This window comes from Sciurus carolinensis, chromosome 16, assembly GCF_902686445.1.
Source record: "Sciurus carolinensis chromosome 16, mSciCar1.2, whole genome shotgun sequence".
NCBI classification, from domain to species: Eukaryota; Metazoa; Chordata; class Mammalia; order Rodentia; family Sciuridae; genus Sciurus; species Sciurus carolinensis.
This window is the reverse complement of record NC_062228.1, coordinates 65,494,270-65,631,910: the sequence shown is the minus strand read 5'-3', so window position 1 is coordinate 65,631,910 and position 137,641 is coordinate 65,494,270. Positions and strand designations below refer to the sequence as shown.

Genomic DNA, 137,641 nt, shown 5'->3' with positions numbered 1-137,641 from the left:
TGCAGAAAATCCTCTCGGAGCTTTGTTTTCCTCTTGCAGAGAATCGTGGGCATCTGGGGAAAATTAGCTAGGTGAAGACATAAGACGGGTACTGTGTGTGGCACACGATCCACGTGGCTCCTGGAGAACAATGATTGTGTTAAAATGATTGTTAGTCTAAGGCGGTACGATCATCTCAAGGCTCTTATGGAATCTATGCTTCCTTGAAAAGGTGGCTTTATCAGCTCCTGGCCTTTGTTGAAGCAGAGTGCTGTCTGGCCTCCCTTCAGGTAGAAGTACAGTCCCCGGATTCCAAACCAGACACAAGTTTTAAAGTTCGTGCCACTCTGAGCACCGGAGGAGCTCCGTCCTCCCGGGAGGTGGGCTGGCCCTCTGTCCCACATGTCCACGCTGTATACCTGCCCGCTGAACGTCACTTAGCAGCCGTGTCCACGATCTGACTGACTGTCAAGATATCTGCCTTACAGCCCCAAGTGCGAGCGTGGTCGGCTGGCGAGGGTCACAGCATCCTGCTAACTGCTGTTCTGCCAGTGGCCGATCCCCGCTGGGCCGAGCTCACTCCTGAGGCTGCCTCGTAGGAATGCCCGCGTAGGGAAGAGCAGAGTGCATGCAGGCGCTGGTGCTGGGGTAAGGAGGGACCCCATGGAGAGTGGAGTGGGCGTCCCTCAGAGGGAAGTGGACTCTGGGGTAGGGTTCTGGGGTAGGCACCTGAGGAACTTTGGGGACATGTCTAAGAAATGAAGCAACTTGGGGCTGGGGATCTAGCAGCCTGGGTGTGGGCTTCCTTCTCTGGATGCTCTTCAGAGCCTTGTCCTTGTGTTCCTGTGAGCCTCTCTGGCCTGGATATCAGGAGGATGGACAAGATAACTCTCATCTGATGGGGAGTCCAGAGCTCTGGCCAGCTGGTCAGGAATTGGGGTAGCCTCTGTCCAGGGGCACTGAGCGTGTTCGCAGTCCACTGAGGGGCTGCTCCTGACAAGCCGAAGCTCAGAGCTCACCCTCATGACTCACTTCTCTCAGCATGTCACCTCTGGAAGTCAAGGTGGGAGGAACATTAGGAGTTACCACATCCTGGGGCCGTGTGCAGATCGTTGAGCACGTGGACATTTTTCTGGGAAGAAGAGTTGAAGCTGTTATGAAATTGCGTGTGCCCAGCCCTAAGGAGGGGCAAGGACGACCGCTTAGTCCCAAAGGCACCATTCAGGGTCCCTGAGGGAGGAGGCTCTACCAGATTCCTCCAAGCTCCAAGCTCCAAGCTCCATGCAAGAAAAATTGTAGCATAATAAGGCACAAGAGATGCACACTGGAGACACTCGAATGCCCGTCGACAGGGTGGAAAAACAAGCCAGTCTGTATAGGAACGCGGCATTGCAGGAGAAAGCAGGAACACAGAGCCTCACGCCATTTGTAAGAGACTCTGGAACAGGTAAAAATTAACCCACGACAACAGGAGCAGGAAGGGGCGGCAGGGGGACTCTGGACTGCAGGGAATGCTCCACACCCTCATCTGGTCACAGGTGTGTCTGTCCAAAGGTAAGAATTTGTTGAACTGTAATTTAAGAATTGCGTGTTTCAGGCTAGGGTCGTAGCTCAGGGGCACAGCACTTGCCTAGCATGTGTGAGGCACTGGGTTCGATTCTCAGCACTGCATGTAAATAAATAAATAATAAAGGTCCATTGACAACTGAAAAAAGAAGAATTGTGGGTTTCACCATATGTAAGTTATGCCTCAATAAACCAACAAACTTAACATACAGGGGACTCTCCAGGCTGTAAGACTCTGGAGGGGCTCTCATGGGGCACTAGAGCTGCACCCTCAGGGGCTGAAGCACTGGGCAGCCCTCCCTCCTCGGGGTCCCTGGGGGCCTCTCCCTGGGGAGCTGGTGGTTGAGCTTCCTCACAATATGGTGGCCTCCAGGCAGGGGCAGCCGAGGGCAGCTGGGCCCACAGTGCAGTCAGGAGAGGTCGTTCGTCTTTCCTACTTGCTCGAAGCCATGCAGCGTTCCTTCTGCCACCTTCTGTTGGATGCAGGAGAGTCCCACCCTGCCATAGGCACGGGAAAGGGAACTGGCCCTCCGGTGCGGCAGTGGCACGTTGGGTGCGGATGGGTGGGAGGCAGGCTGCGTGTGAGCCTGTGCCCACCCCCGGGCTGAGACCCAGGCTGAGAGACTGTCAAGGGCAAGGACTTTTCCTCTGTGTCCTGATGCCCACAGGAGCGCTGCCCAGTGGGGTGCCCAGTGCGCACTGACGGCCTGTCGGTGACCCCAGGGAGGCTGACAGGAAGGGGAGGCTCGGCGACCACCCTGACGTTCAGCTCCACTGCTCCTGCAGCTCCAGGGGCAGGAGAGGGGAAGGCCTGGAAACGGGCCAGCACTCCCAGGGCCTCCGGGCCTGTGTCTGAGTTCAGGCGGGGACCGGTGTGGGGCCAGTCCCCCAGCCAGGTGGCAGCGTGGGTGTCCTCTCCGCGTCAGCGATCAGTGTCCTGGGACCTGTGGTCCATGTCCTCCCGACGCCTCCTGAGAACAAACCCGTCAGCCTCTGCGTCTTCCCCGGCCTCCTGAGTCCTCCTCCAGGCTGGTCGGGCACCAGCCTCCAGGGGTTCCAGTGTCTGGTGCACCCCAGTCCCCCTCGTCTCTGCTCATGCTGACCTGCCAAGTTCAGGACCCATCCTCCCCAGTGCCTGGCCTGCGTGCAGCTCTGCAGTCCTCCCAGGAGTCCATCCCAGGCCCGAGACACAGGCCTGCCTCGGACGTGTCCCCAGACACCCACAGACACACACTCAGCTTCCCCTCTCCTGCTCTCCATCCCGCCGCCCCGGGGAGGGCACGGCCCTGCTTCCTTCCTTCACCAGGGTCTGCGAGAGGCAGACCCACACACTCTTCCTCCAGCTGTGTCCATGCAGCCCAGGCTTTTCCTCTGCCCACGCCCCACCTGAACCTCGGGCGGCAGCATCAAGAGCCCAGGTCTGGAAGGTGTCCCGATGTCCCCCGGCTGGTTCTGCCTCCAGGGACTCCCACAGTGGTCCCCATGCTGAGTTTTTTTTTTTTTAAATTATTCTTTTAAACATTTTTTATTTTTACAGACACATTTTGATTCATTGTACACAAATGGGGTGCAACTTTTCATTTCTACGGTTGTACACGATGTATATTCCATTCACACCATTCATGTAATCATACATAGACATAGGGTAATACTGTTTCATTCTACTGTTTTTCCATTCCCACCCCCTCCCACCCCCTTTTTCTCTACACCCTCCAAATTTCCTTCATTCTTCTCTTCTCCCTGCTACCCCCCTTGTTATATATTGTCATGCACTTAATCAGAGAAAACATTCGGCCTTTGGTTTTTTGGGCTTGGCCTATTTTACTTAGCATGATATTTTCCAACTTCATCTATTTACCAGCAAATGCCATAATTTTATTGTTCTTTATGGCTGAGTAATATTCCATTATGTATATATACCACAGTTTCTTTATGCATTCATCAATTGAAGGGCATCTAGGTTGGTTCCACAATCTAACAATTGTGAATTGAGCAGCTATGAATGTTGATGTGGCTGCATCACTGTAGTATGCTGATTTTAAGTCCTTTGGGTAGAAAGCAAGGAGTGGGATAGCTGGGTCAAATGGTAGGTCCATTCCAAGCTTTCTGAGGAATCTCCATACTGCTTTCCAGAGTAGCTGTACCAATTTGCAACTCCACCAGCAATGTATGAGTGTGCCTTTTCCCCCACATCCACACCAACACTTATTATTGCTTGTGTTCTTGATAATCGCCATTCTAATTGGAGTTAGATGAAACCTTAGGGTGGTTTTAATCTGCATTCACACTGAGTTTTAAGATGTGTGTTTGACATAATCATTGAGCATGTTTATGGGTTATACAGTGAGAGTGTACATGGTGTGTGATCAAATCAGTGTGTTTAATATGGCTGTCCCCTCAAACATCTATCTTCACACTGATTTTTAAAGAAAATCTGAATCATGTCAGTCTTGTGTATAAACCTCTTCAGTTGTTCTGCATTTTAATGTGCACATCTAGTGTGTGTGATGTGTGCATATGCATACAGATAATGTTATATACATGCACGTATGTATGCAGATACAACTACCTGCACACTTATATCATGTATGACAGCCTTTATCTCCACAGACCCACGTCCTCCGATTCAGCCCATCCCTGGTGGAACTACCCTGTACCGAGCAAGCACAGACCTCCTGGACCTTGTTCCTAAGCAGTAGGGTGTGACGGCCGTCTGCGCTGCATTTCCATTGCACTAGGCACTGTATGTGATCTAGAGAGGGTTTGAAGGATGTGGTGGAATGTGCGTGGGGCGTGTGGGAGTAGGGCATCTTCGTGTAAGGGACTCAAGCCCCTGGTGGGGTTCACAGGGTGGGTGCTAGAACAAGTCCCCTGTGGGTACCGGGGACAACCATGCACACGTAGGCACACACAGGTGTGCACGCGAAGTATCAGGACACAGATCTCACGTCTCCAGACGCGGGACTGGAGCCATCTGTGGAGTCTCCATCACCCTTCTTCTGAGTTTTCCAAGTTATCTGATGCACGTGTGCGTTACCTTTAGGATCAGAGCAGGCAGCAGGCCCTGCGTCTTCATGCACTGGTGAAGCAGGCCACCCTAGGGGCTAGCGGGTGTCAGAGGTTTCCAGATCCTCAGAGTTAACTTTCTGACTGGAGTGAACTTTCAGCTGGTGAAACAGCCCAGGCTCCAGTGCCCTCCCTCAGGGGCTCATTAAAATGTTGCTGAGGGCCCCACAGGGCCCTGAACGGCACTCCGGCTCACTCTGCCTGCAGGCTGATTATGATGATTTTCTCTGCCTGATGACAGAGGAAAACAGTCTCTGTAGGGAAAGAAAGCCCCAAAGTGAAGGGCTTGGGACTAAACCCCTGGAGCCCTGGAGAACTGAACTTCTGAAGCCCGGGGAGAGTTCCCTGGGCTGTGGTGAGGCCTCCTGCCACCCCCGCCCCGCCGTTCTGCCTTTGGGGCTTTCTTTGCCTAAACAGGAACTGCTGTGGAGTGGAGATGGGCAAATCCCCAGAGTGGAGCAGGGCCGCACCTGGTCCAGGGGTTGGTGCCCCGGCCCAGCCTCCACAGGGATTGAGATACAAAGTTGATCTCAGCTGGAACGGCAGATGCGGCTCCGGCTCCGGCTCCGTTTGTCTCTTCTCTATCCCAACGTGCATCGACTGCTCCAATCAGATCCAGAGGGCACACAGGTGCTCCTGTGCACCCTCTCCCCGGCCTCCCCGGAAAAGCCCAGCGGGTGAGATCTTGCAGCTGCCTTGCTGATGGCCCCGCTGCTGTGCTGCCCCTGGGTGAGGGAACCTGTGCTCCCACGAGCTATAGAGCAAAGGCTGGCATGTTCTGCCATCAGGAATGACTGATGCTCCGGGAGGTGGATGTGTTCACCTCGGTGTGAGCATTCCCCAGTGTAAACGCGTATTGAAACCTCACCTGCTCCGCCATTGATGTGTATGCTTTTTGTTTTTAGGTATCAGTTGAAATAAATTGATTTTTTGTACTTGTAAAATAAATTTTTAAAAATTTTTTTAATTGGGGAATTGAACTCATGGATGCTCTACACAGGGCTACGCCCCCAATCCTTTTTATTTTTTTTTCTGAGGTGGGTGATTAAACCTGGGATGATTGACCACTGAGCCACATCCCCGGCCCTATTTATTTATTTATTTATTTTGAGACAGAGTCTTGCTAGGTTGTTTAAGGTCAGCTAAGTTGCTGAGGCTGGCCTTCAACTTGTGATCCCCAGCCTCCTGAGTCTAAGAATCACAGTCATGTGCCAGCATGCCCCGCTAGAAAAATAATATTTTTAAGAAGTTGCAGTTTTTTGCCAGGCGCGGTGACGCACGCCTGTAATCCCAGCGGCTCGGGAGGCTGAGGCAGGAGGATCGCGAGTTCAAAGTCAGCCTCAGCAACTTAGCAAGAACCTGTCTCTAAATAAAAATATTAAAAAAAAAAAAAAAAAAAAAAAAAAAAAAAAAAAAAAGAAGTTGCAGTTTTTGCCTTGAAGGACACAAAACCAACAGAGTGGAAAGGGGTCCCATGGAAGGGAGAACCTCTCTGTAAAAGATGCATCTGAGGCAGGTTAATATCCCAGTCCACAAAGAATTCCTAAAACCCAACAACCAAATGCCAACCTGCTGAATCAGGCAGAGGACTTCTATAGACATGGGGGGATGGTCCACAGCACTGGGTGATTGCTCGTCACCAGCCAGCGGGAGGGGGAAGCACCGCGGGTGGGACACCGCCTGGCCCCTCGCTGCAGACACCCATGGCAGCAAGCGCGGTTGGATGGTGTGGGGGCGAGCAGGACCCCGTGCAGCGGCGTGCACAGAACAGACCCCGTGAGGCAGACCCTCACGAAACCCAGCAGTCCCTCTTGTGGGCACCAGGGGGGAAGGCAGGGAGCTTGCACGGGGCAGCGTTGCTCAGAGCCCAGAGCTGGAGGCCACCATCCTCGGTGGCAGATGGAGGGCCAAGGTGCTCTGCACACGTGGGGACAGTGTGCATGCAGCCAGCAGGGAAGAGACCCACCGCCTGCCACCGGGGCAGGGCAGAGCAGGACAGCTGTGCAGCGGGACCAGCGGGCAGCCAGGGCACATGTGCCGCATGACCCACTGACCAGGCCCCCAGGCTGGAGTCGGTGTGAAGTGGGACAGGGCCTCGGTTTCGCCCCAGGTCCGCTGCACAGGGCGACTAGGGACAAGGGCGACTAGGGACAAGCGCTCCTGCACTGTGCGCAGACAGAGTGGTCAGGCCCGCACACGGTCTCAGGGTTTATCCCAGCTGAAAGTCCAAAGAAAGCTGGAGCCCCACCTGGGTGACAGGGAGAGCACCTCATCTGGGGCCGGGTGACAGGGAGTTTCAGGATCTGGTCTGTGAAAAGGGTCACCAGCGGCTCCCCCTTCAGGGCCACTTGGTTCCTCTTTCGCACATTGTCTCAGGGCTGCTGCTCTCCTGAAGATAACAGGGAGCTCGCTGAGGAGAGCACTGTAGCCTGTCCACTTCAGCCGGCAGGGTTGCAGTGATTTGCTTCTTGGGAAATGAAGCATGTGGGGGTCTGCACTGAGGCCCGGTTTAAAGGACTGTTCCCTGGACCACATGCTCCCACCACTCACACCTGTCTGCCAGGAGGGGATGCGTGGCTGGCCTTCTGCAGCTCTGGGTGTCCAGGAGGCCCAGCTTACTCTGATTTGGGTCTGAGACCACCGGTTACCCTGACAAGTCCTGCTTCCTCAGGAGTTGAGGTATAATGCCAGAGAAGCCGGCAAGGCAAGTGTAGAGTAGAAAGTAAGACCTTTATTAAAGAAAAGTAAAAGCAGACTTCTCTCGGGTGGGAGAAGGGTGGGAGAAGGGCACTCAAAGGCGGAATCCATGGGAGGAGTAAATCTTGTCCTTTTTAGAGGTTTTGTTCTCCTGTTCCTTCCCCCTTATCTCTTTCCTTCCCGCCTACGTGACTAGGCCCACCCAGTTTTGCAGATGAGATTCAAAGGTGAGAAGCAGCTGGGCAGGGGGAGGGCCAAAGTGATCCAGGCGGGTAAAGGCCCAGGGGCATTGATTAGCAACTCTGCCTGCAGTCCTGATAAGGATGGAAATCCGTAATCGGTGGGCTCTGGCGGTCTTTGACTTCCCATTCTCCCAGGGGCAGTCTCCAACTTCCACACGCACATGCTTTCATGGCCTCCATTTCCTGGGTTTGCCCCCATTCCCTATTTCTACACTGACTGCCTGTCCCCAGTTCTGGCTTCATGTCCAGGGTCAGCCTTGGCTTACACTTAGGATCAGCAACGACACTTTTTGTTCTTGACTGCTGGTCTGCTGAGAACACCACTAGGTCCTCTTGGGTCCGGGATGGTCAGGAGGGACTGGGACGAGGGGCAGCATGCAACTGACCACCCTGGGAAGTCAAGGGGGCTCAGTGTGAACTGGGCGGCTCAGGGAGGGCAGGCGGGGAGGCAGAGCAAGTGAAGGGGTGCGCCCACCACCTGTGCGTCGTGGGGAGGCTCCGGTCAGACGGGGTGATGAGGGAGCCCGTCTCCTCTTGGATGAGTAAGTGTACCAGACCAGCGAGGAGGGCTTCCAGCTGGAGGTCACCTCGCTCAACAAAACCACTGGCCCTCGTCCAGCTGCTTCTGGAGTCCAACAGCCAACAAGTGCAGGTTCAGCCAGATGCAGAAGAGTCCCCTGGTCAAGTCCCTGGCGTTGGTCGGGTTAATTTTCACACTGTGAAACCAGACTTCAAGAGTCAGAAATGTCTGAGACGAGAGCAGTGTGCCTATCCTACAACAGCACCCAAAGAACCCCCACTTTTATCATTCTGAGCGCCCAGTTTTTTTCTTCCAAGGTAGCTGTTTTGTGTGACATATGATAAATATTTGAATATTTAACACTGATGGCCGTTTGCAATACAGACAGAATAGGGAATCCTTTGAGGGAAAACGAATTATCTAAGAGTCAGAATCTTTTGACATTGACAGTATGTGGCTAATAAACCTCTCAAAATGCCCAACTCCTGCTGTGTTAAAACTGAACTGAGCATTTAGTTTCAACAAGAGGATCCTGTTTAACACAAGGCCACACTCCTAACTTGATTTAAGAGTGCATCCCCATGAATCCTTGTGTCTGTCCGTGCAGGGGTTCTTGACTGGTGGGCAGTCACCAAGGCATGTAGGAAATGCTCGGAGTCCAACCCTGTTCCCCTGGGCTGTGCTCAGCTTCAACTAGAAGCTCACTCTTCCTCTTTGGTCTTCCACCTACTTTCCCAGACAATTCACTTCAAAGATAATTTTTTTTCCCATTCTTACCTTTATTGGTCTTTCTATGTGAGCCTTAAAAAATTGACTTTGGGAGAGGTAATAAAAATGATGTAACAGTTTATTCTAGAATTTGTTACCATAAAAAATGTGCAAAATTATGACAATTTTATTCCCATAAAATTAGACAAGAAGTACAAATAAACTACAATATAATTGGCAGATAATTAGTAGTAATCAGAAATTTGTCTCTATGTAATACTTTGGAGTTAATGATAGCAAGGTTATTTCAGGAGGCAAATATATCATTCAAAGTCAAGGATAAAAGCAGATGGTGTAGACTACATCAAGTTAGCCTCCCCATGCCAGGGGAACGTTTGTCTTTTTATGGATGCTCACCCACCAGCATAACAGGAAAACATTTCCTATTTTGAAGCATCCAGGATTTTAAGGTAGAAACGCCAGCCGCAGGCGCTGGAGTAGGCCTTTGCTGCCATCTGCTGGAAGTCTGTCCTAATGACTCCAGGGATGGCGTAGTGGCACAAAAAAGCCGGTAACCACAGAGACTCTGGAGGCTGAGGCAGGAGGATCGCCTCAGGCTAGCCTCAGCAATTTTGCAAGACCCTGTAGCAAAATAAAACACTTAAAAGGGCTGGGCTGGGGGTGTGGCTCAGTGGTTACTTACCCCTGGTTCAATTCCTGGTAACAAACAAACAAAAAAATCCAGTTAGCGTTCAAAGATTTCAAAATAGCAAGGTCTTCTGGTAGCATGGGCCTTGACACAGTCGCATGCCACCACGCAGAACCTGGCCCTGAGGAGAGCCGCACGCCGGACTCTTCCTCTCGCAGTGGTCTCTAACATCTCCAGCGCAGTCATTTCCCACCAGGTGACCGCAGGCTGGCGACCTCATTTACAACACTGGCGCAGTCCTGGGAACCGTAGCGATCTTCACCCGGCCGCGAGCCGCCTGCGCCTTGCTAATGCATCCACCACAGCGACTCCCTAAATCTCATCAGCGTCCCTACTCCGTCTTCAGCAGAAACACCGCTGTTATGCAAATACTGGGGCGGATGGTTCGTCCCCTGTGGAGACAGGGCCTAAACCTGGCTGTGGGACCGCGCGTGCATTTTCCTGTGGCGCTTGGAGGTCCCAAGCTGGCGGAAGGCGCGACCGCACACGTCGCATGTGTAGGGCTTGACCTGGTTGTGGATGCGCCGGTGCACGTTCAGGTTGCCCTTGTGGCTGAAGCACTTCTTGCAATCTGCACACTGGAAGGGCTTCTCCTGGGTGTGGACCCTCCGGTGGCCCTGCAGGGTGGACTCGTGCGTGAACTGCTTGTGGCAGACCCCGCACTCGAAGGGCCTCTCGCCAGTGTGGATGCGCTGGTGCACGCGGAGGTCTGAGGCCTGCATGAACCCCTTCCTGCAGTCCCCGCACTTGAAGGGCCTCTCTCCCGTGTGGGTCCGCTGGTGGATGACCAGCTGAGACCTGTAGCAGAAGCTCTTCTTGCACACGCTGCATTCCTGCCGGGCCCTACGGACGGTTTCTTCGACAGCAGGAGGACCTGCAGGTGGCCCAGAGCTCGGAGGAACAACTGAATTTAACTCAACTTGTCCTGAGAATTGTCTGCTGTCAGAATCCGGGTGGGTCCCTGGGGAAGCTTCCTGGGAAGCGGGGGCCTGGTCTCTTCTCCTCCTTTTGGAATGTCTCAGCGTGGGAGGATCTTCCGGGTCCTCAACCAACCCTTCTCCCGGCCCATTGCGGGAGGAACGTGCGCCCGCCGGCACATTTTTAGTAGAAACTTCTTGGGGCTTTTTCCCGGAATCTGCTGGAAGAAGGAATACACAGAGCACTTCCTCAGGAGCCTTCTCAAGGCTGCCCAAGTCCTGGGGACTGAGTGCTGGCGGTGTGGAAAGGCTAGCCTGCCATGGCTGCTGACCCCAGCTCCCCCAGGTGGCAGGTGGGCAGGAGGGCCTGGGGTCCCAGCTCCTACTCACCAGGACCCCGTAGAAGTGCAGGCTCTGGAGACCCCTGGGGAGGGGCCACTTCTCCATTTTCCGTCAGATTCTCCCCCAGCTTCTGCTGGCCTCTCCGCCCCTCCAGGTCTCCTTCCTCAGGAATGGGCTCTGGCAGGACTTCTTCACCCTGTAGAGTGGCAAACAGAATTGTAAGCAGGTCAAATCGGATGGAGCAGGGAAATCTCTCTCTTCCTGATCTGGTCCACCCACTTTTCCAAATTTGGTGGAGCTGTCTGGACCACTCCAGGGCCCGAATAAGCATCCTCAGCTACTTTCCAGGTCCACCACTGATCTGTGGCCACCACCCTCCCTCAAGGCCCACTCCAGGGTGGTCTTCTCCTCTACCTGTCAGGGCACTTCTCCCTGCCGAGCCCCTCCCGGCCCCCACTGTGCTCCTGACCCCGACTGGGGTACTACTGCTGGGTGATTCCTGATGCTGGGTGATTCCCACTGCTGGGTGATTCCCGCTGCTGGGTGATTCTCACTGCTGGGTGATTCTTTCAGGTGGGGGGCCTCGCTGTACCATGTGAGCCTCCCTGACCTCTGCCAACAGGACACCACCAACAACAGTCTTGCCATGTCCACAGAGAAGGACAAACCAGGACATTGCCAGATATCTTGAGGGAGGCAAAGCCACTCCAACTGAGAACCACGCCTTCAATTAAGGAATTAACAAGTTTCAGAAACTTGGTCCTTGTGGCCAGTTGTTCCCTAAACGTGTCTGTGGAGATTGGATCCAGCTCTTCCACTGTGGCAAGCAGACCCAGTCCTGCTTCACTGGGGACCAGTCTCCCCACATCCTTACTCTCGGAGCTTTGAGGGGGAGAGGGACGGGAGCTGCTGCGTTTTCCTGTTCCCATCAGCCGTGGCCAACGGTCCAGTCCCACCCCGCATCTCTCAGTACACCAGTGTCCTCTGGCACCTTTTCCTGCCTCCCCCAGAGACAGACCCATGCTCACCTGGCCCTCTGGTGGGCTCTGAAGCTGCGGGTCAGCCTGGCTGCTCCGGGGAGGCACCTCTCTAGCAGAGGAGGGGCACTTGATGGACAAGTCCATCACGACGTCTGACTCACCAGCTGCAGCTTCAGCAGTCTGAGCATCTGGATTCCGAACAAGGAATTTCTCTCCTTCTATGATGACTACAGACTGTGGGGGGGACAGGACCAGACACCCCGTGAGAACCCAGGGGCTCCGACTCCAGTCCCAGCCCTGAGAACACTCAGGTCCTGCTCTAGTGCTTTGCCTGGTCCCTCTCCTGACACAAAATCCTCTCCGCCGTGCCATCCCATCTGATCAGCCATCCTGTTTCCAGCACCTGCCTCATGGCTGGAACGCTTCAGGAGCTACAGAACAGGGTTCTCCAGAAGGGAGGACCCCCGACCCGGGGCTTGGCAATCCCAGCACTCTCCGTACTGTGGACCAGGGATTCTTTGTTGTGGTCTGCGGGTCCTCCCCAGCACTGTGGGTGTTTGCTGCAGGTTTCTGCCCACTAGAAGCCAACAGCATCATAACAATGCATCTCCAGATGGGACAGATTCCCTTGGGGAGAAGTCCTCACCCTGCCACTGGGCAGGATTGCTTAGATTACAATCGGGCTGTCTTACCTGCTTTCTGTCTCAATGTCTTAAAAAGTAAAACAAAATGCTAATTTAAAAATTCAAAGGTTAGGCTTGCCCAGCTTTGCTGAATAACCCCACCTGACTTGCTCTGTCTGGACCTGGCCCCGTCCCCAGGTGCCTGTCCTGCAGTGGCTGGCCGGGGAAGCCCCTGTAACCCGGGCTGACATCCTGCAGCTCCCTGGGGCAATTTCTGCAGTTTTATCAAAGCTTATTGTTCCCATTGTTGAGTCACCCTTAGAATTTCCCACCAACCACACCACACACAGGGGAAGCACCAGAGTTGTCAAGCAGACTCTGCAGGAGGCCTAACTCCCTCGGATGCTTTCTGAGAAAGGCTGAAATGTGTTACGGTGAACACCTAAAGGACGGCCTTGCCCCCATGTGGTCACAGACCAGTGCTCTCTACCTGGAGCAGGTCATGTTTGGGGCTGGGCCACTCTGCTCTGGGGACGGTCCCCTGCCTCACAGGGGGGTTAGCAGCATCTCTCACCTCCACCCACCAGGTGCAGGTAGTTCCTCCTCCTGCCCCAGGCCTTGCTAAGTGTCCCTCATGGGGCACCCTCTCCTCCGGGTGAGAGTCGGCCTGATGCCCATCCCCGTGGGCTGTGCCCACAGCCCAGGGTCTGCTGTCCTCCCCATACCCCGTGGAGGCCACACTCACCCACTTCTTGGGCCTCCTGTGGCTCCTGAGCATCTCCTCTAGCTCCTGGCACCTCTGCACACCACTCTCCCTGACCAGGACCTGGAGGTCCTCGGGCATGGAGATCATAAATTGCTCCAGGACGAGCTGGTCCAGGATCTCCTCCTTGGTGTGCAGCTCGGGCCTCAGCCACAGGCGGCACAGCTCGGAGAGCCTCCGCAGGTCCTGAATGGGGTCCGAGCCCCGGGCCGCACTGAACGTTCTGAAGCTCACGTGCCAGGTCTCAGGGCTGCAGTGCGGCCCTCCCACTCGGTGTTCTTGGGACGGTGAGGACAGGGGCTGCTCCAGCCCAGGGCCGTCCTGTGGCTTTTCTTGAGCCAGTGAAAATGGCGGTTCTGCCGCCGTCTGTGGCGGGCTCTCCATCGGTCTCTGATGCGCTTGTCTACAAGCCAGGAAGCGGCGCTGCTGAACGGCTCTCTTCTCAGTGAGGACTGCCGGCAGTTCAGAAGTCTGGGGGAAGAGTGAGCTGCTCCGTCCAACTGCACTCCACTCACCCCACTCCGGAATCCCACCCCAGACCCCCCGGGCAGTGTGGTCAGTGGGGAGTCGACCCACTCCATTATTCTTCCAACACCCACACGCCATGGCCTGCTTTGGCTTTAGGGCATGAATGACCCTGGACTGATCTCTGTAGGTCCAAAGGTGGGATCAATTTTCCCATCTGAAAATAGGGGCTTTATTGTCATGCACACCGCTGCTCCTGGGCCATACTCTTCAACCTCAACTAGACAGAATAGTTGTATGAAGCTCCGAGAATCTATTGCATCAGCAACATCAGTTCTTAAATCACCCCATCAAGACAAGGTGCAGAGCGAAAATTGCGTTTAGTCAGAATTATGGAGATGGAGAAAGACAAAAGTATTTACGCCCTGAGAATCCTGTGTGATGTAGCAATTTTGGAAATTGGGGCCCCAACTTGACCCCCATCACATTTCCTTGCTGATCTCAGAATATTTATTTGTTCCAGGAAAAGGAGGGTATAAAAGGATCCTCAAGCCAGGTTCGGTGATTCACACCTGTAATCCCAGCGGCTCAGGAGGCTGAGGCAGGAGGATAGCAAGTTCAAAACCTGCCTCAGCCTCTTATTGAGGTCCTACACAAGTCAGCAAGACCCTGTCTCTAAATAGAATACAAAAATGGGCTGGGGATGTGGCTCAGTGGCTGAACAACCCTGGGTTCGATCCCTGGTACCATTAAAAAAAAAAAAAAAAAATGATCCTCAGAGAACTAGGCTCCTATCCTATATAAGTATTTTTGTCATTGTAGTAAAACATTAAAAATAAAATTTACCATTCTAATCCAACTAAAGTGCATAACTTCCTGGCATTAAGAACATGCACACATTGTACAACTATAGCCACTAATTCCAGAATCTTCTTGTCATTCCAAAAGGAAACCCCATTAAGCAGTCCCTCTCTGCACCACAACCCCAACAACCTAATCCACTTCCTGTCTCTGCAGATTTACCTGCTCATCCCAGAAAATGGGTTAAACACTGAATGCTCTGAAATTTTCAGGAAGCAGGATCTTAAGAGAAAGGTCACCAACTCTGACTCACTCCTTACACCACAGAGACTTGCATTGGTTATCACACTGTAGCCTCACACACTTGCACAATTAGAATTAAAATAAATGAAGCCAGGCACTGCAGCACATGCCTGTGGTCCCAACTACTCTGGAGGCTGAGGCAGGAGGATCGAGAGTTCAAAGCCACCCTCAGCAACTTAGTGAGGCCTTAAGTAACTCAGCAAGACCCTGTCTCAAAATTGAAAATAAAAAGGGTTGGGGATGTGGCTCAGTGGTTAAGTGCCCCTGGGTTCAGTCCCTGGTACCAATAAATAAATAGATAAATAGGTAGATAAAATAAGGAGGCCTAGGGTGGTGACTCAGTGGTAGAGCACTTGCTTAGTATGCACACAGCCCTGGGTTCAGTCCCAAGCACTTTTTTTTTTTTTTTTTTTTTTTTTTTGCGCGGTGCTGGGGATAGAACTCAGGGACTTGTGTTTGCAACCCAAGCACTCCACCGACTGAGCTATCTCCCCAACCCCCAGTACTTCAAAAAAAGATTAAAATAAGGGGTCTGGGGAGATAGCTCAGTCAGTAGAGTGCTTGCCTTGATAGGGCCCTGGGTTCAAATCTCCAACACCGCCCAAAAAAAAAAAAAAAAAAGATTAAAATAAAATGAAAGAAGGCTGGGGTTGTGGCTCAGTGGTGGCACGCTTGCCTAGCACGAGTGAGGCACTGGGTTCGATTCTCAGCATTGAATAAAAATAAATAAGTAAAATAAAGTTTTAAAAAAAAAACTTAAAAAACTAAAAAAACTAAATCTACAGCCGCCCTGGATCACCAGTCCCACGCTGGGTGTGCATCCAAAGGAAAATCAGCCAGCAAACTCAGAAGCAAAGCGGACTAGGGTGCCCGGCGGGGCGGGGCGGGGAGAGGTCAAGAGCGCCTCTTCAGTTAGACAAGAGGAAGAAGAGCCAAAGGACTGGCCCACGCACGACGCCGCAGGTGCAGCGGGGAGCTGTGTGCTAGGTGCCGCCATCTGGGGTGCACACGTCAAAGCTTCACACACAGCACAGACATGGAATTCTTATTTACCTGTTAAGAATGAATTCTGGGGCCTGGGTGTGGCTCAGTGGTATAGCACTTGCCTAGCATGTGCAAGGTCCTGGGGTCAATTCCCAGCACCCGGTGGAGAAAAAATTAACTCTAGAAAGAGAAAAGTCAGGCTGGAATTCTGAGTCACAGGAATTTCATGCTACTGGGAATCACTTCTTAACTGCTCAGTAGTCATTTAGAGTTCCTTTCCATAATAAAGCAAGCCCCAGGACCCCAGGGGAAGCACAAAATGGGGTACGTAAGCCCTGGGACCTGGGAGTGGCCTGGCAGAGGAGCAGGCTGCCTCGTTGGTGACCGGTAGTCCACGCTGGACATGTGGCCAGGGGTAAGCAAGTCACACTACTGCTGGACCCGCAGCTCCCGACCCGCTCTGCTATCCAGCACACGGGAGCCAGGGGTGCCTCCAAACATGCAGGGGACAGCTCCTCAGAACAACAGAAAAGACCTGGCCCAGGACCACCCCAGACGCACCCCGGAACACAACACAGCCCCCTCGGGCTCCCATCTCACAGTCACAAAGCCAGCAGTGCCCATCAGGACAGGACTTCCACGGGGGCTCAGAGCTAAGCAGGCGAACACAGGCCAGGCCTTCTGCAGCCAACCTCCGTCCACCCAGACCACTCACCTGCCTCCTCTCTCCTGACCTCCTCTCCTGGCCTTCAGTCTCTGGCATCTGGGCTCCACTCTTGGAAGCGTCTCTATTTATAGCAGGCCTCACTTCCTGTTACCTGACCCCACCCAAGGTTGGTGGATCAAACTCCCGAGTTGATGGGATAAACTAACCAGGGTAAACCCATCAGGAGGAAACGGATTTATTAAACACACCTACTTTGAGTACATTTCTCTGGGCTGCAGAAGTGTCACACGCTTCACAAGTTTTAAAGGGGCACAGTTTTAGCCAGTTTGGGTCCATCTTTATATATATATGATTTCATTTAAAATACACTGACAGGGCTGGGTGACTCAGTGGCAGAGTGCCTGCCTAGCATGCATGAGGTACTGGGTTTGATCCTCAGCGCTGCAAAATAAATAAACGAATAGATAGATAAACTGGAAGGGAAAGGACTGGAACAGATTTCCAGGAATGCCTTTAGAACCCAGAGGCTGGAGGGTCCTGGTAGCTGGACAGCCAGGTGGGGGCGCAGGGTGTGGAGTCTCTGCACAGCCACACCCTGTCCTATGCATCTCTTCCTAGAATGTCCCTCACAATAAACCAGCCAGCGTGCACATGGGTTTCCCTGAGTTCTGTGGCCCACTCCAGCGGATTAGCCAAGCCCAGGGACCCCAGCTGGGAGCTGGCTGGTGGGACGTTCAGAGGCCTGGGTTCTGACCCTACCTCCAGGGAGCTGGTGTAGGGACTGAGCTGGACGAGGATGCCCAGGGTGTCCCTGCAGGACTGCTTGGTGAGAGAAGTCCCCCACGATTTGGTGACCTGGGATTGCAGAAGTACGCTTTGTCCAACTGAGTGCATGATCATGGAAAGTCTGGGTTGGGTTTCGTCTTTGCCCTTCGATACCAAAAATCACTGAACTGTGCACTACCAAAGTGGAGATTTCACAGTGTGTTCTTTACATCTCGATAAAACTGTGATTCTTTTTTTTCAAAAAGGCAGCAAAGGAGAAAGGAAAGGAGAGAGAGGTGGCGATTGTGTCACTGAATCCCCCAAAGTGCGGAAGACAGCAGTGTCTTAAAGAGAGCAGTTCACAGGAGGCTGATGAGTAGCAAGCTGGCGGTTGGATCTGACCTGTGCACGGCTTTGACAGTACTAAGTCCCAGATCACGGAAAAATGAAAGGTAGATACTCAATAACAATATTGATGATAGTGTAACTTGTTCTCAACAGCTTGGAATTAATATGTTAAAACTTTTGCTCAAACTCGATTCAATCACGGACTCAACATCCGTCAACGTACCCTTTTATAGAATCAGTGGAAACCAGAGAAAAACAGGACCACTCTGTTCCACTCCGGGCGCCGGGGGTAGTTTCTGGGTGCACTCAGGCCCCCACACAGAACCTGAGCTCTCGACTCCCGACTCCCGGCTGTGCCTGACAAGTTCAGAAAAGACTTCGTGTGGGATCTGAACTGTGTGCATTGCAGAGTCCACACTGACTTAATTAAGGGTCGGGCATAATTAGGGTACAATTTTGGAAGCGCCCAATGTCCGTAGGATGACAGACAAAATTCATTCAAAGAACAAAAAAACAAAACCGGGATTGCTTTTTCCTTTTGACACCAGAGGTGCTGATAAGAAGTCAGTGGAGGGCGGACCTAGCCAGTGCGTCTGTCATCCCAGCTGCTCAGGAGACTGAGGCAGAGAATTCCAAGTTCAAGGCCAGACTGACAATTTGGCGAGATCCTGTCTTTGAAATGAAAGGCAAGGAAACGCCGAGGTGCGGCTTGGTGGTAGAGCATTTGCCTTGTATTCCCGAGGTCCGGGTTTCAATCCTCAGCACCACAAAAATATCTTACAAATTAAAAAAAAAAAAAAAAATAAGAGTGGACTCATATCTGGAGTCCACTATCTACCTACCCAGAGGGCAAAAATCCTCCACTCTGGAAACCGGCCCTCTGGGGCTTTGTATCTGCTGAGTTCTGATGGAGAGGAACCTGTCTGAGCGAGGTGAGGGGCACACCCCACCTCGTGGGGCCTCAACTCCACAGAAGCCCACCGGGGCTCGGTGGGTAGACTTGGAGCCTGAGTCTGGATTTTCTCTCTCTCCCTCTCTCCCTTTTCTCTCTCTCTCTTTAATGATTTCTTCTTTTAGTTGTTGATGGACCCTTTATTTTATTTATTTTATGTGGTGCTGAGGATTGAACCCAGTGCCTCAGGCATGCTAGGCAAGAATCCAGCCCAGCCCTGGATTCTCTTGATTACATCACCAGATCCCTTTCCAAACAAAAGGCTTTCATTCAAAGCTTAATTGCAAGTCTATTTGCTTTCCACCTTTAATGGGATATAATTAATTGACCAAACTCTTACATAAAGGGTACACAGCTTGATTTTTAAAATCAATTCTTTATTTTAGTTGACAAATAGTAATTGTTCACACTCACGGGATAGAGTGTTAGGCTTCAATGTGTGTGTATGCTGTGGCGTGATTAAATCAAGCCGATCAGCCTACTCAGTGCCTCTTCTATTTTTTGTGTGGTGAGAACATCTAGAATCTACTTCAGGGGCTTTGAGCGCCTCTCGCAGCCTACTCTGCTGTACCTATCGGAGAGCTACCTTCACCTTCAAAAACTCTGTTTTAAAAAATCGACTTTAGCAATTTCAAAACCTGCAATACATTATTAACTGTGGTTACCATGCTGATGCTTTGATAATATGTGAACATTGTTGAACGCTCACCTCGGTGGGGCAATTAACAGCCATCAACAAACACGGCTACCCTTTTTTTTTTTTTTTTTGGTGCGGGGTTTGAACCCAGGAGCACTTAACCATTGAGCCCCAGCCCCAGCCCTTTTATATTTTTCATATGGGGTCTCACTAAGTCGCTTAGGCCCTGGCTGAAGTTGGCTTTGAAGTTGTGATCCTCCTGCCTCAGCCTCCTGAGCCGCTGGGATTGCAGGTGTGTGTCCCTGAGCCCCGCCCGTTTCCTTTTCTTGTGTGTATGGTAAGATACTTAAGATCTTAAGTAATTTTTTTTTCTTTTTTGGTACTAGGGATTGAGCCCCAGGGTGCTTCACCACTGAGCCACATCCCCAGCCCTTTGTACTTTTTATTTTGAGACAGACTAAGTTGCTGAAGCCAGCCTTGAACTTGCAATCCTCCTGCCTCAGCCTCCCCCATCACTGGGATCACAGTTGTGGGCACTGAGCCCAGCTCTCTTTGCAGATTCGGAGTGCAGTGGCCCCTGTCCTTGGGAGACACCTCCAAGAGCCCCAAGATGCCGGGAACCTCGGGAGGTCGCCCACTCTGGACACAGCGCTGTGCTGGCTGTGGAGTTGCTCCAAGGCAGGTCTGTGTCTGCTGGTGGGGCAGAGGGGTGACTGCTTCCTGGAGTCTGGGGCTCGGTGGGGGGAGGTGGTAAACGTTCTGTAACCAGGCCGCCGGCGATGGTGTTACCAAGACGCAGATGCCTGGACCCAGAGTCATAGAAACGCACCCTGGACCCAGGAGGAGCCCGGAGGGAGCAGCACACAGAGACGGGAGCCCCAGGTTGACCCCAGCAGAGCCAAAGGCATCCACGGAGGCAGGACTCTGCCTCTGGGGTCCTCAGCACTGAGTGCCTCGGTCCTACCTGCTCCTCCTCTCCTGGCCTCCTCGAGAGTAGCAGGCCTCCCCCCCACATCCTGGCTGCTCAGGGGTGCATTCTGCCCTGCTCACGAGGTCCAGGCAGTTGGTGGCCTGGGCGGCTGCTCTGTGGTGCACGGCCCTTATCTCTGGAAAGCCTCATCGTTCTCAGCAGGCCAGACCCTGCCCTGGCTGTGGCTGGCATTTCTGCTGACCACGGTCTCAGGAGGCTGAGCTGACGGCCAGCTCCCGGCCTATCCTCCCACCCCCAAAGCCTTGAAGACGAGCTGACCGTCTTTCTAGTGTGGTGCTGACCCCCAAGGCTGGGAGCCACCCGGATGTCCTGGCCCAGAGACGGAGACGTGGGCCTCCCTTGGTCCCAGGGCCCTAGGGTCCTAGTGTTCGCGGCCCTGACTGTGGCTGCCTGTGTTACACTAGGAACCTGTCACCAAGTCCAGGTCTGGAGGTTCATCCCACAGGAAAACCAGCGTCTGAGAGACAGAAGGGAAGGCTTTGTTCTGTGGTCACAGAAAGAGCAGGAGCCAAGTGCGGCGCACCCCAGCCAGCAGGGCAGGCCTGCCGGGAGAGGGCGGCCAGCCCAGGGGAGGCAGTGGAGCCTTTCCAGGAACACATGAGGTCTCCGGGAGCTCGGCGCCTCGCTCTTCACTGCCGGGGTTACAGTCACCGCAGCCGGCAGGAGCCTCTGGTCCTGAGGTGGGGAGACAGACGGGCAAGTCCAGGAGACAAGCTGTGTCACCATCCTGGATCAAACGTCTCCAGTGATCAGCGTGCCTCCTGGCAGGCCTGCACAGTCTGACTGAGGACGAGGCAGCAAACGGGACAGGGGTGAGGTGGAGGCGAGAGGCCCAGCCTTTCCATCCCCTCCGGGCTGCCCGAGCCCACCCGCACCCCAAGCGGGGAGTCAGCATCTCCAGTGTCATGGGGCGCAACTGAAGAGCAGACCGATCACCACTGAGAAGCCCAAATGTGAGAGTCTATTAAGCCAGCCGCTGACTGTCTCACACAATGCCCCAAAAAAGGCTATTGGGAGAACAGCCCCGACCACAGGGTTGTAGGGGTTCTTATACCAAAAATCACATCAATCATAAGTGTCTGTTGCTATGATTTGAAATTACAAACTAACATGAGATCATCAACAGAGGGGGAAGTGGGTCAGAATGACCCTTACCTAGGTACAAACTAAAGAATGGTTGCTAACATCCACACATCACTGTTCACATGGTACATTGTTTAGGAGCAATAGGAATCAAAAGAGAGCAATTCTTCACTACATAGGAGTTGCCATTTTATATTATTAAACATGTCACACCAAGTAACTGATGATAGGGACAGAGGCGGGGTGTTCCCATGGGAGAAGCTTATTTCCTACATAACATGGAGTCTCAGAGCAAAATGGAGTCTGTTTAGTCATTTCCCTTAGAGTCTGGCCTAGAACATTCTCATGGAGTCAGATCTGTCAGCCCATCACATCCAGCAAATGTGACTTTCAGGTCCCTGAGCAAAGCCAGCAGGGACGGATAGTGTGACCTCCGAGGTCAGCTAAGCCAGTGGTTGTGCTAGGTCTTCCTGGGTGACGACCACATGAGACGTCCCAAAGAGAGTCTGGGAAACACCGTGTGGTTCAGGGTTTCCACAGATGAGAGCTCAGGAAGCCCAGTTGAATCCAAACGTCACGGGTGAGTTTTCAGTGTCTTCCCTGAGATATCTGGGGCACACGGTTGCATTTGAATTTGATATGAACAATGATCTTTAAAGCATAAGCATACCCCGTGCAATATTCTGGACAAACAAGTGCATTTGGATTCAGGACAAACATGAATTTTTTTAGTGTAAGTGCACTGCATGCAGCTGGGGGCCCATGCTGGCCACCTGGGACACCCCTGCAGGGGCTGCGAGCTTTCAGCACAGGCCTGGTTACAACCCCCCACCCCATGCTGGCTGCCCCAACCCCCTGCAGGGCTGTGAATTCTGCCCCCAGCAGTCACAGCCTCCCTGCTCAGGACCACCACCACCTGATCCATTACTTTCCAAGGGAAGCCTGCCATCCCCAGCCATCCCAACCTGCATATCAGGTGTCTTCCAGCCCAGCATGCATGAGGGAAAGGGTTTCCAACGGAGGGATGAGCCGGCTGTAGATCAACCACTGAGAAACCCATTTAATAGAATAGCCACAGGAGACAATGACCTTTTTTAAACCAAAGGGGGCGTGACTGACTGAGCCATGACAGATCTGGCTCTACCCAAGATGGGGAGCCCACCTTCCCTGTTTATAGTCCTGCAGGTGAAGGGGCCCAGGAGGAGCTGCTTCTGTGAGGACAGCATGGGTGGAGTTAGGGGAGCCACTTGCTCCAGGTCATCCTGGCAGGACCAGCACAATCCCAGTGGTGAGCCACTGCCCGGAGGCCACATGCCTCAGGCGATCTGGAACAATCTCTCCATGATCCCCAGTTCCTGGGAGCCAGATTTCCATGTCTGACAGCTCACCTGGTTTTAATTGCTGGTCATAGATGGATGCCCACACCTCCTCCCTTTTTCTCTTTAATGTAAATGATGGGCAGCTACTTCGAGGTCCCGATCTTGGTTCTGAACTTATGGCAACTTATATGATGATACAAAAAAGATTAGTAGCAAACATATCGTTCCAATAATATATCACATAGAGTGTTTCAACTTATTTCTAGGATTAAAGCCATTCAAATTATGAAGTATTTAATCAGCTAGAGATGCAGGGACCATGAGATCAGTTTGCTTTTTCGAATAACCTGGATATGATGATGTAACTTCATAAGTCCAGGCTATTATTATTGCTATGTCAAGTGTCCATTAGATGATTCTTAATTATCTCCTAGTCCTATTAGGAAGTACCATATTTGGTTGTAGTAACACAGACATGCTTGCAATCATCATGGAATTTAAGCCTTTGTTTAAATTGGAGAGCAGAAAGCTTATTACTGAAACTTGTAATGGTAACTGTTAAAGCATTTAATTTGATCTCAATCATGTTAGCAATACTTAACTTTCAGGGGCCATAGCACCTTGACAGATATCCCCAGATATAGTAAATGTAGGAACAGATAGAAACCTGAAAGAACACATTAAAATATATAGGACCCAAATTATTATCAAATAAGAAATAACCATTAGAGTGCAAATGTGAATTACTCATCTTTCTAGTGTAACATCAGTCAGTTTGCTGGGCTCTAATTTGGTCTTTATTACATTGTTACCAGTAGTGCAAAGTAATTCCCAAACAATAGGGAATAGTCTAAATTACATGGAATTTCAAAAAATCAGAACACTTGTGAATCTAATCTGATTTTATATTCTGAAAAAGTTTTAAGTAACTCAACTATTTGCCTAGTTTCTTAGATTCCTCGCTGTATTAAAAATTCAGATTAAACATGGTTGCATGTAGGTTCTTTTTAAGAAGTAAATGCAAAACACATTTAGTGGCAATGTTGCCACGTCAACCTTCCTGGCTTTGAATCTTCTAGAGGAAGACATTTTGCTATAACTGTCTTCTATCAATTTTAACCACCACTTTTAGAGATTTTATGTTGTATTGGCCTGACATTTGTACATTTCATCCATTTAGGAAAGGTGCCAAATTCTATTGCAGAACAATTAAGGCATAAGATATTGGTGGATATTTCATAGAAATGACTGGCTTTTTATGAGAAAGTCCTATTTTAATACTGCTTGAACATATACTCTTAATTTCCAAGGGTCAGTGATTGACTGGCCTAGGTGTTCCTTATGCTGCCTTTTCCTCAAAGGTCACCTTTAGAGAGCCAGAGAGCCTCTCATGGAACCAGCATATAGGTAAGTCTCCACTTGGGCCAGTACAGGTAAACCCAGTCACGTGGATGGGTGTAATGTGATATCTGTAAACCTTTCATCCTATGAACATCATCAGTAAATACTGGGATGGATTCTCCAGTCCACATTGCTGGGTGCGTTAAAGGTGGACCTGGGAAATGGGCCCGGTAAATTTCCCCAGGGACTCCACTTACCTGAGAGCTCAACAGAGCAGCACACAAACATTGTGGTTGGAGACTTACCATCTCCTTGTTGTTGAACCACCCCCAGCCCGAAGGGTCAGGTCCCTCAGTTGTCTCCATGGTGACAGGTTGGGGTTTTTGGAAAGACACAAATACAGCTTCTACCCTACAGTATTATAAAATCCGCTGCATTCTACTGCTCCACTCAGCAGCGGTGAGACTCCTAATATAATTTTTAGAAAACTTTTAAAAATTAAGTGGGTTTACATAGGGTTTTGCTTCCCCCTTTTTTATTTCTTAAAATTATAGAAAAAAAAAGTTAATATAAACTGGGACATTATTAGCCTTAAATTTTAGAAAATGGCCTAGCTTTGTACAAATATTTAAACTATAAGAAGTGACTAAATAGATATTTCTATTTGACCAAGAAAATTAATAAAAGTTTGCTATTGTTAAAGTCAATGTTGTTGAGTTGAAGAGGGCATTGCAGTAAAAGAAAAAAAGGCCTAGTTTTTACCAAATGTGTGATTTGCTTTTGTCCCTAGTAGTGGGATGAGTGACAAGAATATAAAATGGAATCAGTATAGATATTGAAAATCAGTTTTATGACCTGTTTGTCTTATAGGTAAGGGTCTTATTATTTTAAATTAATATAAGTTGTTATATTAGAATTAGTAGTATCTTTCAGGATAGCAATCCAATAAAATATTTAAAAGTTTTAGAATTTCATGTCATTTATCTAGCAATCATATTTTAAGGGATTTATGCAAAAATAATTTTATGCATAAAGATATAGCTGTATGAATATTTGTAATAATCTTGTTTTCAAAGTAGCAAAAATAATTTAAATGTCCAACATAGGATTTTGGATAAATGAGCTATATGATAAAAAAATTCGGCATTAAAAATAATATTGCAAAAGAATACTAATTATGTGTAATTTAAAATGATTTTACAAGTTTTAAAATTAAAAATATGATTTTACATGTATAAAATATGTATATTTTTAAGCTTATGTATGGAAAAGAGTTTAGAAGATTATTTATTAAATGTTAATAGTTATTTATGGATGATAGAACTTTAAAAGATTCCTATGTGTACTTAATTTTTCTTAAGTGGGTCTCCTGATAAAATTTAGGTAAGGTGCTTTAATTTTGAAACCATCTTTAGTTTCTTATTTGAATATTATTTCATAAGATTTTCATATATAATTTTTTGGATTAAGACAAATTAAATAGCATAATTTAATATTATATCCAAAACATGAAACAGATAGGTCAAGAAAGCTTTTATCCCTCTTGGGGGAAGGTGTCAAAATATTTCTATATCCCATTATTGCTAACCTTTAATAAGCTAGTGTCTCTTGAATGTCCCTTAGAAATGTAGTTTACTTCTCAGTGTAGAGAGTAACATAAAAATTGTATGACTTGTATTTGTTTAATTTTAAAATATTAGATGACATAATTAATTTTTAATTAATTTCTTATTAAGTTTGTAAGAGATCATTATTGTAAAAAGCTTTAGTTTGGAGAGCATCAGCTTAGTAAAATGTCCCTTCAAATCTTATACTTTAAAGAATTCTTTATGTGGGAAACAAGGATACAATTAACAACAAGTTAGTAATAATCACCATAGTTAATTAAAATATAGTCATTGATGATCTTATATTTACCAAATTTAGCTTTTAAAGAGAGATTTGAAATCTGGCACAGTTTTTTTTTTTTTTTTTTTTTTTTTTTTTTGGGTGCTGGGGATTGAACCCAGGGCCTTGGTGCTTGCAAGGTAGGCACTCTACCAACTGAGCTATCTCCCCAGCCCCTGAAATCTGGAATGTAAGGTGGTATTTTAAAATAAGTTATCATTTAACCAAATTGTATAAATCATTTTTTAAATTTAACTTTTCTAAATAATAAAACTGAACAGGCATAAGAAATTATTTTATTGGAATGATAATGTTTTAATTAAACAGGATTAATGTTTTAATTATTTTCCCTTTTTTGGGGCTTATTCTTAGAAATTTTAGATCTTCTTTATATCAACCAAATTACAAACACATCTAATGCTTAAATATATTTTAGTTAAGAGTATTTGATATTTTTATATTTAGTGGATGATTTTTTAGTATCCAATCGATGATCTTCTAGCATTTCATCCTTGTAAATCAACAAGTATCTCCTGTAATAGACTTAGTTAATCCCATTTACTTTAAATTCGACTTATTCATTTTTAAATTTTTTTTAGTTGTCAGTGGATTTTTTAAAAATTTTATTTATTTATTTATTTACATGTGGTGCTGAGGATGGAAACATGGGCCTCACACATGTCAGGCAAGTGCTCTACCACTGAGCCACAATGCCAGTCCTGACTTATTCATTTTTAATTGTAAAGGTTAAGACTTCAAACAAATGTAAATATTACTATTAATTATCTCTTTCCTGTTGAAGAAAACTATCAGAAGCAAATAGACATAGATCCCAAATAATATAGGAATTAGCAATTCTATTAATTATTTGACCAGCTGGAAAAACGTGAATTAATAATTATAAAGAAGATTTTATTTTTATTTGTTACCCAATATAAATGAAACCTTATTAAGTCACGTAAATCAAGGTTATTTGGACCCATTTTTATTTTAACTTTAAGTTGTGAGCATGCCCATTGAACTGTGTAAGTGAATTTTTGTATCATGTAAATATAATCATTGTGTGCACACATTTACAGATCAGTCAGACAAACAAAAGTACATTTTATGACTTTTTGTAAGTGGAGCGCCACAGTAATGAACAAATACTTATCAAAGCTTTGATTTAACTTGTCTAGGAATTTGATACAAAAAACTTAAAAATATTTCAGAGTTGCCGGCGTTTGTCCTGATGATTGTTATTCACCCTTAAAACCATCCCTAAAAAACAAAACAACAACAACAGAAACAAACAAGAGAATCAATGCATTAGAAAGCACAATTAGAACATCGTTTATTAACTTCAGAATTCTTCTCGTTTAGCTTTGGTTATACATAGAGTCTATCTGAGAGAATCAAAGAGCCTGGCGGGAACAGTGACCTGCAGCCTGTCAGCAGGAGGCCCTGGCACAAGGGAGAGCCAGGTCAACCTGGGAAAGAATCCGTTATTATCTATCATCTCTCTATCTATCATCTATCATCTGTCTATCATCTATCATCTACCTGTCATCTAATCTATCATCAATTAACCTATCTAATCATTTATCTAATCTATTTGTCTAATCTATTATCTATCATCTACCATCTATCTATCCATCCATCTATCATCTACCTATCATCTATCATCTAATATATCTTATCTATCCATCTATCTAATCTATCATCTATCATCTATCTAATCTATCTAATCTATCATCTATCTAGTCTAGCTATCTAATCTATTTAATCTATCTAACTAATCTATCTAATCTATCATGTATCTGTGTATCTTATCTATCTAATCTATCTAATCTATCTAATCTATCTAATCTATCTAATCTATCTAATCTATCATCTATCTAATCTATCTAATCTATCTAATCTATCTAATCTATCTAATCTATCTAATCTATCTAATCTATCTATCATCTAATATATCATCTATCTACCTATCTTCTATCTATCATCTATCTACCTAATCTATCTATTCATCTATCATCTATCATCTACCTATCTATCCATCTATCATCTATCACCTATCTAATCTATCTTATCTATCATCTATCATCTATCTAATCTATCTATCTATCTACCCATTCATCTACCACCTATCATCTATCTATGTGCCCATCCATCTATCACCTATCATCTATCTCTCTACCCATCCATCTATCATCTATCTGCCCATCCATCACCTGTCATCTATCTATCTGCCCATCCATCACCTGTCATCTATCTATCTACCCATCCATCACCTATCATCTATCTATCTGCCCATCCATCTATCTACCTATCTTCTATCTATCCATCTATCAATCATCTATCTACCCGTCAATCCATCACCTGTCATCCACTCACCTCCAGCCAGCGGCTACTCAGGGAGGTGGAAGACTGTGGTCACGGTCTCCTTTTCCTTTTCTCCTCTGCAGGACAATCCAGACTCAGCCTCCCAGGGCCGCGGGACCGCAGAGGCCAGAAACCAGCCGGGGACGCGGCTCCGCCTGATGCCGAACCCCGCAGCCGCGCTGTGGCCTCTCCTTCTCCCTTCGTCCCGGTGGCCTGGCCCCACGGGCTCGCCTGGCAGGAACCAGCCCCGCTCAGGAGCCGCGGCGGCCTGAGCTTCCCAGGGCTGGCGGAGCGTCCCTTCCGCTGCCTCCCGTCCTCCCACCCGGGGCAGAGACCACGCCGCCTCTGCAGCCGCACAGTCGCGGCTGGATGTCCCCCTCGGAGAGTGCAGCTGGGGTCCCCTCCCCAGTTAGAGACCTCGCCCAGGTTCCCGCCTGGGCGTTTCCGCCCAGGGCGCTAGACTTGCGCACCTGTCCCGCCGAGTGCGGCTTCAGTCCCGGCGAGTCGCGGTCAGGGGGCAGCGCTGCGGATGAGACCAGGCGGACCAGGCAGCGGACACGCCTGGTCTCAGATTCAGAGCCACCGGGTTCCACCGCCTGCAAGGCCGCAGGAGCTGCGTCTTCCCGCTGCATTTCCGCCTGACTGCCTTGCTGAGCACAGCTGGACAAGCTTTTCTTTTTAACTCTGTGGACAGCGAACGCCCCAGGCTTAAGGCCACACTTAAAATTCCCTTCTCTTCCTCCTCATGAGCTTCACACGCGGGCTTCACAGGAGAAGGGGCCGCACTCCGCAGATTTCCTCCTTCTGCAGCCTCTCAGCAGTTCCCTTCAGGCGCCAAATATGGGGTGTCTTCCAGCCCAGCGGGGTGAGGGAAAGGGTTTCCGTGGGAGGGATGAGCCGGCTGTAGATCAACCACTGAGAAATCCATTTAATAGAATAGCCACAGGAGACAATGACCTTTTTTAAATCAAAGGGGGCGTGACGGACTGAGCCATGACAGATCTGGCTCTACCCAAGATGGGGAGCCCACCTTCCCTGTTTACAGTCCTGCAGGTGAAGGGGCCCAGGAGGAGCTGCTTCTGTGAGGACAGCATGGGTGGAGTTAGGGGAGCCACTTGCTCCAGGTCATCCCGGCAGGACGAGCACATTCCCAGTGGTGAGCCACTGCCCGGAGGCCACATGCCTCAGGCGATCTGGAACAATCTCTCCATGATCCCCAGTTCCTGGGAGCCAGATTTCCGCTGTCTGACAGCTCACCTGGTTTTAATTGCTGGTCATAGATGGCTGCCCACACCTGGGGATAATAATACCATTGCCTTCAAACTCCAGGAGCTCCTCCCTCAAGTCCCTCCCAAGGCACTGTCCACCAGCAGGGACGTCCCCTCAGCATAGCTCCCGCCTGCTGCTGTCTCTGTGGTGTCATTCCTGGGTCCTTCCGTCTCTGAGTGACTGTGCTCTCCCCGGCCTCCCGTGACCTGTAGGCTGAAGCCTGAGGCGCTAACCACCACCCCTTCCTGCTTCTGTCTCACCGGTGATGCTGCTGAGACCTGGCTGTTGAGTATGCGCTCTCACGGGTGCTCTCCCGCCCACCTCCAGGCCCTGCTGATGCAGGCTGCTGTCCATCCCGCCCCTCCTCTCCAGCTCATCGGCTCCCTCTCCACCTCCACCCACAGCCAGCAAGGATGTCCCAAGTGACCATGTCCAAAAGCAAGCCGTTCCTGTCCCCAACCACTCCTGGGTTCCCTCTACCCTTCAGTGGAGGTGCCAGCCTCCCTCCTCGAGGACCAGGGAGCAGGAGCTCATCCTGGTTCTGCCTGGGCGCCATGGCCAGTCCGCTGGGAGCTCCACCAGCTCCAGCTCCGAGGACAGACCCGAGTGCATCGTCCCCTCCACAGTTCCTTTGGCCAGGGGACGTCCTGGCCAAGCCTGCCACACCATGACCCTGTGGCTCTGCCCTGGGCTGCTGTCAGAACGGGAGCCAGGTCAGTCCCAGGTCTCTGCGGTCCTGGAGGGCTCCAGTGGCTCCCACTTCTCTTAGGCAAAACCCCGGTCCTCACCATGGACGCCCACACCCCTCCCGTGTCCCCAGCTCCCGCCCCCCGTCCAGCCCTCCAGCCTGCCCTTGGCCAGGTTCAGCTCCAGGCTGGGCAGCTGATGCCTGCCCTCAGTCCGGTGCCCCCCGTCCCTCTGAGGGTGCCCTCCTCTCCCGCATCCCCCAGCCTCCTTCATCTCCTTCCAGCTTCGGCCACCATCGCGCCCAAAACTCAGCAGCTCGGCGTGGCCTCCACTCCTGTCCTCTCCAGAACACACAGCCTGTCACCGTCTTGCACATGAGGTTTCTTGATAGACAGTCCCACCTGATCCCCAGCCGCCACAACACGCAGGGGTCCTTCCACTCCACTGTGTGGTCTCTTGTAACCTGCAGCCCTGACCAGTCCAGGCGCACAGTAGAGGGGACGCCAAGAGACACAGCTGAGAGACGCAGACTCGGCTTCTCCCCTGCTCTCCACATGGCCAACATGGGACCAGCCACCAGCAGAGGGAGGGCCCAACAGGGGACCCAGCCACCAGCAGAGTGAGGGCCCAACAGGGGACCCAGCCACCACCTGAGTGAGGGTCCAACGGGGGACCCAGCCACCACCTGAGTGAGGGTCCAAGGGGGGACCCAGCCACCGCCTGAGTGAGGGTCCAAGGGGGGACCCAGCCACCAGCTGTTGCGTCCCCGCCATGGGAGCAGGCAGTTCTCCGAGGCTCTACCTGGAGGAAGGTCCGGCTCCACAGCTGGGGCCTCCGTCCTCCCGGCTCCTGCAGGGCCCCCGCAGGCCCTGGTGTCTCATGTGGCTGACCACAGGCGGCCAGCAGCATTCCCACAGCCCTTCGCAGGTCCACTCACTGGACTGACACAGCACTCAGGCCCTGAGGGAGGACAGAGGAGACACCAGCGGCAGAAAGGCCTGGTGCGGGGCCACCGCCCTGGCTGTCCTCTGCGGGGCCCTCCAGGTCTGGTCCTGCTCCTCTCTTGGGTCAGGAGCACTGCCTGCGAGGCGGGCAGGTCCTCCCCACGCCCTTCATCCTGCAGCCCAGGCCGAGCTCGGTGCAGGCCCGGGGTCAGGGCCAGGCCGGCCTGCAGGAGCGCCTGGGCCCACCTCGGGCCGCCGTCCAGGGGAGAAACAGCTTTGGAGTGCAGCCGTCTGTTCTGAGGGCGCGATGGCCAGCACTCGGGCTGGCGTGCCTACTCGCTTGTTGATTTCTGGGCCTGGGGCTGAGCCCGGCAGCTCTGCCGCGGAGCCTCTCCCCAGCCCTTCTTGGTGTTGTTTTGAGATGAGCTTCTCTAAGTGGACTCGAACCTGCCATCCTCTTGCCCCAGCCTGCCGAGCTTCTTTGCTTGTTTTTAAACGGACGCTTAATGCTCGTTGGTGTTGGGGGCACAGTGTGACAGTCCCACCCGGCGGGCAGGGTGACGGCTGGTTAGTGGTGGCACTTCCGCCTCCTGGGCACTGACGCCGCCGTGCTGGGAGCACTTGGGTCCCCTCCCGTCCAGGAGGCGCAGAGGGCTGTCCTGGCCACTCTGCTGAGGCCTTCTCCTCCCCAAGGCTCCCCCTGGGTCTCTGGGTCTTAGACTCTGGACACCCAGCGACCCCTGACTTCCCGTCCACTTAGCTAGGCCTGGACGCCCCTCCTGGGCTGTAGAGAACGCTTCCCTTCTTCCTGCAGGCCGGAGCTCGCGTCCCAGCCCTCCTGGGGACCAGGACCTCAGCCCAACCCCAGACTTGGGTGGAAGGCCCTCGTCTTGTGCCCTCAGCTGCGTCTCTCGGAGTCCTGGCTGTCCACGTGCACCTGTGTAACTTGGGTCTGGTTTCTGCCCCGTGACACCCTGGGGACAGGGGGTGACACCCTGGGGACAGGGGCCCTGTGCGTTGTTCCCTGGGCAGGTGGTGCCTTCGTCCTCTCCCACTGCTGAGGCCCCGGGAGGGCTGAGCTGTCCCCTTGCTGGGGCCAGAGCTCAGGGGGTCAGAGCCCCGCCATGGAAGTCCTGCCACGTGATGTGCTGAGAGCGATTCCAAGGGGCAGAGGAGAGTCGGAGCGCGCCTGCGCCCGCCTTGCGGAATCGGTCATTCTGTCTCACTGGGCACACACCCCGCTGAGGTCAGTGCTTCCCGCCTCTCTGGTGCCAGGGATGCCTGCACGCGGAGCCCCCCTGCGCGTGGAGCCCCCGGACGACTCTCTCCAAAGGGCCCATGGCCTTGTGGCCCCTCCTGAGCCGGTCGCGAAGCTGCCCGTGGAGAGGGACACTCTCCCCACCGCCCAGCGCGGGGCCTCTTTCTGGGGTCACCTGAGGGTGGGATGAGCTTGCTCTGCTGGCAGTGGGTGGAGCCAGGACCTCGGGCAGGCCAAGTGCTCTGCCTCCGAGGGGCACCCCAGCCCCTGGGTGGGTTTCCTCTTGGGTACGCCGCGTATCAGTGTATTGCTGTATCCGTGTAGCCTGGAGGGATGAGCCCAGGCCCGAGGAGCGGACCCTGCCCTTCTGTAGGACGTCACCTCCCTGTGCCATCATGTGGGGAGACCTCCTGTGCGTGGTCAGCAGTGGGACCCAGCTGGTGCCACCAGCACACCAGCCATGAGAGCAAAGCCACCCTGGACTCTGTGAATCAGTCACCCTGCTGAACACCAGGGCCAGGGCCTCTGTCCAAGCCAGGCGGGGTGTGGGGACCGCTGGCAGAGCCCTGCCCAACTCCTGACCGGCACAGCCGCCATGAGTGAAAGGAGATTTTGCTTCGGCCATTGTGTCTGGGGGGCAGTGTGTTGTGCAGCAATAGATGCCTGGAGTCATCAAGTCAGGCAGAAGAGAAGGGAGGCGGGAGGCCTCACAGAGGGTGAAGTGACACAGCCCCAGGGCTTCCAGGCAGAAGGGATTAGCGGGAGCCACCAGCCCTGCAGCAGGGAGGCTGCAGAAACCCGAAAGGAGGACCCTCCCAGCGGCCACCCTGTCCCGGACCCTCTCCTGCCCTCCCCGCCCTTGACTGGGCTGCTCCCCGGATCCCGCACAGGTGAGGGAAGCAAGACCTGGCTGCTGGACAGTGTGCTGCCCTCCCTCTGTCATGGTCTGAATGTGAGGCTCCGGGTGAGGCAGTGCGGAAGGTTCAGAGGGGAAACGACTGGGTTGTGGAGTCTTAACCCAGCCCGTGACTTGATCCCCATGGGATAACTGAAGAGGTGGGTGTGGCTGGGAGGCGGGAATGGGGCGTGGCTCTGGGAATGGGGCGTGGCTCTGGGAATGGGGCGTGGCTCTGGGATTGGGGCGTGGCTCTGGGGTAGACACTTTGTGATGCGAGCGGCTTCCCTCTGCCACGCTCTCCTGCCGTGATGCTCAGCCTCACCTCGAGCCCCGAGGAATGGAGCCGGCGTCCTGGGGACTAAGACCTCGGAAACCGTGCAGATAAACCTTTCCTCCTCTGTAGCTGTTCTGACGGGTCCTTTTCGTCCTCAGCGGCTTGAGAGCTGACTACAACGCTCTGCTGCAGGTGACCTCCCCTGCTGTGTCCAAGGTCGGGGAAGGGCGCTGCCGCCTGGGGAACCCCAGGTCCAGCCGTCACAGAGTTCAGACCCTTCTTGCCGTTTCTTGTGCTCCAGGGCTGATCCAGGCCGGGATGACAGAGGGTTCCAGAGGAATACGGCTACTGGGTGGGCTGAGGCTGAGGCGGAGGTCTGCCTCACATTCACAAAGCCCTGGCTCCACCCCAGTTCCAAGAAAAAGAATACAGGTACTTCAAACGAACTGCAGGAATCCCCCGGCTTCCCCAGACTCTCCCTAACAGTTTCCAAACCACTCTTGGGTCCTTTAATGACATTGTATACTTATTCCAAGAATAAACCAATAAAACCTGAGACACTCCAAGGATATTGCATTTATTTCTTATTTATTTAATGCTCAGGATTGAACCCAGGGGTGTTTTACCACTGAGTTACATCCCCAGCCTTTTTTAAAATTTTATTTTGAGGCAGGATCCACTAATTTGCTGAGGTTGGCCTTGAACTTGTGATCCTCCTGCCTCAGCCTCTGCAGTCACTAGGATTATAGGTCTGAGAGATGTTTTTAGAATGATTCTTCAGATGCTCCAATGTTTATCCGCAAGATTTGGGACTTAGTTTCAGGGTTTTGATCTCAGCAAGGGGGTCTAGATAGAGGGCTTCCGGGGGAGCAGAGGGGTTGGAGAAGGACGAGGAGCCGGAGTGTGGGGACCCCAGGACATCTGCCCAAAGCTGTGGGAGAGGAAGGGTGGGCTTGGGATGGGAGCGGCTGGCTCTCAGGGAGCAGGAGGCGAGCCTCTGGGTCCTCTCTGCCTGTGGCTTCTCCCGCCTCCCTGTTTAATGTCCTCCACCCGCCTACCCTCGCTTCCCACTCCCTCTTAAGATGGACGTGGTGGTGATGTTTTCAGGGACAGTCGGGCATGGAGCCGGGCATGGAGGGTGCCGGGACCCAGCACGGCCCAGTGCACACTCCTCAAGGGACCGCGTGCAGCGGGAGCCAGGCATGTGGCGAGGCGCCCAGGGACGTCAGCGCCAAGGAGCGGCTCAGGGGGCTGGGCTGGGGCTCAGGGGCAGAGCGCTTGCCTAGCATGTGAGGCACGGGCTCTATTCTTGGCACCACATATAAATAAAAAAAGGCTCATCAATAACTGATAAAAATATTTTTTTAAAAAAACAAGCAGCTTAGGCCGAGGCTGAAGAATGGGAGGGAACTGGGTAAGTCCAGCCCAAGGAGGGCAGGCAGGGCCTAGCGCTGGCTGAGACCAGGGCCAGGCAGGAAGACAGCCTGCGAGCAGCCACTCACACACCACGCTGGGCATGCCCTGCAGAGACCCGGCCCGGCTAACAAGCACCTAGGAAGGGCCTGCTGGGCACCCGCCCTCCTGCACCGCAGTGGGCAGCGGGCGTCCCGGCTCACGTGGCGCAGGAACCGAGAGCGGAGGAGCAGCACCTGAGCAGGGCCTCCATCGGGTGAACCTGGAGAGCAAGCGGGTCTAGAGACCCACCAGGAGGCAGCCTCCAGCCAGGTCCCGGAAAGGGCTGGCTCGTGGGGGTCTTGGGACTGGCTGGGAAACTGGAGCTGTCCATGAGGCAGAATCTGAGGTCCGGGCCAGAATGGGAATGCCGAGGAGGCCGCAGGGCAGGGTCCTGGTGGGACTCTGGGTGCCCGCAGTCTCCCCGCCTCACCCCGAGCTCCGCCCACCACCCCGCTTTCTCCTGGCCTTTGACGGCTCTCTTCTGCCTCCCCATCTGTGCTTCCAACCTTGGGTTTGGTGCAAGGCCCCACCAGATGCCCCGTGGAGGCCAGCGCAGGGGGCAGGGAGCCCCAGGAGAAGGTGCAGCCTGGGTGGAGGTCCCGGCCTGGCGCCGCTCATCCGGCCTCAAGCCTGCAGCGTGGTTTTGCTGCCTTCGTCCCTGGAGCCTCATGGCACTCAGTGGTCCTCAAAGGGTATGTGGTGCTGCCCCGTGGGACGCTTGGCCCTGTCCGGAGGCGGTTCTGATGGTCACAGGTGGGCAGAGGGCGTGCTACATCCCTGCCAAACGTCCCCCAAGGCCCAGCGCCGTCCCCTGCAGCCAGGAAGCACCCAGCAGTGCCTGCGGAGCCAGGCTGAGACCTACGCCTGAACTGGACTTCGCGCCCCGTGGGGCAGGGGACCACTCGAGGGGCTCAGCTCGAGTCACACCGCGCTCAGTGTGCACTGCAGTGTCCAGGCCCGCGTGTCCCCGTGACTCCGGGGACTCTGGGAGAGACGCCTGGGTCAGCAAGAAGATGGAACAGTACCAGGGACGGGCAGAGACGGCGGGGCTGGGGTCTCTCAGGGAGGCTGGGTGAACAGTGACCCCCGGCCCGCGTGCTCCCACTGCGCGCTGGGCGGCCGCTCTGCGGACTACCGCAGGCCTTGTCCTGAGCCGGGCAGGACGTGCCAATCCAGGTGGGCACTTTACGTCACGCCAGGCCCCCAGCTGGCAGGTGGGGAGTGGCAGGCCTCCCTCCCACTCACCCACGGCCTCCACGGCCAGCAGCTCCAGGGAGACGCCCTCTTCCTGCCCTGTCAGCCAGGAGGGTCGGGTGGGGTGGAGGACAGGAGGGGAGGACAGCGAGGGTCTGAGGGTGCCGTGGGCAGCATCAGGGCGTGTCCCCAGGCTGAGGGAGGAAAGGCGGCCTGCAGCCCGGCCCCGCTCTCAGCCACAGTGCTCCGCGACAGGACTGGTGGCAGCCCCCTCGCCGGGCTCGGCCTCGCTGCCGCTGCAGCCTGGGTTTTCCTGAGCAAGCCCTGCCGGAACCTGCCTCAGCATCACGGGGACTTCAGAGGTCCCAGGCTTGGGGACAGCAGTGGGCATGTGGCCCTGTGGCAGGTGCCCAGGAAGCTGCACGCAGGGCAACCGGGAGGGAGGGAGGAAAGAAAAAAGAAGGAAGAGTACCCGCCAGCCAATGGCATGTGGCACCCGGCGCTGCCAGCCAGCACCTCCAGTCCTCGCTCCCACATGGCAGCACTGTCACCCCACTGTCTCATGGGGAAACTGAGGCACGGAGGCTGCAGGTTGCAAGACGAGAAGCAACAGAGCTCACCGTGGCCCTGAGCCTGGTTCTGAGCCCATCCCTGGCTTGGATGAGCCCCGAGGCGGATCTGATCGATCTCGGGCTCCCTGGACGTGGCTCGGGGTCTTTGCACGTGCTGGGGCTGGTGCGAGGAAAGCAAGCTCACTTGCCAGGACCCAGAAGGTAGCCAGCACTGTTGAGGGTCCAGTCACCTTGTCCCTGCAGAGACTGAGAAGTCAGGATTCAGACATTCAGAGAGGGACCCAGCCCGACGGGCCCAGGGTGACACAGGGGCCAGGCCACTGGCCCCACGTCAGCTGTGACCCCTGGGACACAGCAAGTCAGCATGGACAGACAGCGTCAAAGGCTGCTGCGGGACAGGAGGGGCTGCCGCTGGGGAGGGCAGCGGACACTCTCCACCTGCACCAAGTGCTGGCCAGGCAGGACGAGGAGACCTGCTCTCCCACACAGTGCCTGTGGTTAGCAACCCCATAGGTGTGTCTGAAGTACGTGGAGAGTCAGTGTGGAGAGTCACCTGTGATCCCAGGTACCAGGGAGGCTCAGGCAGGCTCGAGTTCAAGGCCAGCCTTCCAACTTAGCGAGGCCTGTCTCAAAATGAAAAGGGAGGGGAGACGGAAGAGAGCCCCTGGGTTCCACCCCGGAACTGGAAAGGAAACACTGGAGGACAGAGCTCCTGTTAGGACTTCTTACACAGACCAAGGCGGAGCACCACACAGGAGAGCACAGGACAGGCGCGGAGGTGGTGGGGGCTCGGCCGGCCAGGCGTCGGTGTGGGTGTGCACACGTGCTGCTCACCCAGGTGCACACCAGGTGTTCACTGACGCACGTTAATGCTATGGCTTGTGTTCGCCATGCCGCAAAACAGCTTTAAAAATGCAATACTCTCTTTTTTATTTTCTGGTACTGGAGATTGAATCTCAGAGCCACATCCCCAGCCCTTTTTTCACTTTTTCTTTTGAGGCAGGGCCTCCCTAGGTTGGTGAGGTTGGCCTTGAGCTTGTGATCCTCCTGCCTCGGTCTCCGGAGCTGCTGGGGTTACAGGCACACCCACGGCGCCCGCCAACTCCTCACCTGGCAGGCAGAAGGCAGGCTCCGGGAAATGGCCATCTCACCGAGGACTCAGCTGCATGCAGAGCGCGGAGTTCCAGACTCAGGTGGCTGAATCGTTCTGCTTTTTAGTGTGCTCTAAGTTGACAGCTAGAACCCACAGATGGTGAGGGCGAGCAGATGTTGAAATACAGCATCCCGGAATGGCTGCCAGGCTGCAGGCAGGCCTCGCCTCCCGGGCCCACCTCTGGGGAGAGAACTCAGCCTGCTCTGCTTGCCTCCCAGCCTTGGGCCTCTGGAGTGCCTCCTGCCACTGCTGGCTCTGGAATGAACTCCGCCATCCCTCGGGGTGCGGTGACCCCCCAGAGAACTCAGAGGGATGGAGGGTCCGAGAGGTCAAGGTCAGCCACTGCCCCAGGCTATGCCTCCTGGAAAGTGAGACTCAGCCGCTCAGACGGCTCCACTGGCGGGTCTCAGTGTGGTTCCCAGAAGCCGCCGTCTTGGGAACGTCCTGGTTAGGCGAGCTCTCCAGCCCACACCCCACACTCAGAAACCCTCTCCAGGGGCTGGTCAGGGTGTCTTCTCTGTGGTCTGCTTGGGGCAGGGCCTGAGGAGGGCCACCTACTGACCGCCTCTCCCTGTCCTCTCCCGGCCTCCTCCGTAGCTCTGGACCTGTGCTGCTCTCTCCATCTCTCCCTTCTCCCTCTCTGTCTCCATCCCTCCCTTCTCCCTCTCTGTCTCCATCTCTCCCTTCTCCCTCTCTGTCTCCATCTCTCCCTTCTCCCTCTCTCTCCATCTCTCCCTTCTCCCTCTCTCTCCATCTCTCCCTTCTCCTTCTCTCTCCATCTCTCCCTTCTCCCTCTCTCTCCATCTCTCCCTTCTCCCTGTCTCCATCCCTCCCTTCTCCCTCTCTCTCCATCTCTCCCTTCTCCCTGTCTCCATCCCTCCCTTCTCCCTCTCTCCATCTCTCCCTTCTCCCTGTCTCCATCCCTCCCTTCTCCCTCTCTCTCCATCTCTCCCTTCTCCCTCTGTCTCCATCTCTCCCTTCTTCATCTCTCTCCATCTCTCCCTTCTCCCTCTGTCTCCATCCCTCCCTTCTCCCTCTCTCTCCATCTCTCCCTTCTCCCTCTCTCTCCATCTCTCCCTTCTCCCTCTCTCTCCATCTCTCCCTTCTCCCTCTCTCTCCATTCCTCCCTTCTCCCTCTGTCTCCATTCCTCCCTTCTCCCTCTCTCTCCATCCCTCCCTTCTCCCTCTGTCTCCATCTCTCCCTTCTCCCTCTGTCTCCACCTCTCCCTTCTCCCTCTGTCTCCATCTCTCCCTTCTCCCTCTCTCTCCATCTCTCCCTTCTCCCTCTCTCTCCATCTCTCCCTTCTCCCTCTCTCTCCATCCCTCCCTTCTCCCTCTGTCTCCATCTCCCCCTTCTCCCTCTGTCTCCATCTCTCCCTTCTCCCTCTCTCTCCATCCCTCCCTTCTCCCTCTGTCTCCATCTCTCCCTTCTCCCTCTCTCTCCATCTCTCCCTTCTCCCTCTCTCTCCATCTCTCCCTTCTCCCTCTCTCTCCATCCCTCCCTTCTCCCTCTGTCTCCATCTCCCCCTTCTCCCTCTGTCTCCATCTCTCCCTTCTCCCTCTGTCTCCATTCCTCCCTTCTCCCTCTGTCTCCATCTCTCCCTTCTCCCTCTCTCTCCATCTCTCCCTTCTCCCTGTCTCTATCCCTCCCTTCTCCCTCTGTCTCCATCTCTCCCTTCTCCCTCTGTCTCCATCTCTCCCTTCTCCCTCTGTCTCCATCTCTCCCTTCTCCCTCTGTCTCCATCTCTCCCTTCTCCCTCTGTCTCCATCTCTCCCTTCTCCCTCTGTCTCCATCTGTCCCTTCTCTCTGAGGCTCTGCCCGTCTCTGAGAAGCCCACAGCGCCCGGCGTTGTCGTGCCGCCCTGTCACCACGAGGGGGAGCCAAGCGCAGGTGGAGCTGCGAGCGACCTCTGGAGGGGCCATCGGTGCTCCTCCAGTCACCGCCCTGGGAGCTCTCGGTAAAGCCCGAGTGAGCTCAAGGCGACCCCTAGCCCGGCCGCCCTTCTCCAGTCTCCCGCGCTCCCCGCGCTGGGTCCCCGGGTCTGGGCGCGCTGGCGGTCCCCGCACTGCGCTGCTGGGCTCTCTCCTCCACCGCACCTTCGCAGTACCCGCTCCAGTGCTTCCGACCTGACCGTCTCCCCAGGGTGCGCGGCGCAGTGAGAGCTGCAAGTTCGGGGGGCGCGGCGCTCTTGGTCTTGTCAACACCGCCCCTTCAGTGCTTAGCATTCCAAGTAACCTGGCGCGTGGCATGTGCTCTCAGCTTGGGAATCCGTCCTCAGCTGTCCGTCACCGAGGTGAAGACCGCAAAATCCAGGACGTGAAGCCACAGGGGCCATTCTAGTTAACCGGCACGGAGGCTGTGCCGGTAGCTCTCAGCTGGACTGTGGGGAGTCCAAGGGGCAAGGTGAAGCCTGTGTGCACCCTCCAGTTGTGGGGTGAAATTACGATGTCAATTCAAAGAAGGGAAAGGAGATCCAAGGCAGGAGGAACTAGGTTTTCCATCTGCTCTCTTCCTCTTCAGAATTCTGAGAATTTGGAAGAGGAGGTGGATAGCCATAAAAGTAGATGATTAGCAGATGGATAAATGATTGAAAGGTGATTTATATGGAGATGTTAGATGGATGGTAGGCAGATCGATGGTAGGCAGACGGATGGCTAGATGATTGATAGGTAATGTTAGATGGAGAGATGATAAAGGTAGAGGTTAAATAGATGAATGATGGATGGATGATTGGAAACCACACACCTAAATGCTCATACATGGCCTAATCATTTCTGCCTTTGTTTTGTGAAGATTGAGTTAATTCACTCATTGTGTTTAGAATAATACCTGCTACTTAGGAAGTGTTCAAACATGGGAGAAAAGGCCAGGGAGCTATATTCCTACATGGACAATCAGAGAGAAAAAATACAGATGGTTAGAGAGAGTATTTGCATCTTAGACAGATTCGTGCTGCTCCTCTGAGTTCGGGGATAAACATTTCCAGAGCAGTGCTAAGTGGATGATGAAACTGTGGCTCTACAGAGGGCCTTTCCTATATACCAGGCACTGTGCAAGTAGCTTTATATGATTTATCTCGTTTAATCTCAAAGTAGCCCTACTATGACCTGCATTTCAGAGGGGAAACTTGGGTCTGGGGTCCAGAAACTGCCCAAGATGGCAGGGCTTGAAAGGGACAGGGTGAGGTTCCACCACAGATGAGCTGAAGTGTCCGTGGCATCCCAGCTCCTGCTTCTGTGGCACCCTCAGGTTCCACCCACAACCACACAGAGTGAGCAAGAACTTCTCGGTACGAAACACCCCACCAAACTGAGGAACTCTTCAGGCTTGAGTCCCAGGAGGAAACGACTCAGTAAAAGTTTTAAACTTCTGAGATTCTTAATGTGTTTTCAAATTTCCGTCCAGCAATAGCGCACCAGTTTCCACTAGCATGGCAGAAGGAGTCCCATTTCATTTCGGAAAGTCACTGTTTGGGGGACTGTTGGTGAGAAAGTTCTGTCAACATGGGAGAAAGCCCTGATGGGATGTATGAACCAGCGGGACCAGATCCTTGGATTTTCCAAGGGGAATGTGCTGATGAAGTTGAAAATGATGGTTTCAGAAAGAGTAAGATGTTTAAGAGGGCCAGGTGTGATGGGCACACCTGTAACCCCAGCAACTCCGGAGGCTGAAGCAGGAGGAGGGCAAGTTCAAGGCCAACCTGGGCAACTTAGTGAGGCCCTGTCTCAAGATAACAAATAAAAAGGGTTGGGGGGCAGCTCGGTGGTAGAGCACCTCGGGGTCCAATCCCCAGTACAAAAAGCTGAGGGGAGGGAGAAGTTGAAGAGGTGAAGGATAGGGGTCTGAAGCCAGGGAGAGAATTCAGAGCTGACTCTCCTGATAACCTGTCAGTGGGAAGTCAAGGTGAGTCAGAACGGAGTGGCCTCCAAGAGGGCCCTGCTGGGGGCCAGCCAGACGTCACTGCGAAGCTGCCACCACAGGCCAGTTGGCGGAGACAGCAGCGGGGCAGTAGTGACTGTCTTTGTGCACCAGGGGCGAGTGGGTGCCAAGTAACAGGAAGGAAAGAGACGGGCGTCACCACTGCCACTGCAGCCGCTGTCCCCAGACTCCCAGTCAGAAGCAGCACAGGAAGCTGTGACTGCAGAGCCGGCCCTGCCTGAGGTCAGAGGGCCACGCAAAGACTCGGTGCAGAACAGGTCAGTCGAGGACCCTGCCTCAGGGGTGCCATGAGCTCTGATGGCAGGGCTGCTTCCGGACCCCCGCCTGGGCTCAGCTCTAAACTGCTCCTCCGGCAGCAGGAGGGGACAGATGGACTGGGCTAAGAACCAAAGGGCAAAGGTACTCTTGCTCAGAAGGGCCTAACCAAGACCTGAACAAGCCACAACAACCAGACTGTGGCCACCAGAAAGCACAACTGTCACAGACCCCCAGTCCCTGGGGAAGCAGGATGATTAAGACCTGCACCCAGCAGTTCCGGTCAGCACCCGCGGGTGGGCCAGGAGGCGGGAGCCCCGGGGTTGTCAGCACAGCGCTGTGATGTCAGTCATTTGCAGCTCTTCTTCCCCTGGGCGGTTGTGCTTAGATACCTGTTGACAAAACCATGTGCAAATCTGACACACTGTCCATCCAGAGCTGGAAGGTCTTTGCTGTACTTTTACTACGTCTGCTTGAAACTGTCTCTTGTGAAGACGCTAGCTGGGAACACATCATCAGTCTCAGGCAATGACCGGAAGTCAGTCCAGTGATCCAAGGAGAGAGGGGAAGTTGCTTGGTCCATGGGGGTGATGAAGATGGAGAGAGGGGCTGGTTGGGGATTATTTCAGAAGAGGAATCAGAGTGGATTCAGGACGAGTTAGCAACCTCCTCTGAGAGTCTGGACTACGACATGGGTGTCCATGGACTCAGAGTACAGGTGGGTTTGGATTTGGTTTGTGACTCCACCGTCCAGGTTACATCTTCCAAGTCCCAGACCTTCAAGCAGGACAACTTTTAAAACACCCCTGGGTGGTTTCATAGGTTGCACAGTGGACAAGTTTTCTGACCTCCCTAACTGATGTGCACGCCCCTCCTCCTGCTTCCATCCTCTGCCATCCCAAGCAGCCTTGGACAAACAGCTCTCTACAAGTCTGTTCCGATGTGTGTGAGGTCTTTCTGGTTGTGGGGGGGTGGGCTCATTAGGTTCCTATATTCCAGATTTTTCTGTCTGCTTCAGTCTATGCCCCATCTGTAGTGCACCCTAAAGCCCATGTGGAAATTGTTTTAGGCTTCTTGTATCTTCATGTTTGGGGGCCACCCCAGTGAGTCTTGGAGGAAGGTACAGTCCATCACCAGGCAGTGGTCTGATGCTGCCCCTGGCATGGAGTGAGTGGGTGCCTGAGAACGAGGGCAAGTCCTTCTCCAGCCGTCAGGTCTCATCTTGGTCGTCTCTGCAGTGTCCTGCCGTGACTGATGCTCAGCAGGGACTTTGCTTTTAAATGGCTGACACAAAGGTAGAACCAGGAGCAGGACAGCTTGGCCAGCAGTCCCCAGACTAGATCTAATGTGCACTGAGGATGCCCAAAGGGAGACGGACTGGGGGCAGGTACCAGAAGAGAAGGGATGAGGCCTGAGCAGCCAAAGACGGCCCCCGAGCTGGAGCAGGAGCAGGAGCAGGAGCAGGAGCAGACCCTGGGCTCAGACCGGAACACAGCCTGTCCCTTCTCTCCTGGTGCCTGTTCCTGACTTGTATAATGGGGTCACAGCACTGTCTCCCTGGATGGTTGAGATGCAGACACAAGTGGACGGATTTCAGCACTCAAGAGGTCTGCCTGGGTACTTCCCACGTTTGCTGCTACTATCTGTGAGCCCCCACTCTCTCACACTCCTCCTAGCCCCTCTCAAGCCCCGCAGCAGATGACATGGCTTCTCTAGCCTGTTCCCTCCTGCACAGCAGGCACAGTGAGCTGCCCCCAGTGTCAGGCAAGCCGTCCTCCCATGCCCTGGGCCTGCAGCCTTCTGCACTGCCGAGGGCCTGCATTGAATTCGTTTGCAGAGATGGACCCTGCCAGCAGAAGCTAGGTGGTTGTCCAAGGTGCCTGTGGGTCACCTGTCCTCCCTTGGGACTGCCTGGCACCACGGCCTCTCCTGCCCTGCGTCTTCTGGGCCAAGTGGCTATAAACACCCGACAGTACAGTTGGACACTCTCCCAGCCCTGCACTTGACTCTTGAACCAGGAGCTGACCAAGTGCAGCACGAACTGTCATCACTGAGGCACCAAGGATGACACACCCTATCGCACGCTGGCTTGGTGTGTCACTTTAAGCTAGGACACTGGAGGAACTGTCCTTTCCTATGTGCAGCAAGTCAAGAAACCACCTCTGAGGAGGAAGCCTCCTCCCCACCCCTGCCCAGGGCAGGAAGCAGCCCTCACCAGAGACCTCACCGCAAAGGACCTGGCGAGCTTGCTGACTGCCCCAGCCTCCCCAGCTTTAACCCATGGGCCGCAGATGGCCTCCCTAGCACCCTGCTCCAGCCCCAGCCCCTTTGTCCTGCCATTTCTCCACAAAGTTTTCATTTAAAAAAGTAGTCAAGTATCTAGTTCTGACCACTTGGGTCTACACTCTCATGAAGTCGCCACACACATGTGAAAATAAGTAACTGTGTATGCTTTCCTCCTCCCATCTGCCTGTGGGGGTCCCCTCCAGGAACCAAGATGGGTGAGGGCTTTCAGCCTCCCGGCACCTTGCAGCAGAGCCCAGGATTGCACTGTGGGGCCAGGGCCTCCCTGGAGCCAGGCAGGTCCCTCTACTGCTTCCTCCCTAGAGGGAAGGACTGAACTGCAGGACAGTCCAGCCCTGAGCCCTGGGAGTACCAGGCCAGCAGGAGGCTGACCAGGCCCCACCTTCCTAGAGCCAGGCTGCAGGCTCTTGGCAAAATGTGCCATATAAAACACCAGCTTACGGGCTGGGGATATAGCTCAGTTGGTAGAGTGCTTGCCTTGCATGCACAAGGCCCTGGGTTCCCCAGCACCACACACAAAAAAAGAAAACAAAACACCAACTAACACCGATACCTGGGGCTCCTGAGTGTCACAGCACGGCATGGCTAACGTAGCCTCAGCAAGGGCACCACTGTGGATAACATCACAGAGGCAGAAACTGCTGCTCAAAGGGGCGTGTCCCGCCTGACTGCACAGCCAGGAACTGTGGGGTCCAGATCCGAGCTGGAGGTGGGCAGGGCCCTTCTCCGAATCTCCTGTCTGTGTAGGAGGAACATGGGATCAGCGCCACCCCTGCGCACTGGGAGCTGAGCCCAGGAGGGTCTGAGGTGGGCCCCAGGAGCACCCCCAGAGCACAGTCCTGGAGGGCTGCAGGCGTAGTGAGAGCCTGGGACAGCAGGCCACACGCTGAGTCACGACTTTATTACTCTCGGATGCTGGGGAACTGTGGTCCCTGACAAGCCTCCCAGGAGCAGGCATCTGTTCACCTGGGTCCCTGGGTCACAGAAACACCAGACCACGATGCCCCAGCCTGGCCGCTGGGTCTAGCTGGCCAGAAACTTCGCCCCCTTCCTCCCCTGCCTCTATCTGTCCTGGGGGACAAGACCCAATCCTTTCCTCGGGGTCTCCCTCACCCCAGGAACTCTGCCACTACTTGCCCGGGCTTCTCTCTAGCAAATGGAGTCCTGACTCTGCAACCCGTAGGGAAAGGCTGGCGGGGAGGGAGGAGAGGGGGTGGAGAAAGGCTACGGGACAGGAAGCCAGGCGCCTTTACAAGGGGGAGGCTGAGGACTCGGCAAGGGAGGAAAGGGGGCAACTGTGAGGCTCAACTGGAAAGTGGCATCTGGAGAGAGGGTGGGAAGGGATGGGCGGGCTGGGGGAAGGCGAAGGGATGCCGCGGTTAGCGCCAGGTGGTGAGCTACCCGAGGGGCCAGGGTGGGAATGCGCCGCCGCCGCCCTCAGCGCCTGGCGCAGCAGACCCCTGAGCGCCCGCTGCGGCGCGGCCGTGAATACGCTGGTGGCGCAGTACGTGCTCCCGGCGCCCGAAGCCCTTGCCGCACTCCCAGCAGGCGAAGGGCCGCGCGCCCGAGTGCGTCTTGCGGTGGCGCACGAGGTGCTCGCGCCAGTAGAAGGTCTTGCCGCACTCGCAGCATGCGTGTGGCTTCTCGCGCGCGGGCAGCGGACGCAGGGCTGGGCCCGGGCTTCCGGGGTGCGTGCCGCGATGCCGCCGCAGGTGCTCCTTGCGCCTGAAGGCCTTGCCGCACTCCGGACAGGCGTGCGGCTTCTCGCTGGAGTGGCTCTGCCGGTGGCGCTGCAGGTGGGCCGGCTTCAGGGGCGTCTTGCCACACTCGGGGCAGGAGGCGGCACCCGGGGCTGCCAAGAAGGTGTGTAGGCCCGGCGCTGGTGGGGCTGGCGGTGGGCTGCCCGGCTCCTGCTTGTAGGGGCGCACGGCCCGGGTGTCCCCCGTCGCCGCCGCCGGCACCTCATTGCCAGGCGCCGCCCCATCTCCTGCTGGAAAGGCGCAGGGTCAGAGGCAGCTCCAGGCCTAGCGGGTGGGTCGCGATTGGGCGGGGCAGGAGGTCTGGGGTGCCTAGACCGAGGATGGCGCGTAGCCAGGGCTGGGGAAATACCTGGTGGACGAATAGACGGGTGGGGGACACGGATACGTGCGCGGGGAAGGGGTAACCAGATGAATACCGGTGGAATGGTAGGTGGGGGAGCGAGGGGCACGCGTACAGAGGGACAGGCTAGTGCAGATGCCGTGCGGCCGAGGGAAAGATGGCAGGGGCAGGAAGGTACACCAGTGGCGATCTGGCTGCAATGGAGGTAGGGTGGGTGGTGTTGGGGCAGGGCCCGGGCGGACAGGAATGGATTACTGGGAAAGAGAAGCTAGACATCAGAGGAGCCCCTGCGCCTTTTTCCAGGTTTCCCATCTGCTTTGGTTTTCGTCAGTCTTACACTGTGAGCTCAGCTTGACCCCCTGCATGAAAGACTGCCTGGTCTCCAGCACTGGCGCCGCCCAGGGCATCTGTCTGCCTCAGGTGGACGTCTGGGCGTCAGTCCCTTCTCGGAAGGGCTGCCCAGTGGTGATCGCTGGCACCCTAGAGACTCCACCCCCAGCGCCAAGGCAGCAGGTACAGAGCACCTGACACCATGACTTCAGGAAAGGTGGGGGTTCCCTGGAGCCGCCCTGAACTGCAGGAGACCCTGGCTCCGGGGTGGGCTGCCAGTCTCCTGGCTTGCAGCCCTCTCTCCAGACAGCCCTTTCCAGCAGCCTCAAAGCACAGGTAGCAAGGCCGCTTCTCCAGGGGCTGCAGAGGGCTTTGGAAGCAGCACAGCAGGCGCTCCTTGCAGCCTGCGCTCATCACCCAGTGCTCAAGGTCCTGTTGCTGCCCTGCCCTCCTAAGTCTGACCCCAACTGCTGCCAGCTCCCCAGCGACAGGGACATGACAGTAATTTCTGGTTCTGGTGCCAGGGTCCTTCACTGAACAAGTGGATGACAGCAGGGACCCAAGGGAGACCCCAGGTGCTGGGGACCAGAACGTGGGTGAGGGGCCAGCTGCTCACCTAAAGGCACCATCCCACTATCCTCCTTTCCGACACTGACCCCGGAGCCTTCTGTCGTGTCCCGAGATACCCTCATTGCTGATGAACGATCTGGGGAGGTGGCTGGTCCCTGAAACGAGAGATACCACATTCCAAATTGAGAAACCAGAGTCGCAGCCTCCACCTCCCTTTCCCTCAGTCCCTTCAACCAGGCATGGGACTGGTGTGCTCTGGGCAAACCCACAGCTGTGCTGGAGCAGCTCCCCTGGGTCTCTGGAACCAGTGCCAGGGAGCTGTCTCTGGGAGGCGTGTCTGCCGCCCTGCCAACCCCAAGCCAGGCCACCTATCCAAGCCACGCCCACACTGACGACCCACGAGGCGGAGCTTCAGTGCTTGTTTTAAGCCGCTAAACTTGGGGTGACTTTTTCCCACAGTAACAGATAACTAGCTCATACACCTGTTGTAAATCTCACTGTAGCTCCCTGCTGTCCTTTGGGTAAGCTGCAGAATATGTAAGCTACTTTTAACTCAGAAGAAAATGAAGTGAGTTCAGAACCAGAGCTTCTGCCAGCACAAATGGCAGACAGCTGCTGAGTTGACGGTACCATTTAGAAGACCAAAGGTTAAAGAATAAGCTTTGGATTGGCTGTTTTTAGTTTCTTTACATCATTGTTGACATTCCTCAAACCGATACCCCAGATGATCACAGTTCTTCGGTTGGGTGCAGTTGGTCCAGGAATCCTACACACCACACCCCTTTATTTGAATTCTGCTTGGTAGCCAGACCACCTGAGTCATGAGTCACTAAGCCGCCAGCCATGCCTATGGTCCCACTGCTGGTGGACTCCAGGGTGTCTGGTGTTGGTAGATGGTGAACTGAGTCCTCACCACTCAAGCGGCTCCAGAGGTCGTGGTCTGTCCCTTTGAGATGCCACACCCTCCAGCTCCACCCTGGTCAGGCCCATCCTTGAACCCTAGGTTCAGACCACAAAATCTGCATTTTAAGGTTTCCTCATGATGAACGCCTGGCAGGTCTGGTTAAACCTGGCCTGGTTTCAGTGTGACGGTTCCAGCTGCTGGTGAACATTCTATTCAGGATTCTCAGCTCCCTTGAGCTGGGCCACAGCTTGCTTTCCTTGGGCTGTCTTTGTATGGCTAGACTGGCTGGGGTGGAGGGGTTGGCAGCTTTGCAAACTGAGCTGGGTGCTGTCCCACCTTCTGTGTCTCCAATGGCTTATAAAAGATGCGCCATTCTGTGGGGCTTTTTTTTTTTTTTGGTACTGGGGGTTAAACCCGAGCCACAATCCCAGCACTTTTCACTTTTTGAGAGAGGGTCTCACTAAGCTCTCAAGGTTGGCCTTGAACTTGGGATCCTCCTGCCTTAGCCTCTCAAGACACAGACCTGCGCCACCACCGGGGGCTGCCCCGTGCCTTTCCTGGAGGTCTTTGATCAACATTTCCTCTGGCTTCTGGACTCTAGATCTGCTGCTTCCTCACGAGCATATTTTGGTAACTTTTACTCAAGACCGTCCACCTCCTCTGGGTGTGGCGAGCTGGTTCTCTCCAAGGCGTGGCCTGTACCCCTGCTGCTCCTCACCAACTTGCTGACGTCTACTACTTCTTCTTCCCAGGTTTTGGGCTTTCCAGTCACACACCTTGGCTTCTCACTACTTCCTGCCTGACACCTGGTGGCTGGTCTATACCGCTCTCCAGGGCTCCGGGCTGGGAGCCTGGAATACCCTCCCCTCCAGGCTGACAGGCTGGCTGGGCTTCTTAGTGCTCCAGGGCTCTGCCTGTGGCCCCTCCCCCAACCCCCTGCTTCCTGGCCACCCACCAGCCTTCCTCTGGGTTTCCTAGGCTGGCTGGTGCCCTGCCCCCATGCCTCAAAATAATCCTCTGGCTATTGTGTGCTGAGACCAGCTGCTGGGTGACTACAGACAAGTCATCTGAGCTCTCTGGGTAGATCGGATTCTCAACTGAAGTGGGGAAGCAGACTGTGCTTGGGCCTCCCCATCCCCTGTGTCAAACCAGGTGCTTCCTGGAAGGACAGAGATGATTCATTCCTCCTAAGCAACCATTTTCTTAGTACCTACTATGTGCCAGGGACACATCAGTGAACAAAAAGATGAGCCTCCTATCTGAGAAAGGCTGAGTCTACAGTCTGGCTAGGGCTAAGCACTCCATTGAGAAATAAAAGGAGCTGGGGATGTGGCTCAGTGGTAAATGCCACCCCCAGTACCATTAAAAAGAAAAGTAACGCATTGAGCTGGGGTGTAGTTCAGTGATAGAGCACTCATGTGACATGGGCGAGGCCCTGGGTTTATCCCCAGCAACACACACACAAAGTAACACATTCACCAAGGTCAGCCTAGCTAGTAAGGGGCTCCAATCACCCCCAGAACCTGCGAGGCTGAGCAAAGTCCTTGGAGCCTGGGAATGCTAGTGGTTCCCACAGTTAGATTTCCTGCCAGCAGACCTGCTTCATGCCCCAAACAGGAAGGATTTCCCACTCTGCTAGGAATGTAACTACCATAACATTACCATCTTACCTACAGAACATTTTAATGCCAAAGGAACAGATGGAATGAGTAAGAGCAGTAACAACAGCTGGCCCCCAAGTGGCGCTCCTGTGCCAGGATCCGTTCTGAGCTCCTTCACTCCCCCCACAAGGTGGGCACCCAACTCCCACCTTGCGAGCAGACCCTCAGGGCTCAGGAGGCAAGCTATTTGCCTGCAGTCTTGAGGCTACTACCGAGTGGGGACAGCTCCAGGGCCCGTGGTCTTACCAGTGGTTGTCAACCCCAGTGGTCCACAAATCATGAGGAGCTTTTTTAAAAGCGTGAAATTCTAGTACCAAAAGGACGTAGATGCTTAATACATAAACGATGCTCACCACTCGCCAGCAAGAACACAGAGGCAGCTAGGAAGCCGGCAGAAGACACTGCTGTGGGCCCAAGCCCTGCCCCAACAACTCAGCTGGGAGCCTCTCCCCCAAGTCATGAAGGTAGAGCCTCCCAGAGGACAGAAGAGGCCAGAGTTTCCTGGTGCCTCTCACCTTTGGAGGGCACAGAGAAAAGGCCTCATTGCGAACCAGGAAAGGGGCCCTCACCAGATGGGGCATCAGCTTTGACCATAGCCTTCCAGGTTAAGAACTGTGCTTTCTGTGACTTAGAGCTGCCCGGCCTTGCCACACTGTTACAGTGGCCCACCGGACACATGAAAACACTAAAGCACCTTCCCAGAGGAACCACACTGCAGGGTACAGCAGCTGATTCCCAAAGGCCAGCCACAACTGCAAGAGGAGACACACCTAACCCTGGGCCAGGACACAGCATGCCTCAGCCCCAAAGACTCTCCGCTGAGGGAGAAGCCTGCCCTGAAGGCTGTGCACAGCTGGGTTTCTTTCCCATCCCAGCAGGATGGAGTCCAAGCCTGTTTGCTGGAGCTGAGATGGGGGGGGCAACAGGGCTGGCTGGAGGAAGTTCTTTGGGGTGGGTTTGTGGTGGTTATGAGAAACTGTCACATGTCAAATGCAAAGACGCATGTGTCAACTCAGATCTATCATTTTGCAGTTTTGGAGCCAGAAGTTCAGAATGGGTCTCTGGGCTAAACTCAAGGTGCCAGCAGGGACGCCTTCCTTCCGGAGCCTCCAGGGTCAAATATATTCTGGTGCTTTTCTAGCTCCCAGAGGCTGCAAAGGGGGAGAACCAGGCCGAGGAGGTGTGTGCAAGTTGCTGTGTCACGGGTGGTGATCCGTTACAGCACCCACTCCAGGACGCGGTGACCCAAAAAGGGTAAGGAGAAGGCCTGAGCAGCCAGCAGGTGAGCACGAAGTGGCAGCACAGGTGGAGATGCGTGTGGCCCAGAGAAGAGGAGACAGTGCCCGAAGGGTCAGGCTAAAGAAGAGAGGCGAGGCGGTGGCTGGAGTGGGTGGAGGTCGCCTGGAAGGGCAGGAGGATGTCCAGTCGCCCTGGACCCAAACCTGCTCGGAGACGTGGAGACGCTGCCTTCCCCCTGCTGTACCCCAGAACCCTGAGGCTGGACTGTCACCATGCTCCCCGACGCCTTACCCCACTGCTGGTCCGGCTGCACCACAGCTGCACACAGGCCTATCTGCTCCGGCTGCTGCTCTCATCAGGCCCGGGTGGCGGCTGTGGCCACGTGTGGGAAGGAGTGCCCTGGACGTCCTGTTATCGAAACCAAACTCGCCTGTCTCCTCTGTCCTCTCTCAGAACACGTGGGGAGACGTGGCTCACACTATCTCCCCCGGACAGCATGGCTCTAAACCAGGGTAGACAAGCTTCTTCTGCCAGAGGTCAAGGTTTTCGGCCCGGCGAGCCACAAGGCTTGGCCCAATGCTGCGGCAGGCTAGAGGGCCAGCTCTACCGCTGTGGCTCCAGACCACGCGAGTAAGTAACCATGGCTGCACACCAAGACTTCTGGAGAATGGGGTTCTGTCTGCAGATCCCTGTACCAAATTCAAGCCCTAAGGGCCAGGGGAAGTGGGCTCTGACCCTCAGGGCCTCAGGTGAGCCAGGACACAACCATGGATTTAGGGTGGGAGCTGGAGCTACAGCAGCAGCGGACCTCCAGGAGGGGTGGAGACAGGCTGAGCCCCCGCAGACCCCAACATGGCCAGGCCCTGGCTGACAGTGCTGTGTGCAGGAAGCCCTGTGCAGGACCCCATGGGAGGACAGTGGGGCTGTGCAGAACCCCTCCTGACCGGCACGCCTCCTGCACACAGCAGCTCTCACGAGCCCTGAGAGTCCTTCCATCAAGCACCACAGACAGAGGGCTCAGGAACTGCTGGGCAGCAGGTGTTGGATGGAGAGTTGCTCCTGTGCCCTCCTTCCTGCAGAGGTTCCCTGGACCTCACCCCTGCACCTGTTCTGAGTGTGTGGTGTGTCCCCCATGCACCGAGGGCCAGCATCCTCTGCCGTGCAGCATGGGCTAAGGAAGCGCCTCCCAGGCCCTGGAGAGCAGGTGGCCAGGGAACCTCACGCCACCCCGCCCCCTGCCAGCTCACCCAGAGCTCCTCCAGCAGGGCCACGGCCTCCTCCCCGCTCTGGGGCCTTCGGCTGCACACCCAGGCCTGGGTGTCGGCGGGGAGGGCGCTCAGGAACTGCTCTAGCACCAGCAGCTCCAGCATCTGCTCCTTGGTGTGCACCTCAGGCTGCAGCCAGTCCCGGCACAGGGCGCGCAGCAGCCCCAGTGCCTCCCGTGGCCCTGGTGCATCGCCCAGGTGGAAGTGGCGGAAACGGTGCCACGGTGAGTCCAGGGTCAGAACCTCGGCCACCCCGCCCTCCTGCTTCACCGGCTGAGATGCAGCGACCTCCATGGGGCCTTCTGGGTGGGAGTGGCAGCACCTGTGAGGAGGGAAATTTTGGGAAGTGAGGGTCCAGCTCCATCCCCCTAGAAACCACCACCCTCCCCAGTGCCCAAGGGGACCACAGAGCCCAGACAGGTCTGAAGCCAGGTGGCATCCTGGATCCACTGCCCTCTCCGACCTCAGTTTCCTTCCTTATCAGATACAGTACTTGCCTGTCTCTCCTGGCCAAAGGTAGGACAGGTCACCCAAGGTCCCTGTGAGGGGCTGTGCTGAAGAGTGATTGAGACTCCTCCTGGGAACAGATGGACTCAAATCTTGGTCCTGCCCCTCCCTGGGGGAGGCCCTGGGCACTGCTGCACCTGTCTCCTCCAAGCTTCTCCAACAGCTTCAAGATGAGGATCAAAAACACACAAAGGGCTTACAACGGGGCCTCGTGGAGCAAGTGCCCCCCAGCCTCTCCCTCTACTCAATGAGGGGCTGAACTACGACCCCTAGGACTCAAGTAAGCCCTACCTGTGGTGCCCATGTCTCTAGCTTTTGGGAGGGAGTGAAGGTTAAGTGAGGTGGGGGGCAGTGGAACAGGACCATGGCCTTGTAAGAGACTGGTTCCTCCTCTCTGCCAGGCAAGGACAGTGAGGGGGCCTCTGCAACCAGAAAAGGCCTCACTGGCACCCCCAAGCTGCATGCTGCACTCTGACCTCGCTCTCCAGCCTCCAGCACCAGAGAAGTAGATTCAGTTCAGGAAACCTAAAAGAGCGCCTCACACTGGGCGGCGTGGACAACAGACCCTTAGTTCCCAGACCTCTGAGGGCAGAGTCTGAGGGAAGGGTACAGCACCGGGGCTGCGGAGGCCCCGTCCGGTTGCAGAAGCTGCCTCGGGTCTTGTGGTGGGCAGAGGAAGGGAGCTCGTGTCCTTCCTACAGGGGCACTGATCGCTCCCACTCCAGAAGGCAGAAGGTGGACAAGGTTGTGGCTGCAAAACAGGGTGGTGCCACCAGAGGGAACACTTGGCAAGGTCTACAGACAGTTCTGTCAGTGCACAGCGGGCGCCTAGCACTGCTGGCACTTGTGGGCCCAGGTCAGAGATGCTGGACAGCACCTACAGCGCACACGACGGGCCTCCAATCAGAACCGTCTGGCTTCGTATGTCAGCAGTGCCAGGATGAGAACCCTGGCCAGGAGTCACAGTCCTTGGTTGGTCTGGGGACCTCTGAGATCCTTCCAGGGGTGCTGCAAGTTCAGCACTGTTTTCTTAACACTAGGAAGGCGCCCTGCCTCTTGAAGCCAAGACACCCTGACAGGTCAGGCACTCTCAGCTGACAGCTGAGTTTGCTAAGCGGTCCCTTTACCTTCACAGTGACTAGATGACCGTGAGGTAGGTGCACTCATTGCATGCTCCCTCTGAGCTGAGCAGGACAGCCTGGCACAGGTGTCCTCCTCACCACGCAGCACTCTTGCCCTGTTTTCTACACTCCAGCCACATGGGCTCCTTGCTATCCTCCACTCAAGGACAGCTCCTACTTCAGGGCCCATGCACCTGCCATTCCTCCCGGATGGCTCTTCTCCCCCTGGGTGTGCTCAGCTGAAACCTTCTCATGGGGTCTCGATGCCCCTTTGGAGAGGCTCCCAGTTCATTCGGCCTGTGCTGGCACCCATGCACCCTTCTCAGTTGCTCTCCATTGCCTCCCTATTACTAGCTTTCTTTTAGCATTGAATACGACGTGGCATTAGCCATATTTGTGTGCCACCTTCCTTCACAAGACTTTAAGCTCCATGGAAGGAGACCGTACGTTCCAGGCCAGCATTCTGATGGGCACTCAGAAATCTTACAGGATAACCAGTCCCATGGGGCTGGGTCATCACCCCATCATGCATATGGAGAAAGTGCAGGTAGCTTGCTGAAATGCCAGCTAGTAAGCGGAAGAGCCTGAACTCACCGCACCTCTGCAGGACCGCAACCCAGGCTGCAGTGTCACATGACCACCATCAACTCAAGGACTGATGGGCCTGGAAGCAGATAAGGAAGGCTTCCAGAAAACCTGGGCCAGTGCCAAGCCTCAAAAGGACCACAGAAACCTGTTCTGCTGTGAGAAAGATCCTGGGCACTGGAGAGGGACGCTGAGCCAGTAGGAGTGAGGTCCAAGCCTCTGGCTGACCTGGTTTATAAGCATGGGGTGGTGTCACAGATCACCAAGCCTCGGTTGTACAGAGCGGGCTGCTCGGGGAAGGGAAGAATTTTTTCTGGGACCTGGGGTCACCCGGTTTAGGAGCACATACGGCACCCTGTAGGTCAACTCTATCCCTCAATGAGTGCTCTGTGCCATCTGCATGAAGGCAGTTGTGACCCTGTTGTCTGGCAGGCTGGCTATACCACGAGGTTCATCCCTGGACGCCAGAGGAATGACAGCTGCCTTACACTGCACCACCCAGCCCTCCCAACAGCCCTGAGCTGGGCTCCCACTGTAGAGAAGGAGAAATGCACACTCAAGGAGGGATGGAACTGGGAACTGAACCCAGACCTGACTCCAGAGCTCATGCCAGTCATACCCAGCACCATGGCGCACCTCTCACACAGGCTGGACTCATAGTATGATTAAGTCAGGCTCTGGAGCATGGCTGTCTCACCGGGACTTCTAGCTCTGCCATTCATCAGCTTTATGAACTTGACCACATGACTTGCCCTCTCTAAGCTTGTCAGCTAAACCTGTAATACAAGACCAACTGTAGCTCCTATCCCTCAAGTGGAAGCATGGATTAGAAATGGCACAGCATAGAGAAGTGTTCAGCAGGCCGCTGGCCCCTGCGCCTCCCAACCTGAGCATTAATGGCACCTAGAACTGAACAATTCTGTGGCGCAGGAGGCTGTCCTGTGCAGTGCAGATGTTTGGCAGTATCCCTGGCCTCCTTCCATTAGATGCCAGTAGCACTACCTAGGTGTGACAACCTCAAACATCTCCAGTTATTGTTGGGTTTTCCTGGGGCGACAAAATCATGCCTGGCTAAGAGCCACTCGCCCATGGGCCAAATATTTACTTAGAGCAAAAGAACTCTGAAGCAAATTCCAGCTCTGCCACCTACCGCCCTGCGTCCTTGGACAAGGTACAAGGACACGTTTTACTCACGGAATCTCCATTTCCTTGGCTGTAAAATAGGGACAAAAATATAACACTAATCCAAGAGCCACAGTGAGATAATATAAAGAGAACGAAAACGTGGAGAAGAGCACCTTGCAAGATGTAGGCGTTCTGTCTAGGTGCTCGAGTTAGCATTCAGTCTGACGACTGTCCCAAGTCCCTCGCGAGGAGCTATGGGAAACAAGCACACAGATTAAAACGCGTTTATAAACTGCAATAGGTATCAAACTGGGACCGGGTGCGGCCGCGCCCGACCGGGCGGCACCCTCCGAGGGTCGCACAGCCCTAAGGCACAGGAATGAATTCTGTCCCCCGCAGCACGCCAGGGAGGAAGGCGCTCCGGAGCCAGAGATAAAGGGACCGGGCCGCGACTCTCCTCCCGGAACCCCGCGCCGTGAGGCGCAGGTGCGCGGCAAACAGCGCGCACGCCGGGACGCCGCACGCCACCGCCTCGGGTCCCTCCCCGAGTCCCCGCGCCCACCTTCCCAAAGGGGCGGCTCCCTCGTGGGGTCGCGCCCCGCCGCTCCCTCCCCACGGCCTACCCCGGACGTCCATCCGCCCCCGACTCCCCCGCCGCCGCCCGATCCCGCTCCGGGCCGCGCCCCGAGGCGCCTCGGTCCGGCGTCCACCGCCCCACGGCCCTCCTCCTCTCCCCTTGCTCACCTCACTCCCAGCCAGGCCCCCCAAGCCCCTCGCCTTTCCGCACATGCGCACAGAGCTCACCGGACTCCATGCCCCGGCAGGCTTTGCGCCAACTCACCCGGCCCCCCTTCCCCGCAACACCCACACCCCGAGTTGCCCGTTCCGCCCAACAACTCCCCTCCTTCAGGGCCTCGCACAGGACTACGCTTCCCAGGGGGCATCGCGCCACAGGCGGTTGCCCATTGGCCCTCGCTGTGACCCGCCCCCCCGTCTCCACCAGCAACAGAACTACACTTCCCAAGATGCATCGGAGCGCGACCTGCCGCCCATTGGACCCCGCGAACGCTCGGGGTCTTCGGACTACGTTTCCCCGAATTCGTGCGGGGGCTTCCCATTGACCCGCGCGCCAGCCTGGAGGGAAGAGGCGGAGCCGTGGCGGCGTTGTCGTGGAGACCGACGGAGGCTGGGCGCTCCCCCGCACTCCGGAGTGGAGACTCCGGGTCCCGGAAGCCTCCGGCGGGGAGGGGAGGGCGGGGGAGAGAGGGGGAGGGGAGGGCAGGGGCGGGTCTGGCGCGGGCTCCGCCGGTCGGCCGTGCGGCGTGCCTTTTCCTGACCACCGGTCGCAGTTGCGCGCTCCCAGCCCGGCGGGGCAGAGCCGAGCTGGACGCAGCCCGGCGCGGGGTCCGCACACGAGCGGGTACCGGGAGCAATGACCCGCCGCCCTGCTCTGGCTCCGTCGCCCCCCGCCCGATGAGTTGGGGAGAGTTCTGCCTGGTGGCCACGTGCGCCGGCGGAGAGCCCGCCGCCCCTCCCGGGGCCTCTCCGAAGTGGAAGGAAGGCTTAGAAGCAGTTGGCTCTGAATCCGGACGGACGGTTCCAGGTCGAATGGGCAGGTGGAGCAGGGCTAGGCCTGCCGCAGCCCGCCGCCTGCCTCCTGTGTACTGCGGCTCGCGGGAAGCCCGCACCTCCAGGAGCACCGTGAAGATCCCTGTCGTGACGGGGAGGCGGGGGCAGGCACCTAGCAAGCGTCCATCAGACAGCAGCTGGTTACTGTGCTCACCGAATTCATAGGTGCACAGGTGTCGCGGCGGCGAACTTTACCCCCGTACTATCGCCGGGGCCTGCTACCCTGCCCCACCTCTCGGCGCCCTCCCTTCCTGCTTAACGTTGCAGTCACTCAAGCCTCTTGGTTCCTGGAACCCCGGTCTTGTTCCCCGTGTGTTATCTAATGGCCTATTTCACATCTCCACTTGGATTCCTAGCCCCCGCCCCGGCCCCCAAAGGCATCTCTGACATAAAATGGGCAGTGGAGGGACTGGAGATATAGCTCAGTTGGTAGAGTACTTGCCTCGCAAGCACAAGGCCCGGGGTTCAAATCCCCAGCACTGCAAAAAAACAAAAAAAAGGCAGTGGAGCATGTGTGTCGTCCCCCGCTCCCTTGCCGCGAAGAAACTGGTTTCTTTCTGCTATACCATCTTAAAAATGTGCATCATTCATCCAAATGTTCAGGCCAAAAATGGCAAGCAGACCTTGACTCTCCCACCACTCCTACACAAGGGCAGGGTGGTCCTTGAGTCACCTTTTCCATCCCTGCCCCCCATAGACATCTCTAGCAGCAGGTCCTATTGATTCTGAAGGAGGTCCTATTGATTCTGCCTTCAAAATAGAACTTGTCCACAGCTCTCCCCTCCTCTGCTAACCTGGTCCAAGGTTGCTATGCCCCCTCTAAACATTGACCTGCTTGGTCTCTGGCCTCCTGCACCCAGTCCCTTCTGCATATAACAGCCAGAGGGCTTTTTTTTTAATTACGGCAAAATATACATAGTATGCAACTTGCCTTATTGACCCATTTTTTGAGTGTACAGTTCGGTGGCATTTAAGTACATTTACATTGTGCAAAACTATCCACCTACAGAATTGTTTAATCTTGCAAAACAAACTGCATCCATTAAACAATAACTTTCTATTTACCCTTTCCCCAGCCTCTGGCAACCACCATCCATGTTTTGCTTTTGTTATTGTTGTACTGAGAATTAAACCCAGGGCCTCACACATGCTAGGTAAGTGCTCTACCACTGACTACACCCCCAACCTCAAACAATAATAATACTGGTGTGTTGGGAACGGGACTTAGGGACTCATGCATGCTTAGGCAAGTGCTCTGTCGCTGAGTTACGTCCCTAGCCCCACCACGGTACTCTGTCTCTATGGAGTTGACTACTCCAGGTACCTCATACAAGTGGAATCATGCACTTATGGTCTTTTTGTGGCTGGCTTATTTCATTTAGCATAATGCCCTCCAGGTTGGTTTATGTAGCATGTGTCAAGATTTCCTTCCTTTGCAAGACTAAATAGTATTCCATCATTTCCATCATACAGACACAACATTTTGTTTATCCCCACATCAAGGACTCTGATTTAATTTTTCCCCCTCTCCTATGGAGGTGGGGGTGGCTCTGCCTCTTGTTTGCAGCCCTCCAGGATGCACCCTTGGCCCTGACCTGCACAGTCCCCCACGTGACCTGAACCCCCAATCCAGAGCCCTTTGTGCACACAGGGTCTGGCACTCCTCAGAAGCCACAGTCCTGAGCCAGGGCACAGACTTGGCAAGTGAATCGGGAGGGACATTTCAGCCACGACTTGCAGCCTGGCCAGGTGCGTGTGGGTTGGGTCCAAGGTTCACAGAGGCCTTCAGTCCAGTACCCATTCCCTCCTCACTGTGCACCAACACTGGACACTGTGTTCTTCTAACACAGGTAGTTCTCAAAGTCCAGTCCCCACACTGGCTGCACAGCAGCACCTGGGGTGCAAATTTGGGGCTCCTACTTCTGGCTCACTGAATCAGAAGCTCTGCTGGTGGGCCTGGCGGCTTGTTTTCAGGAGACTCCAAGGGTTCTGGTGCATGTTGATCCATATATCCTGCCGGCAGGCTAGAGAAGCTACCACTTTACTGTGTTCTTGTGCAGAGTGCTTAGGACTGGTGGAGAGCAAAGGTCCTATAACATCAGCTATTTTTGTTTTATCTACAGTTCAGTACCCAAGCCAATGCAATTCAGTGCCCCCCACCTCCCCCCGAAAATGTGACAAAACCAGCCAAATTCACCACAGAATATTATCTCCCCCTTCATTCAGTTCACATGGATTGGGCACTTCTGTGAGGCACATACTGTGCAGGCCTGGAGGACACCGGGCGGAAGAGGCCAACAGAGCCTGTGCTCCACCCAAGCTGAGGGCATATGGGGGGTGGCGGGTGAGAGTCAGGCCGAGACTCCACCCAACACCCCCAGACGCAGACCTGGGCCACTCATTCACCAGCACTCAGCACTGAGATGGAGACAGAGTTGGGGTGGGGATTAGTAAGGGCCAGTAAGGTCTCAGCCAATCGGGAGCCTCCCCTCGCTGGTTATTGGTGGAGGCTCAGGTGGCTGACCGGAGAGATGTAGGAGCCCTTTTAAGGGGGACACTTGCAGAACGATTTCCCCAGCTCTCACGAGGTGAGGGGGAGGAAACAGTTGTCCTGCGGCCTCGTCCTGTCTGTGGGTGACACTTTAAACCCTGGCAGCTGTCTGGGAGTCACCAGGATGATGGTTGGAGCTCCAAACTAGGACAGATGAGAGGGGAGAAGGAAGAGCTGGGTCCTTCATGACGTGGTAAGCAGCTAAACTCACCGGCCATGGCTGGAGCTCCCATCTCCTGCCTCTTGATGTCAAGTAAGTCCCTTTGAGTCATACTGAGATATCTGTTCTTGAAACCGGAAGTGTCAGCCAGTCACATGTCCGGGGCAAGCTTCTTGGGATTGCACCCTGCATGCCACATGATGCCCTGAACTTGATTTAAGGCTCAGCTGCAGCCATCTTGAAATTCTTAATCCTTTTTCAACATAGGACTCTGCTGGGCCCTGTTACTGTGCATGTCACCACTGTGATGTGTGCAGTGTCTGCACTTCACATTGAGGTCGGGTGTCCTTACCTCAGGTACCTGGGTAGGAGGTCCTTACCTCATTTACCTGCACAGGTGGTCCTTGCCTCATGTACCTTGTGATGGACCCTGAGTGCCCCACAGACACTGGCAGGGAACAGGAGGAAGGACTGCTCCTTAGAATTCCTTCCTCCCCTGTACATCCTGCATCCCTCAGTGACCATTTCAGATGTCACCTGCTTCCAGAAGCCTTGCAAGATCACCCCTACCTCAGTAAGCCTGCACAGAGTTCTCCACTGGGCTCTCCAGGGACACCCACCCCACGCTCTATGCACCCTGAAGTGAGCGACCCAGCGGCACAGCTGTTGCCTCCTGCCCAGCCCCAGCTCAGCTTGGCACCTGCTAATCAGGAAGGGCTGGAGGGAAGTGGGTCTCACCCGGCTTCCCAGGCCCCCGGGGCGAGAATTCCTTTGGCAGCAAATTTAGCACCTACCCTCCTTAAGCAGCCCGGCTCCTTTGTAGCACGCCTATAATTATTACTCAAAATAATAATTAACGTTTTCTGTCTGTATGGTGCTTTGAAGCCACAAGGTCCCCCAGGGCAGGGACAGGTTCGGTTCATCACTGGGTCTGCAGCCTCTGGCACCAGGAGTCTCAGGTTGTCACTGGGCAAATGGATGACCTGAGAGAGTGGGCCTGGAAGGAGCAGCGCGGGTGAACAGCACCTGTCCACGCAGCTCTGCGCCCCACGGCGGGGGCTCCCAGGGAGGGACTACAGTGCAGCGTGAATCATTTTTGGATCCCTGGGCCCCAGGAATAATTGAATTAATAAATGAATTGCTTAATGACAGAACACACTGCCCATTATCTCTCCTGCACGCTCACCTGCTCACCTGTGGGAGACGGAACACCTCCAACATCAGTGCGCTCTGCTGCAGGATGAGTGTGCGTTCTCCAAGCGGCACGCAGGAGAGGCAGAGAGGACTGCTGGCCAGGGTTTCTGGCCGGCAGCGGGCATTGGGAGCCACTCAGGGAAACTGAGGCACAACCTGTGCTGGCAGCAGGCTTCCCACTGCCCAGGAGTGCTCTCCCCCTGGATGGCAGCCTGCAGTCAGGCCCCAGCAGCAGGGCGCCAGGCGGGCCTCACGCACTCTTGCTGCCAAGGCAGGGAAGCAATCCCTGGAACCTTCCCAGCCATTTGGCAATGTCAGGCCAAAACGGACGCGGTTCCTGGAGGAGGATCTCCTGGGTTCTCTCTCTTCCATCCCCTCCTCTGGGGGAAGGCTGGGAGTTGAAACTGCATTTGCTGGACCTCCTGGCCACTAGCTAGAGTTCTGGGGGTGAATTTGGTGTGCAGTGAATGCTCCCCTGTGCCCCAGCCCTGGGTTCAGTGTCGCTGCTTCCACTTAATACTGCCACACCCTAGAGGGTGAGAAGGCCAGGGGCATGTTACCCAGAGTTGCAGTCCTGACCCTTGTCAGAGGCACGGCTGTCAGCAGGAAAGCTGCCCGCGGCCCGCCCAGCACAGAGGCCCTGTGCACCGCTGTGCTGGGGCAGTTAGGAAGTCCTACAAATCAACACTGGCTCAGGCTTTGATTTTCCTAGGAGTCAGGCACACATTCATAGTTGCAGTTATTTCCTACAGTTTGTTAAAGGCAGAGCAAAATAAGCCACATGTGTGTTCGAGGTGTTTGCAGGAGTTAGATCTTGTGCGTTCACCACAAAGCAACGCTGGCGGTGGCTGCCTGTGAGGCAGGAGCTAGTGCTGTGCCCTGGGCCCTTGGGAGAGGGTTTCAAGCAAGACACAAAACTTGCAAAGTTTACTAAGAAGGCACCCGAAGGGGGAAGTGGGCTGTCTCCAGGAGGAGACCCAGGACTGTTCTCTTTGTGAGCTCAGTTTGATTGGGTGGGAGGGGAAGTCTGGGGAGAACCCTGTCCCAGCACCGAACCTAGCTCCTGATGGACAGTGAATTGTGTCACTTACTAGATCTTGACCATGCCTGCTTTGACCCAAGGGACGAGGGGGAGAAGAGCTTATACCTAGCTGCTATCATGGAGCTATGCTAACATATACTACGCCCAGCCGACAGGTCCTAACTGGAACTGGTTTTACAGAATCTATGGTCAGTGGGCTGGGACCTTAATCTGCTGCTTTCCCAGGTCTGGGAATCTCTGGCCAGTGTGGTTAGTGCAGGTCTTGTTTAAGATGTCTCAGCAGTTGGGCCCTTCTGAGGAAACACATCCTGTCCGCTCCTGGACCAATCTCTCTCCTGTGCTGCAGAGAGTGGTTCACAGAGCTGAGCCGGGGCTGGGTGTCACTGAGGTAGGGCTGGTGTTCCACACGGTGAGTTCGTTTAACCCGAGTCTGCTCACATTCTCCTGCTGCCTACCTCTGTGGCGGTTCTGGGGAGCCTCCTGCCACGTGCTCACCAGCCGATCCGATCGATACACACAGCCTTGTTTGGCGTGCTTCTGTTTAAAGATGCCTCATTCGATGTGTGTTGTTGAATCATGAACATTGAATGCGAGGCCAGTGGCACCGGGTCCCCCCTCAGAACCGTCTGCCCCAGCTCATCACAGCCTCCTGGTGCTCAGGGTGGCGGCGGGCTCAGGAGAAGCGTGAGGGCTGGGGTGCTGGGGAGGCAGAGGTCTCCGGGAGTGTGCTGCACTCTGCCCGCGTGGACACATTGGAGAGAAGAGGCAGATTCACAAGCATGGAATGCACCTAGTCAGAGTCACACAGTGTTTTTAAAAACCGTTTCCCAGTTTTGTTTGTCGAGAGAATCCCAAGCAAAACGCAAAACATCCGTCTTGCAAAACTGTGAGACGGCTGTGTCAGGCGACCTTCTCCAGGGCCAGGCGGCTGGGATGGGGCCTGCGGCCTCTGGTTCACAGTGGCCTGCAGAGGCTGGGGCTCCCGCTGGCCGCGGCCCTGCACAGAGGCGCAGCCTGACCTTCAAGGCTGGCGCCACCTCTCCTCCCGAGCAGCAGGCGGGGTGGATGTGAGATCAGATCTGGAACATTTGATGTCCTGTGATAATGTCAGGGAAAGCTGCCCCAGATAAGCTCCTGCAGCTGCAAGGAGCGCAGGGACAGACTCGATTCTCAGAACACACGGAATTTGCAGAACCTCTTTACGGCTCTGAGAACAAGCACCTGCCCGAAGAGGACCGGTGAGCAGCTTCTAGGGCGTCCCTCATTCACATCTCTGAACGGCATTTTGCGATGGCCACAGCGGGTTTCTCCCGAAATGAACGGAGCCAGTGGGTTGAAATACCTTTTTCTTGTTAGAGGACATGACTTGGGAGTTAAAGGGTCTTCAGGAATGCTTTGCTCTGTTCAGCCTTTTCTACTGGGTGTCAAGGTTTGGGGAACAGGAAGTGCAGGGGGCAGAGAACTCCGCCTCGCTCTTTTCCTTTTGGGTGGGTACAGGGGATTGAAGTCAGGGCACTCGGCTGCTGAGCCACCTCCCCAGCCCTATTTTGTATTATCTAGAGACAGGGTCTCACTGAGGTGCTTAGCCCCTTGCTTTTTCTGAGGCTGGCCTTGCACTCCTCATCCTGCCTCAGCCTCTGGAGCCGCTGGGATGACAGGCGCGTCACCACCCTGGCCCGCCTGGCTCATGGTAGGCAGTTGGAGACACGTTTCATTCTTGAAGAGCTGCAGACCTCGCTTCGCCTGTCCTTTTGACAGCACTCACATACGCCTGCGCCCGTCTTCCACCCCAGCCCCTGCCTCCTGGGGCCGGTGTGGGCTTCGTGAGATGGCTGGCGGAGGGGCTCCACGGGAGCCCAGCTGCCACGTCTAGGACAGAGAAGGAAAGGCAGCACACTGCCCTGCCCTGTCCGGCCTGCGCTGGTCTGGCTCAGCTCCCTCCCCGTCTCTAGTGGCTACACCCCGACTTCCCTGGGGAGGGGCGCCGGTCCCCTCTTCCCCTCCCTTCCTCCCTGGGGTTCATCACCAGTTCCAGGAGTGAGCATGAGACTCCAGACCTGCCCGTCAGAGCACTGCCTGCCCCACCCTCTGTGACTGGCTTAGGTGGCCCATCAGATCCAGCTGGACACGGGGGGCATCTGCTGGGGTACCCAGAGGGGTCAGGTGCCAGCTTTACCTGCTGACTTCGGCCTGGGCGAGCAGAGGCTGGACGCTGCTGGAGGCTGGCCTTCCACCATCAGGGTCCCCGGAGCAAAGCTGGTGCGCGTGGAGCCTGAAGACGGCGGGGGGCGGGGTCCGGGGACACAGGTCCTGTGGTGGCCGGGCTTAGGGGGTTTTGGTGGTCTCTTTGTGGCCACCTAATCAGTCTCCCCGCCCCACCTTTGGTTTGACTTTAAACCTGTCAGACCTACCTTCCTGTCTCCTCCGACCTGGGCCCGTGTCTAGTCTCCATCGTCGGTGACTGATTTCCTGAGCGGGAATCCGTGAGGGCTGGGAAGGCTGCACGGGGTGACCAAGCCCCTGGATGGTAGGATTCCCACAGAGCTACAGCAGCTCAGAGGAGGCCGCCTGGCCCTCTCGGGGACGGGCCAGGGCTGCGCTCGGCTCTGCCCTGCTTGCTGCGGGATGTAGCAGGAGGGACAGGGTGGTGTAGGAGGACGTGGGGGGCCCACACCTGGTCAGGTCAGGAAAGATATGTGGGAATGAGCTGGGAAGGGGAGGGCACCCGGGCTGGGGCGCGGCTGGGGCAGAGGCCGGTGGCGGAGAGCCAGGGCACCTCTGGGTGCTTCCCAGTGCTCTGTGGCTGTTCTCTTGCGTGGCCTCCCGTGCGTGTGAGCACGTGGGTGTGGGGAGGCTGCGAGACATGAGCCTGAGCCACACCAGGAGGGGTCCCGGAGGCCCAGCTGAACAGCCTTGGCTTCAGCCTGGGTAATGGGGAGCCCTTGCCGTCTGAGCTGGAGAGGGTGCTGGGAAGCTCCTGAGGTAGAGGTGGGGAAGAGGGCGTGGAGGGCAGAGGGCTGGGCAGGGCCTGAGCAGAGGCTGGGGGGGCTCCGCCAGCTGCTTCAGACTCCAACCCGCCCTTCACTCAGCTTCCCGGGGTCTCAGACAAGGCGCCCTCTCCCTCCCTGCCCCGCCACCTCCATGCGCAGCACCGGAGAGTCGGGTGCCTCCATCAGCACGGGCCTTCTAGGAGCCAGGCCAGGCAGCAGAACTGCTGCTGGGTCGGCCTCTGACGTCAGACAGGCCTGGATGAGCCAGACGGCCGTGGCTTGGGCACTCAGGCTCCTGTCTCCACCCCAGCTCCCACCTGCAGGAAGCAAGAGCAGCCCTAACGGTTCCTGTCCGTGTTAGGCGGGAAATACCCCTCTGCAACTGACGGAAAACTCAAGTCCAGTGGGCTCAAGTGGAAGGAGGATTTTCCAGCCACAGCCTGCAGGAATGCCCCCAAACAGGGACAGCTTCAGGGCTGATTCGATCCAGACACTCCAGCCTGTCATCCGAGTCCTGCCTTTCCTGGTCTCTCTTTCCTGTGGTGTAGGCTCTCTCTTCAGGTGGTTATCCTCACGGTGGAAGAATGAATGCTGCTGTGCCAAGCATCATGTCCTGTATCCTGCCATGCAGAAGGAGGCAAGTTGATTCCACAGAACCCCATTCAAAACACTTCTCTGTCATGTGGGCACAAATTGGGTGACATGCTACCCAGAGATGGGGACCCTGGGATGGGATTATGCTCAGCTACGTGGCAGGTGTTGCTTCCATTTCCATACAGCCAAGGATGGAATCATCCTCCCCCTCCAACCCCCCACCCCCAGTCTGGTGATGCACAGAGGAGGTGTGGGGATCTTGGAAAGGGGCGGAGAGAAGTGGGTGTTCTAGGAGCTATCACAGGGCTGCCATCACAGGGCTGCCAGACTCAATGAAGGGTAGGACGTCCAGTTACACTGTTTCAAATAAACAACAAGCACTTCTTTTGGGGCCAGTTTGGGACTTGCTTATACTAGAAGATCATAGTTTGCCTGGAGTTCAAATGCAACAGGGCACCTTGTATTTGACCTGGGGCTGGCATGCCTCACGCTTCTGCCTGGGTCCCTGGGGTGCAGGGTTAGAAGGCAGATTCTGACTCTGCGCTGGGGAGGGGCCTGGGAAACCGCATTGATGGCGGGCAGTCACCAGTGTGCTGCCGAGGCCCCGGCTTCGAGGAGGGGCCACACTCTGTCCCCGGAGTAGAGCAGGTGACTCAGGGAAGCTGCTGCCCAGGAAGAAAACTCATCAGGGAGGTGCTTGCTGACTGTAACAGTGGCGCAGACCTGGAAAGGGCAACAGTGTGTGCTTCTCTGCGTACAGGCTCCACGGCAACTGTGCTTCAACAGCTGCCCGCTGCAGCTGCTCCCGACAGGGTGTGGGAGGACCTCCCGCCTGGGGCCTGGACTCCCCCTTAGGTGTGGAGGAACCATGTGAGGCGGCAGAGGCCTACCTGGGGACCTCCTGGAAATGTCTGGAGAGACACCTAAGGAAAGGAGAGTGTAAGAGCCGAGCTTCAGCAAGGCCAGGGACGCTGGACCTTCTGGCCTGGGTGGTCATACTCTCACCTCTCCCCTCCCTGCCCAGCCTCTCAGCAGACTGACCTCCTCTGCATGGTGAGAGACAGTCTGCCATCAGCCCCAGATCCCCTGGGTCCCAGTGTCTGCCCAGGAGTGCAGACCTGCAAGGCCACAAGAATCCCAGGGAAGACCACGGATTGGCTGGCGTGGGTCACAGGAAGCAGTGAGACTTTGCTACTCTCCCCGTACCAAACCCACCAGTCCGTGATACCAGTGTCTCAGCGTCAGATCGCATCTGGAGGCTGATGCCTCCCTGGGGGAGCCGAGGGCTAGGTCTACGACTGAGAGTCCGCATTGGGGAAGGGCAGTTTTGGGAACAAGTGATCAGGGGCAGTCCTTTCTGTTCCTTGCATTTTAAAAACATTTTAATTTGTGGCTAAATGCACGTAGCATGTCATTAACTTTCTTAACCATTTTTAATTGTGCAGTTCAGTTTAATTACTTTCCTTTCCTGCTCCCACCATCACCAAGAGTGAAACAAGGGGGCCTAGCCAATTCCTCTCCGCTCCTCCTCCGCCCGCCCGCCCGCCCTCTGGCAATCACCAGTCACCTCCCAGGTGGCCTCTGAATTTCGCTACTTTAGTACATCCTTGAGCAGAGTCACAGAGTTTCTTTTTTGACTAGTTCAGTTCACTGAATGTCCACAAGGGTCATCTGTGGTATTGCACTCATCAGGATTTCTTTCCTCTTTAAGGCTAAACAATATCTCACTGTGTGTACATACCGCATTTCGTCTATCATCTGCCTGTCCATGGACACCTGAGTGGCTTCCACCTCTCAGTTACCATGGCAAAGCTGCTGTGCAAATCAGATGGACGCTGGGTGGGAGAACGTGTTAACACAGGGTCAGCTGGGGACCCATGTCACTGTCCATGTCCAGCCAGCAAGAGGGGAGACAGTGGAGCGCTAAGGGCCTGGGCCTGGAAGGGGCCTGCGTCACTTCCGCTCCCATCCCATTGCTGAGGACCCATCACAAGGCCACGCTGAAGACACCAACAGGAACGTGATCCCGGGAATGCTTTTACGCAGGCTGGTGGAAGGGAGAGCGGGTTTCAGTGGCAATGGGGATGCTTCTGCTGCCACCCTGCCTGTGTCTGAGGAACACCCCCGGCTGGTTTGGTTGTTTTACACAATCAGAATTAGCAGTGTTGTCTTTCTCAGGTGAAACTTACCAGACATGTTGCCTGTCACAGAACCAAGAAGTGCCTCGGTCACTCCTGTCTCCTAACGCCACCATCCTCAAGGAATGGCTTGACTGAGAGCCAAGCTGGCTGCTCCAGATCTCACTGGTTCTGTTTGGCCAGCGGGGAGGGGAAGGAGACAAAGAGTGAGGAAGCTGCAGGACACCTACTGACCTGATTCAGAGGTACACAGATGTGGTGTTTCTTGTACGCATAACAGTAATTCTATAGCAGCATGTTCCTTCTTTACTAATATTTATTTTAAAAATTGTCTTTGCAGTATTTTTGAAGCTGGTACACAGACTTATTATTGGCATGCTCACTTAATACAGTATCGTTTTTTCCTTGCAAAGACACTGGGTGGTGCAATCTTGGAATTCATGCGGACTGAGACTTGAGGGTACTCCTGGCCAAAGCCGTAGATATAGCACTGCTAATAAGTAATGATTGCTGCCATTGCCATTGGGGTTTAGATGAGCCAGGTATTGGATTGAGGAACTTTCACAGGTATTACTACACACATTATCTTCCCACCCCCATTTCACAGAAAAGAAAGGCTGAGAAAAGTGTTCTATCACAAGTTAACTAGTGCTTGTGTTTCTGACTCCCAAGCTTGATGACTGTTTCAGTGATGACAATAGTAAAATGATTATAAATCATATTAAGGTTAGGTCACATGAGGGGAGAGGGAGTAAAATATGAAAGAGAAGGCAGCATAGGGGCAGACTAAGACACTGCTGTGGACCATTATTTAAAAATACGTGCTTTAAAGTCCATGCCTTAGGTCCCAAGCACCGGGCGGCCGGCGAGACCGGTCTAGGGCAGAGGCATTTCACCCAGCAACCCTGCAGGGCAGCTCCCGCACCGCCAGCGCCCCGCGCGGGACCGTGACCTCCAGCTGCTGACCAGCAAGCATCTGTTGCACAGTCACGGCCAAACGCACCCTTGCGAGTCGCCCAGCGAACGACCTGACCGCTCACGCCTCTGCAAGTGGGGACGAGACCCATTACGAAGCCTGGTTGTGCCAGGATCTAGGGAGGCACCGCGCGTATGGTGTCCTTCGGGAAGGAGAAACTGAGGCCGAGGGGGCGGTAGGGACGGACTTCCCTGGCGCGGCGCCTGAAGCGAAGCACTGTCCAGCAGCCAAGGGGCCGAGGGGCCGGGCCCGGCGCGGAAGGGGTTACAATGATAGAGACGACAGGAGGACCGGGTGGCGCGAGAGTCCTCGCGGTGGCGCGGACAGCGCAGGCGCGAGCGGCCGACGGGGGGCCGCCCAGACACCCGGAAGTCAGCGCCTAACGGGCCTCGCCGCGCCTGCTGTCCTCGGAGGGGCGGGGCCGGCGCCCCTCGGCGCGAGGCGCCATAGAGCAGGGACGGCGGACCCGGGTCCTAGACGCGTCCGGAAGTGGCTTCCTTCGGCGCCGCTTGGCACCATAGAGCTGGGGGGCGGCGGCCAGGGGTCGCGGAGCCCTCCTGCCTAGAGTGGCGAGGACGGGGTGGCGGCCTGGGCGGAGGGGCAGGGGAGGGGGAGCGGCGCGGGCGGAAGCGGCCGGGAAGGTCACTTCCGGCCTGGGCGCCCGTCCCCCTGACCCCAGGGTCTGAGTCGCCGCTGCTGCCGCTGCCACCATCCGCGAGGCAGGCGCGAGGAGGAGGAGTGCGGCGCGGTGGCCCCGGGCCGGAGGAGGTGAGGGCGGCGCGGGCGTGGGGGGCGTGCGCCGGGGGCCCCGGGGGGCGCGCGTCAGGAGCCAGGCTTCGCACGGGGGTGGGTGGGGAGGCGGGCGGGCGAACGCGGCCGGGCGGGCGAGCGCGCGTGCGCGCCGTTGGGGGGGGGGCGTGAGCGGGCGCGCGACCGGGACTGCGCGTGCGCGCGACCCGCGGTCCAGGGGCAGTGCGCGTGCGCGGTGGCGCGGCGGCGCGCGTGTGTCCGCTGGGCCGGGTCGGGCCGGGTCCCGGGCTTCTCGGTGCCGCTTGGCACCTCAGCCCTCCGCGGCCGGAAGTGCTGGCGACTCCGGGGGGAAGTTGAGGCCGGGCGGGGCAGAGGCCGCGCGCGGGGCCTGGCTGGCCGGAAGCGGCGGCCGGGTAGTCGTGGCCCTAGGTCTCCCGGGTCCCTTCCTTCCCCTTTCCGAGTCCGCGCGGCCCGCTGCTTCCCCGGCGGGCCGCTCCGGCCTTTGATCCGTGGGTAATTATGGGGATCCCGGCGGCGAGGGCCCATTCATTCGGCCGCGCGCCGGCAGGCAGCAGGAAGCGCGTCCCGGGAGGGGGCGGCCAGGCCAAGGTCAGCGCCGCGTGGCCGCGCGGGCCAAGGCCGCGGCCTCCCTGCCCGCCTCGTCCGCCGCCGCTCCTCCCCCGCCCCGCCCCCGCCCTTGGCGGCTGGGCCGGGGCGGGGAGACCCGGGTCCTGAAGACCAGTGCCCGGGACCTGCGGGCCAGGCCGAGCGAGTGGAGTGAGGACGGAGGCCTCCTAGGTGCCAGCCCCTGCTGGGCAGCGGGACCGCGAGACGAGCACGGGCTGAGGAGGCACCCCGACCAAGCACAGTACTCGAGACCTCGGAGCTTCAGGAAGGCAGCGACTTGTTTTTTTCCGTGTGATTTTCTGGTTCCAAGCTCCTATCCGGCAGTGCCGAGGAACCAGTTGAGGTCTGGCCTCAGCACTGGGCAAGCACAGTGTCCTGGCTCGTAGGCGAGACCCTAAGCCTTGTGGGCTCAGTGCTGTCGACGTCCTGTCCCTGGGGACCCCTTACCTCAACCCAGAGAACATCACATCAGATTCCTCCTTGGGTTGTTGCAGGTCTCAACCTTCTGAGCTGAGCTGTGGAATGGGAAGAGCTTGTCATGCCTGGCACGTGGCGAAGTGCCAGAACGAACAGAGGCCCTGGGGGGAGTATTCCCCAACAGCTCTGGGGCTCAAATCCCTCAGCCACCCCTCCTTCCTTCTATGGCCGGGGAGAGAGGAAACTCCACTCTCAGTTTCTTCCTGGGCAGAACAGGGTGATAAGCCTCAGTAGAAGGCTCTTGATGCTTTCCTTTAAGAGCCAAAGCAGAATTCAAGAGGTCTGAGTAAAGCTCTGTAAAGGGCTCTGGAAAGGGCTCTGGAGCCAGCCTTTCCTGAGTTCCCATTTTGACCCAGTCTAGTCCAGTTCTGTGACCTTGGATGTGCTACTTCCTCTTTCCCAGGCTGTTTCCTCTTCCCTCCTGCTATGTGGAGAATATGGTCACAGTTTTCTTAATTCCCAATCCATCAAGATTGCAAACATGCACAGATGATCCCAGTATATTGCTGCGCTATCGGGCCCCACACTGGTGGCAGAGGAGGGTCTCAGTGCCTCTTGAGCCAGGCCCAGTGACTGCAGGGGGTGGAGAGTTTGCCATAGTGGCTCCAGGAGCCCAGAGGACATGCACTGTCGCCAGGTGAATGTGCAGGGGAAGCAGCAGGTCTTGGGGGGTAGGGTGGGGAATAACCAAGAGGACCTGGAGACCTCAGGGGGATGGCAGGATGTACAACCAAGGCCACCAGCAACTGTGCAGCTGCCCCAGGTTCTTCCGTCCAGTCACTGATGGACACCGGCTCTTGGGGCTGTGCCCAGACATACCCCATAGGCCTCCATAAACGTGGTTCAGTTGTCCTCTGGTGCTCTCTGAGGTCATGCCAGTATTGGGCCTTGGTGTTTGGGAGATCTGTGGACTCGATGACGCTTGCTAATCATTGAGTGCCTGGTGCTGTCCTGAGTCCTTCAAGGCTCTGGAGCAGAGGTGGTCACCCCATTTAGCAGGAGAGGACAGAGGCTCTGGTTGGTGCTCACGAGCTCCAGGACCCACAGCACTTGAGAACACCATGCTGTGTGTCATTGCAGAGCTGGCCTTTGACTGCTGTGCCACCCCTCTGTTGGCTTGATTCTTTTGGCCTAGTGTGGAGTCTGGAAGAGATGAACCTGTTCTGAGGGCCTCTTCATTAAAGGATTGGGTCTCTGGGTTTCCCATTCTGAGGGGTGCACTGTCAGGAGCCTCCATGCAGGGCTGCCGGCTGGTTCCCAGGACTCTGAGAACCAGCCCTCATTCTAGGGCCCTGCAGCATAGGGGGAGATTCCTGCCACCCAGGTGGATGGGGGGTCGTGATTGTCACACTGCTAGTGCCAGTGGCCCTGTTCCTTGGAGCTCAGAGAGCTCTTGCCTCACCATTGTGGAGGGACCAACCAGCTTGAGCCCTGACCCAGGTGGGCAGACCAGGGCCTGTCTGTTCCTCCAGGGGCCAAGCCACTGGGGCCTTCCCAGTGGTTTTCCTGCTCGTCTGTGCCTTGGCCCCTTGCCCTCTCCCTGTGGGCTTGTTGAGCAGTGGCATCTCTCTGTTGTGCTGAAAGGGGAGCCCTGTCCCACCCCTTGAGATGCCTGGCCTTGCATCTCGGGGGATCCTGGGACCCCCGAGAGGATCAGATGAAGTCTCAGCCTCAGTGCTCAGGTCAGGCTGCTCAGAGTCATGGATTCCCGAGGGTGCTATGTCTAGGGTTTGTGCTGGGCAGTGCTGGCAGTATTCTCTGCCCTCCTTGAGGACATACTCTGCAAAACTCTTGATGGGGCCTGCAAGGGGTCCTATAGTGGGAGCCATGGAGGTTAGATTGGAATCTCTCAGGAAACAGTTCTCACCCATGTTAGCAGACACTGGCGGGGAGCACATGCCAGTGTCCTGAGAGTCAGACTGCAGACCCTGTTTGCCTCAACTTATGCTCTGTGGCTCTGTGACGTTGCACTAGCCACTCAGCCTGTCTGAGCCTCCAGATCAGGGGTGGCAGTGACGCTGTTTGTGAGGCACTTCTCCACGTCTCTACTCTGCTGCTGCTTGTGGAACTCGCTGTGCGTCATCCCGTTTGATCCTGACCCTGGCCCTGGGAGCATAGGATGGATGCACAGGAGAAGCACCTTACCCAGGTCCCTGGCTGCTCTGGTGGGGCTGCTGGCTGACCCGGCAGCCTGCCTGGAGAGATTGTCCTTGCGCCTCGCCATCTCTCCTAGGTGGTTTAGGGGATCAGGAGTGGAGCTTATGTGCTTACTGCACCCTGTGCTCATGGTCTGGGGCTTAATCTGTGCTTGATGAATGTGCTCTGTTACTGCTGGATAAGGAGGACAATTGAGCAGAGGGAAGGAGCAGTCAGAGGCTTCCCAGGGAGGTGCTATGGATGCTGGGGCTTGCATGATCCAGAGAGCAAGCTAGAGAGAGGCAGGTGAGGTGGGTGGCGAGTCCGTGGCTGCCACAGGGCAGATGGGATGGTCCACACCCAACCAGAAGGTGCCCAGCTGACAGGTGTTCTGTGGCTTGTTTTTGCTTGTCCTTTAATATGCTTTTTTTTTTTTTAAGGGGGGATTACTGTAGATTGAACCCAGGGGCACTTAACCACTGAGTTACCCCCAGCCCCCTCCTTTTTTTATTTTTTTTATTTTTTTTTATTTTGAGACAGAGTCTTGCTAAGTCAGTTAGGGCCTTGCCAAGTTGCTGAGGCTAGCCTCGAACTTTGTATTCTTCTGCCTTAGCCTTCTGAGTAGCTGGGATTTCAGGTGTATGCCACCATGCCTGGCAGTGTACTTTGATTTGTATTTTGGTGGGGGTGTTCCAGGGATAGAACTCAGGGGCACTCAGCCACAAATACAAATACAAAATACAGCCCTATTTTATATCTTATTTAGATAGAGCCTCACTAAGTTGTTTAGCGCCTCGCTTTTGCTGAGGCTGGCTTTGAACTTGCGATCCTCTTGTCTCGGCCTTCCAAGCTGCTGGGATTACAGGTGTGTGCCACTGCACCTGGCAATACATATTGGTTTTTAAGAACAGTTTCAGGTTCACTACAAAACCGAGTGAAAGGTGCAGGGCTCCTGCGTGTCCCTTTCCTTCCACTCTCACCATTGTCAACATCCTGTGCCTTAGAGGCGCAGTTTGTTAAAACTGATGAACTTGCCACATCATTACCACCGGAGTCCATACTATTCTGAAGAGTAATTTGTTTTCTTTTTTTTTTTTTTTCGCGGTGCAGGGGTTCGAACCCAGGGCCTTGTGCTTGCAAGGCAAGCACTCTACCAACTGAGCTATCTCCCCAGCCCTAAGAGTAATTTGTTGGGTTTGAGTGGTTTTCAGTTATTTGCCAGCGTTTGAGCATATGAGCGTTTGGGAATGGACCTGAAGATCGGCTTGCGCAAGAGGCAGCTGGTGACCAGGGAGTGGCAGGGTTGCTCCCATGGGCCCAGCTGAGTTGCAGCTTCACAGTAGATGAAGGTTCCAGAGTGTCTTGTGGAGAAAGTGGGGCGTGGCTCCAGGACAAGAGTCCTCTGCATCCTGACCAGTTGTGTGTGTGCTCCTGCTGGGGAACCCCGGCAGGCTGTGCACTGGTCCACGGAGGCGGCAGAGGCACCCAGCTCCTGACCTTGGGTGGGAAGAGGACCGGGGAGATGGGGAGCAGGTGCCCTGCTGCGCTCCAGGCCACCTCCAAGTGCAGCCTGCACTGGACGGAAGCACAGTGGAGAATGTGGTCAACTAGGACTGGCCCCAGGTGAGCTGCGGGGACCTAGAGCTCACCCCAGGCAGGAGTCATGAGTCATGAGTCATGAGTCGTGGAGACCTTCTCCAGTGGTCAGGCCTTGTCCCAGGCTGAGGCGCTGAGGGCCTGGCTTTGGCCTTGTGCAGATGTAGCCCTGGATCCAGGGGGAGGCAGAGAGGAGAGGAGAATGGGTTCCAGGCCTGGCACGAACTGAGGGTGGTGGAAAGAAGTAGTGGGGAAAGCAGGGGTGGTTCTGTTTGGCCCAGGGAGCGGTGGGGCTGTGGCATGAAGAGGCTCGCTGTGGTCATTAGTGTGTTCTGGGATGGCACTCCTAGAGCCTGCCCCCAGGGAGCACATGGCCAGGAAGACCATAGAAAGGGTCAGAGGGCAAGGTGGTGGCTCAGTGGTGGAGCCCTTGCCTACCACGCATAGGGCCCTGGGAAAGAAAGAAAGATGATCAGAGATGGAGGGAGAAAGCCCTGCCAGGCCCTACGGGGTGGGTGGGGCGTGGGCTGTGAGGGAGACCCTGCAACCCACCTTGAAGGGGGAGGAAGCCGGCATGTGGAGGACCTGGGCAGGGCTCTTGCAGAAGTGTTGGGCGTGGCCAGGAGGCGGTGTGCAGCCAGTCAGGGTCTGCACAGGGAGTGGGCCCATGGCGGAATTTGGGTTTGAGTCTGCACTGGGCCTGGGGGTGGGCGCCTGGGCAGGGAACTGGTGTGGACAGAGTTGCTTTTTCTTGCCATGGCAGCTTTGTTGAGGTAAGGTCCCACGTGCCACAACTACCCCACTTAAGGTGTCCTTTTCCAAGGTGTGCGCCCATTGCCATGGTAGATTTTAGAGCACTTCCCTTCCCTTCCCAGAGAAGCTGCCCTCTGAGTGGTCATCCCCTCCACCTCCCTGGCCTGGGAGCCATCGGTCCACTGTCCTCCATGGAGGTGCTTATGCTGGACATTGTGCACAAGTGAGGCGGCAGTGCCCTCTGGTGCACTCTGAGCACCGCGTCTGCAAGGCCTGTCTGTGGGGCACGCATCAGCTGCAGCATCATGGTCTCCACTCTGGCTGTGGTGTGTGTTTTCTGTGGACATTCAAGTACAGGTTTCTGGGTGGGCTTTGTTGTTGGGTGCACACTCAGGAGCGGAGGGGCTGGGTGTGTAGCCTGTGAGGGCTGCCTGTGTCCTGCTGCAGTGCGCCCCCTGCCCAGGTGAGACTTCAGTTCCCCCAGCAGCTGTGGGCCAGTGGCCCAGGGGCTGTGAGGCTGTCTCCTCGGGCTTCCCTCAGTCTCTGTGAGAACTGACAGCCTGGAACAGCTCTCCACGAGCTTGCCGCCATTTGTGTGTTCTTTGAAGAAATGCTTGTTCAGAGCCTTTACCAGTGTTTTTGATTCAATGTCTTAGTGCATCACACTTATCCGTAATGGTGGGTTCACTCTGATGCATTCCCACGCTCGTGGAATGTCCTGTTTCACTTCACTCCCCTCCCGCTGTACTGGGTCCCTTCCTCTACTCTCTGGGCTTCCTTCTGTTTCTTGGTCTCTAATATCGGTGCTTCACAGATCCGCACAAAGGTGGGATTCACTGTGGTGTGTTCTTATGTGTACATGGCATGCACGGTTCGTCAGTTTCCTTCCGGGATTCCTCCCTGCTCCAGGCCCTCCTCCCTCCCCCTCAGTCTCCTTTCTCTCCTCCACTCATCTCCTGTTTTCACAGGATCATGGGATTTCCTCCCCTACCCTAACTTTTCCCCCTTACTTTGCTCTAGCTTCTGCATATGAGAGAAAACATTCTAACCCTTGACTTTCTCAATCTGGCTTATTTCTCTTGACATGATGTTCTCCAGTTCCATCCATTTACCAGCAAATGGCATAATTTCATTCTTTACATCAGAGTAAACTTCATTGTGTGTACGTGCTGTTATTCCTTAATCCGGTCTTGTAACAGCACAGTTCACCAGTAGCTAAGTTATGGAATCAGCCCAGGTGCCTAGTTTTTAATTGGGGTATTTGAACGGAGTGACTTTTTACAAGGGTTCACTGGCTGTGGTGTGGGGAGGGGGCTTGAGGGGGGGGGGTGGAGGCCCTCAGGAGCTGGCACTGGGGAGGACGGGTAGAGGGGCCCAGTGCTGGCGGAGGGGCTTTTTCCTGAGAAGTGGGAGAGGAGGGTGGGGTGCCTGTGCCCTTGCCAGTGCCACAGGGATGCCAGGGTTCAGATGGAGGGCGGCTGCAGCGTCGGGTGACTGAAGTCAGAGGGCCTTTCTGAACTGAGCTGCTGAGCAGGGGAGCACAGGTGGTCGGGGGTGAGGGGAGGTGAGGAAGGAGGTGTAGTCCCCCTCGGGACTGGCTTAGCCAGTGCACGGGTGCAGGTGGGCAGGAGGAGGGGCCTGGGGCTGGGGACTGCTGGGCTGGCCTAACCTCGTCTTGCCTTGCTGGGAGGGGTTGCTTCTGACCCTGCACCCAGCCCCAGCTGCCAGGGAGGGGAGGAGGAGGCTCGATTGGCAGTAGAAGAAAGAGAGGGGATAATTGGCGGGCAGGCATCCAGGGGGGTGGGTGGGACCTAATAACAACAATAATAACAATCATTTGTCTGGGGCTTAATAGCCCTGTCAGATCTGTGCTAATTGGACTGCTTGAGGGCCAATCTGGGGTGGGCTGCAGAAGATGCCCTCCCCTCCTTCCTCTGGAGGGTAGAGGTCAGAGCAGGGTGAGCGCCTGTATGGAGAGGGCCCTGAGTATTGGCTCCCAGGGCAGGCAGGATGGCCCAGGGACAGGCTCTGATTCAGACTGCTGCCTTCCTCCCATCAAGGTGGCTCCTGGAATTGCCTGCAGTGTTCCTTACTTTCTTCTTTTCTGGTGTGGTGCTGGGGAACAGCCCAGGGCCCCTGCCTGGGGATTTGTTGAAAGCAGGTCGGGGACCTTCTCCAGGGAGTGGCCCTGAGCCCTGAGGTCCCAGCTCCTTACCTTCCCCCTGCAGATGAGGGTCTGCAGTGTCCCACTCCCCACACTGTGAGGTCCTGGCGGTGGGCCCCAGAACTCAGGTGTAGGGCAGGAGGGCCCGGCACCCCACTGAGGGTGGGAGTGAGAGTGAATGGAGAGGAGGACTGGGTAGCATTTTGTGGCTACCCTTCTTGGGTTGGTTAAGTCACACAGTGGTTCCAGTCATCTGCTGTTCGTCCCCATCCAATGGAGGATGCAGTTGAGGCCTGAAGAAGTGGAGCCATCGCTCCAGGTGGCAGAGCACTGCCACAGGGGGACTGGAGAGGTGTCTGCACCAGCACTGGGCTGCTCTCACCAGCCTCCTGGGGAGGCCACCTGCAGAGCGAGCACTGTGTCCCGCCCCAGGCGGTGGCTGGAGCCACTCAGCAGCCGCTGCTGGGAGAAGTCAGGATGCAAGGAGCACCTAAGCTTTGGTAAAGGCCCTGAGCCTGCGGCTGGCTCCTAGGTGCCTGTGCTAAGGCCCAGTGCCCTGTGCCCCTTCTGCCACTCCAGGCTGCAGGGCCCGGTGCACAGTGGGGTTTGAGCTGTGCCAAAAGGCAGGAGGAAGGCTTCCCCCACGTCCCAGGTTGCTCTGGTCTGTTGGGTTATTATGTGGTATTTCACTCGTGGGTGCAGGGCACAGCAATCCCCAGCACCCGGGGCTGGTCCCATCAGCCCTCATTTATGAAACTTGGATCCACTGATGGAAGTATCAGGAATTTTGGGTCAGCAGCTGCACAACATTGAGGCCTAGCTGGGTCCTGCCTCCTGCCTGCCCTGTACCTCTCTCCTCCCTCCAGCGTCCTGGGTTCCTCTCTGCTGGGCCCAGAAAGCTTCCCTCCAGTCTGCATCCCAGTGGTTCACATCAGGAGTCAGCAAATGTATGTAATGGGCCAGACCTCAAGTATTTTAGGCTTTGTGAACCAGGAGGCAAATCGCCTCTGTCATTCACGTAGGTAATTAGGTGACTCTTATATGTGACTGTGCCCATGGACAGGTGGGAGGATTCTGTTGACCTTAGGCTCCTACCAGAGCTCAGGGTCGGCCTCATCACTCTCTTCTGCCAGCTCCCTTCCTGGCCCCAATGCCTGTGGCCTCCCTGACACTGGGGCCAGGGAGGCTCCCAGCTGGGAAGTCCCTGTGCTCTTGAGCTTGGGCTTTTTGTCTCAATGGAAACATATCGCACTTGGCAGACAAGTCTCGACACAGCAGAGGCGGCCCCTCCCCAACCCGGCTCTCCTGTTTTCTTCCCGTGCTACTTCGTGTAATGTCTGCAGTGTGGTAATCTGCGGGCCTGTACGCTTTTCTGAAGTTCACTCTTCACTAGAGACATTTGCAGGCTGCAGATGCTCTTTTGCCGTGTGCGGTTGGGTGGCTTTCCTCATATTCACACAGTCGCTTCACCACCACCACTGTCTGGTTCAGAGTGGTCTTCACCTTCCAGGCGCCCCACACCCATTGAGCAGTCTCTCCTGTCCTCACCTCGGCCTCCAGCCGCCACTCATGTGCTGTCTGTGTCCTTCCAGCCTAGACAGCCGTGTGCAGGAGCACACGCCACGTGTGCCTTTGTGCCAGCCTCCTTTGCCTTGGCGTTTGTGCCTGTTGTGAACAACCCACCATGAACATTCATGTGTGGCTTTTGTGCGGACACGTGTTTTCTTCTGTTGGGTGGACTTCAGGGTCTGTGGCAACTGCGTTTGTCACTGGAAGAGTCGCCAGGCTGTTTCCTAAAGCCGGGCACCGCTCTGCATCCCTAGCAGTGCGCCTGACTTCACCTTTGGTGGTTTTTTTTTTTTTTAATTTTGTTGGTTTTGGGGATTGAATCCAGTAGTGCTCTACCACTGAGCTACATCCTCAGCCCTTTTTATAAATTTTACTTTGAGACAGGGTCTTGCGAAATTGCTGAGACCAGCCTTGAACTTGTGATCCTCCTGCCTCAGCTTCTCGAGTTGCTGGGGTACAGTTGAGGTCACCCTGCCAGCTCCTTTGGTGTTTGGATGTTGGTGGTGTGTTGCCTGAGGCTGCAGTTTTGTGTCTTTGCAGGGGAAGCAGAACTGTGCCTCATAGGGTCTCTGCCCTGAGAGTTAGGTCGACACGAGACAGATGACCAGGAGAAAAGCACAGACCTTACCCTCACCTGTGTGCGAGAGGCGTCCCAGGACAGTTAGGCCCAGATGCCGAGGGTCCGGGAAGGTGCTGCGGGGCTGGGGTGGAGGGAATCCCCGTGCGTCAGCAGGGCTGGTTTGTGCAGAAGGCCTTGGCCTTGGCTCCCACCTTGAGATACGTGTCCTGCTGCCTGGTACACGGAGCAGAGCACATTGCATGTGGGAGTTTCTGCCCTGTTTTCGGGAAGAAAGGGAGTTGCCGCTGCCTCCAGGGTTGAGGTCTGCCCTGGCTGGGTGTGCCCAGGGTGCTGCTCTGCCCTCATGCCCACCATTTGCCCATTTGATACAGTCTTCATGACTGTCAAAAAACCCAGTCTTTAGTCTTTCTCTCTCATATTTTACTGTTAAAATAAAACAATAAGAAAAATGGTCAGAAGGAAGTTAGAGTCAGTCCTCATGAGATGAGTGGGCCGTCCCTGTAGGTGGCCACCCTCCGTGGAGCCAGGGCTGCATGATTTGCTGACGGTTCTCTCATCGTTGGGCACATGTGTTCTTCCTGGTTTTCTGGTGCTAAATCTTGCCATGGCCTTTTTTTTTTTCTCGTAAGAAGCGTCTCCTGAGGTTTTGGTATTCCCCTCCGAGTAACTTCTGGAAAGGTGGTCACCTGGTCAGGGGCCTGTACACAGTGCAGGCCTCCTGAGCTGTTGGCATCTGTCCCTAGCTCGTTCTTGCGTTGTGTTCTCTGCCTGAGCCAGGCTGGGACGCACAGGGCGTGGGGGTGCAGCAGGCTCTGTCCCGGCAGGCTGCTCACTTGAGGGTTCATCCCACGTTCCCAAGAGCGTCTCCTGTGCCTGGCACTGCTGGGGTGCCAAGAACTGCGCAGGTGTCAGGTCAGTGCTGCCCGTGGGCAGGGAGGGTGGCAGACAGACCAGCATGGCATGAAGGAGCCGTGGCCTTCAGGAAGAAGGGCTGGTGGTGAGAGGCTCAGAGGAGGTGGCGTCGGCACAACTGAGTCTGCAGTGCAGCGCTCGTCACCTGCACAGGAGGCTCTTGGGCTGTGGGGACACAGTTAAGGGGTTTGAGCAGGCTAGACTGATGGCAGACAGGGGCCAGGCAGCTGAGGGTGCTCCTGAGGCCTGGAGCCGGCTGGGCCTTCCGCTCACTGGCCTGGAAGCCCCATGCCTGGGTGTTGCCTTGAGGATCTGGGGTTGTGGCACCTCTGCCCCCTGCAGAGCTGGGGTCTTGGAAGCCGGTCAGCAGTGCCTGTACAGGAGGCAGGAGTTAGTTCTTCGTAGTTTTGGAATTTCTTCTTATTGCTCTCTCTTGGCTGTAGAAGCTGGCAGCACTGTGTCAGTTCCCTTCCCCAAATTCTACTAGAACTTCCCTGGCTTGTGAAATCCTAGTGTCTGGGAGCTGCCTGCTGGCCCTGCCATTCCTTGATGCCACATGGTAACTGGAGTTCCTTCCACCTCTGCATGCCAGTTTTGTCTGGCTGCCTTCCGAGCAGCTACCCCTCGAGGTCCACTTGCTCTCTTCCTGGGGCCCGGGTGGACTGGCGTCAGGAGCCTGCCCCACGGTCTGGCTTGAGGACTTCTGAGTGGTTGGCATGTGGGAAGGCCGCTGGGCAGGCCTGGTGCACTGGTTGGTGACCTGCCGTAGGCATGAGGACCTCTGTGTGGCTCAGGATTGCCTCCTTGGCAAGAGTGCTGTGTGCATCATCCTGTTTATAGCTGATGCCCTCTGGTCCTCCATCTTGCCTGTGAGTAAACCAAGGCACAGAGGTCACGTTGTACGCCTTGGTCTGGGCTGTAAGTGGAGCTGGGCAGGAGGCTGTGGCTGTGGCCTGTGGTTGCTGGGGCTGATCTCCTGTACCTGCCAGGTCAGCCCCAGGCCTTCCCTCCAGTGCCTGTGAGATGTGAGTTGTGGGTGCCGTCTGCAGGGCTTTGGTGCAGTGCCTGCCCTCCGTGGCTCTCAGTTCCATCTGATACCATGTAAACTCTGTCCTTCTGTCTTATCCACTTCCAACAGGAACCCAGACATGGAGCTGCGGGAAGAGGCCTGGTCTCCGGGGCCGCTGGATTCTGAGGACCAGCAGATGGCCAGTCACGAGAACCCAGGTGAGGTGACCCTGTTGGTTCCACTCAGCCAGCCCTGCTGCCCTCCCACCAGGGAGGGGGAACCCTGTTCCTGCATGTCCCCCCTGCTGTGTCTGGCACCCCTGGCTTCCTGCCCCTTCCTCTGCCTCCCAGGGCTCTGCATTCCTAGCTTGCAGGGGCTCCTGTTTGGTGTCCCTAAGTGTCCTTCTAGTGGACCCATCCTGGGGCCTCAGGACCACCTTCTGTCTGATTTCTTCTCCGGTGCCTCTGGCCTGGGGCAGCACCGTCTGCTGTTCCTTCTGTTTCTGGTTCAGGTGACCCCTTGACTCCCTGGCAGGCAGCTCTTCAGAGCAGGGTGGCCAACCCACACATGCAGGGCCTGGAAGGCAGCATGCCCAGGGAGCTTGAGGGTGGGTGCCAGCGTTTCAGGGAAACCTGGGTGGGTTTCACCATGAAATCTTCTGCATGTTGGCAGTATGTTTTGTTTAATAAACACTGTTTGGGTGAATAAACCTCAACTGTAGGCCACACAGGCCCTGGGTTTGCTTTCTGAGACCCCACCCACCCCAGCCCACTGACGTGCTTACTCCCTCTGTGTTGTGATGACTATGGCCCAGTGACCAGAAGGCCCGGGAGGAGGCGTCCTCTGGTCCCAGGCACTCCTGGGTCTTAGCTCCAGGGCATTAAAGTAGAAGCGAGAGACTATGATTCTCAAGAGGGAGCTGTCCCAGCAGAGAGATTCCTGCTGGTGGGGGTGAGATTCAGCCCTCCCCCTGGAGCGTTGGTGTTCACTGGGAGAGACTGATTCCCAGCTACAGCGTGGCCCTGGGATCGTCTGATTCCCACATATGAGCCCAGCAGCCAGATAACCAAGTCCTAGGACCACACTGCCAACACGAGGCCTGGGCACCAATGGCCGCAGGGCTGGGGTCAGCAGCCAGGCCTGTGCAGGTGGGGTTCTGGAAGGAAGGAGGCAGGGAGGTTGCCTTCAGGCTTCCTCTGGGGAGCATGGGTAGGGGGCTTGGAGATTGGCAGCTGACACTGGAGGACTGCTTTGTACAGACCGTGTGTTGGTGTGTCGGGGCAGAGGCCAGGGAGGGCTGAAGGACTGGAGCAGCCTGGACCTGGGGCTCTTGGACCAGCAGAACCAACAGGAAGCCTGCGGGGCCCTGTCCTTGCCAGCAGAGGAGAGAGGGTCCTGATAAAAACAGGAGCAGCAGAGAGCCTGCGTGTGGGGGAGCCCGTGGCCCCTGTGACTACAGGGGGTGCAGGCCGCCAAGAAGTCAAACCTCACCACCTCCCAGAGTCAAAGTGAGCCACAGAAAAGTCCTGAGGGCAGCTCCCCAAAAGTCATTGCCCTGAACAAGAGAACAGAAGAGCACCTCCACACCCAGAGAGGTCCCGAGTCCTGCCATGTGCCAAGAACGCAGAGCACTGGGAAGAACCGCAGAACTGCAGAGCCCAGCACAGGCCTGGGGAGAGGAGCACAGGCCTCCTCAGAATGGAAGCGGAGGAGCCCGAGCGTGCATGAGCTCACTGTGCCTCATGGACGGTTCAGGTGACAGCTGATTGTAAGATGAGAAAGAAGTGAAGAGAGGAAACTGGTAAACCGACTGAAACCAGGCACAGAGAAGTCGCATGCAGAGAGGCAGGCCCCGTGAAGGACATCCAGGGCGAGGGAGTGGAGCTGGTGCAGAGGGACTCGTCAGCCTGGCGTGAGCAGCAGGACGCCCGTTAACCTGTGGGTGGCGAAGGGACACACCCTCTGGTGTTGGAGCAAAAATAGCATGCCCTGGCGAGAAGGGGCGCGGTGAGCCCGTGGTCCTGGGCACGTGCCCTGGCGAGGAAGGGGCGCGGTGAGCAAACTTTGTGTGGGCGTGCTCAGAGCCAGAGGAAGACGCATGGCCGAGGGGGCTCAGGTGAGGTGGTGAGCCCACGATCTCGCACTCAGCCTCAGCTTGGGTTTAAGGGCACAGGTGCCTGTGCGCCTTCCCAAGGAATCTAATGGCAGACGAATGAGCTTCTGACAGCCCCTGTGACCAGACAGGGACTGCACTGGTGAGGCTGTCCACGTGACAGTGGTGGGGTGGGCACAGCTGTGTGGGGGCACAAGAACGGCAGGTGCAGCGCGGTACCCTAGGTGCATGGCTGAGTCACTGAGAACCAGGTTTAAAACTTGGAGTCCCAGATTTGAATGTGAACTCCTGAGAAACTTTTAAAAAAGAAGTAATGAGCATTTCCCGATTTTGCTTGTGAAAACCATTTTGCACCTGAAGAGGCCAGGGCTCTTGGAGACTCTGCGGATGGTAGGTGGGTGCTATGGAAGACCACTGGTCCCGTGGGCAGCAAGGGGCGTTCCAGCCTGCAGGAGCGCGGCAGTTGCAGCAGGGAGAGCCTGTTGGCCGTGGCTGGCCGTGGCTGTGTTCGTTCCCGCTGACGTTTGGGAGGGGAGAGCTTCAGAGGAGAGGGCGCCAGTGCTTTCTCCTGAAAAGTTCAGAGGCAGTGAGCTCTTGTCCTGCGCACCCTGTGAGACTGCACTGGGTACCGGCTAGCAGGTGGGGGGAGTCTAGAAATCACTCCAGCTTCAACCCAGGGGCGGCAGAAGGACCCCTTTGTGCACCCCATTCCATCTGTGGCCCAGTGTTGTGGGTCCACTCTGTTGGTGTTCCGTGGAGACACATAGGAGATACCGTGTGCCCTCTGGAAGAAGCAAGACTCTGGCCACACTGTGCCTCAGCAAGCTGCCTGTCCAGCTGCCACCTGACAGAGGCCTGGGAAAACCACAGGACCCCTCCTCAACAGGAACACCTCAAGGAAAGCAGGGCAGTCCTCGGGGACCATCCAGCTTAGAGTCGCCGAGGCACAGTACCTCGGGATGCACACGGGGTGGCAGAGCTGTGGAGAAGTGCCAGGACCCCCTGGGTTTTGGGGGCCAGTGACAGCAGTGGGGAAGCATGCAGGGACTCCCTGTGGTGGCAGAGACCCAGACTTGGGGTACGTCTTTTTTTTTTGAGGGGGGAGTACTAGGGATTGAACTTGACCACTGAGCCATATCCCCAGCCCTATTTTGTAGTTTTTTAAAATTTAGACAGGATATCAGAGTTGCTTAGCACCTTGCTGTTGCTGAGGCTGGCTTTGAACTTGAGATCCTCCTGTCTCAGTCTCCTGAGCCACTGGGATTACAGGTGTGTGCCGTCACGCCCAGCTGAGTATCTTTTTAAAATATTTTTTTAGTTGTCAGTGGACCTTTTTTTTATTTATATGTGGTAGTGAGAATCGAATCCAGTGTGTCACCTGTGCTAGGCAAGCACTCTGCCGCTCAGCCCAAGCCCCAGCCCAGGCAGGTGTCCCACATGGAACTCTTTTAACTCTGTTCGATTCTGGAGCTGTGTGCCTGCCGTGTGCCGCACAAGAAGACTAACGTCGGAACTGCAGCTGCTGGGCTCCCCTGAGGGTCTGAGGGCAGGGATGGCCCTGCTCTGTGCCAGGGCTGGAGAAGCTGAAGGACCTGCGCTCCTTGTCCCCGAGTTGAGAGAACAACCTTGGCACCCTCTGTGGGACTGAGTGTGGGCCACGGCACGTTCAGCAGCGGGACGGTCTGAGGACCCTGCTCTCCTGCAGGGCCCCTGCTCCAGCCTCAGAGCCGCCCTCTGTTGAGCGCCTGTGCTCCACACCGCTCTCCTCCTGGAGTTCCTTGTGTCGTGTCTGTGTTGTGCGCACGCACGAGCGTTGCTGGGAATTGAACGCAGGCCTGGCACTCTCTTCTGCTGGGCTACATCCCCAGCCTCTCCTGTCCTCCTGAAGGTAATGTGGGGAGTGCCAGCCTCTTCCTCCTGTGAGATGGGGAGGCTGAGGGAGGTTGGGTGGCTTCCTGCAGGTCTGCCGTCCTCCACTGCAGTGCTATGTGGTGCGGTGTGAAGCGTGGGTTCCTGGACCTCAGCCTGTGCCTGGTGGGAGAAGTCCACCTTCTGAGGACAAGAGCAGTGCCCATTGAGCAGTTAGCCTCTATGTGGAGGTTGGCGTGCCAGCGGCTACATGGGTCAGCCTGTGTGAGGTTGCACAGGTGGCCTCTGGAGCGGACCTCACTCCTGCGTGCAGGGCCTGCCGAGCCCATCCCAGCCCAAGAGTGCTGCATGTGGTGCCCGCACTCTTGACAGCTGTGCAGGACCGTTGTCATTGGAAAGCAGGTCTCACTCCTCAGCCTGGTCACTCTGCCCAGAGCTAATAGCCTCTGATGTGTTTTTAATTCTCTTTTTAATGTACTTATAACTTATTTCTTGACTTACATTGACATCAAAATGGGTTGCATGTGTCTCTTTAGGGTCCTCCCTGCTGCTCATGTCCTGCCTGGATTTTCCCCTGCCTGTGTGATTCCAACATTCTTTGCCTTAGAATAGTGATTCTCAAGCTCCAGGGCATCAGAATCCCCTGGTGGGTGGACTGGACTAAAGCCCAGGGTGTGTGTCTGTAGTTCTTGGTGGTCCTGGTGGCCAGGGACCTGCTGAGAGTGGACCTGCTGGGAGTGGGCCTGCGGAGGGCGGGGCGTCGGGTGGAGGCCAGGCTTCCATTGCTGTGCCCGGGTTCTTACCACAGACGCAGGTTTCACAGCCACCATCTGTGATTTGACCTGTGGAGTCAGCAGGGAGCACTGCCCTTGGAGGCCCTGACCCTCCTGTGTTCACCAGTGACATCTCAGAGATGTATTTGAGCACTTGGTGTTAGCGAGAGGGGAACACAGTAGGGTGCGATTCCTGCTTTGAAGGAAATGGGAGTACACCTGTTGAGGCCCTGGCATAGGATCCTGCAGCTCTGGGCAGAGCCCGCAGGAGAGCCAGTGTTGTGGAAGGAACGGGACGGGCTGGGAGACAGGCTCCAGGCAGGCGTGGTACACATGCCAGAGAGGCTTTGGGGTGCACTGGAGGTGGTGTCCTCGCTTTGCACAAGTCCAGGCCAAGGCCCCACTCCACAGGGACAGGCAGCCTGCACCCAGGGGCCAACTGCAGCCTCTGAGGCTGCTTTATGTTGGGGCTGTACTCCAGGGAGTGGGCTGGGCTGATCTCAAGGTGGTGTCCAGCCCCGCAACCCGCTGTGCCCCCTTCTCCACTGCTCCTACTCTGCACCCAGGTCTTGCTGGAGCCCAGGTGTGACTCCACTACTGCCTCACATGTACACCTTCAGGGCAGCAATCCATGCCTGGCTGAGGCCAAGTGCCCCCTGGCTGCATTCAGGTCTGGCCTGACCCCTGGCCCTCAGGGGTGCCCTTTCCCTGGAGCCTCCCTGCCCCAGCCTGGTGCTCTGGGTTTCCTGTGTTTCTTTCTCTGGAAGCCTTTCTTGGCCCTCCTTCCCTTGCCCGCCTTCTTCATGTGCGTACTGCAGTTAACACCTTTCGGGAGACCCTCTGCTCCCCAGGCATTGCTGCTGTGGCTTGCAGGAGCGTACCTTGGGGAAGGCGGGTGATGAACAGTTGAGCAGATGCCCCTGAGAGGGCAGGGTAAGGGTGTACAGAGCAGAGGCCCTGACCTGCATTCTGTGATGTGGGTGCCACCCCACCTGGTGGTGGGGGAACTCTGTACAAAGGCATTCAAGAAGCTGTCCCAGGCCAGCACTAAGCCAGGGTTCCAGTGTAGACAGCCATCTGTGGAGCCGCTGCCTCTGACTCCCTCCCCACTACCCTCTTCTCTTCCAGTGGACATCCTCATCATGGATGATGATGACGTCCCCAGCTGGCCTCCAACCAAGCTGTCCCCACCCCAGTCTGCACCCCCGGCGGGTCCCCCTCCCAGGCCACGGCCGCCCGCCCCCTACATCTGCAACGAGTGCGGCAAGAGCTTCAGCCACTGGTCTAAGCTGACGCGGCACCAGCGCACCCACACGGGCGAGCGACCCAACGCCTGCAGCGACTGCGGCAAGACCTTCTCGCAGAGCTCGCACCTGGTGCAGCACCGACGCATCCACACAGGCGAGAAGCCCTACGCCTGCTCCGAGTGCGGCAAGCGCTTCAGCTGGAGCTCCAACCTCATGCAGCACCAGCGCATCCACACGGGCGAGAAACCCTATGCCTGCCCCGACTGCGGCCGCAGCTTCACGCAGAGCAAGAGCCTGGCCAAGCACCGGCGCTCGCATAGCGGCCTCAAGCCCTTCGTGTGTCCGCGCTGTGGCCGCGGCTTCAGCCAGCCCAAGAGCCTGGCGCGCCACCTGCGGCTGCACCCTGAGCTGTCGGGGCCTGGCGTGGCTGCCAAGGTGTTGGCGGCCAGCGTGCGCCGCGCCAAGGCACCAGAGGAGGCGGCGGCGGCTGACGGCGAGATCGCCATCCCGGTGGGCGACGGCGAGGGCATCATCGTGGTGGGCGCGCCTGGCGAGGGTGCCGCGGCCGCTGCAGCCATGGCTGGTGCAGGGGCTCGGGCGTCGGGGCCGCGGTCGCGGCGCGCCCCTGCTCCCAAGCCCTACGTGTGCATGGAGTGCGGGAAAGGCTTTGGGCATGGGGCCGGGCTTCTGGCCCACCAGCGGGCCCAGCACGGGGATGGGCTGGGGGCGGCGGGCGGCGAGGAGCCCGCGCACATCTGCGTGGAGTGCGGGGAGGGCTTCGTTCAGGGCGCGGCGCTCCGCAGACACAAGAAGATCCACGCTGTGGGCGCGCCCGCGGTCTGCAGCAGCTGCGGACAGAGTTTCTACCGGGCTGGCGGGGAGGATGAGGACGAGGATGCGGCGGCGGGTGGGCGCTGCGCCGAGTGTCGAGGTGCGGAGGGCCGGTAGGGGCGGGGGCGCCCGGGGGGGAGCAGGGCCCCTCGGGCTTGGCGGGGACGACAAGACCAAGAAGCCAGGGAGAAATGGACAGAGGGGTGCGACCGTGGCATCCTCGTCTCCCGCCCCTGCTGCTCGGCCTGCGCTGTCTCGGTGCGAGGGGACCTGCGGGCGTTAGGGCAAGATCATTTCTCAAGATGCCCGCTGGCTCTCCAAACCCTGCCCTTTGTAGGTTCTCCGCCAGAGCCAGAGCTAGACAATGTAAGAACTGTAGAGGCTAAGCGGGCAGACCCTCAGGCAAGAGGCCACTCCTCTCTCTCGCCCCAGTCTGGGGTTTGTAAGGGATGGAGGGAAATCTGGCCTTTTGTATTTAGAGGGTCCCAGAAAGGGAAGGGGAAGAGGGGCCCTTTGCCCTTTTAGAATTTTCTTTTAATCATACCCACCTTTCCCCCTCCCATCTATTTTTTTTTTTTCTGCCCTGTGGGTCCTATTGATTTTATAGCCCTGGTTTTTCCTCCTGCTCCTGGTTTGGGGTAGCAGAAGAGTGAAGCAGAAGTAGCCCTCTACACCCAGGGTAGCCCCTTCAGAAGATGGGGTGCCCTGTCTGTTCCCTGGCCCAGGCACGGTGGAAAAAGGAATGTGGGGGCAATAAATTACACTATTCAATTGTCCTGTAGCTGTGTGGTTCTTGAGTTTGGGAGAAAGAAGGGCCAGAGGCTGGAGGAGCCGCCCACACCCCCAGCTGTGGCAAGGAGAGCCAGTGCAGTTGGTCGCCACCTCCCCTGTGCTGTGCTCCTGCTGGGGAGCTGTGCTCCTGCACAGGGGCGGTCCTCCCGGGAGCCCCTGCTAACCTGGCATGCTGCTGGGAAGGTGGGCCAGCTGCTGTGTCCCAGAGGGCCGTGGAGGCAGCTCCTCCGGCCTTGAAGTCCTGCATTCTGCATCCCAGAAACGGCACACATCTCCCCTGTTCAGATCCCTCTAGCCAGCTGGTCACATGGCACTTCCTGCAAAGGCGACTATGCTTGAAGGCTGCTGGTTCCTAGTAACAATAGGACAAGGAAGGTGGAAGAGGAACTTGGGGCAGGTGGTCGTGTCTGCCTTGGACTGGTGACCAGGAGGTGGCAGGAGCTAGGTACCACTGAGGCCTGTGACTGTTTCGGCACTGAGCTACAGTGTCTGCCACCTTGTCCCTCAGGACCACTGTAGCATCCTGTCAGAGGGTCCTCTAATGCCAATTCCAGCTTCCTGGGTCTCAGCCCCAGCCCTGAAGACTCCTATCCCTGGGGCTTGAGGGGCTGTGGTGAGGTCCCACCAGTGGGTCTTTCCAAACTGGCTGAACAGCTGTGTGAATGCAGGAGGGGCTTGGAGGAGGTGGCTACAGGTCCCTTCCCCACTGGGAAGGGGTGGGGAGGGGATTTGTGCCTGAGTGCAGGCAGTGGAAGCTGGGGTGGAGGCTGGTGTTTCTGTACAACTCGTCTGAAAGTCTCTGATCGCAAAGGGACGGGCAGGAGTGTTTGTTCCAAGTTGTGCAGATCAGTGAAGACTGGGCAGCAGGGCTTGGTGCTCTTATGTCCCTCTGTTGAGCACCAACCTGCTTCTGGAGGCAGCGTGGTAAGTCTGCCTCTTTCCCCAGGAGCTGACTCGTAGGTTGAGAAAGGTTCAGGGGCAGTCTCCACCCTGCCTCTTACAAGGCTCCATGGCTCTGGGCAAGTGAACTAACCTCCTTGGCCCTCAGTTTCCTCCTCTGTGAAAGGAGAAGCTTGCCTTTCTTATTGGCAGTCTGGGAGGGATCCAAGCCCAGCATGTGGTCCCGGCGTGTCTCCTAGGCAGGGGTAGAACCAAGTGGCAAGTCTCAAATCCTGGCTGTGCTCACCCCTGAGCCTCTGTTACTTTCCTTAACGTAGGAGTCTGCTTCACTGCCAGTAGACACGTTAGTAAGCCACTGTGTCCTGGGCCTTGACGGGAGTCCCCAGCACTGCATGTGGACGGAGAGTGCCTGCTCTCCCCAGGCACCAGTCACAGGCTGCCGCTGCAGCTGTTCACCCGCTGTGTGGGTGGGCAAGTTGAGGGAAGCAGGTGGGCCACCTTTCCAACTCACAAAGCCTTTGCCACAGTGGCAACAGAGAGGACTCCTGCGACCTCATTTGGTGACCTCGCACCCATTACTCAAGGCGTCCACTCTGGACTCTAGTCCATGCAGACTTGCACCCACACCTGAGCCCACACGCCCTCCGAACTGCTCTGTGCGTAGTGAGCACCTGCTCCTTGCCAGGGGCTCTGGAGCTCAGTGTGACCGTGGTGGTCAGTTTCCTCTTGTGGAACTCATCTCCTAGGCCCAGGGGAGACTCAGCTGCCAGGAATCAAGGGTGGAGAGGCTGGCAGGAGGCAGGACTCAGAGGAAGTCCTGGGGGGACGAGAGCAGCAGGCACTGTGGGGGAGTGGGAGCAGGGTCCCCCACCGCTTCCTCCTGGTCTGGAGGCTGCTCGTGGGGACGTGTACTCCCTGTATCCCTGTGTCCCGGGCGTCCTGCAGCACGCAGGTTCCAGGCCAGGCTGATGTTGCAGACAGTGGCCCTGCACGCAGGTACCTTGGCAAGTGTTGAGTTGCTCCCTGGCACAGACACAGTGCTCACCTGGCTCATGGCGGCAATGAAGATTTGGTGGTCTGAATGAACTGCAAAACAGGCGTCCCACCCAGAACTTCTGAAATGCTGCACGCTATGGGCAGGGAGTGGGCCTGTTGCCTCCTGAACTTGTCCACCATGAAGCCTCCGTTCACAGAGCATCGGGAGCTGTGTGCTCAGGCACTTGAGGTGCGTGTGGGGTGTGAGCATGTGTATGCGTGTATTTTTGTGTCTGTTATGTGTCCATGTGTGTCTTAGTACATGTGTCTGTTAAGTCTTTGCATATATGTTCACGTGTGCGAGTGTGTGTGTGGGGAGGGTGTTGTCGCTGACCCTGCTGACTTCACCTCCTTTCCTGCCTTGATGGACAGGTCTTCCAGGAGGCCCCATCAGGTGGTGCCTCTGGGTCAGGTCCTTCAGCACCATGGACAGAGCCCCTCCTGGGTCTCAGGGGCAGTGCAGAGGCATCCTTCTGAAGCCTCCCCTGCCTCTGGCCTCGAGGGCATTGCCCCACTTCACAGACACAGGACTCAGAGGCCCAGTGACCCCTGGGTCTTCACAGGGAGCAAGCAGCAGAACCGGCAGCGGTGTGCAGTGCCCACCCTCACTGGCTCCCTGGGGTGCTTGTGCAGGGTGGCAGCTGCCTGTGCGCAGAGCTGGCCAGCCATTCAGGTTGGTGGTTCCACGCCAGGGGTTTGGGTCAAGAATTGGTATGTCTGGTCATAAGGTTTTTTTTAGAAAGGAGTTACGCTTGGAAGAAATGTTACAGAATCTGTCTCATTCCAGCTCTCACATTCCTCATTCCTCTCTACATTCTCCTTGAGGAAAACACAGGGTTTTTAAAATCAAGTGGGAGCAGACCCTATGCACTCCCCTGCCAATGGCATATCCGCCAATCACTCAGTCATCTGTGTGTACCTGTTGTCTGTCTGTTGATCACCATGTCATCATCCATGTCTGTCACCCACCTACTCTCCTTGGGCATCATCTGTCTGTCCACCAGCTGTCCACCTGCGACTGTCTACTTCTGACCTACTCTCCCTGGACGTCATCTGTCTGTCCACCAGCTGTACACCTACGACTGTCTACTTCTGACCTACTCTCCCTGGACGTCATCTGTCTGTCCACCAGCTGTACACCTATGACTGTCTACTTCTGACCTACTCTCCCTGGACGTCATCTGTCTGTCCACCAGCTGTCCACTTGGGACTGTCTACCTCTGACCTACTCTCCCTGGGCATCATCTGTCTGTCCACCAGCTGTCCACCTGCGACTGTCTACCTCTGACCTACTCTCCCTGATGTCCACCAGCTGTCCACCTGTGACTGTCTACTTCTGACCTACTCTCCCTGGGCATCATCTGTCCGTCCATCAGCTGTCCACCTGTGACTGTCTACCTCTGACCTACTCTCCCTGGGCATCATCTGTCTGTCCACCAGCTGTACACCTGTGACTGTCTACTTCTGACCTACTCTCCCTGGACGTCATCTGTCTGTCCACCAGCTGTCCACCTGCGACTGTCTACCTCTGACATACTCTCCCTGGACGTCATCTGTCTGTCCACCAGCTGTCCACCTGGGACTGTCTACCTCTGACCTACTCTCCCTGGACGTCATCTGTCTGTCCACCAGCTGTACACCTATGACTGTCTACTTCTGACCTACTCTCCCTGGACGTCATCTGTCTGTCCACCAGCTGTCCACTTGGGACTGTCTACCTCTGACCTACTCTCCCTGGGCGTCATCTGTCTGTCCACCAGCTGTCCACCTACGACTGTCTACTTCTGACCTACTCTCCCTGGACGTCATCTGTCTGTCCACCAGCTGTCCACCTGGGACTGTCTACCTCTGACCTACTCTCCCTGGACGTCATCTGTCTGTCCACCAGCTGTCCACCTACGACTGTCTACCTCTGACCTACTCTCCCTGGATGTCATCTGTCTGTCCACCAGCTGTCCACCTGGGACTGTCTACCTCTGACCTACTCTCCCTGGACGTCATCTGTCTGTCCACCAGCTGTCCACCTGCGACTGTCTACCTCTGACATACTCTCCCTGGACGTCATCTGTCTGTCCACCAGCTGTCCACCTGGGACTGTCTACCTCTGACCTACTCTCCCTCGACGTCATCTGTCTGTCCACTAGCTGTCCACCTGCGACTGTCTACTTCTGACCTACTCTCCCTGGACGTCATCTGTCCACCAGCTGTCCACCTGGGACTGTCTACTTCTGACCTACTCTCACTCGGTGTCATCTGTCTGTCCACCAGCTGTCCACCTGGGACTGTCTACCTCTGACCTACTCTCCCTGGACGTCATCTGTCTGTCCACCAGCTGTCCACCTGGGACTGTCTACTTCTGCTGTCATCTATTGCAGTGAGTCCCAGCTGATGCAGTCAGCTGATGCAGTGAGCTCATTTGGTGTATCAAAGCCACAGCTAGATTGTGCCCTGTCTTGGCAGGTTCTGACAGGGTGCCTCACTCCCAGGATGTCAGACTGACTATGGCCAGCTGAGCAGAGGAGGGACTGCCCCTTCCTGCCATCCTGTGAGGGCTTTGGTGTGGCAGACCCTTGAGGGACTGGGAGGTGGCTTGGGTTAGTGTGTACCATCTATCTACAAGCTGGCGCATCCCACGCCTGGTCTAGTCCTGCACTGAACAGAGGCAGGGTTCTGCTGTGCTGCAGACCAGCAGGAGCCTGCTCCTCCCAGGCGAGTGGGCAGGCCGGGCTGCATGCAGTAGAGTGTTAGCCCTGAAGAGGAAGGAGGCATGACACAATGGATCTAAACAGCCATTCCCACCCACAACAGGCCGGCAAAGCCACCCATGCCTTGCCATGCGGATCATGTGTGAACCAGGTCCTCTTAGGGGAGGGGAGACATTGGTGTGTCCGTTTGGGAGATCGGCCCAGGGTGGACCACCACTCTCAGACTGGGGTGATGGAGGAGAGCGGGCCTGGCATTTGGCGCCTCCTATAGTACACAGGTGACTACAGCACAGAACTGGGTGGTCCCCAGCGTCAGGTGACTCCTGCCTCCTCTGCTCACCTCCCTGAAGATGCTGTGCACTAGCACAGGGGAACTGAGCACCCCAGCAGCCCTGTGCCAGGACATTTGCCCCAGGACCACAGCATGGGACACTGGAAACTTCTCTTCAGTGACCAGCTCTGCAGCCTGTGGCTGAAGGCATCAGCATTACCGGGCTTCACACACTTTACCGGGCTACAGGCTGGCAGAGGAGGAAAGGGCCCCAGAGGAGCCCAGAACTGGCCAGGAGGCTCACCCCGCCGTCCACCCCCAGTGTGAGGGCCACTTGAGGTAATGCAGGGGACTTGCCACAGTTGCCCTCTCAGGGAGCTTCCTGTCCTGCTCCTTCCCCGGCCACAAATTTAAGAACAGGGAAGGGGCAATTGGGGCATAAGCAGCCTCTCCCGAGTACCAACACCCGCTCCTGGATCACTGCCAAGAGCCCCACGTCCTTCTGGAAGTCAGTTTTGGCCCCCAGGCAGCCTCCGGGCTGCCAGGCTCCCCACCCTCTTGCTGGGCCCTGCTCATCTCTAGGGAGAGGTGGGAAGCAGCTGGAGCCCTGAAGCCTCACCCTGGTTGCTAAGAGTCTGCCCCTCTTCCCCAGTGGCAGAGTGCACCAACCCCCTGAGCAAGATCCACTGGCCCACAGAGATGCAGCCACTAGCCACGCTCCCCACCTTTCCTCTGTGGCTGCCATGCTGGTGCAAACCTCCTGCATCAGCCAGGGTTCTCCAGAGAAACCGAACCAGCATGTACATATTTATACGTATGTATGGATGTGGGGGTGATTAGCAGGAAGACGGTCTCATGACCCCAGTGGCTGAAAAGTTCCACCATGCTGTTAGCACAGACTGGTCCTGAAGCCAGAAGCCTCAGACCCTGGGAGGCTCACGGTGCAGCCCTTTCTATGGCTGGAGGTCCAGGAGCTTCTGAAGCCCCTTCTGAGCCTGGAGGCTTAGGAACCTCCAAGGCTGAGGCCCCATCTGAGGCTGAGGCCACTTCTGAGGTTGGAGGCTCTGAGGGCCACTGGTACAAATCTTGGAGTCCATCTGATGTTCAAGAGCAGTTGCAGAATGCGTTTATGTCATTCCTTGTGATAGCTGAACGAGGGTTTGTTCCTGTTGTGCCCAGAGCGGAGTCCTTGGGGCCTGGGTCGTATGCCCTAGCCCCTCTCCCTGTGCACTGGCTGCAGTCCCAGGGCCTTTGCAGCAGATGCAGCACGTCCCACGCACTCTGCACGGCGCTCAGTTCTGCTGAAACCTTCCAAAGAGCTGCCTTTTCCAGGTCAGCCTCAAAAAGGGACAGGAGCATGGGAAGAGCTGACCACAGGCAGGGGACTCTGGGAGACAGGCTGCCGTCCATCCCTCATTGTGGTGGTCCAGCTGTGCTCCAAAACTTCGAGCACACACTGAACAGGGCATTTTACTGTAAGTTGTACCCCAAACCTGACTTTCAAAAATATACAAGCAGTGCAGAAAAAGTGGCCTTTGCAGATGATACAACAGCAACCAGCCTTCCTGCCGTCTTGCTAACATGGTGGTCTTGCCCTGGTCCCCGTGGAATGGAGAGCAGAGAGAGCAGGGCTTTGGCTTCTGTCAGCCGGAGCCCAGTACCCGCAGAAGGGATTTCACAGAATTTGGGATCAAATAAGAAATAAGGAGTCAGAACTGCAGTGTCAACTCTGCCACCCACAGGTCCCCGAGGCGGAAGCACCTGCAGCTTGCCAAGCTTGGCCATGAGGGCGTCGGTAGCTGCGGAAACTCGCTGCCGGGGGGGAGGAGGAGGAAGGTGGCGGGCCCTGAGCCCCAGAGGAGCCGCTGCTGGGGAAGAGCGCCAGCAGGGCTGGTCCCTGGCTTCCTCCCAACCAGGCCACTCCCTCCTCCACCTGGAGAGAGGCCCAGGGCCAGAGGGAAACAGCTTCCCTCAGCAGGCATGCCTGCAGCCTCCACGCAGAGGGGTCAGACAGAGTGAGGGGCCTTCAGCAGAGGCAGCAGGAGCTGAGACCCAAGGCCCACAGTCACAGAAGTGCTTCTGGGCGAGGCAGCTGAGCCCCCACCCCTGCCGACACCCCAGGGCTCCAGGGCTGCTGGGTGTTTCCTGCATAGCCAGGGTGACCAGAGCAGCAGGGGACCCGGGTGGCAGGCCTGTGGCTGCTTTTCAGGACTCTCCAACCAACATGTAGGTGCACGTCTTCTCATTTTACAGAAATGGAAAGCTCCTGGCTCGGACGTTCGCCCAGTGTCCACTTATAAGGGCCGGGACAGCGGTGTGGCTGAGGCACCAAGGGTTTCTGGAGCTCAGCTGCTTCCTGGGCCTCCCTCCAGGTGGCTTCACCCCTGGGGCGGGCGCTGGCAGGTGGGCACGGAGCGGAAGCCCGGAGTGGAGGCCCAGGTGTTCCGCTGTGCAAAGTGATGTCTCTCGAAAAAGGTCAAGCTGTGTGGCATGACTAGTGCTGGACACCAGGGGTGACCACCCACCCCTGGGTGGGGCCCCTAGGTCTGGGGCGGGGTGGTCACATTGGGAGCCTGTGTCGCGCAGAAGGTGGAGACTTCCTAGATCGGAAAACTACACGTTGCCCACCCTCCCCTTCCCCTGCCCACCCACGTCCCACCCCACACTGGTCCCATGCCCAGGCACCGGCTGTGTGGACCGACTCCCAGAAAGAGCCTGAGTCCTCCCGCAAAGCAGCCTCAGGCTGGGTGGGTGTCCCTCCTGCCCCGAGGGCAGCTGCTCCCAGCCGCAGTGCAGGGAGGCAGACCAGCCCCGACCCTCCAGGCTGCGGCGGTGCCTGTACAAGCAGTGGGGCCCGTGCCTGTGGCGGCAGCCACGTCTCCATGGAGAGATGGACTCCGGGAGGCACGTCCGGGCTCGAGTGGGCGCTGCAGCCGGCTGGCTGGCTTCTCGGGCCTCCTGTGCCCAGGTCCTTGTCTAGAGGGGGTGGAGTCGCACTGCCCTAGGAGCCAGGCGAGGTCAGGGCCAGGCCACCTGCTCGTGGTCCAGCACAGCACACAAGCAGGCGTAGGAACAGGCCCCGCTGCCGCTGGACCCAGAACGTGCCCAGGGTGGTGCTGCTGGGAGCTGGGCCCCGGGGGCCCCAGGGTCATGAGGGTGTTCTTGAGGGGCACGGGCTTCCTGCCCCTCTGCTCCCTGCTTGTTCTGAGACAAGTGGGTTTTGTCCTGCCCCGGCCTCTCCCCCCACAATGAGCTGCCTCAACCCAGGCCCAGCAGCAACTGGGCCACACCTGGACAGAAACCTCCAAAGCCATGGGCCCAAGTAACCCCTGCCAGGTGCTCCAGGAGTGTGGAGGTGGCCAGCTGACCAACACCTGCTCTTTGGGAACAGAAGAGCCGTTCTGCAGCCTGGGGACAGCCAACAGGGGACAGCCAACAGGGGACAGCCAACAGGGGACAGCCAACAGGGGACAGCCAGAGCTCTCAGCCTGTTCAGCTCCAGTGGCTGACCCAGGAATATGCCCTCCATGGCTGACCAGTGGATACCCTCTGCCGTTGGGGCTCACCGGCTGTGGGGTGCTCCCGGCTGACGCTGCGTGCTGGGAGCCGGCCCACACTCGGAAACCGGGTCTGGAACCCCTGCCTGCAGAGACTGGCTCCAGCCCATTTGCAGGAGAGAGGGGCAGGCTCACCACCCCCCCGTCCAGCCAGAGCTTCAGAGCCAGCGATGGTGTGCATGTGCAGTCACTCTCGGGACCCAGGTCCTCCAAGCCTGCCCTTACAGCCCTCCCCAGGCTGGCCGACACCCCACTTGGTACATTTCCAGATGCTGTGTTCCCTTTATTCCCTTTGTGATCAACGTGGGACAGACAGATGCCAAAGTCCTGAGACTTGAAGATCCCCGCTTTCAAAGGCAGCCACCAAGTTGTGCGGGATAAGAACCACCACCCGGGTGGGGGGAGCCAGCTCGCTCCGCACTCCCACAGAGCCGTCCTAGAGCCCAGGCGGCTGGGCTGGGGCTCCTGGTCTCAGCTCTTCCACCAGCGCCGGCTGTCCTGGTCCACAGCGTACCAGTCCCCGTCGATGGCCAACTGCGGCTTGAGCTGCTGCACTTCCTGCAGCAGCTGCTGTACCTTCGGGGGGTACTGCTCCTTCCACAGGCTGCGGGCAGAGGGGGCACGCCTGAGGCCCGGACTCAGGCCCCCTTCCTGCACTCCCTGGGCCCCAGAGGACCCAGCCGCCTCCTCCATGCCTGCGGGCCAGCACCATCCCTGCTGAACACGGGCGGTCCCTCCAGGCAAAGGAGCTCCCAGCCGCGCAGGAGGTCGCGCTGGGCCCCCGTCCTGCTCACTGTCACCGCCCTTCCTGAGCGTGGGCTGTGCCAGGCCTCGTCCTAGGGTTTGGAGAGCGATGGTGGACAGGACCAGGTCCCCTCGCGGCTCATCCCAGGAGAGCGGCGGGTATTTAAGTAGATTTTGTAGGTGGGGAAACGGGCTCATGAAAGGTCAGTCAGCAGACAGCAAGTCTGCTTCTCCACCACGTCCACCGTCCCACCACCCCCAAAGGCTGCCTGGAGCCTCTGGGTGGCGGCGCAGGCCTACTCTCCAGTCCTGTGGCTATGGTTCCAGCGGTGGCTCCAGCGGCTGTGGAGCAGCCTGTCAACTGAGTCAAGATGCCCATGCCCACTGGCCGTCCTGCCTCTGACCCAGGCCACGGTGGGTCACATAACCACTCCCACGTTCCTGCTGGTCACTTGCGTGCCAACCCCAAATCCCACGAAGCCTCTGCTGCCAGGTGTGACCAAGACAGCTGCGGTTGGCCCAGGACGACACTGCCTGCAGGGGAGGGGTCCCTAATGCTGCAGGGCCGTCTCCCGCGTCCGGGTCACAGCTACACGTCACCAGGATGCGCCCCCAGCTTCCACCAAAATTCCCTACCGCACAGTGGCCACGTCTCTGGATTGTGGCTTTCAGGGGAAGGAGACCGTGTTCCTGAATGGAACCTTGGCCCGTGGGAACTGGGTCAGCCTGGCCCCAGCCCTATAGCACAGGGCATCCGGGGCAGACTGTTTTCAGCCTGGCTCTCGCTGGGGCGGCCCTCAGGGCTGGGCCACCTGTCTTTGTCCTGTTCTGGGCCCTGCCCAAGCTCCTGTGTCACATGCCCCACGTCATAGAGACGCTGGAGGCCTTCCTGGGTCTTAAGTTCAGATTTGTCAAAGTCTGGACTGGGGCTCTCCCTGACCACGGGCTCCTCTCCCACCCCGTCAACCCAGCCTTCACTGCTCCCTCCTCTCACTACCTGTGGGAGCCTCTGCCTCTCGAGGGCTCAGATCCAGCGTCTGCTGCTGGGAGAGCAGAGCCTCCAAGCCCACGGCTCTCATTTTACTCCCGCCTTGGCATCGGCCATCTGCAGTGACCCTGAGCCTTAGCTTTCGACCTAACCCTTCCTCCACGTCATGCTGAGTGCCCACCCACTCCTACGCCGGGGCGCTCCCTCCTGCAGGACTCCTCCGAGTCCCTGCCCTGCTCCACCTGAGACCTGACTGGGTACCTCACAGGACATGTCACAGTTCCCATCCACTCAGCGCAGGGGGCGCAGCCAGAACTGCCCTAAGGCGCCACACTCCGCTGCACACGTGGACGGCACTGCTCGCCACCACCCGCCTCGGCCAGCACTGTGAGCGCCGCTCTGGCGACAGGCGCCAGTACCTCAGGGCTTGTTGAGCGGCTGAGGAGACTCCTGCAGTGCCAGACTGGGGCTGGACCCATCCTGCTGTCCAGGCTTCGACATCTGCGCTCTCCTGTCCTCCCAGCCCAGCTGAAAGCAAGCCCCCAGACCAGGCGCTGCACCCCCACCTCCACGCCTAGTGCGGAGCCTGGGACCGGGCCAGACCCACGATGGGGGGAGCAGGCTCCAAGCTGCCCTCAACTGCCCAGCGGTCACTTCACCACCCGCCTGCCTGCCAGAGAAGCAGGCCTTGCCCCAGGACCCTGCCGGGGACTCACCCGATTGTCCTCAGGCTGCAGGAGGGCTGCGCGAAGGCCGAGCACAGCAGGGCTATGCCCGCAGGGCTGAAGTTGTTGCACACCAGGTTCAGGCTGGTCAGGCGCCCCCTGCAGGTCAGGGCCGCGGACAGCGCCTCACAACACCCGGTGGTCAGTCTGCACGCCTCCAGCCTGTGGCAGCGGGTGCCCAGGAAAGAACCCAGGGTCAGCACTGGTCCTGCACCGGCCCGTGTGTTCCACCTCAACATCCAGGGACGAGTGGGGCCTGCACCCCGTCTCTGGCCAGAGATCCAGGGACGACCGAGGTTCCCATGGCAAACTCGTTCCCAGGCAACCCCCAGCTCCCAGGGCTGCCGGCCACTCAGGTCAGTCCTGGGAGGGACGAGAGGCCGGGAGTCGCAAGGGAGCAGAACTGGGCAGCCACGGCAGGGGCAGTGCCAGGGGGCGCACACCACCAGGACCTGCAGGACCCCGCCTGTGGGCACACTGGACAGCGTCCAGCCGGAGCCCAGCTGCAGGCGGTGGATGGGGCCAGGCGGCGAGGGTTCACCCAGGACTGCGGGAGGCCCGCGCCTGCCGAGGCCTCAGGGCAGAGGCAGCTCTGGTCCTGGTTCTGACTCTCGTGGCAGAGGGTGGGGCTGGCGCAGGGCCACGCGTGGTGAGGGCGGCTGGGGACAAAGGCGGGAGGTGAGGGGACAGAGGCACCAGGGGCTGGGCATGCAGCATCGTGGGGTCTCTTGCTGGTGACGGCAACCGTGGAGGGAGCCAGTGACCGCAGGTGCCGCGGGCTCCCTGGCAGCGGCTCCCCTGGTGTCGGGAGGGCGGGGCTGTTCACGACCCAGGAAGAACAAGGTAGGCAGAGGCTCACAGGAAGGGGGCAGATGCCACCAGGAGGGGCAGACGCCACCAGGAGGGGCAGACGCCACCAGGAGGGGCAGACGCCACCAGGAGGGGCAGACGCCACCAGGAGGGGCAGACGCCACCAGGAGGGGCTGACAGGCTGGCTGGAAAACCACACCCGGAAGGTGGGAGGGTCCTCGGTGACTTCCAAGTACTCCTGCCACCAGCCTACCTGAGGACAGGACGGGGACCCAGAGAGGGCCGGGCTGGGCAGGGACTACTCTGGAGAGGGCCAGGCAGACGTGGGCGGCCGGGCAGACGTGGGCACCCGGGCAGTGCTCAGTGAGGGCAGTGGAGCCCTGGGGCAGCCATGCCTCCCCCAGCTCCACAGCGTCCTCCTCACTCGGGGTGCCCCTGTGGCTCCCCTGCACCCCATCCACCTCGTCCAGAGTTGACCGTGCTGCCCACTTCCTGCTGATGGAATCGGCACATGGGACCTTGGGTCTGGGCCACCCACTTGGTGTGCTTCCCAGGTCCACACGCCGTGGTGGGTGCCCACGCGGCTGCCTGTGCTCCAAGCACCCTCAGCAGTGTCCTGAAGAGCCCAGCAACTGGACCTCCAGTGTGGGCGCCCCTGGGCGATGTGGGCCTTCTCCCAGACCCTTCCCACGTGCCCGCTGCACCCATCTCATCCACAGGCGGCTGGACGAGGCCCAGGCCCGTGTTAGGCTGCACCTGTCCGAGCTGACCGGCGGCCAGCACTCTCCACACCTGCACCCTCGCTTCCTCCGAGCGCCCCTCCAAGGCCACCCCAGGAGCCTACCCGAGTCTCCTCAGCGCGCTGCCCGGCTGCTGCAGCCCCTTGCACAGCGCCATCACCCCGCCGTCCCCCAGGGCGTTGGCGGCGAGATCCAAGCTCTGGAGGTGCTTGTTCTTGGTGATCACACAGGACAGGCTCTCGCAGCAGGCCGCCGTGAGCTGGCCACTCACCAGCCTGCGGAGACCAGAGGTGGCTGGCTTTCAGGGATAGCACCGGTGGGCAACCATGGAGATGGGGTCTCATTTGCTCCCTGAGGCTTGGGAGGGGAGGCTCTGGAAGCGAGGTTGGAGCTTGAGCCTCACCTGGAGGGGCGGGGAACAAGGGGGACAGACAGAGGAGCGGGTGGAACCAAGAGGCAAGGCGGTTGCAGGGGCTGCCGAGCCGTGGGCCGGGTCCCAAGGGGAACAAGGGGGCTTCTGTTCCCAGGCCGCACGGGCAGTGGGGGTGGAGCAGCCCTGAGGGACGGCGGCAGGGCTCAGCTGGGTGGGATGACCCAGGGGTCCAAGAACTGCACAGGCTGGGTGTCCAAACCCCAAAATGCTCCCCCCCAAAAAAAAAAACAAAAAACCCCAGCACTGACAAGACGCCCCAAGTAGCAGTGTCCACACCTGGCCTCACGTGACAGGTCAGTCATCACAGGGCACTGAAGACTGCGTGAAGTCACCGCAGGCCCCACAGAGTGTACGTGAAAGTGACTTGTGTGTGGACTTGGACCCATCCCTGCCTCTCCTCTACAGATGTTCCAGACTGAGGTGGACCCAAAGTCCAGGACACTCCTGGCTCTGGCACTGGACAAGGCACATTCGACCTGCGTCTTCAGCTTCGGAACCACAGGTGGAGTGAACCCTGGGTCAGAGTCCTCAGAGACTCACAGCTCAAGGTGCAGGGACTCAGCTAAGAGGGTCACCTCCGAGGGGCACGGGAGGACTGCTTAGATGCCAGTGTGGGCAAGCAATGCGCCAAGGATCCCACAATCCCCCAGCAGTCTGCAGTCCCAAAGGAGGGGAGTCTCCAGTCAACAGGTTCCACGTGGACGTAGGGCTTGAAGGGCAGCTAAAACCACTGGCGGAGACATCGACCCTGGGGGCAGACACTCCATCCGCCTCCACTCACTACGGGAGGGCAGAGGGCTCAAAACCGTCCTCTTTCGTCCCACCAGTTGCTTTTGGAACTGATGGACAGTGCTACCAAGTGCTCCTGAGACACTGGACCCAAGGGAAGTGCCCGCCTTCAGGGGATTTAAAGTCACATCCAGCCCCGAGTGCAGAGCTGTGTCCTGCTTCATCACACCCGACTATCCAGGGCTGAGCGTGGGACAGAGCCGAGGTTTCGGGTCCCTGACGTTCCAGTTTCTGCTGGTCATGGCTGGCAGCCTGTGCAAGGCTGGATGGGAAGGCAGTCAGTGCTGCCCGCCAGGCCCTCCAGCGCAGGGCCTCTGTCACTGCCCTTGGCTGCACCAACACAGCGCTTGATGGGAAGGCAAGCCCTGTGGACCCAGGAGCCCCTGCTGACCTCCCGGCCCCAGGAGCCTGGCCACCCTGGGTACTCACTCCAGGTCCTGGAGGCAGCAGCTCGGGTCCTGCAGGGCCTCACACAGAAGCTTCACCCCGCTGTCCCCCAGGGGGTTGGCACTGAGGCTCAGGTGCGTCAGCCGCGGGCTGCTCACGAGGGCCAGCGCGAGGAAGCCGCAGCTGGCCACGTCCAGATGGCACTGGTTCAGTCTGTGGGACGTAAGGGCAAGGGAGGGTCAGGTCACTGCCCTGGGGAAGGGCCACCTCTGACCAGGACGGACGGGCAGGGGCACTGGGCATGCGGGTGCTGGATTCTCTTCTTCCCTCTCGTCGGACCCCAAGGCTGAGCTGCCCGAGGCTGGGGCTGAGCGGGGAGCTGGGCTGTGTTCCTCCACAGGCTCCAGGGAGGAGCTGCTCCCTGCCTTCCTGGCCTCCAGGGCCATCCCCCAGCTGGCTGGAGGTGGCCTTGCTGGACGGCCCCTCCTCCTGCTCCTCTGCACCCTGCTTCTCCTCTAAGGGCTCCTGTGATTACTCCTGGCCATCCCCACAATCTACCCAGGGTCTGTCCCATCTCGAGGTCCTCAATCAGAGCCGTGAAGTCCCTTTCGCCATGTCAGGTGGCACATTGGAGGACCTGGGGATTAGGCGTGGACAGTGCAGGGTGGGCTCTGTTCCACCTGCTGGGCTCAACACCCCACGCACCACGGGAGCCGTGGGACTCGGAAGGCACACTCGTGTGTAAGGCCATGCTTTCTTCCCTGGGGTGCCAGGGGCTGTGCCAGGGGCTGAGCCAGGGGCTGGTGCTCTGCCACTGAGCCACATCCCCGCTGTTTTTGGCTTTTGTATTTTGATGCAAGTTCCCACCAAGTTGCTGAGGCGTCTGTGGGGGTCCCGGGACCAGCTCCCACCCTGTGGCTCCTCAGGTCCCTTCGAGGCAGCACCCCCACTCTCTGCCCCATCTCTGTGCTTCGGGAACGTGTGGCCACCTGAGGCTGCGGGGCACTCACATCAGCCTCTGCAGGGCGCAGTCGGGAAGCCGGAGGGGCCGGCACAGCAGGCTGACCCCGTCGCTGCCCAGTTGGTTGTTACACAGGCACAGGTGCGTCAGGCTGCAGCTGCTGGCAAGGGCCGAGGCCAGGGCTTTGCAGCCAGCGGCCGTGAGGCCACAGGTGTCCAGCCTGCAGGACAGGGCCCAGAGGGACGTGAACAGTCTGCCCTGGAGCCCGTCCCACGTCCCGCGAGGTTTTCCTGTCCACCCCCACCCCAGCACTGACAGCCAGGGGATCCTGTTTGTGGGCCATTGGTCCCCACGTCTCCTGGTTCAGCTGTTTGAGGGCAGCGCCCGCCTGAAAACCAGAGCCCAACAGCTGCTCCCCGAGGGGCCACGCTACGCCGGGGAGTCAGCCTGCTGTGCGCCTGGTGCCTGGGCCCTCGGTGGACCAGAGATCTCTGCCCGAGAGGGGACGCTGCCTGGCTGGCCCTGCCAGCAGAAGGGCCCGTGGCTCCTGCCGGGATCTTCTGACCTCTGGCCTTGGGAGGGTGGCTGGTGCCACCTTCTCGACCTTGGCTGCGACTCTGGAACTGAGCTGCGTGCTCCAGCCAGGCACAGCCTGGAGACTGGCCAGGGCGAATCCCTGCCCGATGGCAGCCCAGCCGCAGGCACACAGCTCCTCCCTCGCCCACCACCGGGGCAGGGCAGGATGCCCACAGGCCTGCCAGATCATGCCTGGACCTGTCCTTCTCCTGCCCTCAGCAGCAGGTGGGGGAATCCCACTGGGATATCCTCTGGGGACCTGCCTCCTGTCCCTGGGGGCGAATCTCCCCAGGTGTGGGGGCGAATCTCCCCAGGTGTGGGGGCGAATCTCCCCAGGTGTGGGGGCGAATCTCCCCAGGTGTGGGGGCGAATCTCCCCAGGTGTGAGGGCACCTGGGGGCACTGCCTCCTGCTGAAGGGCTTCAGGGCTGCCCGGGACGCTGCCCAGGGCGGATTCCCACTGCCGTCCTCACGTGGCTCAGAGGCAGATGTTACTCACTGGGTCCTCATGCTGGGGTGCTCAGGAGGCCACCCTCCCTCCCATCAGTCCCACTGGGGGGTAGTGGGACAGCGGTGCAGAGGGCCTCCGCCCTGTGAGGGACCACTCACGTCAGCTCCGCCAGGGTGCACTGTGAGGTCCGCAGGGCTGCACAGAGCGGCGCCAGGCCCTCGTCCGTCACCTTGTTCCTTGCCAGGCTGAGGGACTTCAGGCTGGTGGCTGCAGTAAGCATCTGGGAGATCACCGGGTAGCAGGCGTGGGTCAGCCCACAGGAGTCCAGCCTGCAGAGACGGGCGGCACGAGGCGCTCCCCTTACTGCTGGCCCGCTCCTCTGCGGTCCTTCCTGTCCTTGGACGTGCGCCTGCCTCAGCGTCGGGCAGGCTGCCCTCACCTGCACAGCCCGCGCCCAGTCCTCACTCAGGTCTCCCAGCGTGGCTTCTTTGGAGCGAGTTGGACGCACTGCCCTACACTGCCCACTGAGGTCCCCACGGCAGTGAACAGCTGGGGACGTCCCTGTACAGCCACGTTCCTGCCTAGAGTGTCACCTCTGAGGCAGAGGCTGGCTTGCCTGGCTCCCCAGTGCCCAGCAGCCACGAGCCTGCCGGGCACACAGCATTTGCCAGAGGCCTAACCCCAGACCCCTGGCTGCACCCGGGAGCAGAGTGTGCATCTAGCCTGACCCGGCCGTTCCGCTGAGCCCACCTGCCACTCGGGCAGCTCAGCGTCCTCAGAGCAGAGTCCACCCTGTGGACAGGGATGATGCTGCCACCCCATGGGCACGCTAGATGCCCGACATGCACGCCAGCTGGCCCACCTCCTCGTGAGTGGAGCAGGACCGCACGCCCAGGGGCCTCGTGGCAGGTCCCGCTGCACGACCGAGAGCCCGCTGAGGTCTGAGTAGCCCTCCGACCCCTCCAGCAGCCCCTGTGCACACGGGGGGGGCGGGTGTCCGCTCAGCTCTGGGTACCAAACTCCCCAGAGGCCCACGGCTTCATCCTCGCACAGCACCAGGCGGTCCTCCCGCGGACTCCTGGGGGTGGCTTAGTACCCAACGTGCTGAGGCTGCGCAGGCCGCTGTGCCGTCACCTGGGAACGCTGACAGTTCCCTCTGTGCTTCTAGTCTGCAGTGGCGAGCCTGCGGGCGGAACCTATTCCAGTTCTATGGGCAGGACGTCCCCCAAGGGCAAGAAGCCAACTCAGCAGGATTCCGAGCCCGTCCTTCACAGTGTGGCCCACTTGCTGTCCACATCAGGGCCCGACAGGGGAGCTGAGCAGTCCACTGCACCATCCACCAACCCTGGGGGCGTGACACGGGCCACGTGTCCCTAGGTCTTAAGGATTCAGCAGCGAGGGAAATTGAGGTGTCCTGCCACCCTGAGCTGCCAGAGCTAACCCAGCGTGTCCCCACTCCAGGCCCTGAATGGCCCGTCCCTCTCCTGTCTGACAATGTCCCATTTTTCCCTGTGAACCCCAGCCCCCACCGGTGGGGAGCAGGAGGGGTGGGAAGGAAAGTTGGCGGCCGCCTCTGGCCTGTGAGCTGCCCGCTGGGCGGCTTCCTCACCCTCAGGGACGCCTCTGGCCCGCTCTGCGGCTGCACCGTGAGGGCGCGGTGTCTGAGTGCAGTGGTGTGGCGACCTGGCCTGCCCTGGCTGCTGGCATTGGTGCTGGAGCCCACAGCAGGGCTCAGGCTGCCCATCAGGGCGCCGCGTGGGGCAGCACCCCTAGATCAGGCTGCCGACCGACTGAGCTGGGGTCATCGCCAGAAGCCGGACACCACCAAGACACCCTGGTCAGGTGACCCTTCGACGGACTGTGGCCCAGCCAGGCCACCCACTGGCACCTGGCCAGAGAGGCCACCGATGGCCCACACTGTAGAAGTGGACAGAGAACACGTGGGGCCAATGGGCTCAGGGGAGGCCGCTGAGGGCAAGGGGGGCGGCACCTGGTGCGGCCTGGGAGCGGGGGGCGAGCGGGGGGCCAGCGGGGGGCCAGCGGGGGGCCAGCGGGGGGGCGAGCGGGGGTCGGGCGGGGGGCCGGCGGGGGGGCCGGCGGGGGGGGGCCGGCGGGGGGGCCGGCGGGGGGGGGCCGGCGGGGGGGGCCGGCGGGGGGGGCCGGCGGGGGGGGGCCGGCGGGGGGGGGCCGGCGGGGGGCCAGCCGGGGGGCGAGCGGGGGGCCAGCCGGGGGGGCGAGCGGGGGGCCAGCCGGGGGGGCGAGCGGGGGGCCAGCCGGGGGCGGGCGAGCGGGGGCCAGCCGGGGGCGGGCGAGCGGGGGCCAGCGCGGGCCTGTGCCCCTGGTGCTGGTGCACGTGTGGTCACCTAGACCGGACCACCAGGAGGATTGCCCGGGCACACGACCTCCTGTGTTCTCGGCCCTTGAGACCCCGAGCTTGTCACTGCTGTGCTCACGCCCGAGCCTGCCGTCCTGAGGCTCCTCAGCCATATTCAACCCTGCCCTTTGGCGGCCCCAGCTCCTGCCCCTCCACGGAGATGCCCTCGGCACCACGACCAAGACCCGGCTTCCAGCTCTGGGTCTGGCGCTTTCCATGAAGAATCGCTTCAGAATAAAAAGCAGAGGATGAATGCGGACCCGAGGCTCACCCCAGAGCCTCCCGCGGGCAGCCGGGGTGTCGCGGGTCTCACCTCAGAGCCTCCAGCTGGCAGCTGGGGTGGCACAGGGCCTGGCAGGCCACCTTCACCTCCTCCTCCCGCAGGGCTGTGCCGCCCAGGTCCAGCCGTCTCAGGTTCCGGTTGACGATGAGTGTCATCCACAGGTACTGCAGGCCGGGCGTGACCTCTGCTCCCTTGAATCTGCAGCGGGATGGAGGCACCAGAGTCACGCGGGGCCTTTCCCCAGTGTCAGCTCTCAAGTCGCTTTTTGCCTTTGATGTTAAAACACTATACAGGAACGCGGAGAGGGCACTGGGAAGAGGACCCGCGTCCCACAGTGCTGGCTGGGCCAGTCTGCAGGACGGACGCAGCCGGTTGGGAACAGGTGGACAGGCCCAGCGTGGGAAAGCCAGCAGGGACCCTGCCCAGGGACCCGGAGTCCCTAGGATCAGCTCACGGCAGGACTCAGGGAGCCCCGAGAGGCCCAGCCAGCTGCCGCCTGCACCTCCAGCACTGGGCGAGGTGGGCTCAGGGACGCTGCTGCGGGCGGAGCAGGTCCCCAGGGAGGCGCACTTGGGGCAGACGCGGGCAGGCCAGTCTCCGGGCGGGGAGGGGTCATGCCGTTCTCTGGAGCCAGACCCCTCAGCCTGACTGGCTGAGGAAAACTGCCCAGTGGAAGGAGGGGCGGGGCAGGGGCGGGGCAGGGGCAGGCTGGCCACCGATGCCTTGACCGCCCGTCCTGGCCTTGCACGAACACCACTGGTCTTGGAGCAAAGCAGCACCAGGCCTGGCACTTGGTCTTACTCCAGGAGCCTGGATCAGCACCCATCCACGCCGCCCCCAGGGGCCACCCAGCACCCAGCTGCTGCTTTGCTCAGTTGGTACTCAGCACTCAGCACAGGCTGGCCAGGTCTGGACGCTGCGCTCTGCACTCACTGTGGCCTCCGGTGCAACTATCGCCCGGAATGGGCTCCCCTCATCCTCTGTGCTCACCAGCTCCTACTCATCCTTCAGAACCCCGAGTAAGGACCCTGCTTCAACAGTCTGGTCTCAAGGTCTCCAGTGGGTGGGGCGGGGACGGGGCGTCCTGGGGGGCAGTGCTGGGCTGGGCGGCCTTACATCAGACTGCGTATCTTGCAGGTCGGCCGCCTCAGCGTGACGCAGAGCGTCTTCATGGCCCACTTGTTCAGGACGCTGTTTCCCAGGTCGAGCTGCCGCAGGTTCGGGTGGGTTCCCAGGACAGTGCAGAAGCTCTCCCACCACTCGTCCACCAGGGCCTTCCGCAGCAGCCTGTCGGAGACACGGACGTGAGAGGGACCTGGACGCCAGCAGCCCCGGGACAACGTCCGAGGAGCGAGACCACCGCGTGCGGCTAGCCAGGCCCCCTCAGCCCCTCGTGTGCTGCAGGACCGGCTGGCCCCCCGGACGCTTCCCAGGCGTTTCCACCCTGCGGGGGGCACGGGGAGCTACCTGCTCTCACACCGCTTTCCTGCTCAAGTTTAGGTGCAGCCGCTGTGGAAGCAGCACGGCCATCCCACAGGAAAGGCATGACGCGCAGCCTCCCCTCTGTGCACGAACCCCAAGACCCCACATCGGGACCCCAAGAGGGGCTCGCACCACAGCCCGGACCTGGGAGCACCCGATGTCTGTCAACGGATCAATGGCTAAAGATGTGGTAGAAGCACAATGGAATTTAATCTGACTAAAAAGAGAAAAATTCCCATTTTCAGCAACAGATGAATCTGGAGGATATGAAGCTGAGTGAAGCAAGCCAGTCACAGAAGGACAACTGCCGCGCGGCTACTTAGGTGAGGGACCCGAGACAGCACTCAGTAGCAGAGAGTGGCCCTCGCGGGAGGGGGAGGGAGACAGCTCTGAGCCCAAGGCTCAGTCCTAGGGACCCGCAGCAGCACAGCAAGCAGACACCGGTCCACACGTCAGACAGCAGCCACCTCCCCACGGGGCCGACGGCTCCAGGAGCCGACCGATCTCACGGGGGTGCCTTGAGGAATAAATAAAAAAGCAAACCATGATCCCAAAAGACAGATGGGGAGTGAGCGACCCAGGCACAGAGGGATGCGCAACCTCTCACACGAGGAATCTGGACAGGTCCAGGGGCCACGAGCCGGGTGGTGGCGGCCAGAGCCTGGTGGCAGGGCAGACGCTGGCCAGGGGACAATAGCTCAGTGGGGAGGAACGGGTGTCAGTGATCACTAGCATAGCTTGGCGATGGATTGGTAATGTCTATCTCAAAATTGCTTAGAGGGCAGTCTTAAGATGCCCTCACTCTGAAGAGGTCATACCCAGGGGAGAGGAGGGAGTGCCAGTCAGCTTAGTCACTTCCAGCCCACGCACCCGATCGTGCTGTGCCCTTAAACCTGCAGTCATTGGCCATCTGAAATGGGATGGAAGCACTTGCCCTGCTGGGTGCGAGATCACGAGGCCGCAATGCTCAGCCCCTCCTGTAACACATTCCCAGCTTCTCAGCAGGAAGGTGCCGGGCCTGGGCTCCCCCAGCCGTGGAAAGGCAGAGCAAGGCGGCCTGCACCTTTTCTTCTGCCCCAGCCCGAGCTCCTCCTGCAGAGCAAGCTTCAGGCCTCATGGTTTCCCACCACGAGCAGCTGACTGGTCAGGGCCTGGGCATCTCCAAGCACTGTGCTTCCCGCTCTGCGTGGGAATCTCCTACAGTTCTAAGCCCCAGAGGTTGGAGCTACCTCACCATGTGGTCAATGCCACAGAGCTGGTTAAAGGCAGAGCTAAAACTCAAAACCAGGTTTGCCTGTTATTCTCTGCCGAATTACACCAGCCCTTGATTAGTTCTGATGGCGCTACCACCCAGTATCTGCCCGTTAACCAAGTGCCACCATTCCCAGGTGCTTCCGCTGCATGTACGATCTCATGATAGCCAGACTGGTAGATGCAGTTACGTCCGTTTTGCAGATGAGGAAACAGGCTCAGACAGTGGGGGAGCTTTCCCAAGATCACCCTCTGGGAAGTAGCACACCTGAGTTTTAGACCTACAGGTGGCAAGAGCCACCTTCTTGACTGGGCTTCTCTGTGGGTTGTGGGAGGATGGGCAATCAGACAGGCCCAGCAGCAGAGTACACATGGTAAGCGCCATCCACGTGTGACCATATACACACTGCAAGCTGCAATGGAGTAGGATTAAAGGTTCACTTTAATCCTTCCTCACTAAAGGAGTGTTCAGTTAAGTGTTCATGGCATTTGAAGAGTGTAATAGGCATATGTGGTAGTGGCCGCCATATTGGACAAGTGGTTATGGAACATTTCTGTCACTGCACAAAATTCTGTCAGCCCAGCTCTGGACCCTACACTAGAGGGCAGTGTGAGTCAGAAGGAGCCAATCGATAGAGAGCTTTGAAAAAAGACCACATGCCCCTGGGTTCCAGGCCCAGACCCTCTCCTTCTACAGTCTGGAGCTTATCCACAGTGAGCCGGATCAGGTCCCGTCGTTTTAGTCAGGGGATCCGTACGGTTTGTGCAACAAGGATCAAGGGGCCCTGCCATTTCGGGAACCACATCCAACCCCAGCCCCAGAACAAAACCGCAGGAGGCACTCACCCTCGGGGGGCCGCAGGGCACACTTGGGCGAGCTCGCTCCTCGAGAATAGGTCTCTGACGTCCAACTGAATCTTGCGCAAACGCTGGCAGTGCTGGAGGCAGAAGGAGGCGGCCATGAGGTCCATTCTCTGGTTGATCGGAAGCCGCACTTCCTGAAAGTCGCTCAGCGCCGAGCGGACAAACTTTTCATCCTGAGTCTCGAAAAGGCAGTGGAAGGCGTCCAGCAGGTCCCGGGGGGTGGCCGTGGCGGCCTGCGGGGCCAGCAGGGACACCCAGCGCTGGAGCCGCGGCCTCACGGCCAGGGGCACGGGGCAGCCCAGCAGAGCCTCCAGCTCCTTCAGCACGTCCTTGCTCATGAGCCCGAACAGGAACCGCTTCATCCAGAGCAGGTGGGAGCCCAGGGCCGTCGGCGGCGGGCTCTCCAAGTCCTGCAGCAGGTTATCGAGGAACAGCAGGTAGCGGCCCTGCCCCCGATCCAGCCCTTCCAGGAGGTAGAAGAGGGCAGCGCAGAACTCCTGCAGGCTGGGGTGCAGGAAGGTGTAGCTGATCCCCCCACGGTCCTCCTGCAGGAGGATGTCCATGTGGAACAGGGCAGACAGCCTGGCCACCTGCAGCCCGTACATACTCAGGCTGTCTGTGTAGAACACGGAGCGCATGGCCCACACGCCCTCGGCCGCCATCTGGCACAGGCCCTTCAGGGCCCGCCGCTCGCCCTGGTTGAGGCAGCGAGGCAGCGGCTCTCGGGGCCTGAGCTGGTGGAACAGGAAGGCAGCGTACAGGCCCGTCAGGGTCCGGCAGAGGGGGGCCACGCTCCTCCCCAGCTGCAGGGCCGTGCCCAGCAGCAGGCACACCGTGGGCACCTGGCACTGGTCCAGGAGCCGGTGACCGTCCACCACCGAGTGCAAGAGTTGTGTCCGGCAAGGGTCATCTGTGATGTGGTCAAGCAGCAGCTGAGTCCTCCTTTCCAGCGACATTCCGCCCACCATCAGGTATCGGGGGCACTGCAGCAGGGACTTGAGCTTCTCTACACCCGCGTCGGTAACCGTGACCAGCAGGGAGGACTCCGGCAGCAGCACCTTCCTCAGCAGACTGCACAGCAGGATGGAGGTCGGCTGCTCCTTGGTCCAGTCTCCACAGAGCTGCTCATCGTCCTCACAGAGCTCAGGGACCAGGTCGTCAAAGCCGTCCACCACAAACAGGAGCCGCTCAGGCTGGGACATGATCTCCTCCACTGGAGCCTGGGAGTCTGGCCACTCTCTGGTGATCATTTTCGCAAAACTTCTCTCTCTCATCCATTGGATGTCCCTGGCCTGGAGGAAGAAGGCGTAGGAGAAGGGGTCCTGGAGGAGCGTGCCCTGCGCCCAGCTCAGCATGAGCCTTCGGGCCAGAGCCGACTTGCCCGTGCCAGACTTGCCGTGCAGGACCACGGTGCGTGTCCGGAAGCCCCTCTCGTCTGCGTGAAAAGCGTCAACCAGCGCCTGCATTTCCGGCCAGTCGTCGGCTCTCTGCAGGCGGGGGTGTGTGGCCAACTCTGCGGTGAATCTGGCTATCACGTTGGCCTTGTAGCCCCACTCGGCACCTCCAGGGCCTGGGCAGACAGGAGAGCGGCACAAAGACAAAAGCGGAAGAAAGACGTCTTTAGTGGGAGCGAAACACCGGCAGGGAGTGGGTGACCAACCGGGAATTAGCAGATCAAGAACAAACCTGAATGCACTCACCATCAAGAAACGGAGGGCGCGGGGACAGTACCCCAACTACCCCGAGTCGACCAACACCTACACACACGTACCCTCACGTACGAGCACAACAAACACGCAAAGGCCCTGGGCCGGAATCAGCGGATCCTGGTGCAGACGGCTGAGGGCCGGGTCTTCGGCTCCTTCCTAGCTGTGATGGGCGCTGTCCCTCATCCCCTGCAACTGTGGTTCTCAGGAGCTCCAGACTCCTGAGACCCCAAGACCTGCCATGCTGTGTTTCCATTTGCTCACGGCTCTGCCCTTCGTGTGGCTTCCCTACCCACGGGGTCCTCAGCACCTGGACCCTGTGGGCACTAGAGTTTCGTCGGGTAACCTACATGGTCTCTGAAAGGCAGAAGCTCGCGGGAGCTGTGGATCTGGCACCGCAGCCCTAAATTCTCCATCTGTGGACAGGCATGCAGACCCAGCCTCCATGGAGAGCCCGGAGTCGCCTCTACAGAGAGGGGCATGTCCCTCAGAGTCAGTGCCGGATGGGAGTCCCAGCTTCACTGCAGTGTCCACTGCAGTGGATGTGAGGTGAGGCTCCAGTCTCCCACCCCCAGGTCTCCCGTGGGCTGGCGAGTTAAGGAGCGTGGCTCAGGCTGGCCGAGCGCACCAGGCGGTGCCCGGGAACCGTACTGTCCGGTCGCGCTGCTTGCTTTTCTCCCGCGTTTACCCTGAACTCCTTGCTTCTCGCATCTGCACGCTCCACGAGAACAGGGTTTTGTCCTTCAGCTCGGCTCGCCGGCTGTGTCAGCATCCTCTTCTAGTACCGACAGGTCTCAATGAACAAAAAACCTGTCATGGGACCTTCCATTTTCTGGTCCTACCATTATGTTTACAAAAACCACAGCAAGACTCTGCACCAGTGTGCATGTGACCACTAACTTCATACAAAATCCACGCAGAAGTCTGAAAACTTCCACCTCGTGGTTCTGAAGCCGAGCGCCAGCCTCTGCTGCAGGAGCTGGACCCAGGGCGCTCCTCACAGGACTGGCTGTGAGGCACAGGCAGGGCTCCGGCGGGGACGACCCGGCAGGGGGACCCGGCTGCTTTGCTTGCTCCTCAGCAGCTGCTTTTCTCCCATGGGTCTGATCGCCAACAGGGTGTTCGTGTGCAACACCTCCCTGGAGGCCCAGGCTCCCGCGTCCAGCTCGTCACCCACAGGGGGTCTGGGGACCTCAGAGCATCAAAACGCCTCCTCATTCACCTCCAGCCCCAAACTCCTTCCTTCCGAGTTCCGGTGAGCCATGATCAGGACAAGGTTTCCATCGCAAGCCTCCTGGGAACGGGTGTTGCCCCATTGCTCAGAGGTCCTCTAGTTCTGGCCCCTTCCACCCTCCACAGCAGGCTGCTGGGGACAGTGGGGACTCCCGTGGCTCCCCTGTGGGCTGGTATGAGGGCCACGTGAAGCTCAGACACGGAGGTCCCCACTGGCCTCGGCAGGGCCCTGGGCAAGTTGTCAAGAGAGCACTTGGAGCCAACAATAGGGCAGCCGCAGTTTTCCAAGTACTGGTTGAATGGAAGGCTGACACAGGGGCACCCGCCTGGTGCCAGGGGAAGGCGCCCTGCTGGGCACCATCTCAGTCTGGGCTGCAGTCATGACTCCGAGCCGCCACCCACGGGCTCTCCCGACAGCAAGGTGCAGAGGCTCCTCACGCCTCCCGGGGCGGCGAGACGCCAGGTCCCGCCAGCTGCGTCTCACTCGAGCCAGGTCACCCATCGCCGTCGCTGCCTCTGGGCACAGGGGCCCGAGCAGCATCTCTCAACAGCCAAAGTGGGCACGACCCAGATTCCCGCCAGTTGGAGATGACGTGGAAGCCAGCTGTTGGGCACCAAATGAACGCGGGGCTGAGCGAGACCACCCGCGTGCGCCCTGAGGGCTGGAGGCCAGGCCAAGGCAGCTGGTCACTGAGGCTGCACTTCTCCGTTTACGGGAAGAGCCCAGCAGGGGGCGTACTCCTGGGACAGCCAGGGCCGGGGCAGAGGCCAGCGGGGCAACTGTCATCGTGTCGGGCTGGAGAGGCGAGGTGTCCCGTGTTCCCTGTGGCCGGGGAGGGTCACGGAGCCACTCATCCTGCATTTCCACAGCGTGAAGCTGTGGCCCGAGCGCGTTTCAGCGAGCCCCTTTAACCCCCGGCTCACGCCTGCTTCACGCCACCTGTGCACCTGGTGCTGTCCTCAGTGTTGACAGAGGACTCAGGACTCACGCCACTCCCAGGTTGAGAACTATGTCACCACAGTCCCTCGTGGCTCTGCATGACGGCAACCGTCTACACGAGACTTGTTGGCAGGGGTTAACCTCGGATTTCGAGGCAACTTCCTGTGCTCAGCTCCGATTAGAGCCAAGGAAGCTCGTGCCCAAGGCCCCGGTTCACCAGAATTACAGGTCGTTTGGGATTGGCCTTCATAGAATCCTGATGAATGAAGGCCAGGGAACTACCCAGCTTTGTCCCTGGTGCCAACGGAGAGCGCCCAGGGGAGCCGACACACCAAGACCAAGGAGGGTGGCGGGAGGCAACGTGGACCCCGTATGGACCCCTGTCTGGGCTCCACAGTCTGCTCCTCCACCCACCGCCTGCTGCCCCAGGAACTTGGACTCTCCTCACCTGGTCCACAGGGCTCTGCGGCTGTCCCACCATCTCGCTCTACAGTTTGTGCAGTTTCTGCAAGAGAAGCGCAAGGCCTGTTTACCAAAAGCCACCCAACAACTGCAAGAGACTCAAAGCCGAGGCAAGACCACCCTGTATTCGTGGCTGAAGACTCCTCCTCCGAGGGCGATACTCCCAGTATCAATCTAGTGATTTCATGCCAACGTCAAAACCCCAGAGGGCTTCTTTGAATGAATTGTCAAGGTGGTCCTGAAATTCAAAAAGGTCTAAGGAACTTGGGATGGCCTGGAAATCTTGAGGACAGATTAGAGAACCACACTTCCTGATGTCAAAGATTGCCATGAACAGCAGTTAGGTCTGTGTGATACTGCCACGGGGACAGACACGTGGACTGATGGGAAAGGACAGTTCAAAAGCAAACCCCTGCCTCTGTTCGACTCCTTGGAAAGAGCACTTCAGAGCTGAGTGGGGAAGAACACCTTCAACAATGTTGCCAGAACCAGAGACCCCAGGCCAAGGAACAAAGCCGGATCCCTACCTCACACCACATGCAGTTAACTCCAGGCCAAGGAACGAAGCTGGATCCCTACCTCACGCCACATGCGGTTAACTCCAGGCCAAGAACAAAGCTGGATCCCTACCTCACGCCACATGCGGTTAACTCCAGGCCAAGAACAAAGCTGGATCCCTACCTCACGCCACATGCAGTTAACTCCAGGTCAAGGAATGAAGCTGGATCCCTACCTCACGCCACATGCGGTTAACTCCAGGTCAAGGAATGAAGCTGGATCCCTACCTCACTCCACATGAGGTTAACTCCAGGCCAAGAACAAAGCTGGATCCCTACCTCACGCCACATGCAGTTAACTCCAGGTCAAGGAATGAAGCTGGATCCCTACCTCACGCCACATGCGGTTAACTCCAGGTCAAGGAATGAAGCTGGATCCCTACCTCACTCCACATGAGGTTAACTCCAGGCCAAGAACAAAGCTGGATCCCTACCTCACGCCACATGCGGTTAACTCCAGGCCAAGAACAAAGCTGGATCCCTACCTCACGCCACATGCAGTTAACTCCAGGTCAAGGAATGAAGCTGGATCCCTACCTCACGCCACATGCGGTTAACTCCAGGTCAAGGAATGAAGCTGGATCCCTACCTCACTCCACATGAGGTTAACTCCAGGCCAAGAACAAAGCTGGATCCCTACCTCACGCCACATGCGGTTAACTCCAGGCCAAGAACAAAGCTGGATCCCTACCTCACGCCACATGCGGTTAACTCCAGGTCAAGGAATGAAGCCGGATCCCTACCTCATGCCACATGAGGTTAACTCCAGGCCAAGGAACGAAGTTGGATCCCTACCTCACGCCACAAGCAGTTAACTCAGACCACGGAACTAAGTGGTGTGTGTGTGTGTGTGTGTGTGTGTGTGTGTGTGTGTGTGTCAGGGCTCAACCCATGACTTGCTCACACCAGGCTAGCACTCTAGTCCTGAGCTACATCCCCAGTCTGAAATAATTGCTCTTAAGACATATGACTATAAAACTCAAGAAAATGCTGGCATAAGCCATGATCTTGGGCTAGGAAACAGTTTTTAGATCGGACACTAAAAACTCAAGCAAATTTGCCTTCAAAAAATTAAGAATTTTTTCTTTTGAAGAACATACGATGGAGTATTACTCAACTTTAAGGAAGAAATGAAATTCTGGCATTTGCTGGTAAATGGATGGAGTTAGAGAATATCATATTAAGTGAAATAAACCAAACAAAAAAAACAAAGGCCAAATGTTTTCTGATATGCAGAAGCCAATTCACAATAAGATGGGGGTATAGGGAAAAATACAGTTACTTTATATTAGGTAGAGGGGAGTGAAGGGAGTGGAAAGGGTATGGGGTAGGAAGGATAGTAGAGTGAAACAGACATTATTGCCTCTTGTACATGTATGACTTGACCAATGTCATCCTGCAATATGTAGAATCAGAAAAATGAGAGAGTAGACTCCATGTAAGATCTATCAAAATGTATAACTGTATTCTACTGTCATGCACAACAAATTAGAACAAATAAAGAGTGAAAAACTCCAAACAAGGGGAAAATGTTTGCCAATTGCATCTGTTAAGGGTCTAGTATCCAAAATACATCAAGAGGCACTACAACCCAGTGACAGCTAAATGGAAGAAGATACATTTCTCTGAATGTGGAGACAGTAATGAGCACGTGGGAAGATTCTCTGCGTGCTCTGGGGACTGACGGACGTCGTGCCACCGGGAACAAGTGCCTCCGTCTTTACACCACCCACACAAACCTGGTGCTGCTTCTCCACTGGGTCCGTGGACAGTCTGGATTGGCTCAGAATTTCCTGAGATCTTAGATGCCGAGCATTCTACAACAGGGGAGAGAGAATGGGGTTGGCCATAGCATCCACCCAGGCCAGGGGCGAGCTCGTCACTGCCGCGTGATGAGGGACCCAGACGAGCCCAGGAGCTCTACTTATCCCACGCGGAGCCCTGGAGGGCACATGGGTCAGACTCCTGTGCCCGCAGCACAGCCAGGTGGCGGCCACCGTCCAGGACACGCTGCGTCTCGTTCTCCTGCCGGGTGGCCTACTGGGGGCTCACCCTCAGGAACAATCCCCACACCGCTCACTCCGGCCCTGTCCCCCTACCGGAGGCCTGGAGTCCTGTGAACAGGGACATCTCCATGCTGTGAGGTCCAAGGTGGGTCCAAGGCAGAGGCTCGCCTTACCCTGGTGCTCCCTGGGACCAGGTGGAGCCCCCACCCAGCCACCACTGACGCCATCTCCTCTCTGCATCGAGTGCTCGCTGCTCTGCCTGCTTTGGGCCATTTCCCAGGCGCATCCTTCTCTACCTGCTGCCACCCCTGGTCCAGGTGGCCTCCATTTCTCTCCTGGCTCCTTACAGTGGCCGTGGCCTCCCCAGCACTCCTCCGGCCTCAGCCCATCGCAGCAGCGCTGAAACACTGCCGTCCCGCCAGCCCGCCTGCTCAGTAGCTGCCCAGGCTTGCCGGCATTGTGGGGAGGCCGTGACCTCACGGGGCCTCCTCTGCTGCTGCCACCTCTTGCTCAGAACGTCCTGTGCCGTGATGCCCCACTCCTCTTCCTCCAGAGCCTTCTTCTAGAAGTGATTCTAGGCTTCAATCCCTCTGGTCAGCAGTAGGAACCTCAATTTTTCTGTACCATCCATTTTTTAAGACGAAGGTCCTTTTGTCTCAGCCACGCTGAAAGCTGAAGTCTTTGGTGGTTGGTGAAGGACAATTTAAATATCCTTTAACGTTCGCTAAGCGAACGTTACGGGAAGTCACCTGTCGGCTCACCAGCAGGTCGGGTTGTGCAACTTGACAGCGGCTCTGCTTCAGCTTCTGCCATGGGAGCCCCTTTGTGCGGAGGCCCAAGGACCAGCCCCAGGGCACCGGACCTTTCCATGTGGCCATGGTGACTCGGTAGACATCGGCCACCCTCACTTTCTGCAAGGAGCCCGGTGCGTCTTCCTCACGAGCTTCTCCACAGCTCAGGAGGGACAGAGGCTGAGCCACGTATGGCGAGTGCCACGCAGACCTGGTTCCCACGGTGGGCAGGGCCACCTCGCTGCCTGGTCACGAGCTAGTTAAGTTCCCAGTCTACAGTGGAGACTTTCTTCTGATAAAGGAGAACTGAGTTTCTAAGTGATCCTTCTCCTAAAGGAAATGGCCACAGGACCTGATGGAATCCCCTGCTCAGGTAGAATCACGCCCGATCCATTGCCCTTGCCGAGACTCCAGCCCAACGCCTCCGCAGCCCCTGAGCTCCAGGTCTTCTGCCGGGCCGGGGAGACACAGACACTTGCTATGCACGGTCACATGGGCCTCACTTGCCGCGACTCCCAGACGTGGGCTCAGGAGGTGGCCAGGCGCGGACCAGGGAGCAGCGTGACCCCACGCTCTTACCACCCGAACCCTGACTCCACCTCTTCTCCCTGCACAAAGTTTGGGCCGCAGAAGACGCAGTGGCTTCTCACCGTCCAGACACCCGTGGCAGAGGTGACCCGACCGGGGGATGGCGTCCCTGTCCCCAGGAGCCGGCGCCCCTCCCCCCACACTGGGCCTTACTTTTCATCTCGTCCCGTGCTCTCGCCGCGAGCGTGAGCAGGCTCATCTCCTCCAGGATGTTGATGCAGACGGCCCAGGCCAGGGGCCCCAGGTAGTACTCGTGCAGGAGGGCGGCCAGCCCCTCCGGGCCAGCGGCGTCCACCTCGGCCCACGGGAGCGAGCAGGAGGTCAGCTCCGAGTACTTCTCCTTCAGCAGCCTCTTGAAGGTGCTGAACTCCTCCTTGTCCAGCTCCTTGAGGCTCCACTGCAGCCCGTAGTTGGTGAAGGTGTGCAACTGGTCCCCTTCCATCGCTATGGAGGGCCCAGCTGTGGCCTTCGGGGAACAGAGCAAGCGGGACCTGGGGCAAGAGGGCCAGGGTCAGCCCACAGCACTGACTTGGTCGCCTCGCAGGTGAGTAAGGTTCTCCGCCCCTCCTGGGAGAGATCAAGACCGCAAGGCACAGGTCACAAGGTTTCAAAGAGCCAGCATCAGAGCTGGCCGGGTGGCGCACACCTGTAATCCCAGCTGCCTGGGAGGCTGAGGCAGGAGGAGCGCGGATTCAAAGCCAGCCTCAGCAACCTAGTGAGACCCTGTCTGAAAATAAAATCTTAAAAAAGGCTGGGGATGTGGCTCAGTGAGCACCTCTGGCTTCAGTCCCTGGTACCAAAAAAAAAGGAGAGAGCCTGCATCAGTTGGCCACTGTCCATCCTGCCACTAGGACTTCTGGGATACTGCGTGGCCGACCCCGCAGTGCCCCGCCTGCACCTGGCACAGGGGAGGCGCAGCACGCCCATCTGGGGCTCCGGCTGGCGAATGTGGAAGAGCAGAGCGCGGTCCCCGCACTCCCCACCAGCCGGCCCACGTGTCTGATTGGCCATGGACGCAGCACGGTCCTGGAGTACCTGGAAATCCTGCTGACAGGAAAATTCAAAGAGGCAACCTGAAGTGAGCCAGGGACCGGGAAGGCAGTGCCCCAGGTGGAGGACGCCCGAGGGCCGAGCCTCGGTCCTCAGGCTGGACCCACCGTCCACCTGGGCTGCAGCAGTCATGTGCAGGGCATCTGCTGCACGGTCCGTCCACCCTGCGGGCTGGTCGTGACAGACACGGAGCACTGCCAGGGGACCTGGGAGCGATTCTCACGCTGCAACCTCTGAGCGGGGAGAGCGGGACGGGTGGTTGCTCAGGGTTGCTCTGGGTTTCCTGCTGGTGGTGGAAAGTGGGGCAATCCCAGGGAAGCCACAGCGCCACGCCCAGATCCGCACCGCAGCCCTCTCTGCCTCGACGTGCTGAGGTGCGAGGGTCGGCTAGGACCCGCCAGCCTGCAGCCTCGCTGGCTCCACCCGCCAAGACTGGGCGTCTGCGTGCGGCTCCCTGATCTAGAGACCAGCTCCCTCCTAGGGCTTGGTGCCCATCCGGCCAGTGTCCTCCACCTAGGGAGGCTCAGGAGGGGTTGCCAAGGTCACCTCGACAAGGGCTGAGGATGCTGAGGACCGGCGTGTCCCCAGAGCCCCCTGGAAACACCGTGCAGCCATGCTGGGAAGGGGCAGCCACAAGGGCCCGGCCCACCCTCCCGAGTGGCCTGACATGGCCTCAGGGAGGGGTAACTACCATCAGCCTCCCTTGCCCCTCCGCCTGCACCACCCCAGGTTCTGTGCCCCTCAGCCTCCAGAACACGAGCCACATGGCTGTTCCTCGTGGGTTACTTGGTCTCGGTTATGACAGCACAAAATGGACTAAGAGGAAGGAGACAAGACCATAAAACACGTGGAAGGAAACCCACACAAGGCCTGTGGAAGGAAGCCCACCCACCAGCTCACTCCCAACGCTGCTCTGCCCTTGGAGCTGCATCTCCAGCTTCCCTGGGTTCAGGGACAGGTCAGCACTGAGACCCTCCTGGGGTGGCGTCTACAGGCAGGGCAAGGGTCCTCCCCAGACGAGGGTCATGGCACAGGGCTGCCTGCAGAGGCTGCTACCTCCCGTGTTCCCCGACGTTCCCAGGGGTGCTCGGCAACGTGGATTGGCACCAGCCAGCTTGGTAACTCACAGGAGAGTTGAAGGCAGGAGGCCCAAGCCTGTGGGGCGAGGTGGGTGGCTGGGCAGGACCCAGCACCAGGCTCAAGCCCTGCTCTGCCGTCATCCCAGGCACCCCAGGCAGGAGTGGAGCGCCCACCTCCCCAGGTCCACGTGAGACCCAGCGAGGTCACATGGCCGTCAGCAGGGCTGCACAGCACAAGCAGGTGGACCCCGAGGGGCACCCCTGACCATGCACCGGGTGCACCTGGGTCTCAGCACTTAACACAGGGTCAGGAAGCAGAGGACGCGCCAAGAGGAGACGGAGTCAGCGGTGCTGACACTCACAGGGCAGTAAGGTCAGATGGCCTGGTCTCAGTGGACACATGGGCAGGGCCAGCAGGAGAGCCTTCAGTGCTTCCAGCAAGGCTTTCTAGTATAAGGGCTGCAGCAGACAGACCTAGTGGTCAATCACGCTTGACCCACAAGCCATCTGTTGACCCAGAGGGAATTGGAGGGATGCTAGCCATGCGTATTTCTGTCCAGCTTCGTCCTCTCCACCTCCTCTGTCCACTGTGTTATTTTTCCACTGTTTACATTACCTCTGGTTGCAAAGCAGACGGAGAAATGTGAGGTGTAAAAGACAAAGGCAAAAACTGACATTTGAAGGTGGGTACAGGCAGCTTGGAAAGTACCTGAAAAGCTTCTATCAATCATGAAGCCTGTGAATGCAACTGGTAATAGATCAATGGGTAATCCCAGTGACCTGGGAGGCTGGGGCAGGAGGGCACAAGTTCAAGGCCAGCCTGGGCAACTTAGTGAGACCCTTTCTCAAAAACAAACAAAAACAAAAACAACAGACCACAAAGGCCTGGGGATGTGGCTCAGTGGGAGGGCACCCCTGGGTCAGTCCCCAGCATTAGGAAGACGTGCTCAGGTTTGAAATATTTGTGTTCATGAATTCCTACTTTATATTTAATCCTAAAATAATTTGTAGGTGGGACAGATCATTTCAATAATAGAAGTCAGAAAAACTCATTCAATTCAGTCCTCTCCCTAATCCAAAAACAAAAGTAGCACACCAATAGAACTTCACATCTTTCCTGAAAAAACAAACTGGTAAAAAATACACTTGAAACATAAAAATACTTCATCCCTGGAGATGATCAACAGCATTGAAATGAGTCAAGAACTTGAGCTGGTCCAAAGAACTGGTCTGGCTTTATTTTTTGGCACTGGGGATTGAAGCCAGGCGTACTTATCCACTGAGCCCCATCCCCAGCCCTTTATATTTTATTTAGAGACAGGGCCTTGCTAAGTTACTGAGGCTGGCCTTGAACTTGAGATCCTCCTGCCCTAGCCTCCCGTGGGACTGGGATCACAGGCATGCACCATGGTGCCTGGCTGGTCTACAGCACAGAACACTGATAACGTGGTAACCAAGGACCACTGTGATGTGCCGTGCTCGACGTGCCCAGCTGACCTGTCCTGCATGCCTGGTGCTACATACTTCCCCACGGATGTAGGAAGAGGCCCAGCACTGGTGCAAGAGCACACAAGCACCGTCTGCTGGGGACGGTGGGGAGACCACCCTCGCTAAGCCCGGGCGTCATTAGACACACCCTTGTTCAAAACAGCAGGCCTGGAGCCCATCAGAGACGGGTGGGCTGGCTCCACCAGGACCCTGCAACCAGCACAAGAGGCCTCAGTGGGGCTGCAGCCCACACAGGCAGAGAGGATCGGGCACGAAGACACCTGATGGGGGGGCCGGAGGGACCCCTGCACCGGGCAGCCCTCCACAGCTGCCCTCAGTGAGCAGAGGGCGCCCCCCGTTCAGAAATCATGTTAGTGGAAGCTGACAGAAGTCACTTCACCCAGACAACCAGGAGCACCTCCCATCGCCCAACCGCAACAGAAAACAAGTGCAGACAGACAGCAGAGACCACTGGTGCCAAGCCCTGGACAGAGGCCAGCAGGCGGCCAGCATGTCAGTGCCTTCCTGGGGGAAGGCAGGAGAGACCGACTGTGGTGCTGCCGAGCAGAAGCGTGCACTCATCAGGTGAGAAGGTCCCGGCTTCTAACTGCAGATCAACTCCCGAGCCTCCCCCGCCTCTCATTCCGTGCACCGCCAGATGCCTGCGCTTGGAGGACAAAACGCTCTCAGCGACTGGCTGAGCGGCTGAGCCGGGAAGGAGGCTCCTGAAGGTGGCTTCAGCTCCCCAAACACTTCCGCGTCCACCCTCGGGCCGGGCACCTGCCTAGCTGCAGCGCCGGCCCCAGGGGCAGGGCTGAGGAGACCCAGCTCCAGACCCAGCCGAGGTGCAGTTCCCAGGTAGAGCCAGGAAGGGACGCGCGCAGGACGGGACACTTCCCCTATGGCCTTTCCTAGGGGAGTCAGGCATTCGATTGCCTTAGGTAAGCACATCAAGGTGGAGCGTTACTGTCCTCACACCAGAGGAGCCCAGCCCAGGGAGCCAGGCAGGTGCTGCTCAGGAAGCCACGTTCATGCCCACCGGGTCAAGATGTCCCACCCTTCCAGTGCACGGGAGTGGGAGCTGCCAAACCCCAGCAGGGAGGGTGGGACCAGGGCTCAGAACCCACCAGAGACCGCAGACCTCTTCTCCCTGGCCAGGGAGCAGGGAGGACACACTCCAGACCTCAGGCCGGCTGTTGGCAGGGAGCCTGCCTCCCAGCTTTGCTTGCCCCCTGCCTAGAAGGGGTGAAGGGCGGAGAAGCAGTGGAGCCGGGGCTCCCTGCCCAGCAGACCCAGCCTGGAAGCGCTCACCCGCGCAGCTGTTTCCTCACCAGAACAGACCCGCCCAGCAATACACGCCTTTCCGACTCCACGCGCCTCCACGCGTGGCGGGTGACCCCTCAGTAGCAGCTCACTGCCCTGCCCTACCCTCACCTTAGCCTCAAGCCTGGGAGGGGACCCGCCCAGAGGGGACCCGCCCACGTCCCAGATACTGGCCTAGAGGAGGCCTGTGCTGTTCACGGGTCCTGGGTCGGGGCTCCGGGAGCCTGGAGAGGGGCAGGGTGGGCCCGCTGCGGGCCACAGAACTGCTCCCCGCAGGAACGCAGCGCGACAGGAGAGCGCACCCACCCAGGACTCACCACGCGGTCAGGACCCACCCACCCGCAGGCCACCGGGAGGAAAAAGGCTAGGCCACGCCCACGTGGGGGCCCAAGCCGCACGCCTCCCTGCCCATTGGTCGCAAGGGCTCAAATGGCCACCCAGAGCAAAAGCGCGCAGCTGCTACCCGCACCTGCCGCTGCTGAGGGCTGAGGTTCACCCGCATCACCTGAGGCACCGCGGGTGGGCAGAGCTCTGGGCGGGCTCACGGTGTTGGGGGTCCTTATTTCCACAACCTGAACCCTGCACTTGGGTATTTTAAAAGTTTGTTATAAAAAAAAAAAATTGTAGCCATAAATATAGGGTCCAATGTGAAGTTATATATATTCGTTGTGGGATGATCAAATCATACTGATAGACATTGGGCCCCTTGAATGCTTCTTGTTAGTGCTGACAGGCACAGCAATTTTGAAATATGTAATACATTATTATTAACTGTGGTCACCACAGATCTCCACTGTGCAGATCTCCATCTGAACTCCCCTTCCCTGTCTCCCCACCCTTCTGTCTCTGCTTCTGTGAGCTCTACTGAGTCTGTGTAGGAGGGACCATGCCCTGGCTTATTTCACTTGGTAATGTCTTCCAGTTCTTCCATGTTGTTCCAAAGATTGAGTACTATTCCATCAGGTGTACGTATCACAGCTTCCCCCATGCATTCCCCCACTGATGGACACTTGGGTTAATTCTGTATCTTGGCTGTAGTGCACAGTGCTGCCATGAACTGGGACACAGGCGTCTCTCGGACAAACTGATTTCATCGACAAAAAGCAGGCAGGTGGCTGCCCGGGGCTGGGGGGGGATGGGAAGATGGGTGTTTAATGGGGACAGAGTTTCAGGTTTGCATGATGAAAAGTTCTGCCAATTGATTACACTCGGGATGGATACACAACGTTACTGACTTAAACACTTGAAAGATAAAATGGTGAATTTGCTGTTGTGTATTTTATCACAATTAAAAATCAAAAGGATTTTGTGCTCATTGTAGAAGTTGGAGGCTGCAGAAAAAAATACACTTGAAACTTCATCCCCCTGATATTAACCTTTTAACATTTTAAGGCAAACTTAATGCTGAATAAATGCAAGGTGTAGTCTTTTATTTCATTCTTAGATTTATAATATGCTTGCAATTGACTTGGTATCTGTCCTACAACAAATAAATTGCCCGTTTGTTCTCCTCAGGGTGGATTTCTAGAGGAGGTTCCGGGCGGGAGGATAAAAGGGACGTGTATCTTTCTAGGTATGACACAGCTTCCCCACAGAGATCTGCCATTCTGCATCCCCAGCAGCTGTGTCTGACAGTGTGCGTTTCCTCAAAGATCCACCCACAGAGAAAAAGAGCAGACGTTTTCTCCCCTATCATATAATTAAGAAATGGGATGTCTGTGCAATTTTAATTTGCATTTCAAGGAGATCCAGCCTCTTTTTAGAAGGTTAAGGGTCATGGCGTTTCTTTGCATGTTAATTTCTCTATTCCATTTTGTTACGGGTTGCAGTTTAAGAACAATCACCACTGAGTCGTCCAAATTTGAGAGTTTATTAAGCCGGGTGACTGACTGTCTCACGCAATGCCCCAAAAATGGCTATTGGGAGAACAGCCCCGACCGCAGGGTTGTAGGGGTTCTTATACCAAAAATTACATTAATCATAAGTGTCTGTTGCTATGATTTAAAAGTACAAACTAACAGCAAGAGGTCTAAAATCATAAGCAGAAGGGGAAGCGGGTCAAAACGACCTCACTTAGGTACAGGTTAAAGAATGGTCACTGACTTCTAGACAATCACTGTTGACATGGTACATTGGTTAAGAAAAAGAACACTTTTCATTGTATTAGTGTTAGGTCGGAAATTAGGTGACTGTAGGGGGCACAGCTGAGCAGCCAGAACAAAGACCAGCCCGCCAAAGGTGACCAGAAAGTTCACAGCAAGGTGGATGGAAAGTTCCACTGACCCTTCACACCCACCTGTCACTCAACAGGACCCCCCTCCCAACCTAGTCTTTAAAAACGCTGGGCAGCCAGGGCTACTTGCGATTTTCTCCAGGTCCTTATACCCCGGTGTCTGGGAATTTCGCCCGAGAGCCAAATTCCAATAAAGCTTGCTTCGGCCACTTTCTGTCCCATTTTATTTGGCCGCTAACTGTGCCCGCCGCGCCCATCCCAGCTTACATTAGGTCTCGCTGCTGCCGAGACCTGCCGAGCTTACGTTTGGTGCCAAAACCTGGGAGGGGGTTTTTCGGTCTCCCCCACCTGGGGGAGGGTTTAGACCCACCCCCTCCTCCCACTCAGTTCTGCTCCGTTTGGTCCATCCTGCTTCAAAGCGCGGTGAGTTCCCTGGGTATCCCCCCCTGTACGCCGTTCCAATTTGTACCCTCCGTTCCGCAGGAGGTCTGTCCGTGGGCGCCTCACAGGCCTTGCCCCTGCTCCATCTGGGCTCTGGTTGCTGTGAAGACATTCCAGCCTCCAGTCAGTCCCCTGTTTATTCCGTTTTTGGGCCCCCGAAAGTCGAGAGACGTCCTGGCTTTCGGCTTGCTCACCATTCTCGGGTGCGCAGGAGTCAGAACTGGGACGCCTCTTCTGATTCCGGCACACTTGTCCAAGTGAAATTGGACGGCTAATGGGAAATACCGGGAGCTCACTAGACCCCATAACTCCTTTGGGGTGTATCCACCGTAATTTTACTAAACTGGGACTTTCCAAAGACTTAAGCCGTAAACAACTAGTTTTTATTCAAGCCTCAGTATGTTTTAGATCTCAAGATGGCCACCAAAAGACATTCGCAACCATTCGCAAGCTTTCTTTTTGGAATTTGGCGCTCGCCCGCTCCTCCTTCTACCTGCTCCACCATCCACATTCTCCTCCCCTGAGCAGTCCCAAACCCCGCCTGCCTCCTTGCTCTGGCCAGAACTCCACCTCCTCTTCCTCCTCCCCCCCCCCCCCCCCCCAGAACCGTCCCCTCCTTCCCGGGGATGCAGCTCCTCCCCCTTCCTCCTCAGAGCCCTCCCACTTCCCCTCCCACCTCCTCCTTCAGAACGTCTCTCTACCTAGCCTGTTCCCTCCTCCCGTCAGCACTAACACACAACTTTATCAGACTCTCCCACTGCCTAACCCAGAGCTTTTTTACCCTCTCTGGGAAATAGCTAGTGCAAAAGGGTTATGCGAATCTAAGTTCCATTCTCCTTTAGGGTCTTTCTCTGCTGATTCCTCTACTTATATTAAGGAATGTAAGTGTCTTTCCCAAACTTATAGTCTTAATATCCTTTCTTCCACTCCCAGTATCCAACAGGCAGCACAGGAACACTCTGACCAAGCCCATTTAACGGACATAACTTCACCCACAGGGGCAGGTTCCAATAACTGAACCAAACTGGAACTACTAGGAAGGCCAGCAGGGCCGTCGTTTTTGTGTTCGCACGGTGCAATACCTCATAGCAGGCATGCACGCAGTCTCCAATAAGGTGGTAAACTTTAATAAACTGAGGGAATTACTCAGAATCCAGATGAGAATCCAGCTCTGTTTCTTAACAGCCTTACAGAGGCCCTTACAGATATACTAAACTGGACTCTGAATCTCCCTCTGGGGCTATGGTGCAAGCAACCTACTTCATTTTTCTATCAGCCCCTAACATAAGAAAAAAGCTCAAGTGAGCTGAGGAGGGCCCTCAAACCCCTATTTGAGATCTGGTGAAAAATGACTTTTAAAGTCTGTAATGCCCAAAAAATCAGCCAAATTGGCCAGGCAAGCTTATTTACAGAAAAAGGTGACACTCCAATCTCAAGCTTTATGCTGCCCTGTGGCCTGTGGCTCCAGCGAGAACTCCAAAGGGGAGCCAGCAATCCTCTCCGCCAGGGGCTTTCTTCAAGTGTGAACGTGAAGGTCACCTGGCTCGATGTCCAAACCCATGGCCCCCCACCAGGCTGTGTCCCACCTGCAAACAAGTAGGACACTGGAAGAGTGACTGCCCTATGGCTGGTCCCTCCCCAGCATCTCTACGCAGAGTTGTGGCCAGCCAGGTGGTCCCTTCCCGTGAGCTTTTGGGATTCGCAGAAGACTGAAGGAGCCCAGACTTGAGGACCCCTTAACCCTAGCCGGGCCCAGGTTAAAAGCTCCAGGTAACGGGTAAGTCCATAATTTTCCTTGTGGACATGGGGGCCACCCATTTTGTCTTGCCTGCCCTCTCTAAGCCTTTATTTCCTTCCCAGGTTTCAGTTATGGGAATCGACGGAAAACCCTCCTTCCCAAGCAGTACATCTAGATTAGCCTGTGCCCTGGAGGGACATCCTTTTACACACTCGCTCCCGCCTGTCCAGTCCCCTCCTAGGAAGAGATGTTCTCCAACCCCTAGGATCCACCCTACAGCTCCTTCCCAGGCACACTGCTAGTGCTCACCTTCTCCTACCTCTGTTTCATACCCCACCATTGGCCCAGACCTGGTCGACCCCCAGTCTGGGACACTTCCAAGCCAGTCATAGCCTCCCACCACAAGCCAGTCCTTATCCAACTGAGACCTCAAGCTAAGTTTCCCTCACGTCCCCAGTTTCCAATTTCCCATACTTACAGGGAAGGACTTAAACCCATTATAGACCAGTTGCTTACTCAGGGACTCCTTGTCCCTACTGACTCCCCTGTACCACCCCCCATACTGCCAGTACGTAAACCCTCAGGTACCTATTGCTTGGTCCAGGACCTCCATCTGATTAACGAGGCAGTTATTCCCATCCACCCCGTGGTTCCCAACCCTTACACCCTTCCTTCCCACATCCCCCCTTCTACCACCCACTTCACAGTCCTGGATCTCAAAGACGCGTTCTTTACAGTTCCCCTTCACTCTGACTCCTATTACCTCCTTGCCTTCACATGGGAGAATCCTACATCCTTTAGGTCTCAACAGCTGACATGGACAGTTTTACCCCAAAGCTTCTGGGACAGTCCTCACCATTTTGGGCAAGTCTTAGCTCGGGATTTGGCTACTTGTGACTTGGGAAATAGCACACTCCTACAATATGTGGATGACCTCCTCCTATGCAGCCCATCCCTCAAGGCCTCCCGGACTCACACTGCCCAGCTCCTTAACTTCCTGGGGTCTCGAGGCTATCGAGTCTCTCCAGTCAAAGCCCAGCTCACCACCCCTTCAGTCACATATTTGGACATACTCCTCACTCCTACCTCTAAGAATCTCACAACAGACAGAATCCAAGCCCTGTGGGACTTACAGCCGCCAGAAACAGCAGATTACATTCTGTCCTTCCTAGGTTTAACTGTTTTTTTCAGACACTGGGTCCCTAATTTTGCACTCCTTGCCAAACCCCTAGGTCAGGCAGCAAAGGAGATTCCACATAGGCCCCTTACCTCCCCCGAGATGAGAGCTAACTCTTTATACAAGCTCAGGGATGCTCTTACATCCTCCCCTGCTCTCTCTCTTCCCAACCCTAACCATCCTTTCCACCTCTTCACGGATGAAAAACAGGGTGTTGCCACTGGCCTCCTCGCACAACCAACTGGACCTTCTCGCAGACTGGTAGCATCTCTCCAGGCAGCTTGACTCCATGGTTCGTGGGTGGCTACCATGACTCCAAGCACTGGCGACAGCATCTGAATCAACTAAGGAAGCTCTAAAACTCACCCTACTTCAACCAGTAACTGTGTTTTCCACCCGTCAACTGCAGGACCTCTTAAACCATAAATCCCTTCCACTCCCACAGGTGCTGGAGGTGCTACGTTCACACCTCTTCGATTACCCACTCCCCTCTCCTAACCTAACCATTTTTGTGGATGGCAATTCTATGCTGGATCCTGATGGACGCTGCCTCAGTTATGGAAGCCAATTGCCTTCCAGAAGGGACCACTTCCCAAAAGGCTGAACTTTTTGCTCTGATTAGGGCTCTAATTCTATCCAAAGGTAAACAGGTCAACATCTACACAGATTCCAAATATGCCTTCTTGATTGCTCACTCACATTGAGCTATATGGAAGGAGTGTGAATTTTTCACCACAAAGTGCTCACCAGATAGGAAAGAAAAACAGAAGGTTCTAAGTATGGGAATGTATTCAGTAGAAAGTAAAAGCATGTTTCTAAGGCAAAAAGTTCTTGTGTGATGGAATATATGGGAGTCAAAGTAAGTACTAAGAAAGTCTGTGTAAGTAAAGGGCAAATTTCAACAAGTTTGCATATAATTAAGTTGGTTATATGTACATGAGACAGGCTGTAGCCTAGTACCTGGGAACGTTCCTATGCAGGGTCACAAGACATCTGGCTGCTGTGGCAGTACCCTCCCTGGGAAGGCTCTGGCAGAAGTCCTATCAGCTCTGGCATTGATCTCAGGCAGGAAGGAATTCCTTTACCAGATAACCAGTGTTTCCTCAGTTCCCTTCTCTGGTTCCTGCCTGCCTTACAGTAACTTTGGACAGTGGACTTCCATGAAAGCAACACAGAGCTGCTAACATTGCACTTTGCAGCTGTGAAAAGTTGCATAGATGTCCTAGTCTCTGTAGCTTTCCTGAAAACAAAGAATAATGCTTACATAATCTTTAACCTGATAATAAGACATATATAAAGATTGCTGACGTAACTCTTTAGAACTGCATTTCCATCAGAGAACAGAGTTCCATCTGATCTCTGCTTAATCTTCAAAATCTGTGTTTTGTGAAAAAGCCCCGCCTTATCTGAAATATGGCTCTGCCTCACCTGGCTTCATGTTAGAATGGCTCCAAAATAAGCCAGACTTTAACTCATTGAAAGTTGTGTTCAAAAGTTTGATGTTTGCTGTAAAGATTACTGTGATCTCAAACAGGGGATATAATGAATAACTCAGCCAAAATTCAGGATACCTATTGCACAAACTGAATGTGTTACTGTTGGTGATTCCATTTTGTATTTTCCTTGTAAACTCTGTTGCCTAATTAATTTTTGCAGAAGTACAGCTTCAAGAGCAAACACTGTAAATTAACTTGAAATAGTAAGGCATCACCTATAGGACAGATAATGTAAAACCCAATTAGATAAAAGGGGGTAAATAACTGTAAAGTCATAGACATTAAAGCCCAGCAGTCTTACTTTATGACTGGTGAGACTAACTTGCTGGATGGTTAAGATCAGACTTAGAAATTGAGATTAAATATAGAGGCCAAGAAAAGTCAGTAACAGGCCAATTTGACCAGCTTAATCTTAGACACCTAACAAAACAGTTAAAACCTAAATATAGCCATTCTTTGGCATTTAAGAGAAACAATAGTTAAATGCAACCTAAGATGTACACTTGTGTTAACCTCCCTAAAATAAATAAAGACTGGAAACTACAAGAGAGAGATTTTTAGGCAGATGTACCTGCTAAGTATCAAGAGAAACTTTCAGAATCAGGAGTTTTTAGTCAGTTTAAGGCCTACAGGTCCTCCTAAGCTACAAAGGTAGGCTTAATCTATGCTTGCTAGTATGATTATCTAGCCCTAAGTCACAGGAATGTAGAGATCTCTACTAAACACAGGTTACACCAACAAGAGGACTTGGCTATGCAGTCAGTGACAACCAAAAGGTAGAACAGCAACTCCAGAAGGCAGGGCAGGCACCTGCTGCCCCCCAACATCACTGCAAAGATGAATAACATTTATTGCTCAAGTTTCCTTGCAGAACTGTCGAGCACTAGATCAGATGGTAGATAAGAGAATGTTGTTGCTGCATCAATGAAACCAGTCTAATGAAAGCAACATCGAAACTCTCAGACATCTAAATAAAAGGCTGAAGCAAGAAGAATCAAATGACCCCTGGCCAGGATGGCTGAACTCCACTCCTGTCACCTGACTGACCCCTACCCTTACTCCCCTATTTGTGATAAAATTTCTGCTAACAATTGCTCCCTGTCTTCTCAGGTTTGCCTAGAACCGCATAAGTGAGGTTGCCAGGGTGACCTACAACCAGATGCTCCTGCACTCTTAGAGTCGCCTCCCCACTGACCTAGAACCCGAACCTGTTTCTCCCCACGGCGCCCCCTAGCATGCAGGAAGTAGCCAGATGGACTCCGGCGCCCTATATCACCAAAAAGGTCGGGATGTTAGGTTGGAAATTAGGTGACTGTAGGGGGCAAAGCTGAGCAGCCAGAACAAAGACCAACCCGCCAAAGGTGACTAGAAAGTTCGCAGCAAGGTGGATGAAAAGTTCCACTGACCCTTCACACCCACCTGTCACTCAACAGGACCCCCTCCCAACCTAGTCTATAAAAACCCTGGGCAGCCAGGGCCACTTGCGATTTTCTCCGGGTCCCTATACCCCCGGGGATCTGGGAATTTCACTTGAGAGCCAAATTCCAATAAAGCTTGCTTCGGCCACTTTCTGTCCCATTTTATTTGGCCGCTAACTGTGCCCACCAAGACCTGCTGAGCTTACATTTGGTCCTGCTGCTGAGCCCGCCTGAGCTTACAATTAGAGTTGTCATTTTGCATTGTTAAACACGTCATGCTAAGTAACTGGTGATGGGTACGGAGGTCAGAGATGGGGCGTTCCCATGGCGAAGCATTACCTGCATAACATGGAGTCCGTTTAGTCATTGCCCACATAGCCTGGCAAATCTGTCAGTCTGTCACACGTTTCAGTATTTTCTCAACATGTAGAAGCTCCATAGAGATACAGTTCCCAGCTCATCGTGTCCTTTTGCTTTGCCTAATGTATTTTTAAAAATTCAAATGCTTTAAAAAACCTTTACAATTTATCTTTTTTCTAATTGCTTTGAACTTTGGTGGTCTGATCTCGGTGAAGGACGTTTCCGCCAGCGCCTGGCGGTGGAGACACTGAGCTGTTTCCTTCTAGTGACTCTGTGGTGTATCACTCTGTGCATTCGAGTCTCTGACCCACTTGGAAATCATCCTGTGCGGCTCCACTTACCAAGAACCCCTTTGCTCACCGGCAGAGACGCTGTGTTTGTGGGACTCGCGTGGGATTGAATCCTGAGTTCCCAGTCTGTCCGCTGCTTCAGTCTGCGCATCTGTCAGTACCGTTGTAAGGATGAGGCTTTGTGGTGTACCTTGATGTCTGGCGGGTTTTTCCTCTTCCTTCCTCTTCTTTTCCGGGATTATCCTGGATATTCGTGTTTATTTGTCAAGTTGCCTTTTGTGACCTGCGGCTCCAGCTCCAGGGTTTGTGCTGGAGAGAAGCGACCCACCTTGCGCCAGCCTTCCACACGGGGGCGGGGGCGTCTTTCCTTAAGGGTTAAGTCTACTTTGGGGTCTTTCAAGAATATACTTCACGGTTTTTCTCATTTAAGCTTTGGTCACTGTTAAACTTAAAAGTAGGCATTTTCCTGTTTTTATTCCCCTGCAGTAAGGGCGTCTTTTCCGTTGCTTGTTCTCGTTTCCGGTTGATTTTGAAGTCTGCTGATTTTCACATGCTTATTTGGTCAGCTGCTATTTGTCACCCAGTTCTCTTATTGTCAGTAGGGGCTTTTCTATGGGTTCGGGTTTTCCAGCCCTGTAATCAAGTCATCTGTAATTACAGCTTTACCTGTCCCTTTCGGTTCCTACGCCTTTCTCTGATGGCTTTCTAATTGTCGATTTAAAGCCATTACTTAAACATGAACTCGCCGGCCAGCGTTGCTAACGCCATCTGCTGCCGCCCTGTGTGGCGTGTTGGCGGCTGAAGCCTGTGTCTGCATTGGGCGGCGTCACTGGTGTCCTGCAGAAGTGGTCGCTCTCAGTGGCCTGCACCGGTCAGGCCTGCGCTCTTCCCCGCCGCCTGCCTGGGCTGTGAGATCTCTCCAGCTGCCGTCTCCTGGGCCAGGATTCCGCAGGGTCCCTCCCTCCGGGGCTCTTGCGCTGCTGTGCTAGGGTCCCCTTGGGGCCTCAACCCTGCTTGGCTCTGGGGGACATGCCTCAAGCCCACCGAGACCCTTTCCTGACCCTTGCTTGCTGTGTGGCCTTCACGCCCTGGGCCCCCAACCCCCGCAGCTTAAGGAGCTGGACACCAGGGAGCGTTGCTCCTGGCCGTCTCTGCTCCCCGTGGACAGATGAGCCCATCTACCTGCTGACAAGCAACTCAAGCCATAGGGGAAGGTGGTGTCGAAGTGTTGTGCCCAAAGGCTCGAGACCCCGCAAAGACCACCAGAGACCACGATCAATGCAAGCAACAAAGAGTCATTTATTAGCAAGCTAGAACCTGGTCCTCTGCGTCCTTAACCAGTGACGCTAAGAGGCCCTGAGCCCTCGTTAGCAGGGTTTATATAATGAAAGGCAAGCAGTTATACAGTGTTCTTCCTAATTAGTTAACATATACAATTGTAAAGCATGTTATCTTAAGTTCTGAGTCGCCCTGACCTCCGAGAGGAGGGTTGTCGTTAGCAAGGTTTGTTAGCAAGGTTCGTTCTCGGGTCAGCTCCCCTGGCCTTCACAGATGAGAGAGGTCTGTGTTTATACATTCTTTACCACTTTTACGACCGGGGCTGAGGGCAATTTGGGGAAGCCTGTGTCTCTATCTTTCAGAAGCTGCTGGGCTGCCCAGGGCAGGGGGCCGAGTCTCTGGGGGTGGGGGTAGCTGCCTTTGTCGCTGTCACCCGGAGACAGTGTTTCCCTCCAGGTCTCTTTAGTGCCCTGCTTTCTGCCTACCCTGCTGTCCCCGAGCTTCCCTACATTTTCTTACAGTGGCTTCTTAGCTTTGGGCCTCACATCTGTGTCTTCCGGCCACACGGAGCCGATTTCCCTACGCGGGGCCGGCCGAGGCCCTCCTGTCCTTTCCCCGCCCTGCCCCACTCCGTGCCCAACCTCTGAGACCTGGGTGTGCATCTGCACGGTGGCTCTGTGGCCTCGCGGCTCTGCTCCCTGCAGCACCAGCACCTCGGCTGCTACTGCCTTGCAGGGATCTGCAGCCGGATACCGGGCTGTCGCGGCGTTTCCGCTCAGGACGACTTCAGCTCTTCTCTTGACCCATGTGAATCAGAGGATTGTTTTTCCTATTTCTATGAAGAATGCCACTGGAACACTAGCAACAACAGGTGTTGGTGAGGATGTGGGAACAAAGGTACACTCATACATTGGTGGTGGGGCTGCAAATTAGTGCAGCCACTCTGGAAAGCAGTGTGGAGATTCCTCAGAAAGCTTGGAATGGACCCACCATTTGACCCAGCTCTCCCACTCCTTGGCCTATACCCAAAGGACTTAAAATCAGCATACTACAGAGATACAGCCACATCAATGTTCATAGCTGCTCAATTCACAATAGCCAGATTGTGGAACCAACCTAGACGTCCTTCAATTGATGAATGGATAAAGAAACTGTGGTATATATATATACAATGGAATATTACTCAGCCATAAAAAATAAAATCATGGCATTTGCAGGCAAATGGATGAAATTTGAGAATATCATGCTAAGTGAGATAAGCCAATCTCAAAAAACTAAAGGACAAATGATCTTGCTGATAAGCGGATGATGACACATAATGAGGGGTGGGAAGGGGGCAAGAATGGAGGAAGGAGGGACTGTATAGAGGGATAAGAGGGGTTGGAGGGGTGGGGAGAAAGGAAAAAAAATAACAGAATGAATCAAAAACTATTTACCCTAGGTAAATGTATAATTACAAAAACGGTATGCCTCTACTTCACGTACAGAGAAACAAGATGTATCCCATTTGTTTACAATAAAAATGAATTAAAAAAAAGAATGCCATTGGAATTTGATAGGATTGCTATTTTTTGAATAAAATACACTGTTATTCATTTTTTCTTTCCTTTTAAAATTTTATTGTGCAGAGTTCTGGTTGGAGACCTAGAGTGGAATTCCAGGACTAACAGAAGAGACTTGCTGGGGAAGAGCCGCCCAGACTGGCATCTGCAAGTGCCCAGCTCCTGAGCGTGGCACCAATCACCTGTGCCTGTTAAGCCGACTTTCTCAACAACCTCAGACTTTGTAGGAATTAAATAACTTACAATGCCCTGCGTGTGGTGGGCACCTGTGGACGCAGCTCCCATGGCGACCGTCTCCACCACTCCGTCCTCTTGGGCTTTGCTGCTGGGAGGGTGGACTTTGGAAGCTCAGAACCTCCTTGGTCAGCACTGTCCTCCCACTTTCCTGCTGACCTTCACCAGGGGAAGGGCCTGTTGGGGCAGACGCGTTACTGTGCCCCGGGTAGAATGAGCGCTCTGTGAACAGTTAAGGGAGCCGGGAGAACATGGTCCTAGTGGCTCAGCTGCTTTTACATCCTGTCGCCTGTCACCCTGGGTGAGTCCTAGCTGTTCTCCACTTAGGTGGAGATTCTACCAGTTTCCTGATCCTTTCGTGATCTTCGGCCCGTGCCCTCTTTGTGGTCCAATACACAGAACATGAAATTCAGCATTTCTCCGGTACTAGGGATTGAACCCAGGGGTGCTTTAACACTAGCTACGTCCCTTTTGAGACAGGGCCTTGCCAAGTGGCCGAGGCTGGCCTCGAGCTCAGGTCCTCCTGCCTCAGCTTCCCGAGCTGCCGGGATCACAAGCGTGCCCCACCGCGCCCCACTGAACCTCTCCATCTTAAAGTGCAGCTCTGTGTCTCGCGGGGCAGGCTACAGTGAGGACAGCCAGCAGAGGTGCACAGCACGTCCCGTGTACCGGAAGCTCAGCACTGCCGCCGACGGGCACAGCCGAGCCCGCGCAGGCGTGGGAAGACTGTCCAGTCTCATGACGGGGTTGCCTGGGGCTCGGGGA

The 137,641-nt window shown here is 56.6% G+C and overlaps 4 protein-coding genes across 16 annotated transcripts; 1 reads left to right on the top strand and 3 right to left on the bottom strand.

Annotated features, from left to right (window-relative positions):
• Nucleotides 1–9,894: 9,894 nt before the first annotated feature.
• Zscan5b (zinc finger and SCAN domain containing 5B) lies at nucleotides 9,895–13,496 on the bottom strand. Its single transcript, XM_047527267.1, has 4 exons — nucleotides 13,095–13,496; nucleotides 11,775–11,960; nucleotides 10,795–10,942; nucleotides 9,895–10,622 (listed from the first exon to the last, which is right to left on the bottom strand). The coding sequence occupies exons 1-4, from the start codon at nucleotides 13,494–13,496 to the stop codon at nucleotides 9,895–9,897; spliced, it is 1,464 nt and encodes a 487-aa protein (XP_047383223.1).
• Nucleotides 13,497–45,102: 31,606 nt separating this feature from the next.
• Znf444 (zinc finger protein 444) lies at nucleotides 45,103–56,491 on the bottom strand. Of its 9 annotated transcripts, none has more exons than XM_047528388.1 (7): nucleotides 56,374–56,491; nucleotides 55,803–55,881; nucleotides 54,514–54,583; nucleotides 52,789–52,961; nucleotides 52,274–52,613; nucleotides 47,269–47,377; nucleotides 45,103–46,212 (listed from the first exon to the last, which is right to left on the bottom strand). In XM_047528388.1, the coding sequence occupies exons 5-7, from the start codon at nucleotides 52,583–52,585 to the stop codon at nucleotides 45,620–45,622; spliced, it is 1,014 nt and encodes a 337-aa protein (XP_047384344.1). In that variant the 5' UTR covers nucleotides 52,586–52,613; nucleotides 52,789–52,961; nucleotides 54,514–54,583; nucleotides 55,803–55,881; nucleotides 56,374–56,491; the 3' UTR covers nucleotides 45,103–45,619. The 9 variants fall into 9 exon arrangements, with proteins under 9 accessions (XP_047384344.1, XP_047384345.1, XP_047384342.1 ...); XM_047528389.1 differs by lacking the exon at nucleotides 56,374–56,491 and adding an exon at nucleotides 56,253–56,365; XM_047528386.1 differs by lacking the exon at nucleotides 54,514–54,583.
• A 3,337-nt stretch (nucleotides 56,492–59,828) lies between these two features.
• Nucleotides 59,829–89,085, top strand: Znf787 (zinc finger protein 787). 5 transcript variants are annotated; one of them, XM_047528381.1, is made up of 3 exons: nucleotides 59,829–60,002; nucleotides 81,606–81,694; nucleotides 87,360–89,085. In XM_047528381.1, the coding sequence occupies exons 1-3, from the start codon at nucleotides 59,995–59,997 to the stop codon at nucleotides 88,424–88,426; spliced, it is 1,164 nt and encodes a 387-aa protein (XP_047384337.1). In that variant the 5' UTR covers nucleotides 59,829–59,994; the 3' UTR covers nucleotides 88,427–89,085. The 5 variants fall into 5 exon arrangements, with proteins under 5 accessions (XP_047384337.1, XP_047384339.1, XP_047384340.1 ...); XM_047528383.1 differs by having other exon boundaries at nucleotides 59,829–60,062; XM_047528384.1 differs by lacking the exon at nucleotides 59,829–60,002 and adding an exon at nucleotides 67,988–68,172.
• Nucleotides 89,086–97,921: 8,836 nt separating this feature from the next.
• Nucleotides 97,922–120,151, bottom strand: Nlrp5 (NLR family pyrin domain containing 5). Its single transcript, XM_047527266.1, has 12 exons — nucleotides 119,863–120,151; nucleotides 118,064–118,141; nucleotides 115,754–115,810; nucleotides 111,409–112,996; nucleotides 108,946–109,116; nucleotides 107,860–108,027; nucleotides 105,331–105,501; nucleotides 104,196–104,366; nucleotides 103,228–103,398; nucleotides 101,681–101,851; nucleotides 100,018–100,188; nucleotides 97,922–98,173 (listed from the first exon to the last, which is right to left on the bottom strand). The coding sequence occupies exons 1-12, from the start codon at nucleotides 120,149–120,151 to the stop codon at nucleotides 98,041–98,043; spliced, it is 3,339 nt and encodes a 1,112-aa protein (XP_047383222.1). The 3' UTR covers nucleotides 97,922–98,040.
• Between the last annotated feature and the right edge of the window lie 17,490 nt (nucleotides 120,152–137,641).

Excerpts from the sequence above, each read along its gene's own strand:
- Zscan5b (XM_047527267.1), bottom strand. The coding sequence starts at position 13,496 with ATGGAGAGCCCGCCACAGACGGCGGCAGAACCGCCATTTTCACTGGCT. Across the intron at positions 11,961-13,094 it reads ACAGGAGGCCCAAGAAGTGG|TCTGTAGTCATCATAGAAGG; the intron begins GTGAGTGTGGCC and ends TCCCCCCCACAG. Across the intron at positions 10,943-11,774 it reads AGAGCCCACCAGAGGGCCAG|GGTGAAGAAGTCCTGCCAGA; the intron begins GTGAGCATGGGT and ends GCCACTCTACAG.
- Znf444 (XM_047528388.1), bottom strand. The coding sequence starts at position 52,585 with ATGGAGGTCGCTGCATCTCAGCCGGTGAAGCAGGAGGGCGGGGTGGCC. Across the intron at positions 47,378-52,273 it reads CCCTGCTGGAGGAGCTCTGG|GGACCAGCCACCTCCCCAGA; the intron begins GTGAGCTGGCAG and ends CTCTCGTTTCAG. Across the intron at positions 46,213-47,268 it reads TAGTGGGATGGTGCCTTTAG|CAGGAGATGGGGCGGCGCCT; the intron begins GTGAGCAGCTGG and ends GCGCCTTTCCAG.
- Znf787 (XM_047528381.1), top strand. Across the intron at positions 81,695-87,359 it reads GGCCAGTCACGAGAACCCAG|TGGACATCCTCATCATGGAT; the intron begins GTGAGGTGACCC and ends CTTCTCTTCCAG.
- Nlrp5 (XM_047527266.1), bottom strand. The coding sequence starts at position 120,151 with ATGGAAGGGGACCAGTTGCACACCTTCACCAACTACGGGCTGCAGTGG. Across the intron at positions 101,852-103,227 it reads TGCTGCCTCCAGGACCTGGA|GCTGGTGAGTGGCCAGCTCA; the intron begins GTGAGTACCCAG and ends TGGTCTCCGCAG. Across the intron at positions 100,189-101,680 it reads AGCGCGCTGAGGAGACTCGG|GCTGGAGGCGTGCAGACTGA; the intron begins GTAGGCTCCTGG and ends CCGCTGCCACAG.